At 40.5% G+C, this 121,896-nt stretch overlaps 1 protein-coding gene across 7 annotated transcripts; it reads right to left on the minus strand.

Moving 5' to 3' along the window:
- Positions 1 to 20,158: 20,158 nt before the first annotated feature.
- On the minus strand, positions 20,159 to 118,493 carry ELAVL4 (ELAV like RNA binding protein 4). Of its 7 annotated transcripts, none has more exons than XM_033152177.1 (7): positions 118,228 to 118,493; positions 70,205 to 70,445; positions 47,966 to 48,069; positions 28,154 to 28,307; positions 27,282 to 27,507; positions 25,427 to 25,465; positions 20,159 to 22,431 (listed from the first exon to the last, which is right to left on the minus strand). In XM_033152177.1, exons 1-7 carry the CDS (start codon positions 118,324 to 118,326, stop codon positions 22,104 to 22,106), a joined length of 1,191 nt encoding a protein of 396 aa, XP_033008068.1. In that variant the 5' UTR covers positions 118,327 to 118,493; the 3' UTR covers positions 20,159 to 22,103. The 7 variants fall into 7 exon arrangements, with proteins under 7 accessions (XP_033008068.1, XP_033008071.1, XP_033008067.1 ...); XM_033152180.1 differs by lacking the exon at positions 118,228 to 118,493 and adding an exon at positions 101,505 to 101,763; XM_033152176.1 differs by lacking the exon at positions 118,228 to 118,493 and adding an exon at positions 101,039 to 101,185.
- Positions 118,494 to 121,896: the final 3,403 nt, after the last annotated feature.

The raw sequence follows: 121,896 nt of genomic DNA on the forward strand, positions 1-121,896 counted from the left end.
CTCGGTCCTGTATACCTGAAGGAGCGTCTCCACCCCCATCATTCAGCCCGGACACTGAGATCCAGCGCCGAGGGCCTTCTGTCTGTTCCCTCACTGCGAGAAGCAAAACTACAGGGAACCAGGCAGAGGGCCTTCTCGGTAGTGGCGCCCGCCCTGTGGAACGCCCTCCCATCACAGGTCAGGGAAATAAACAACTACCTGACATTCAGAAAAAACCTGAAGGCAGCCCTTTTTAGGGAAGTTTTTAATGTTTGATATTGTTGTATTTGGTTTCTGTTGGAAGCCGCCCAGAGTGGCTGGGGAAATCCAGCCAGATGGGCGGGGTACAAATAATAAATATTATTATTATTATTATAGTCTGTCTTTTGGCCCTTTCCAAATTTATAATTCCTTGAAAACAATTCTTTATTCAGTATCTGCCTAGTGCTGCCTCCAAAAGGACTTGTGCAGATTTTGATGGAGCAATTTTAGCATAATCAATCTTAATGGGCACAAGCTACATCCAGAAATATATTATAATAGGAAAGTGTCATCTCACTTTCAAAGTTATAAAACTTCCTCATGCAGTTTCAATTACCCAAGATCCTGCTCTGCTCATACTTAGTTAAAAGTGACACTAATAGCAGCACCGTAAATTAATCCAGTTGGGAAATCTGAGTTTGAATTACAGAAAAGCTGTGTCGTACATAAATCTTTGCCATTGTCTTCAATATTCTGTATAACTGGGTGAATTTTAGGGTTTGTGGAAATGGAACGTAGAGCGTCTCAGCTGCAAGTGTCACCTTTCAGGAAGCTATGTTAGCTGGCAGTGCTTTCGATGTAATTAAAAAATAAAACAATTTTATGAATAAGTGGACAAATTATGTCCTTGTCCTCTGGAATGCCTTCCCTGGGCCAATCCTTTGCTCCTGAGCCAGTGCCCCAGAGGCAGTGATGCTTGTTGCTGGATTTGGCTTGCGGGCTGCCTTACCTTGTTGCCTTCTCCCAGTGTATTAAATTCTTTGAAAGGCTCCTAAATCCTGACCAAGTGAGCAGGCAGAGAGCCTGCCAACTCTGGCCACACACTCCAGCAGCTGACTTGTGTGTGGATGTTCCACTCTGCTCACACAATGTGTTTGAGTAAGCAGCAAGCAGGTGTCAGGTGAAGCAGTGAGCAAAGCAAGTGCTGGGAGCATAGAGAGCTGTTTATGCCATGATGGGGCTATCTTGCTGCCTTCAGGTGTTGTGGAGGGCACTGTCCTGCTGCACATGTTGAAATATGATTCAGCTGCCCATCCGGCTGCCTTCTATGTGTAGAATGTGGCGGTGGCAGGGGGTATCCTTCACTTCAGGCAGCAAAAAGCCTTGGGCTATTTCTGCCTGCAGCAGTGGGGCAGAAGAGACCTGCCCCACCCTCCAAATCTGGTTAGGTTGGCCTGATGGAACACGCATTTCTGAAAGGCTGAGAAACAGGTGGGTAGATCTTGATGCATGGCACCTTATACTAAGAGATGAGAGCCTGAATCCCATGTGAGGGCACTTTGGATTTGAGTATCTTGAACGACGCAGCCTCATGCTGCAAGTCAATTTGCTGTTCAAACTTAGGAGAATTTCACAAGTAATTGGTGTGGGTGTGTGTGTGTAAGAGAAAGTTTCAGAAACACAAGCTTTTTCTGCGCCTAAAATAAGCTCTTTGCATCTCATCTTAGATATTGTGTAAATCTGAAATGCCTATAAGAAAAAAGAGCAGTTGCACAAAACTTGGTGGTGAAAGGCCTGTTTAAAAAGGTCTGCTCCGGATGCATTTCAAGAGCAAACAGTTCCCTCAAATTGTGTGTAATAAATAAACCAAACATCCGAAGGACACACAGTGTGCTTGCTTGTTCCTGCTCTAGAGTGCTTGGCACTTTCAGAAAATGCTTGCTCAGTGTTTGCCTTTGAATAATGAAACAAAAACCTGATGGTCAGCAAAGTGAAGTCATTAAGAATAAATCAGCTCTGTTTCCATCCAGAAACAGCTTAACGTTACACTTTGCAGTACACCATTGCACCCGTTCTCAGCTCTCATATTGATTCCGCCCCCCCCCTCCACAGCAGTGAACATACAGAATCAGCAGGCTCTCTCTTTCACTCAGCCACATTAAAAAACAAAACAAAGAAGCCCTCCACAACTCCCCCATCTCCTGGCTTCCGGTATGTGTACGTGCAGCTATGACACCTGGTCCTGACCAATGCATAAACATGCACAAGGAAGGCAGGAGCTTGCTGATTCTGCATGTTCAATATGGGGAAGATAAAATCAGCAGGGAGCAATGACCTGCATCCTTTCTGCAATGCACAGTTGTACAGAATCCCAGTAGAGATTTAAAAAAAAATATATCTCGATTTTTTTTTTTTTTTTGCCAAGCATACATTGAAACTGGAAGGCCTGAATCCATCTCTGAAATTAAAAACAACCTCTCCACATTTTAAAATTAGCTGAAGTCGGAGAAAAGCATCTGTTTCCTAGAAAAATGCTGCTTTGGCTTTTTAGATTGATATATTTTGTGGCATTTCTGAGAAAATTCCTATGTAGATTCTGCAGTGCCTAATTTCCATTCAGTCTAATTTTGTTTGCCATGACTGAAGACTAGTGGTAATTCCATTTGCATTTGAGATTTCTGATAGACATAATCCATTAGGGTTTCAAATGTTTGAAAAAGAGTCTTTACTTTCACACCTCTCAGCCAGCAGTGTTTTAACAGCAAATGACAATTCCTATATCACTCCTTTAATTAGACACTCCAAAAAGTGAGGAATGGCAGTAATGAATGTGAATGTCCCACTAATAATAACTCAGCAACTAGCTGTATATTTAGACACTTTTAAATCCTACTAAGTTAAAGATCAGTAACAAGTGCTTTTCACGGCCAATGGTTTCTTCAGATTCCCAAGTAAGCTGGCAGCCTGGTATCTATATGTGTTATGCTGACACAAATGCCTTTCAGAACTTTGCTTGTTCATAAACTCCAGATTAATATGCATTATAGGGACTCAGCTACATTGGTAAAGAAAAAGTGCTTTATATGCCTTGCTTGTGCATTCTAACACCGTGATACCAGATGGTGCTGTGGAGTCCCGTTTTTGCTAACCCGATTTCTCATACAGTTTGCAATGCATTTAACTGGAACACTTCTTAAATGTGTCTACATCCAGCCTAGGTTACAGATGGAGCTCAAATATTTAGAGCTCTTTCCTGCAATACTCTGAAAATTTTGCCCTTTAAAAGGTAAATCACCATACATATACTCAAATCTGCAACCAGATTATTTGACTAGTCATTTCAAATCAGGGAACCAAATTCATCCTTCCTTTGGTCTTTGTTCCAGACCTACGAATCTGGGTGACTTATCTGCTCTGCTTCAATCATAAAGCACATCTATCCCTGTTTCTAAGCAATGTGTGGAATTGTTCCTCCTACACAACATTTTCAACAAATCATCCTTCCTACAATTCCCTGCCTTCTGTTTCTTCCACCCTTCTCCATTGATTCTCCCATTTGGTTCCTGCTTCAAAATTCAAATGTCTATGTTTGTCCCATTTCATTGACCTATCGTACGATCTGGGCCCTTGCTCCTCAGGTACCTTCCTCCAAGCTTTCCAGGTATGTGTTTCCATACCTTTCTGCATCCTGCCTGTGTCCCCACATTTTTCCCTACAATGAATTGCCAGTTTTCTGCGTCCAGTTTTGCCAGCCAAACTGATATACATTGTTTGCTTCATAATTTCCAAAGGAACTGGAAATTCCTTCCTTCATAGAATCTGTCCTGCTTGCTGATGTTCTATGATGGAAACTTTCCCCTTAGCAGTTAAGATGTTTGTGAACATTCGGGACACCAGAAATTCAGAGACTGACTAGATGGCTAGATGGGTTTTACATGGGATCACCAGCTTTGAGCCAATTAAGCAGAAGATTAATAGTGTATCATAAAGAATTATGATGAAGCTGCGGATAAGAGGCAGGATCCTCCTGCTGCCATCAGTAGCTCAACATTATAGTGCACTCCTGGCAACATATACTATGCTGGAGGACAAAGGATTACCGTGAACAATTAATTAAGGGGGGGGGAAAACCTGGATGGGTTAAGCAAACGAACTGTTCCATAATATTAATTCTCAGAATCAGGGCCCCCCAAAATAGAATGCATTTCCAATATATTTCAAGATTCTTTCAAGGCCCATGCATCAGACAATATGTTTCAGTATGAATCTTCTAGGTTTAAGGCAGAAAACATTTGTCATATAAAAAGGAAGCTCACAGTGCTGTGAACACACTGTGAGATCTCTCTTTAGCATTAATATCCATCTCTAGCAAACTTGCCATTGACACTCCTCACTCACTCTTTTGCCCGGTTGCTGCTACTGGTATCACCCTCCGTGTGGGTAGCAGGGCATCTGTCAGCTGAATGCCTCTGACTGCACTGCTTCCATCTTTGACACCTAATTGCTTTATTTCCCAGTTGGATGAGGAGGTGGACAGCAGTAGGAGATGGGTGTGCCTGAGAGAAAGTGGGGCAAAAATGACATAGTATTTGATTGGCTGATACACTAGGTAGGTTTGGGGGAGTCCTTTGTCAATATGTCCTCAGTAGGTCCCTTTCTTGTTTGTCACAGTGACACCTGTCATTTGTTTGTCCTCTCCCAAAGAGCCCAATTTGCACCAGCATTTAAAGGGCAAGGCAAGTAGAAGCTGCTTCTCCTGGATGTCACTGTTGCTCCCTCCCTCAGAGAAAGGCTGGCAAACTGGCGGCAGCATCAGGGGCAGCAGTCCAGGAGTTAGAAGTTGGCTGCCCTACTGTGGACTGGGCCTCGGTAGGTGCCCAGTGATGCTGACCTCTGATAGCAGCGCAGATGCTAGAGGCAAAGCTGGCAGTGTGTTCACAGCACAAGCTCTCCTTTTTTCGTATTTCAATTGTCTTCTGATACTTCTCTAAGCACAGAAAGTGTTTAAGCAGCAGCAGCTTGCTGGATGAGGTGGAACCACTATGCTAACTTCCTGGCAGGTGGGTTGCTTACCAGGAGAGCAGGGAGACATGAGGCAATACAGAGAGGCCATCGTGGTGCAAATGTAGCAGCAGAGGCAATCAGACACTCCTATCAAGTGTATTTGCACTGAGCCAACCTCCCCACCACCTCTCCCTTTCAGCAAACAACAAGGACCCACCTGCTTGGAGGTTAGCATACTGGCTCTACACCACCGCTCTGCCCCCAGGAAGCTAAGTCTGGCATCAGGTAACAATTTGAAGGAGCCAATGCTCCACCAATTTGAAGACAACTTTTGTTATCTCCATCAGTTTGAGGACAATGAACTTCATTGTCAGTGCACAATATCAGGTTCTTATTGACTTGTGTATCCTATTTTGATTTCTCTGTCTATTTATTTTACAAGATTTATCTACCACTTGATTGTAAGAAGACCTTGGGGTGGCTTACAAAAAGGGGGGGGGAGAGGGAAACAATAAAAACTTCAGTAAAAGCCATTCTTTACAACATTTGAAGCATGACAGTGTATGTCCTAGTACCCCACACTGGCAGCTGTTGCTGTGACCATACCTTTAGAATCAGTCATTTGATTGTTTTATCATGTCCGCTTGAATATATACTGGAACTCTGTAACCCTTGAACTAGCAGCACTCTTCTGACATGCTTGATACTTGAATGGCAATGTTCATGCCATACCATTGTGATTAAACCAACTGAAGGGTGTCATAAGGTTTTGATGCTAAGAATAGCCTCTAGCTGCTCTCAGTAAATTTCACTTTAAAAAAAAAACAACAACTTCAGAATAGTTTGACTGAAGCTAAAGGGACTCCCCAGTTAAGAAATCCACTCATCCTGGGGATGCTCTCATTCAGTAGATGAAAGATTCCTTTACTGCAGGGGTTGGACTAGATAATCCTTGTGGCCCCTTCCAACTCTACAATTCTATGATTCTATGAATGCCCATAAGATTATGCTCTCCCATATAGGCTTAGCTTTCATTCTCACAGTGCTTCTTGAACTTGGGTCCCCAGCTGCCATTGCACTACAACTCCCATCATCCCTAGCTAGCAGGACCACTGGCAGGGATGATGTCCAACAACAGCTGGGGACCCAAGTTTGAGAAACACTGCAAGCCTTCCCCCAGAAATAATCCTGCAAAAGCTCTTCACATTTGATACTTTGGTTGTATCATTTGTGCTATGCGTGTATCCTGTAATGTGTGACCTAGTAAACGTATTTTTCTTTTTCCAAATTGTATAGTGTGTGTACATGCATGAGTCCCACTGCAGTCCTGTGCAATGTGTACACATTGCGTAAATATGGAGGAAGAAATCTTCTCATGTGTTACAAGATAGTTCACACAGTGAACCTGCTAGTGTTTGAATATGTGAAGAGCCTCTGTGATTATTTTAGGGCAATTGACTTGTTGACGTCAATCTTCATTTGCTTAAGTGGCTTAGTTTGAGATGGATACCATTCTTCTTCTTAACGGTGCTGGAGTACTATTTCAACAGCCCCAATCTCTCAGCATTAGCTAAATCAGCACAATGGCCCTGCATAGAGGCCAATTTAGAGTAAGAACTCATCAATACTTGTCCCATGCCTAGAAAGCATGGGTCCAAGTGGTTTTCTGCTTGACCCACAGTTTCTAGGCACAGGTCTGAGTGGTTGCCTGCTCCTTTGCCATTGAGAACCCACTCTTTAGTGCTAAAGCAAAGCAAACGTGAATCCAGAAGAAACCCTGTATTGCTGTTTGCTCCTATTGAGCATTAAAGAGCAGTTTTCCCTGGGCGGAAGCAGTGGGACAAGAGGAAGTGTGTGGATGAGCCCTTAGCAGACATTTTTGACCAGAGTGGAAGGACAGAGGGCTGTTGAGTTGAAAACTAGGTCTAAGACTTTCTTTAAGAACCTAGTGAAAAAACAAAGTACACATTTATTGAGTTTTTAAAATTGCACCTCATATTTCCACTCAAGGCAGTTTACAATATGCAATTTAAATCTCATATATAAGCCAGAGAACACAGATGTTGTTAAGAGTATAGGAGGAATAGAGAAGCATTAGTTAATCCTATGTGGAAAAAGGTTTATGCATTTGCTTACTATTTTTGTGAGGTGTTCTGTTTATTGCTGCTTTGCATTTATTTTGAAGCTGTCTTAAATAGTCAACCAGACCATTCATTTTTGAAACAAAAACAGGTGAGATCATGAAGTGTTTAGAATTATGCCTGTCTTGGGATACTTAATAAATTAAACCATATTTTCATAAATACTTTCAAACTGGCTACATCTAAAATCTTGAAACACATAATTTCATTTCATTTTATGATGTCCTTTTGCTAAGCTCATAAAAACATACACATATATACATACACATGCATAACCCCCATAATCTTATTTATATTAATTTTAGAGCAGAAGTAACCTTTTGCCGGAATTCTGTTTATGCTTCAAAAATTTCCCCTTTAATATTTTTCCACCCCCCTTCTGTCCGCATTCCTAATCAAACAGTTGCTTGACTATATTTATTTCCTGTGCAGTCAGAGCAAATAGAAGTCCAGGATGATTTGGCATTGTGCAAGAAACTGAACTGTCTGATTCTGATTAATGATGCTATCCATCTCAGCAGATAGTAATTCTCTCCTTCAGATCTTAAGGGGGTGGGGAATGAGAAAACCATAGAATTCATACCTCACTGCTTTTCTGGGGCATTTTTTAGCATTTCATAAGCTGCCGGACTGTTACTGTGACTGTGCCTTTTGTGCTAGAATACTTGGTGGCCATTCCCCAATGTTACTCCGGTCACCAAGAGCAAAGAAGAAGAAACAATTCCAGACAACCATAATCAAGCCTCAAAATGTCTACGAAACTCCTAAAACAGTAAGAGACTGTCTAACTGGATGCCACATAAACACCTATTATAGTTCCTTCTTGCCTGCTCTATTATTGTTCCATATTGTCTGCTGTGATTGGCAGAAGCTCTCCAAGGTCTCAAGCAGGGGTCTTTCCCAGCCTTCCTACCAGAGATTGTATAAAGTCTTAGGATATTGAAACTGGAACTTAGGGCGGCGGCGGGGGGGGGGGGAACCTGTACTCTACCATTCAGCTTCAACCCTTCCTGCATCTGATTGCAATTTCCCCACTAAAGAAAAGATTGCTGATGTGTCCAAGCCAAACCACATGACACACAGTCTGTGTGGGCTATCTGCCTCTCTCTCCTCCTGATAGGAGCAGGAACACATCGTCATATCCACACAATTTGAAAACAGTGACACTGGCCACCTCTGTTGCCAATTCTGGTTATTCATAATATTATAGAGTTGGGAGACCATCTATTGCTTGAATATCTTCATCTGAGAGCTTACCACCTCACAAAACTGTTCGTCCCACTGCTTTAACAATAGTCACGTTTAAAAGTTTCTCTTAAACAGCTTTAAACAAGGTGTTGGACACTTGGGCCCTCCAAATGCTGCTGAACTACAACTCCCATCAGTCTCAGCAATCATGGCAAACATCAGGGGAGAGTTGCACTTCAGTGACATCTGGTGGGCCAAAGGTTCCCCATGTCAACTTTAAACAATCTGAGTCTCATGTACCCTAGGGATTGCCCTTTTCCACCTGGCCATTCCTCAATGTTACTTCCATCACCTAACCTTTAAAATCTGGGGAAAGGGCAGCAAACAAAGAGGGGCAGGTTGGCAGGGACTTGAGATACGGACTTCTCTGTTGTTCCACCACCATGCAAAACAGATTACTACCTGCTGAGACCTGTGAAAGTTATTGCCTGTTATTTGTAAAGCATTTCAGTTTAGGCATGCTGTTAAACTCAGTTTTAATTAACGTTTGATTTTGGGTAGCTTCAGATTTATTATTTTTTCGGTATGTGGGGTTTTTTTTCCCTTTAAAGAAATTAGTTGAGTTAAAAACGCTACATACCCTGTCCATCTGTCAGCTCTGGGCTGCTCACCAGTGGCATAGGCACACTGTTGCTGTTTAGGCACTCTCCCTGATCCATGCTTCAGTTTGTGTTGTTATGTGGACATGTATTTGCAGGTACTAGTCACACTTCCCATCATTTATCTCAAATGCAGAAAAGCAAAAGTAGAAGCTCCCCCATAAACACATGGCAAAGTCTAGGAATATTCGAGACAGAATCCTATGTTCTTTAGCCAGTCTAAAAGGCATGCTCAGGGATGGTAACAGAATCAAAATAACTAAATCAATTCTAATGGAAGTGTCTTCACAGAAGACAAATGTTTCTAAAGCAGGTGTTTTTACAGCAACATTCTTAAAAGTTTGGAGAATAGAACTCTTAAGTCTCCACAAGAAATTTTAATTGTTCCAAGCTTGTAGCCTTGCCTATTGCACTGCAGAAGCTACTAGTATGGCTGGATGTTTTCATGTTTGTGTCTGGGGAGCACAGCGGTTGTCTATGTGTTGCTATAAGAATTTTATGATAGTGGTTATTTTAATTAATTTGGTTTGCTACGCTGTTGCTAAAAATGAGGTGCGGCATGCATAGGAAACTAAAATGAAGGTGGGTTGCTGGAAATATTCACCTTTTCTTGCAGCCAGGGGACGAGATCAAAACAGAAAGGGTGGAGAAAAGCAGGCCTGCTGTTCCCCAAAGCTGTCATCTTTGGGACTGCTGACTACCACTACTGGGCAAGCAGTGATTGAGGTTTAGTTTTGAAATGCACTGATTTACAGACAGTTCCGTTCTGTTTTCTGGTCCAAACAAGCAGAGTAGGGAGTTGCATTTCTTCGAGGAAGCCTATCTCACTTGGGAAACAATTGCCCTTGAGAAAAATAAAAGCAAAACTTAAAAAGCTTCACCCCCAGTGCTTGTGTAACCATAGAGCCCTGAAGTCAATGTAGTTTTGCACTGTTTTATATTTAACTTCCCCAAGTGCCTAAAACTAAATGGAGCAAGTTCATGGCTGGCACATCCCATTGAATTATCTGTTTGGTTTATCTGGTCAAAAGAGCAGCAGAGATCCCGCTGCACCATTTGAGGGAATCTGTCAGCATTTCCGTTACGAAAAGTCTTACCTCTTCTGTGCTTTTAATTACATTGAAAGAATTTGCATCTGCATATAAATGCAGCTTAATATATAGCACAAGCACATTTTATTTCTAATAATGAAAAGGAACATACTTTTGCAAGCTCAAGCTTATATTTGTTGCAACCACATTCATTTGAATGCCCAGGCGTGAGGGACGGAAATCCAAAACACTTGGATAATCTATGGTTCTTCTCTCTCTCAGGAGGACCACTGAAAATGAGAATTCATCAAAACGTTGGTAAATATTTAAAATTCCCATTGACTAGCTTTGAGGGAGAGCTGCAATAAAGACTGTTTAGGGGAACAAAAGAATCTTTCAGACTAGTTTAAAATCAGCAGAGTAGTAACCATACACCGTAAGGTGTTGCAACACATCCAGTATTATATACACCAATGCTTACATTACTGAAACAGAATGTGAACTCAGCAAAGGTTAGTTTATCTTTATTAACATTTATGAACAGTCCATGGTGCAGTGCCATGGGCTGGTGTTGGGCACAGTTTGAGACCCAAGTTCCTGACTTGAGGGCCAGCACCAGAAGAACCCTGCCCCGGGGTGCTGATCCTTTACAGTATGGCTGCCTGCGTTCTGGTCCAGAGGAGGCAAATGAGTGACCAACAGAGCAAGCAAGGCATGTGTTGCTGGGGATGATGGGAGTTGTAGTCCAAAACATCAGGAGGGCGCCAGATTGGCAAAGGCTGAACTACACCATGCCTTCCTATCACCATTATTCATATAACTATCTTGGCCTAGGAATACAATGAAGACACATTTTTTGATACCTGTGCAAATGTTCCTAGACCAAGATCATCTCTAATGATCAGCCAACTGTTGTTGTGCAGGAGGCATTTCAGGTAACACCAAACAGCTGATCGGTGGTGCCTGCAAGCCCAGCCGTGGCACTTTTATGCTGCCCCATACGGGCAATTAAGTGTGGCTGGGCCAAAATGGTCTGACAGGACCAATTAAGCCTTTGGGTCAGAGATTCCGCACTACTGCTTTAAAATAAACATCCATAATTAAAAAGTACAACAAACAATCCCATTAAAACAGTATAATAATCAAAACAGTTAATTAAAGCAGTTTCAAGCCATGAGATCAGCAGAATGGAGTTACAAGAGCCCCTGCTTAAGGGTGTGTTGGATTTTTTAACTTTTCAAATTCCGAAAATGAGGATTGCTAAAAAGTTGTAACATGATTTGGGAATCCGAAACGTATCTTGGTTAAATTAATATAATTTACTTTTGCTTATAAGCAAAATGTGTGTGAAATTGCATAGAAATCATTAAAAATGATTGCCAAGTATTGCTGTTATATATATTAATATTTGTTGTTGTTTTTCAGCATTACCTGAGGTTTTCATAAGGTAAAATTAAACTTCTTTGCTTTTCTCAAAGCAGTTTATGTGCTTTTTCATCCAACATAGACTTACCAAGATAAATGTCCAATCACAAAACAGCAAATGTGACTTCATCACACCCAAAAACATATTTTGAAGACTGCCTCTGAAATTTGCAAAAAAAGTTCCACCCTTTAAAATAGCACGCCCTACCTGCAAGAACTAAATCTCCCTCCCCCACTACTGCACTGCATCTTGTCATGCTGTTAATTCGACCTTGGGGGGGGGCAGGAAAGTAGTGGAGGCAGCTTGAGGTCAATCTTCCCTTGCAAACTGAGCCCATCCAAGGGCAGTCTCAGCATTAATATCCATATTTCTCCTATTACCTGTTCTTATGCAGCCAAAATGGTACTCTTCATGCAAAATAGGAAACAAGCAGGCCTGGGGAGACCACAGTGTTTGCACACCTGCAGACCTAGGAGGGAATTCCACCAAATAGTGCAAAACCGACTGATCATACTAAATGGGCAAAGAATGCGGACTGTTTGGAAGGAACAGAAAATGGAAATATTCAAAAGCACCCTGCCTTCTACTGTGGAATCAGGGTTAGTAGCCATTGGTAGCCTTATGCCCCATGAATTTGTCTAATCCTCTTGCAAAGCCATCAAAGGTGGTGACCATCCTGCCCCTAGTTTAACTATGCACTGTGTGAAGTACTTTCTTTTGCCTGTACAGTCTCCCAACATTCAGCTTCATTGGCGGGCCATTAATTCTAGTGTTTTAACAGATGGACACAAACATTCTCTCCATCTACTTTCCCTATACTATATATAATTTATACTTTTACCTTATCTCTTACTTGTCTTTTCTCTGAACTTAAAAGCTCTAAAAGCTGTTAACAGTCCCATTTAGTGGCATAATGTGGGAGGGGCCATGGGGGCTGTGGCCCCGGGCACACAATTGGGATGGGACGAACCAGGCAACCCCGAGACCCCCCCCCTCACACCCTGCTGGCAGCGGGGGCTGGAGAGCACAGAGGGTGAAGATCACCCTCTGTGTGTGCTCCCACGCCTGGCACGCCCAGCTGCCACTTCCCCTTCCCAGCGTCAATCCTGATCCAGGGGCAGAGCGGCTCCAGCTCAAGAGCAGCTGTGGCACGCAGGGCTGAGGCTCCTCCTTCTCTATGTCAAGGATGACCTGGGGGTGGAGAGTGGCTGCCACCCACTCTCGTCAACTGGGGTGCCCAAGTGCACCCCTGCCCAGGTGCCACAGCAAGCTCCCTTTGTGCCCCCCACACCCAACCCAGGCACTATTTAGATATGCTCCGCAACTGGTCGCAATGATCATTCTGGCAGCCCTTTTCTGACCCCTTTCCAACTCTATAATATCCTTTTTGAGGTGAGGTGACCAGAACTGTTCATATAGTATTCCAAATGCAGTCACACCATAGATTTGCTTAACAGCATTATATTGAAGAATATAATGTATCTGAAGAAGTATCTGAAGAAGTGTGCATGCACACGAAAGCTCATACCAAGAACAAACTTAGTTGGTCTCCAAGGTGCTACTGGAAAGAATTTTTTATTTTGTTTTGACTATGGCAGACCAACATGGCTACCCATCTGTAACTAGCATTATATTGTCCATCTTATTTTCAACTCTTTTCCTAATGGTCCCTAGCAGAGATTTTTCCTTTTCCACAGCTGCCACACATGGGACAACATCTTCATCGAGCTATCCACTATGACTCCAAGTTGTTGTTCCTAGTCAGTCACCACCAATTCAGACCCCATGAGTTTAGATGTGAAATTAAGATTATTTTTGCCGACATGCATTACTTTACATTTACCGTATATACTTGAGTATAAGCCTAGTTTTCCAGCACACTTTTTGTGCTTTAAAAGCTGCCCTCGGTTTATACTCAAGTCAACCATTCCTTAAGAAGTGTACAAGAACGGTGGTTCTTTACTCTCCCCAGGCAGCTTGTTCCATTCCTGAACTGCTCACATAAATGCAAACTTTAGACCCCAGAAGGCAGAAAGCCTATCAGTTAAGGAAGTATTAAAACCCCACAGGTGCTCACTTTCCCTGGCTCCTGCTTAAACAGGACAGGATCCCAGCCTTCTCTGTATAACACAAGGGAACATTGTGCTGTGGGTTAAACCACAGAGCCCTAGGGCTTGCTGATCAGAAGAATGGCGGTTCGAAACCCTGCGACGGGGTGAGCTCCACAGCAGCAAAGGAGGAAGAGGAAGGAGCAGCCCAAAGGGCTGCTTTGGGCTGCTCGTTCCTCCTCTACCACAGTGGCAAAGGTGAACCGGCTTATACTTGAGTCAATAAGCTTTCCCACATTTTTGTAGGGAAATTAGGTGCCTCGGCTTATATTTGGGTCGACTTATACTCGAGTATATGCGGTACATATTTAATTGCACTTGCCATTTTACTGCCCAGTTTGGAGAAGCCCCTTTGGAACTCTTCACAATCTCATTTTAGCCACCCTGAACACTTTATTAAAAAATTAAAAATCACAGGTCCTAATACTTATCCTTGAGAATCCCCTTTCTACATCCCTGTTGGAATTGCCCATTCATTCCTATTCTCTGTTTCCTGTTTACTTAACTGGTTCCTGATCCACCAGATGACCTCTCCTCTTATTCCTTAACTTACTTGGGAGTCTTTGGGGAGGTACCTTGTCGAAAGCTTTTTGAAAGTCCTAGTATACTATGTCAGCTGGATCACGTCTGCTTGCTGGCACTATTGAAGGACTCTGAATAGTTTTGTGAGACAGGATTTACAATTTCCACAACTGCCAAATTTTCAAATAGACAATCTCAACTTTAATATGTTTGTCAAGATGTTTCATTGATAATGTCTAATCCATCTTAAATTGGTCTAATAGGCACAGGTAGGGAAATCAAATAATACCCAGGTAACACTCAGAAGAATCATTTAAAAATGACAACTTGGTTTTATGGTAAATAACTACATTACTTTCTTCTCTTGCTTACATTGCTGGGCTAATCGTTGACTTAGTATGTTTGAAAATACTGTTTGGAAGCTTTGGCAGAAGCAAGGCAGTACATTCAGAAGCTGAAGCAAGAATTTTGCATATGGAAAATTAGCATCAAGTGCAAATGTTCTTGCAACAGAACCAGTATATGAAAAACCACTGTGAGAATGACTCACTGATGGACACATTTGTTGTTGTTTTCATGATCTTTTGCAATGTGTTTGCTGGTTTCCACAGCCTTGTTTAAATTCAAGCGAAGACCTTTTTGCACCAGCTCTGTAGGATTTCATTTGCGAGTTGTACATTTAATTCTCCACAGCAGATGGTGTTGAGTGGGTGAAGTGCTGTATATTTGCGACAGATTCCTTATCCTACAAAATTAATTAAGTGCTTCATACTGAGACTTAAAATCAGAATACTATTATTTGTTAAAAAGCTAATTCATGCTTGTGGTTTTTAAGGCTGTACACAACACAAGATTTGGTGTTTGAGTATTTCCTTTAATAAGTCAATAAATGCAGCCATGGCTTCTAGACTGAAATGCTACTGCTGTTGTAAATTTGAAATTCACTTGTAAATAATTGTCTCATTTTTGGCTGGAGTATTAGTTTTTCCAGATGTTGCTATGAAGAAGGTTGCTAAGGAAATCAATCAGTGTTCAATTATACGCAGTACAATGGAGTTCTCAGAATGCTTGTTTTCCACAAGCTTCCATATCCTACAGAGTTCTCTGAAATAAGAAATGAAAATGTAAAAAGATAACTTCTTGCTTTTTACAGAGAACTTAAGTGTGCTTGAAAATGTTTGGAAACTGTCAATACCAAATGCATGGTTAAAGCACCGCCGTACAAACAGGCAACTCATCTAGCCAAATGTACTTCCTACAATAATGACAAATACCAAATATCAGAAAAAGTATAGGAACATGAAAAAGGAGGATTTAGTTTTCATCACCAATTGTCATCTCTCCCCGTCCTTAAACATTAGCAATATATCCTCATGCTCAAGATGCGACTATACCGGTAGTAATCTTGGCTAACCATTCTTGGGAAACCTATATATATATATATATATATATATATATATATATATATACACACACACACACACACACACACACACACACACACACACACACAATATCTGGGTGCAGAGCTTCATATTAAATATACATTTTGGACAATCCTGCTCTAATAACTGAAGTAAATTGTAGGCACTCACATTACTGCAAATATTTATTATAAATGTAGCTATTTATGTCAGAAATAGAGCACCAACAACAGACATCGGCCATTAGATGAAATGGGAAGGCAGGAAGCACTGAATGAAGACAGGGAAGAGCTGATTGCAGAAAAACCGGTGGATGTGAAGTACTCTTATATTCACTGCAGAAGTTGTTGGAAGGATGCCCATATACAAACTATTTTTTTCCTGGTAGTGCAACTGAAGTAGTTTATCAAATACAGCTGTCAGGATGAAATATCTGACAAGTTAACAGTATCCATTTTCTAGAGCTCTGTGGTCCTGCAGATGTTGTTATTGAACTATGAACATACCTATGCATCATCACGATTAAAACCAGCCTCCTTACCTAAGGAAAGTGTCAGCTCCAGGCAGTGATAAGAGCAGGTATCAACAGAAATCCAGCAGAGGTGAAATCTAGAGTAGTGTAGTTATCACAAAGGAGTCAGCCTACATGAATTCTTGACAGCTCAGTCATAGTAGTCACCAGAGAGCAATACCTAGATCTGTTCCAATGCAATGTAAACTGGGACCACCAAGCAGCACTGATTAGACTTGAAGCAAGCAAGGTTGGGAAGTAAAGAGGATAGCGAAGAGTACCTGTTCTCTGTCACATTTCTATATCTAATGCTGGAAACTTCTAGACACTGAGGGTCAACAGGAAACAGTGAGTTTTCATGAGTAGCCAGATTTGATGTCCCCTCAGAAGGTTGTCTTCAGTGAAAGGTATCTATGCCTCTGAGCAACTATTGTAGCAATTCTTTTTTAAAAAACATGTGAGAATGCGAGAAATCTGACTAGAATCGGGGATTCCAGTACTCCTAGTCCAGAGGGCACACAGTTATGTCTTCTTCATAAGGAAAAAAGATCAACATTTGGGGACAATATTGCAGTTCCCAACCTCTGGTGGATGTGTTTCCACTAATTAGCAACCATAAAATACATGGATAGAGTTTCTATATTCCACTCTCCCTGGAATACAAGCAACCTCCTTCCACACATAATCCACAATCATCACTTGATTAGTGATCTACAATGCACACATAAAGTAACTTGATGATCTTGCAATGTTATAATGAATACTCAAATTTATTTAAGATGGCCATAAGCTGCAAAAACTCATCCCACAGCATGAAACTAATTATTGTCACCACTGTTAATCTCTTGCAAAAAAGAGAGAAATATTTGTTATCAGTAAAAGTCCTGTATAACTGCTCACCATCGAGCAGATAGCTGATATATTATTCCAAAGCTTGGCCATGAAGAGCAGTGCTGTTTTATGTATTTCCAATTACCAACAGAACCTGAAGAAAAGATAAATGTGGAACAAATTTTTGTATTTATGAGATTCATATAATCCTTTAGGTGGCTGTCCGGGCTATAAACAAAGTGGAGAAATCTGTTTAAACTCCAAATGAATGTCAAAATATTTAAAGCAGAGAAAGGGAACCTGTGATCCTCCATGTTGCTAGATTCCAACTTCAGTCGCCCCCGACAGTTGGTCAGCTGATAGAAGTTGGGAGTCCAAGCATACTTTGAGGACCACAGATCTCTCATCTCTGCTTTAAAGGTATCCATGGTAAATTGCTGAAATCTAGGAAAACCTAGAGGATCATAATTCAGCAGACACTACTGCTATGCAAGTTCCAGTTGGGTTTAGAAGTATGAGGGAAATGAACTGATTTCATGCAGCCACAGCGTCCAATTATTTATGTGCATTAGAAGCAAACAAAGGTTGCTGAAGATGGTACTGCAGCAGAGATGCTGAATAGAGCGATTTCTCTCTGGGCTCCAGATGCTTACAAAATATACAAACACTCGGGGGTTCAAAATGCACGGCCAACTGGCAAATGGTCATTTAAACTATTTCATGTTATTTTAAGTGATTCATTGCTTCTTTACACAGGTTGGAGATTATCATTGGACTGTGAAGATGACTACATCATTTGAAACAGGAATTCCAGGCGTTCCAGATTCAACTTGCTTTGGCTTGCTTGTTTTCTAGATCCCTCTACCAGTTTCTGTATACTAGAGCCAATGCATCTTGTGTGTATGGCCACTTCACTAAGGATACAAGGCAGGTGAGTCAAAAGTCTAAATGTTACCAAGTGCTCTTGATTCTTTCAGTAAATTTAGAGAATGATTCACTCTTGAAATTCTAATTCCAGGGGCTATGACCATTTAAGGTGCTGTGATTATAGGTTGGTTGATCACTTAAGTGAGTTCTCTGATGCCATTCAAATCACCAGGTTTACTATATCCTGTGAAATTATCAGCAGCGACATGTTCATTGAGCTATCCACTACGACTCCAAGTTGTTGTTCCTAGTCAGTCAGTCAGTCAGTTATCAGATTTATGTTGTGTTTTCTCATTGTCAGGATATATACAAAGGAGATAATAATCCTCAGGAGCTCAGCCTGTATTCCCATTCAGCTTTGACTAAAAGAGAGAACTGCAGGAAAATCAGTGAGGTGGGGAAGAAGCCCTTCAAGAGGCCTAAGTGGATCATGGTTACTCTGATCCCTACAAACACTTACAGGTTAGGAACAAGATTTGGCTGTTATGATTCCTTTTTCACTGTTGTCCCTCCCACATCTTATTTTCCAGCTGTCACACTGTACATTTGTTTCTTCCGACTGGATTATTCAGCGTTACTTTCTCCAAAACTGTGATTACTAGGTAAAAGGGACCCCTGACCATTAGGTCCAGTCGCGGACGACTCTGGGGTTGCAGCTCTGATCTCGCTCTATAGGCTGAGGGAGCTGGTGAACAGCTTCTGGGTCATGTGGCCAGCATGACTAAGCCACTTCTGGTGAACCAGAGCAGCACACGAAAACACCATTTACCTTCCCGCCGGAGCGGTACCTACTGTATGTTCTGGCGTATAAGACTACTTTTTAATCCAGGAAAATCTTCTCAAAAGTCGGGGGTCGTCTTATATGCCGGGTGGAGAATCTGCGGCCAAGTATATCTTAAACTCTATATTTTAACTGGAAAAGTTGGGAGTCGTCTTATACGCCGGAAAATACAGTATTTATCTACTTGCACTCTGATGTGCTTTTGAACTGCTAGGTTGGCAGGAGCAGGGACCAAGCAACGGGAGCTCACCCTGTTGTGGGGATTCGAACCACCGACCTTGATTGGCAAGCCCTAGGCTCTGTGGTTTAGACCACAGCGCTACCCGCGTCCCTCAGCAATATAGTTAATCTTTACCAAAAGCCATGAGAAATGCCTTTTCACTGCTAGGGCTTCTATGGTTATGACCCGCCCTTTGCAGACAAGCATCACTCAGACAATAAAGACCTACAGCTACATCATCACAGCTCCTGAGGAGCAGACAGTTCCACCTTATCCCAAAGAGAATCTGGTTTTGGTTGGCAGCTTATAATTATGAGACAAAAATGTATACATTCTAGTTGAGGAAGAGACAGAATTGTGTTCCCTACCCCATAACGCATTATGTAGGAAACTGGCTCTCTTTTGATTCCTCTAAAAACGTCCCTGGAACTATTTGTCTATAATTTGGGAGGCTAAGGCCAATCTTGAGAGACTTACCTGTAAATTTCATTCACTTTAAAAAAAAATGGTAAATTTGTTTAGATGTTTTTAGATTCTTGCATTACAGTTAATAGGAAAACACACAACTTTGTTTTATACAGAATGGTTTGGAACTCAGAACAGAGATTGAAGCAGAGCAAGTACAGAAACAGACAGATTCAAGGCAAATCTTAGTGCCTGCCTACGCCCCTAATAACTGCATTGTTAACTGCATGCATGGAAAAGTTATAAGGGCTGGAAAGATGAAACCAGAATTTAAAAAATGGGATCTACAGGATTAAAAACTATTAAGATATATGGATGAAGCTGTGGTTATGAAAACAGCTGAACACATTTAAAAATATGGCAAGTCCATAGCCATTCTACACACTTTCATTTATTGTCTGGACAATTTAAATACAAATAATTCAAACACAACAAGGTTATGAAAAAAAAACCATTTACAATACTTTCCCTCAGAAATGATCTAAACTAGCAAGTTAAACATGAAGTAATACAGTATAACTAAAATATACAACTGCCTGGTCCTAAGAAAGATTTTTTTTAATTTTTAATTTCAGATAGTAAAACACATTGTAGAGAAAAGATTCTGACATGCCTTCCCCACTAATGCTTAGAAATAGCATCAAAACTTTCCCAGCAAACTGCGCTCATTCACAGCAGATGGTGTAGAAAGGTTTTCCCCAAACATTGAATGAGGGTATTTTCTGTTTTTTTGTTTTGTTTGAAATTTAAAATCATTTCAAAATGTAAATGAACTGATGACATTTAGGATGCACAGCCTTTGCTGTTAAATTATTCTTGTACCATAAAATGTTTGCTGCTTCAGTGTGGAAAATAAATAAATGAAATAAAATCAGTATGTAGTTTACATGCAGTTAGTGGGTATAAGCATGGGTAGGCGGCGGCAGGGGGGGGGGCGGAATGCACAAAATAAGCACAAGTTATAAAGAACCATAACGTTTTATTACCATTAAGACTAAACTGGTATTGAAAAAATTGTATATAACAAGACAAGAAAAGCAATAGCAAATTTAACTATCAACTAGATTATGCATAGCGAGTAACTGTTTCTAGTACTCAGGGAAGAGCATGACCTTTTTTTTGTTTTAAATATATAACCATACAAAGCACAAACATACGAAAAGGATCAGTGCACTGGACATGGGAGGACTCCCTCAGTCATTTTGTTCCCTTAGCTCTGTTTTCCCCAATCTGAATTACATCAAAATAAAGACCCAGTTTTTGTTGTTTTCTACTGTGCAGTAAGAAAAAAATAATAATATTCACAACAAACATGACAATATATCAAACAATATTTCTACACAGGTTACCTTGATACCTCTTGCCACTTAAGTATCATTAAGAAAACATTTTAAGACATACAAACGAAACTAGCAAAGTGTTACAACTTAGAATAAGTTAACCAAAAGGAAAAAAATAACTTCTTTTATATATATATATATATTTATATTATATATACACATACACACACAACAAAATGACACAATAATATGCTTCTTCCCATAGTTTAAGTAAACAAATAAGTAGACTAGCCAAACTAGCAATATTTGATTTTGGCATATGCGTCACATCAGCAATTAAATAAATAAGTGTTTCAAGCAACGTAAAGAGTGTTTCAAATGTGCCAACATAGCCCAATTTATATCAGTATGGGCTAGAAAGTGAATCTGAAAATTCTTAACAAATTTAAAGCAAATGTACTTCCCCCCCTCTAAACACATTACATTTAACTATGATACTAAGATATGTAAATAATTTTGTAGCACCTACTGCTCAAAGAAAGGAACTTTTTGATTAAAATTAATTTTTTTCCAAAACTTTTGTTCTGCTGATATCCCATACTGATGACTTAAAGAAAAACCATCCTGCAACTCATCTCCTTGCTTTTGGGTTTTGACTGTGGGTAACTGTGTGCCTGGGAAGAACACTCTCCCGTTCTGTATTTAATATTTTTATTACATGCTATGAAAAGATACGAAGATCATCTGTTTGTAGCCCATCCTTCAAAAAACAATCTACTTAATCCAGTTTAAAACACACATCTTGATCTCTAAAAAGTTACCAGTGCAGTATGAACATGACAAAGTTGTCAATTTCCCCTAAATTAGCCAGTCAAAATATTTTTTTTCTCAAATCCAGATTCTCTTGTAAAAATTCTTTATATTTTATAAAAATAGATTTTTCTTGAAACCCATTTTCAGCAAAGAGACCACCTCTTTGGCAACATTGTTAATGTTATTTAAACTGTTATGTCATCAGGTATCCCCCCCTTTTACCCTATCCCTAACAGAAGACTGTTTAGTTCACATGATATAAAATAAAAAAGGAAAAATAAAAAAGTTGCAAAATTATGTTTCTTTCTTTTTTTCATTTTGCAATTTTTATTGTTCCTCTTTAATTTATGTTGGGGGTTTACCAATCTGATTGGATCAAACATTTTGGAAAAAAAAGAGCAAAATCTGCTAATCCCATTAGTCTGTAAAAATGGTTTTAGATTTTTTTTTCATTTATTTATTTATTTATTTTTCAAATGAGTGAATGGTCATCTTAAAAAGACCCACCTTCAAGGAAGGTAGTAAAACTAGCTGGCCGGGTAAAAATCCCTGCACATTGTTATCTATGTATATTATATTCAACAACGACAGCTATGAAAGAACATTCAATGCATCAAAGGTTTTTTGTTTTGTTTTTTCTAAGCATTATAAAATCCTTTCCTGTTCACAGGATATCAACGTTTTAATACTTAGGCAACACTGGCTTATAAAAGTCCATGGTTGAGTATAAGCCTTGAAAGTTTTTTGTTTGTTTGTTCGTATATATATTTATATATATATATATTTATAATAATTATTAAAGATATGAAATTCAGGATTTATGGGTTTTATTGGTTTTAAAGGAAACTTGCAATACTCTGTCTCCTAAGCGGTATCCGTTAAGGCTGGCAATTGCCATGGCAGCTTCATCGTAGTTTGTCATGGTGACAAAGCCAAATCCCTTGCACTTGTTGGTGTTGAAGTCGCGAATCACCTTGACGTTGTTGACTGCTCCAAAGGGGCCAAAGAGCTGCCACAAGACACTTTCGTCGGAGTCGGGGGACAAGTTGTACACAAAGATGCACCACCCAGTCCCAGTATGGCCAGGGATGTTCATTCCTACAAGGCTTGTCATCCCATCAATTGTGATTGGAGAAAACCTATCAGATTAACAAAGAAAAAAGACAAAAAGAGAGAGAGGAGGGCTAATCTACAGATCAGTTTCAAGCATACATTACATAAAACCAAGACCAAGAAAAGAAAAAGAGCCTGTTAAATTCTCTGCAGTGAAGAACGCACATTCAGTACACGGCGTAACATTCAGTTTAAAATGCACTACTAAATGCCTCTGAAACAACAGTTCCTGAACTCGATGTAAGGAACTGAAATTGAGTGTGTATTAGTAGTTCCCTTGGAGAACTTGGCTGCACTTTGCAATGAAATGAAGTCTCCTTTATGTTGTAATCTAGTACTGTACATGGTTTTATCTGAGTAGGTTGTAGCTACTACCTTTATTGCCTGATGAAAGCTTTGTTGGTTCAATCAAAGGTATCTAAAGGGCTGCCACGTGGCAGATGGAGCAAGCTTGTTTTCTCCTGCTCCAGAGGCTGGGACCCAAAACAATGGCTTCAAGTTACAAGAAATAAGATTCTGACTAAACATCGGGAAAAAACTTTCTGAAAGGGCTGTTCAACGGTGGAATGAACTCCTTTGGAAGGTGGTGGGCTCCTTCCTTGAAGATTTTAAAACCGAAGTTGGATGGCCATCTGTTACGGATACTTTAGCTGAGATTCCTGCATTGCAGACTGTTAGACGAAATGACTCTTGGGGTCCCTTCCAACTCTACAATTCTACGATTTTATTGTATTCACACAGGCATTAAGTAAATTACCAAGTAGCTTTATTTGAAACTACTGAGACCCTAGAAAAAGCATTGCTATCCTGTCTAAGATGTTGTGTGTAATATGAATGTACATTACACGTATAAGTTCTTTCTCTTTACATAGATATATTTAAAGCTGTATGGGGCTAGCCTAGCTGAACCACAACAAAGGGCAGCAAGCACTTTTGTTTTGTGTAATTTACTAGACTTATTACTTGCTAGATCATTAGCACGACAAGTTATGAAAACTAAAGACTGCTGCATGGTCAGGGATGATGGGAGTTTTAGTTCACAGCATGTGGAGGGTGTCACATTAGCACCCTGATCTAGATGGATTCCAGTGTCCAGAAACTATATGGTAGCTGCTTAAAAACTTGCCACCTGAAATCACATGGGGAGGTAGTATTCGGTAGCATGTAATCATGCAGTTAAGCCCATTGTAATTGGTGCTCTACAACCACCCCAGAAATCAAGGGAAGCAGGGAGATAAAAAGGAACAAAGTTTAACGCTGAGATTATTCAAGCAAAACTGCTTAACCACCCTAGTTTAAGTTCATCCTTTCAAGCTCCAGGTGGTAAGTTCAGAAGTGACCACACTCAACTGAATCTACCTTCTGTGCAGGAAAAATATATACTCTGTTACTTCTAAAGTGCAATAGGAATGTTTTTTTTCCTGCCATGGATACAACGATTAGAAATGCTTGGGGAATGTATAAAACAGCTGGAAATCTCTAAAGGTTGGGGAACATGGCAGCCCCACCCTGCGTGATTTCATAAGGCAGACCAAGTGCTGGTTCAAAGCTACAATCCAGAAATATTGTGTGTGTGGCTGCATCTACACGGTACAGGCAGTATTGACATGCAGCATGAAATATTATACCTGCAGTCTGTGGGCGACGTTCTATATTTCTGATACCTACACCCTGTAATAAAAAGTGAGCCCCCAACCCACCTCACTCTGTTCCTTTAAGAAAATATATGCACCCAAAAATTTTCATGTCATTAACTAGGAGAGATCAATTCACATCCAAAGGAAGTCAAAATTTTATGTTATTTATATTTATGCGGTGTAAATGTTTAAGTTTCGTTGGTTGTAACTTTTATTGTCGTTATCTAATTTTGGGGTTTTTTCTGTTTTGTTGTTGTTCTGGTGTATCAATAAAATCTTTTTTTTTTTTAACAAAAAAAGCAAAATCACACCCAAAACATCTCCCTCATCAGGCATGTCCCCTCCTGTGTCTGCCATCTGGAGGCGAATGGCCCCATTCACACCTCACAGGACTGTTGGCAAATGCTAATGATCAAATACTCTTCTGTGGATGTGACAAATGTGGTGTCAAGGAGAGGGGGCTTCCTGACTGGTAAATTCCTGTCCTACTTGGAAATCCAGAGAGTGCCTTGCAGCCCACCCCATCTCAAAGACTGGAGTGGGTGGGCATGTTTCATCACACCCTACTTTTTTAACATGGATAGATTGCAATTGGACATGTGTGCACACAGCTGTGTATGTACCATGTACCATATGGTGAGAGGCTTGGGAGGACCCATAGCTATACATGCAGCATTTGTGGATTGTAAATGTGAGAAACAGTCCTTTAACATCTGTGCTGATGTATGTGGATTATTAACAGAGAAGTCATACTAATGTAACATTTTCATGCCATCAGGACAGTATTTTCAAATTTCCAGTAATGATACTATGAAATAAAAATCAGAACAAGCAAATATTTAACTTAAAAGAAGGCAAACCACAAGCTCTAAATTACTGGAAACACTTGTCAAACCTGCAATGAAGAAAATAAGAGGCCTGATTAAGGTGCACACAGTTACAGCGTTTTACGAAACTTGGGCAGCTCCCTTACAATATTGGGTTTGAGTCACATTTTCAGTGACAATTTCACACTATAAGCCCAGTGACACCAAATCTGTTATAATAAACACTGACTGATTGAGACTTTTAAAAAGTCATTTAACAATACACTTAGGAAATCAGAGTGCTTGTAGCTGTTGCACCTAAACCATCTTAGAAGACCTGTAACAAAAGAAAAAGTAGAACATGCACACAAAAATCATACACTATTTTTGTGTGTGTGTTTGTGCATGGTGTTAAAGAAAACCAACTGAAGTCCAAACGAAAAGACAGAAAACATTTGGCATGCTGGTGGGGGAAAAAGGAAAGAATTAAAAACAAAATAAAGTTAGTGATTAAAAAAAAATTATAGCACCAATCTGTGCCAACATGGACATCTGGCAATCTGTTCAATTCTAATTACCTCTTTACGCCATAGGCCATATTAAGCAAATTGTCCAGCCTGAAAAGAGAAGGAGGGTCTCTGGGTTAATGTCTCACAGATGGCAAGATTGCTCAATGGAACTTTTATTAATAATGCTCCATTTTCAAAGAAGAAATTCATAACATAAACTCCTGTACATCTAGCGGGTCTAATGAACCAGCAGCTATAGAGCTGTTTTTACTTCCACAATAAACAAATGACATTTAAAAATGTGCTGGTAATGAAGAAAGGTAACATTCCACCATCTTACAATTTGATTCACCACGGAAGAATTCCCTTGCGGATTTGCTTCTGCACACTGTATTTGCCTGAAATTGTAACTATTACTATGTTTTCAACTATTTACCTTTCCATTGTCATTAAACCTGTAAATAGAAATAATAATAAAAAATATGTTGGTGGCAGCCGTTTAGGATTGTACTAGTATTGTGAATTGTAGACATTTTTCTTTTGTTGGGAGAAGTTATTTTTGATGCCTAAAAGCCAGAGCAGATTATCCTAACATTTTGCAGATCAGATCATTAAACAAAGCTGACAATGTTTAGTATGATGGGCAGTCAGAATGTGGCATGTATAAAGGCCTCCCCAACTTTAAAAATGCACAGCTTTCCATATTAATGTATTAGGCAAATACGTTTTTGTTTCCCAAGGGGTCAGGGTTGTAGGAAATAAATAGCGAACTGAAATTAGCTACATTGTTCAGAAGAATTAACTTTAAAATAAAAATGTAACATCCATCACACTTCATCAGAAAAACCAAGAAGTGTTCTGTAAATGCTTTAAATGTGAAACAATTTGTGAATATTGTTCAGAAACCTGTATCTGCACAGAATGCTAAACTGAGGTTTTGTTTAACCTTGGTTAGTTTAAGCAAATATCAATTTGTCTCAACTGACAAGTAAACAAGGCATGGCTTGTTTCCCCACAACTTGGGTTTACATTCCAGCTGCTCTTGCCTCTACAAGCAAGCATCTAGGAAAGGTGGCCAAACAAACCATCATTAGGCAAGATTGTTGAGAGAGAGGACATAACATTGAACCACAGTTAAAACAACCTAGAATTTGTGTAGTCAACAACAAACCATGGCTTCACATTGTGATGGTAACAGAAAAGAAACCATGGGCTGACACTCAAACACATCCCACTTTGGCTAAACAAACCATGGTTTAGTATTATGTGTGACGTAGGCCACTTTATATTTATTTATTTCTATCTATATATGTATTCTATTCAATGAACAGATACTGAAATAAAGCTGTGTGTTCTTTGTACTTTATCTGAGCACTTCAAAAGCAGGCATTTAATGCCAATAGGTCCCCACAACCGTAGTTCATAAGCAGGGCAACTATACTGCGTTAGAGATATCTAACAGGTGATCTGTATTGTCAACTTTGATTGTCTAGTAAAAATATCTAGTATATAACCTGCTTCCTGTACCTTTCGCTTAACAAGGGACTGCTGCAAGCTAATCATATCCTGGGGCACATGGCAACAAGCACATAGCTTTTTACTGTATCTCTAATTCCCTTGACTGGGGCTTTTATTTTTAATTACTCTACTGCTATGTTAATCTTTTTGTATCAATGCACCATGTATAAATGAAATTGAATTCTGTTTCTCATTCTTATGTGAGGTAATAATTCACACACATTCCTTTTCTTGTTTACATGATTGTCCTATCATTCCTTTGCCCGACAAAATCTGGTCAAACCACAGTTCTGTCAACTCAGGAACCTGCTAAAAGATGGCCCACCTAACTCCCAGTTACAGGATACTGAAAAGTAACATATAACTTGGTAAATAACAATAAAATAAATTATTTGGAGAAAGTTACCTGAATCTCTGAGCTTGGTGGTGGAGAGGTCCCGGATAGCGTCTGTTGGGAGACTGGTACAGCTGGGAAAGGAGGGCTTGGCTTGTTTTCTGACTGGGGTTATTAGCAAACTTCACAGTAATCGGTTCTGTAGCACCACTAGGCTTCTGGCCATTTAGTCCCTTTATGGCTTCTTCTGCCTCTATTCTCTTATCAAAACGGATAAATCCTACACCACGAGAAACACCTGGGAAAAGAATAGTGTATTTAAATAAGCAAAGGAAGAAAGGAGGCCACAGGAAGTTACGTAACACCACAGGAAATAAAGTGTTGCATGCATTAAGTTGACTTTTAAAGAAACCTATTGCAACTGCAACCCTTTTATTTTATTTAAATAATTCATACACTACTTAATTATGGAATCTCTGAGCTGTTTACAAAGATACAGCCTTAATAACTCCACCTATATATGAACATTTATGGTCCTATACACAGTTAGCTAAACACACAAAAATAGATGTAGAGTTCTAAACATATGGCAGTTTTTCTTCTTATAAATGTGGAATATCATATTTGTCCAAATGTTTTTTCTGATGAAACCACGTTTATTTCAGCCTGAACCAGAATTCCCTGCCCCCATTCCAACTGGTTACACATTTACAAGACTTCCACAAATTACTGATTTGTCCCCAACCCAGCATTTGGGAATTACAGCTGATTATCAACCTCCCCTCCCTTTGTCAGCAAATCTAAATATGCAATTTCCTTTATATATTCCTGTGTATAAAAAGTAGAGGGAAAGCACTTGAGAGCTTTAATTAAAACAGCAAATGAAGGACCTTCCAAACAAATTCAAGTTTAGAAATGTCCTTATAAATAAAATGTTTTTCAACCTGTGACTTGATCAACCAGAATTCTTGAGGTGATGATGCGCCCATATTGCGAGAAAAGCTGCTCTAGCTCTTTCTGGGTCATCGTTTTTGGAAGGCCGCTGACATACAGATTAGCATCTCTGATTGATGCCGAACTTGGACGGGCGTAGGAAACCTAGGAGTTAAACAACATGTGGTTAAATAATGTATTATATTTTAAACATAAGAGCCTGCTGATCAGACCAGCGGCCCATCTAGTCGAGCATCCTGTTCTAACAGTGGCCAAAAACAGATGCCTGAAAGCAGACAAAAACACAATAGCACTCTGCCCATTCTCAGCAAGTGGGATTCAGAAGCATAGTCCTCCATGAATATGTCTAATCCCCATTTAAAGCCATCCAAGTTGGTGACCATTAAATGTGGGAACGAGTTCCATAGTTTATGTGCTTCATGAAGAAATACTTTCTTTTGTCTGTCCTGAGCTTTCCGACATTCAACTTCACTGGATGTCCAAAGTTCTGGTACTATGAAAGAGGGGAGGAAAAAAAAAACTCCTCTCGACCCACCTTTTCCATGCCATAATTTTATAAACTACAGCCATGTCACCTCTTAAATGCCATTCCTCTAAACTAAAGGCTGTAACCTTTCCTCACAGAGGAGTCGCTCCATCCCCTGAATAATTCTGGCTGCCCTTTCTGAACTTTCCCCAACTCTACAATATCCTTTTTGAGGTGAGGAACCAGAACCGTTCAGTCTTCCAAACACAGTTGCACCAGAGATTAGTGCTTTTTCAAAGCTGCCACACACAGGTTGACTATCCACCATGACCCCAAGGTCTTGTACCTGGTCAGTCGCTGAGTTTCACATGAGTTTTAAGAGAAATTAAGACCTTTTGTCCCAACACACATCACTTGACACTTGCTTACATTGAACTGCATTTGTTATTTTGCCACCCATCTTTTTTTTGTTTTAATGACCTTGAACAATTTACTATTATTGGCAAATGTGGCTTCCTCACTACTCACGCCAATCCTAGATCATATGTGGACCAAGCTTAAAAGCACAAATCCCACAAAGACCTTTACATCACACACTTGGTTAACAGACTGTTTTCAACCTTTTGAGTTCCGACAGCTTGTTTAAAATAACCTTCTCACTTGATTCTACCTGCTCTTATTATAGAAACTGAGAAATAGAAAAAAATGGTGAGAACAAAAGGAAAGCTGGAAATAATTTTGAAACACATGCAAGGATAAGGTCCTTAAATGCAGGAATACAAATAGTGACTGAAGATAGGAGATAATGTGCAGCCTCCCACACACCAGCTTTGTAAATTTACCCCTTTGGGCTGTGGGTGTATAAAATGATTTACTGTATCCAGCACAATCCGAACGAACCTAGTATGCACAGGTTCAGGGTTGTTTTGCTTTAATGGTTAGAAACAGATGAGGCTTTCTGCAGTGAGACGTTTTCTCTTTATGTATTCATACTAAACTGGCAGGATCTACCCTGTTTGCATTACAGAATAACTAACAAAACATCTGCTTAGTGAACCCATTCTCAGCATCATGCTATTTTCAACTCAGTTCTAACTGCCCCTCAAACTGAAAAAACATCCAGCTGTTGCCAGTCAATACGTATTAAAATATTATGCAGCATTCTAACAATGCTTTAGCAAAATACAACACATTTCAGTGAAAGAATGATTTAATATTCATTTTAATAACTGCAGTCAACATACAATGTATGATTTATATATAGAGGTCTGTTTAATTTGTCAATATTGTTTCATATTTCCACCAGCTCCGGTTTGAAAATATGTATTTTCCATCTTACAAAAAGCCTTTTTGCCAACCCATTCCTTGGTACTGCTAGCAATTCCACACAAAGTATAAAGAGATTAAGCTTTTTGGCATACTATAATACTCGAATATACAAACCCAACAACTTTCTGAAGCTTTTCACTTTTGTCTAATACAAAGTATTTAAAGTCTAGCCAGCTTATCCATAAATTGCTGTACAGTGGTGCCTCGCAAGACGAAATTAATTCGTTCCGCTAGTCGTTTCGTATTGCAAAAATTTCATCTTGCGAAGCACGGTTTCCCATAGGAATGCATTGTGCGAAAAAAACCGCAAAACCCTTTCGTCTTGCAAAGCATGACCATAGAAAAATTCGTCTTGTGAATCACCTAAAAAACCGCAAAACCCTTTCGTCTAGCGAGTTTTTCGTTGCGCGAGGCATTCGTCTTGAGAGGTACCACTGTATTACATCCATGCAACAGCACGTGTGGAGGAGAGGGTTCAAGTCAGTAACATGACAAGCAACACCTATCTCTCGAAAAGACAACTGATAGATGTATGTATTTTCTCCTAAAAACAGATGAGTCAACTAAGAAAATATCAGAGAAAGACTAATATTTGCCTCCACAATCTTCATTAGAAGATAAACATGTTACACACGTTTACACTGCAAAGAATTCGAAACCACATTTCAATATTTAGGTGTCATTTTCTAAAGGATCCCAGTGCATATAAATATAAATGTTTTTAAAAAGGTGATAAAAAGGGAACAATGAGAGGGACTGGTTATAGCGTATGACAGTGGTTTCAAGTTTTAGGTTCAGGGAACATTGAGTCTTTCACAAAACTCAACAGAGCGATAGGATACTGAGACACGGTGTCTTCAAGTCCCATCAGCTATCACTCCTCATCAGCAAAGCCTGTGATGTGGCAAATGTCCCTAAATGTAGACCCTCACTTATCCACAATGGGTTTGTGAAGATAACAATTTCCTTACTTACACCACACCCCAACTTGTTTTGGGAATAGAGCTACTACTCTCTTCTTTTATTTCCCCATGCAAGGCTATAGGTGGATGTCAAAGATATAATGGCTATTCCTCTTGTAATACTTGCACAATATTATTACCCCAGTCAACAAATCCTCATATGCTGGAAATGGGCATATCTGCATGTGAAACAGATTATTAAGTGTTGGGTTGAGGGGCCATTAGGTAGCAAAGTTTTGGAAGTCAGCCCAACTTCAGCATTTTAAAAACACCTGTGTATGCATAAGACTAGCTGCAAGAAACATAAACATGGCTTGTCAAAAACATGTTTATTTTTATCAAGTTAATTCCTATTTTATTTCTGCAGTGATTACCTTTAAAAAAAAGGCTTACATACAAAATACAGGCATCAGTTCTATTCCTTTGTGGGATGTAATCACAAAATCCCAATATTTAGTCAGGCATCAGACATATGAAAGACTGCCTGCAGTGATCCTGTAACTGCCTACTCACTGGATTTTCTTCCTCTAATCTCACACGGTCTTGCAGATAAGCACAAATATGTACCAGGCCATGTATTGTGAGGAAGAATTGGGTAGCAAAAGGAGAATTAAAAACATACTGGTAAGGCGTATTAGCAGCAAAGTACTCACTGTATTTCTTCTGGCCCTAAAACAAATGAGCCTGGCCACTCACCACCACCACCAATGTAGGAATATTGCCAAGGTACTCTGATTTGCAACCTAGAGGCAATGGAGTGCCCAGGTAGAGTTTGATTTTATCTTGAAAAAAATTGATTCTACATAGCAATGTGACACACCTACTGCTATCCCTTAACTGTAATGATTTTCTGGCTCTACTATATACAGACATTTTCTTTTCTTCTCAGCACTTGTGTGAATGTAGGATAACACAGCATGCGTCTGATAAAGTGTGTTGTAATCCACAAAAAATGATGTCACATTAACATTGTCTAAGGAGGCAAAGGTTTTTTTTATTTTAACTACACCATACCAACACAGGTGCCACTCAAAATTTCATAGCCTAAATAATACATGCTATTTTTTAAAGTTCTAGTGTTTCTATATAAACTGTGTTTGTGAGCATAATTTCATGCATTAATCTGTATATAGTAAAACTACTCATTGCCATTGTAATGTCTACAAAATATGTGGATCATAGGTTTGTCCTAATTCTGACTCCTAAGACGCATATAAGACGCAAGAAGTGGAGAGGGGGAGAAAAGAATGGGAAGTACTCATTCAGGTGACATGCACAAATACATCAGATGTAAGACTTGGAGAATGAAACTACATGTATTCAAACTTCAATACCCAAGCAACCTGAGCTTTAACTTTCCTGGAAGCTGTCCTCTAATTCTAATATTCTAATAATTATACGAAGGAGCTAATGCCTCTTTTACATTCAATGTTGCTGGTCTCATGGTACTCTTCCTAGAAAGTTTACCAAGACAAGTTGAACATTGGAAAAACAGGAAACTGGGAGAAAGCAAAATGGACAGATCCAACTTAAATAATACAACCTATGCTTTATATGAATGACACCAAAACATTCCAAATTCTTGGAATGTAAAGGACACGTTCCTAACATGGGAATTCTTAAGTTTTGTTTATGGTGGGTAAGCACCTTCCTATACATAAAACACAGATAACTGTAATGGCTTAAGTGTTAAGTTACTACAGGAAAATGGAAGAAGGCAGTATCTCTGTCTCTTTTGGCCATACCGGTCACCATCCAACTTGTGGAGGGTGAATGTCTCAATTGCATAGCTTCCTATACTCATTGAGGCTCCCTGTCTGTTTCAGTACCCTGGAAAGTCAAGGTTCTAGAACTTGCAGGGCGTTCTAGAATGTGCATACAGCAGCAGCACACAGACCTGTGTGAATGTTTCTTGCTGCTCCCTTCACTTACTTGAAATGGGGGGGGGGGAACAGAACTGTGGAATTTAAACACAGTGGTAAATGGGTAGTTGTGTAGATCATATTAAAGGATGCAGATAAGAAACAGAGAAACAGGGCTTCAAATAAGAGCGGGGTAGGTCAGAGGACCGCACTGTAGTTCAGCTGCAGAGACAGCAAAGAGAAAGGACTCAGGAGACAGCTGCAAATAAATTGTTTCACTCCAAAGAGAGGTGGGAATTATTTTCTAAGCCTTGTAGCCATGCAGGGTCTGTGTGTTTTGTGGCACTGGAAGACAGGGATAAACCTCCTCTCCCCACATGCTGCAATGCCAATAACAGAGACCCCAGAGCATGCAGTTAAGGACAAACAAGCAATGTAGCTGCACGCTATGTATTAAGCGCTAACATGCAGTTTGACCAATATAGCACAACTGGAAAGAAGAGCCTAGAGTAGTAGTTTGACAAATCCTAAAATGAAGGCCAAAACACACATTTATTTACTAGTGTGGTTAGCAACTGCATATTTTTTATTTTTAAAAAATTAGATACCAGGTGTGAGGGTCATTTCCAAAGGGAGGGAAGATTTAGCCCTCCCTCCCCAAACCATGATTCCCAATGATAATCAGCTCCCATTGCCCACAGAGTTACAAGGCATAGAAAAGTACAGTGCAAGCTGTTTTTCAGACAAAGCAATCCAAAAAACTTTATGTTGGCAGAGAGCGCTTACTACTGCCCAATGAATTTGTGTGTGTTAACGTCCTGCTGGCGGGATCCAAAATGAAGTGTTGCAGAGAGGGGCTCAGTAGGTAGTGCATGAAACTTTTAATCTTAGGGTTGTGGGTTCGAGCCCCATGTTGGGCAAAAAGATTCCCGCATTGCAGGGGGTTGGACTAGATGACCCTTGTGATCCTTGCCAACTCTACAATTCTTTGATTCCCTCCCTCATATATTGAAGCTTCTATATTTATAAAGCCACTTTTAAAGGCCTCATTTTCAGTGGTCATTCTAGATGGCACAATTACTTCTGATGGTAATTCAATTTTCTGCCATTTTCTTATAACTTCTATGTTCTATTCCAGATGTGGGAGGGCAGTTTTCAAAACAAAACAATTCCAGAACATGGGATATATAGATATGTGGATGTACTATTTAGTTAGAATCATGGGTCTGGAAAGTTTGTCGAAATGTCTTTTGAAAAACAAGAGGGATCTGCCCTAAACCCCTCCACAATCCATCCAAGCAAGAACACCAAGTATCTAAGCTGTCTGCAGAGTAGGGATGGGAACAAATTTGGTTCAGGTCACATTTAAAGGCGAATCTTTCAAACCTGTGCTTTCCAAAACAATATGAGAACCAAAACACAACCATACCTCAAAATCCACACAACCAAATTTTGTGATATAGTTATCCAATCAAACAATGGGTAGAAATCAATATAGTGCTAAAGAGACTATTCAGCTCAACTATTTCTGCTTTCTTGACAAAACTAACTCCCCTCTTGTCTTCCTGTATGCTATTCTGGGGCTTCCTCTCCCTTCCCCTTCCAAGCAACGACTATCAGTTACACCCTTTGTATATTTATTCTGTATCTGTTAACTCTGAACTTCCACAGCACGTAAGTACTAAATATGTTGGAGCTTAGTAAGTGTCTTGCTGTGGTACCCATAGAGGCAGCACAGAAAAAAAACAAATTCATGTGCAGGCAGTACTTTCCAGAATGCTTTGTTTACCTTTCATAACAAGCTGCACAGGGGGATTATGCAATTCAAGTGAAATAGGAGCATCAATAACTATTAAGTCAAGATGTTCTAGGGGATACAGATAATGCTTCAGGATATACCTAAACCAGGAAGTTCAATGAAAAGGAAAAGAAATAGATCACTCCATTTGTCACCATTTGCTCTTGGGTTTTATCAACTGCTTGAGGTGAAATATGCTGCACGAGTCAGGCCATTTGATCACGTCACCTTTATCCTAATGTAATGTTTATTACTGTGTTCATTATTAATATTTAAGTTGTGCCAGTCAATAGCACAAATAGGTCATTTAATATGGAAGTGACTCAGCAGCTTCTGAGGGTGCACATTAAGGAGGGCAGATAAGATGCAAGTGAGAGAGAAAGATTAGACTTGATGAAAAAAGCAACAAAGAAGGAAGAAGGGAATGTGAAGCATTATGTACCTAAATGAATGAACCACAACAGTTCAGGAAGGGCTCTGTAGGGGAACACGGAGGAACCTAAAGTCATCTGCTCGTGTTATGCATATTTTTGGGATTAAAGAACCCTAAAATCCAGGTCCCCTTCATGGATCACTGCCTTGTCGTGGCGAAGGGGCTTGAATTACTCAGGCAAGCTATGGACAGGTCAAGATGGACAGGTCATAGCGGAGAGTTTGGACCAAACGTGATCCACCTGGAGAAGGAACTGGCAAGCCGCTCCAGTATCCCTGCCAAGAAAACTCCATGGACAAAGACAACAGGCATATAAAAGATATGACGCTGGAAGATGAGCCCCTCAGGTCGGAAGGCGTCCAACTTGCTACTGGGGAAGAGCGGAGGACAAGTACAAGTAGATCCAGAGCTGATGAAGCAGCTGGGCCAAAGCCGAAAGGACGCTCAGTTGCGGATATGCCTGGAAGCGAAAGGAAAGTCCAATGCTGTAAAGAAAAGTATTGCATAGGAACCTGGAATGTAAGAACCATGAACCTTGGTAAGCTGGATGTGGTAAAAAATGAGATGGCAAGAATAAACATTGACATCCTAGGCATCAGTGAACTAAAATGGACAGGAATGGGCGAATTCAGTTCGGATGACTATCATATCTACTACTGTGGGCAGGAATCCCGTAAAAGAAATGGAGTGGCCCTCATAGTCAACAAAAGAGTGGCGAAAGCTGTACTGGGATGCAACTTCAAAAATGATAGAATGATCTCGATACGAATCCAAGGCAGTCCTTTTAACATCACAGTAATCCAAGTTTATGCACCAACTACCAGTGCTGAAGAAACCGAAATTGATCAATTCTATGAAGACTTACAACACCTTATAGAAATGACACCAAAGAAGGATGTTCTTCTCATTATAGGGGATTGGAATGCTAAAGTAGGAAGTCAAGAGATAAAGGAACAACTGGCAAGTTTGGCCTTGGAGATCAAAATGAAGCAGGGCAAAGGCTTATAGAGTTCTGTCAAGAGAACAAGCTGGTCATCACAAACACTCTTTTCCAACAACACAAGAGACGACTCTACACATGGACATCACCAGATGGGCAACATCGAAATCAGATTGATTATATTCTCTGCAGCCAAAGATGGAGAAGCTCTATACACTCAGCAAAAACAAGACCTGGAGCTGACTGTGGCTCAGATCATCAGCTTCTTATAGCAAAATTCCAGCTTAAACTGAAGAAAGTAGGAAAAACCACTGGGCCAGTAAGATTCAATCTAAATCAAATTCCTTATGAATACACAGTTGAAGTGAAGAACAGGTTCAAGGATTTAGATTTGGTGGATAGAGTACCTGAAGAACTGTGGATGGAGGCTCGTAACATTATACAGGAGACAGCAACGAAAACCATCCCAATGAAAAGAAATGCAAGAAAGCAAAGTGGCTGACCAATGAGGCCTTACAAATAGCGGGGGAGAGAAGACAAGCAAAATGCGAAGGAGATCGTGAAAGATACAGGAAATTGAATGCAGATTTCCAAAGAATAGCAAGGAGAGACAAGAGGGCCTTTCTAAACGAGCAATGCAAAGAAATAGAGGAAAATAACAGAATGGGAAAAACCAGAGATTTATTCAAGAAAATTGGAGATATGAAAGGAACATTTCGTACAAAGATTACCACAATTAAGGACAAAAGTGGAAAGGACCTAACAGAAGCAGAAGACATCAAGAAGAGGTGGCAAGAATACACAGAGGAATTATACCAGAAAGATATGGAGGTCTCATACACCCCAGGAAATGTGGTTGCTGACCTTGAGCCAGACATCCTGGAGAGTGAAGTCAAATGGGCCTTAGAAAGCCTTGCTAACAACAAGGCCAGTGGAAGTGATGATATTCCAGCTGAACTATTTAAAATTTTAAAAGAGGATGCTGTTAAGGTGCTCCACTCAATATGCCAGCAAGTTTGGAAAACTCAGCAGTGGCCAGAGGATTGGAGAAGATCAGTCTACATCCCAATCCCAAAGAAGGGCAGTGCCAAAGAATGCTCCAACTACCGCACAATTGCACTCATTTCACACGCTAGCAAGGTTATGCTTAAAATTCTACAAGGCAGGCTTAAGCAGTATGTGGACCGAGAACTCCCAGAAGTGCAAGCTGGATTTCGAAGGGGCAGAGGAACCAGAGACCAAATTGCAAACATGCGCTGGATTATGGAGAAAGCCAGAGAGTTCCAGAAAAACATCTACTTCTGCTTCATTGATTATGCAAAAGCATTTGACTGTTGACCACAGCAAACTATGGCAAGTTCTTAAAGAAATGGGAGTGCCGGATCACCTCATTTGCCTCCTGAGAAATCTCTATGTGGGACAAGAAGCTACAGTTAGAACTGGATATGGAACAACTGATTGGTTCAAAATTGGGAAAGGAGTACGACAAGGCTGTATATTGTCTCCCTGCTTATTTAACTTATATGCAGAGTACATCATGCGAAAGGCTGGACTGGATGAATCCCCAACCGGAATTAAGATTGCCGGAAAAAATATCAACAACCTCAGATATGCTGATGATACTACCTTGATGGCAGAAAGTGAGGAAGAATTGAAGAACCTTTTAATGAGGGTGAAAGAAGAGAGCGCAAAATATGGTCTGAAGCTCAACATCAAAAAAACTAAGATCATGGCCACTGGTCCCATCACCTCCTGGCAAATAGAAGGGGAAGAAATGGAGGCAGTGAGAGATTTCACTTTCTTGGGTTCCATGATCACTGCAGATGGTGACAGCAGTCACGAAATCAGAAGACGCCTGCTTCTTGGGAGAAAAGCAATGACAAACCTAGACAGCATCTTAAAAAGCAAAGACATCACCTTGCCGACAAAGGTCCGTATAGTTAAAGCTATGGTTTTCCCAGTAGTAATGTACGGAAGTGAGAGCTGGACCATAAAGAAGGCTGATCGCCGTAGAATTGATGCTTTTGAATTATGGTGCTGGAGGAGACTCTTGAGAGTCCCGTGGACTGCAAGAAGATCAAACCTATCCATTCTCAAAGAAATCAGCCCTGAGTACTCACTAGAAGGACAGATCCTGAAGTTGAGGCTCCAGTACTTTGGCCACCTCATGAGAAGAGAAGAATCCCTAGAAAAGACCCTGATGTTGGGAAAGATGGAGGGCACAAGGAGAAGGGGACGACAGAGGATGAGATGGTTGGACAGTGTTCTCGAAGCTACTAACATGAGTTTGGCCAAACTGCGAGAGGCAGTGAAGGATAGGCGTGCCTGGCGTACTCTGGTCCATGGGGTCACGAAGAGTCGGACACGACTGAACGACTGAACAACAACAACAACAAAATCCAGGTGCTTGTTTTCATGCCTGAAACACAAATTGGATGAAGCATCTATATAATACACTGTGAATATTCCTTCTTGTACATGCACACAAAAGCTTATACCAAGAACAAACAAAGCTGGTCTCTAAGGTGCTACTGGACAATTTTAAAAAATATATATATTTCAACCAAATGGGAAAATGTTATTGTTGGGGAAGCAAAGCATCCCCCACTTACCAGAGAGTTACTTTTGAGAAAAGTGAAGAAAAACGTGTTCTTAGTAATTTTTTTTAAAAAAGTGTTCAAATGTGTGAGCTGCAAATTACAGAATCCAAATATATGTGAGAAGCAAGATAATAATCAACTCACTCCTTTCCTAAAGAGAGAAAAAAGCAAACTGGATCCTATTAGGAACATCATTATCAGTATTATTTATTGCTAGGGGCTTGCTTCGTTTGCCAACCCTCCTCCCCTTTTAAGACCTCCCCAACCCCCTCCACTAACCCACAAAGAAGGGCCTCAGATGATGAACACAGGGTCTGGGTAGGTTCATGTGTGAGGAGCTGGTCCCAAAGGTATTGGAATCTTGAGCAGCATAAGGCTTTATAGGTCAAAACCAGCACTTTGAACTGAGCCTGGAAATTAATTAGCAGCCAACTGGGCCAGGATTAGTGTGGTATCACCAGATCACATATTCCCAGTCTGCCCTCTGAATTCTGCACTACCAGCAGTTTCTGAACTGTATTCAAATGCAGCCCGAAGTATAACACATTGCAGTGATCTAAAGCAAGAAGTTAGCACAGCGTTTATAATAGAAGTTAGGCTACCCCATCAAGACAGCGTCATAACTGTGCCACCAGTGAAAGCTGATGGAAGGTACTCTGTGCCACTGAGGTCACTTGTGCCTCCACTGACAGCTGCTGTGTCCCTAAGCATCCGCAAACTGTATACTTGTTCCTTTAGGAGAAGTTCAACTCTATCCAGAACAGGTAATGAAAAACAGATTTGTGTCTCATCTGAATATTGATGACAACACAGTCCAAATCCCTGGATGAGGCCATTCAGTGGTATCATGTAGATGCTAAACAGCCTAGGGGAACAAATCTGATCTGTGTGGCATCCCACATTGGAGAATCCATGGGGCCAAGCAGCATCTCCCAACACCACTCTCTAGAGACTGGCATCTAACTAGATCAAGAAATATTGTAAAGTGGAACCACCCACTCCCAACTTGGACAGCCACTCTAAAAGAATACCATGGTCAATCAACACTCTCCCTGTTTCTCATCCATCCCTAACACAACAAATACAGAGCAACCAAGGCAGTTTCTGTGTCAAAACAAGGCCTAAACCCCAATTGAAATGGATCTAGAAAACCAGACTGGATCCAAGTGAACCTGATTCTGGTTAGCAATCACCTGCTTAAGGACTTTGCCCAGTAACATAAGATTATTAGCCTCATATTGTTATTTTCAAATTAATTTAATATTCTAATTCAACATCAAATGGATTAGAATAACTGCTTGGCTGAAGTTATTCAGTTGGTCTGCCATCTAGTAATTCAGTCCTAGGGCTTAGATAGAACATGGTAAGGAGGAGGCAAGAATTAGATGAAGCCCTAAAGCAGGTGTGTCTGAGCTGAATTTATTCTAAGATAGATATAAAAATTTGATCCAGGATACTAGCATTATAATTATTCAGAAATCACGGATGTTTCTAGGTTAAGAGATCACACTATCTTTGGGAGGGGCAGTTAACACTAATTCACATGGACCTCAACTGAGCCAGTGTAGTGTATTAAATGCTGGTTTTGGCCCAGATCACTCTCAGGCTAACCTACTTCACAGTAATGGTGTGAAGATGAAATGGGGAAAACCCATGTATGCTGCACTGAGATCCTCAAAGGAAGGATAGCATGATAGTACTAGGCAGGGCCGTCTCATCCATAGGGGCTGGTGGCACGGCGCACCAGGACGCCCCCCAGGGGTGCCCCCGCCAGCCCGCCGGCATACCGGGCTCCCCCTCCCCAACCCGCCCCCACGGGCAGGCACTCGCGGGCGGGCTACAAGCCGGCCGCCCTCGCCTCCCGGAGCCCCAGCTGGAGTGGCGCGGGGCTTTGTGTGCCCTTCCAGTACTCCAGCTGGGGCTCCGGGAGGCGAGGGCGGACGGCTTGCAGCCCGCCTGCGCGGGCGCCCGTCCCTCATCCCTCGCCTGCCGATGTGCGAGCGCCCGCTCCAACGCCATGCCCCTCATCCCCCGCTCGCCCACCCCCCCTCCCGAGGGGCGGCCAGTGCGGGAGGGAGGCGGGCAGAGAGGCAGCAGGCCGGGGGCACCGAGGGATCGCTGCACCACAGCGGCCGATCCCTCTAAGACGGCGCTGGTACAAGGACTGTTTTCATATAAGAATCACTTGCCACGAAACATGCCAAAGCAGTTAACAATAAAAACAAACATACATCAACTATAAAAAGATATATAAATACAATTTCCAGTTCAATGCAGATAAAGACAAGGTAAAAACCTTCACTTGAAAGGCTTGTGGGAAGAGGAATGTCTTTATTAGGCACCCAAACCACACTAAAGGTCTCATTCATGTATCATAGCTCCTGATGAGATGAGATGCACAGGGTATAGTGTTCAATTGGGTATATGTGGGTGAGTTAATATTTTAGCTACCCTAGCCTTAAAATCTCCCAGTGTTTGAAACTCCTAGTGTTCTAGGCACATTTTGCGACAGGGAATTTCATTAGTGCGAGCAGTTTTTGAGCTCTGGGCCCAGTACTGCACCTAAGATAGCAGATTTAAACTGCAGAGTGGAAGGAAAGGAGGACCTTTTTCAGCCTCCCCTCTTCCAGCTACTCTCTGAAGGCTGGAGAAGAGACTCTCTCAAAGAATTTAGGGTTGGGGTGGGCAGGAGTAGGAATAGACCATGTGAAAAATGAACATACTGTAGTATTTTAGCTGCAGTTCATTCATTTTCAGCTTCACATTCTTGTTATTAAAAAAGTACGCCTAGGCATTCTGTTGTTTCACCCTTAACCTAGGTTTAAGGTGCCATTTAGCTCCTAGCTTTCATATCTCCGTTTCTAACACTGAAATCTCCTAATGACAGCTCCCAGTGGCTTCATACACACTAAATGACACCGGGGGCAGGATGGTACCCTGCAGCACCCCACTGCCAGGGGACTGAAAAACCACCAGTTTATTCTCTGAAACTGACCCCAAAGCAAGGATCAGAACCACTGGAAAATAGTAATAATTTATTATTTATATGCCATCTATCTGACTGGGTTACCCCAGCCACACTGGGCAGCTTCCAACAAATTGAAAAACAATACAACATCAAACATTAAAAACACTGCTCATCTCATCAGTTCCGGACCACATCATGTGCAATGGTATCACTCAAGAATTACAGGGTCACACACCCCTTGTCCTCCTGATAAAAGCCATACGTTAGGGTGCTCACTGTTGATTCAGTCCCCACACCAAACCTGATTCTTGACTGGAATGTGTCAATAACCCGTATCATTCAATAATACTTGTCACTGTCCTGTCATAGCCCCCTCAAGAATTGGTATTTGTGACCGGGCAGGGATTGTCACAAACAAGGAGGTCCAATGTAGGCTTTTCCAGGAGTGGTTGAATCAAAGCATCTTTCAAAACTGCCAGGACCATTCCATCCTGCAATGATGTGTTGACCACACCCAGAGCCCACCCAGTCAACTTCGCCTGGCATGCTTTAATAAGCCAAGAGGGAACAAGGGCTGAGGAAGCAAATGGTTGGGTGCATTGTTCCAAGCACCTTGCACACATCTTTAGGTGACATCAGCTGAAACCTATCCATGTCACAGCAGTCACTGCACTGGATGCCTCACTGGAGGCGGAAATAAATGTGGTGTGAAGACTGTGACAGAAGTGACAAATGTGATAGTTACATAGATCACCGAGTACATGGTGGACAGCAACTTTGGGCATGCTCCAGTTACAGGTGGGTAGCCGTGTTGGTCTGCCATAGTCAAAACAAAATCGAAAATTCTTTCTAGTAGCACCTTAGAGACCAACTGAGTTTGGGCATGCTGTTATCTTTCAGTGCATGGTTGGCACCGACAGTTAAAGTGTGAGACCTGACTTTGCAATCAGCTCCTCATGTGCACAATGGACATCTATCATGGCAGCAAAACAGACAGGTGCCCGCTGTGTCTCATCTTGTGGACTCAGCCCCCCCCCCTCCAAAAGCTACAGCTTCCTCTCTGACAAAACTGTGTTTAAGAAAATTTGAATTCATGTATTTCTTTTCTAGCCTGACCTCCCCGAGCCATTGCGTTTATACTGGTCAAAAAAATTGCCTGTGTTCAAACAAAAGGTTTATAACTTCTCCACTTGTTACGCCTCCAAAGATGAAGACCAAAAATTTAAATGTTGCCCAATGGCCAAGATGTTTGAAATTTGATGGGCATAACAGGGTGACCAACACCATGACACATACTGTAAGGCGTCAAAATAATTTCTGTAACAAGGGTATTTGAAATTTGTGTTGTCTCATGGGAATGTTCTCATATATGGTGATCATTATTCCATTGAAAGTTTGATTATTTGCTAGCACCTTCTTTTTTCTTAAATGCTTGTCATTGCAAGAGCTAGGGCTGCAGATAGATGCTCTGGTCATCTCCAGTGGTCTCTGACATCATATCAAAGATGACACATGAGAGAGTTTAAAAACCTAATTATACCGGACACTAGCAATGTATTTCCTTTTAATGACAATCATTTATGTGACAAAATTTAACTACTTGCCCTCATGCAATTACTTGGCCTGTTGTTGAAGTGGAAGGAACAAAATCTCTCACTTAGGTCACCAAAAAGCAGTCACTTAAAAAAAAAAAAGCAACAATACTGTTGACAGGCCAATGACATTAACTAATGATAAAAATGTCAGGAATATTTATATAACTAAGCATCATAGCAACTATTACAGATTGTAAAAGCAACTGTGGTCCCCACAAGCAAGACTTATGCAGTAACTTATTTTGGCAATACCATGGGAATAAAATTAGCAAGTGGGTTAAAGCACCACAGCCAACAGAACAGTTCCCATTGGTTGTTATAAGGCTGCAATCCACAGCCCTTATCATCAACAAAACTTTGCCACTAACTTCAGTGGGATGTGTATCACACCCCTAAATCTGCAATTTTCTACTTCTACATCCTGAGACAACTATGGTGGAAGTATTCAAGGAACAAACAGCGAAATAATAAAATATATTTCCCTTTTGAGAAAGATGATTCCCCCCTCCCCCAACACTTTCTACCAATTGCTTTTCCCTACAAAAGTTTCTAGGGCTACAGTATGTCTCAAGAATTCACTTTTGCCCCCCCCCCTCAAGCCTTGTACTTCCCATGTATTTTCTCACTTGACTGTTTGTGAACATGATTTCAAGTTTGATCTCTTTGCTCTCATATCCCAATGCATTCCTATTTGTGGCCTCTGCTCTTCAAGCTCCACCCATGTCAAGTGCCCAAACCATAGCTGTCAACCCTCCCTGCTGTTCCCCACTGCTATAATAAGGGAATTTCCCGCAAAAAAAGGGAAAGGGTGACAGCTATGCATCTTCTGCTGCCTTCAAATGCTGTGCCCTTTTATGCACTGCTGCCCCTTATGCCGGGAACACATGAATGGTGCTAAATCCACTACACTTTCCAGTGGGGAGGAGTTGTGGTGGACCACGTGGCCACCCACTCCCCTCCAGGGGAGGGGGACGAAGTCCCACGTCACCCGGAGGTTCCCGGCCACGTCATTGTCCAGCCAGCCAAACCGCTGGCTGGGGAGGCCCCATTTAAACTGAGGCGCGAGCCGGAGAGTTTCCTCTTGGCTTGCTTCCTCAATCTCCCATCCTCCCTCCCTAGTTTCAGGTTTCGACATTGGCCTTGCTATGGACCTCGGTTGGTCGCCGTTGAGGGGCCTGGTAGGAATTTTTCCACTTGGCAAATTGGCATGGGCCATTTGGTTTTTGCCTACCTCATAGCAATTGTCACAACTTTGTAAGGTTTGGCAGTTAGGGGGAGGGGAAGTGTGGCCATCACCTACCCCTCCAAGCTTAAGGGTATTCCGTTAAAGGAATCCGGGGGTGTGGATCTTGTCCAATCTCTGGGGCTGGGCTACGGCCATGCCATGACCCCGTTGGGAACCCAGGGGGAGCTCAAGTTGGTTTGCATCAACAGGGTTCCCCCTACTGGTGGTTGACCCTTACAGGACTCCCTGTGTGGTGGGCAGGAGTCAGATATAGTCAGGTCAATTCCAGTGCCTAAGCCAATAACGCTCACATTCTGTAACCAAAAAAGTTGTGGCCTAAATCGACCCAATAACCATAAACCAAATATCCGTGTCCTTGTGTCTTACTAATCAATAAGGGGGTGGTTTTGGAGTCTAGACACGCAACATATCTCCTTCAAATGACTTCTCAAAACCCATCTTTTCCATTAAGCCTTTGGTGCAATATCATACTGTAATTAAGACTAAGGATGTGCCACTGAAATGTAGACCCATTCCTTCTCTCTCTCTCTCTGTCTCTCTCTCCTTTCTGTGCAGCTTGACCAGCATCAGATTTCAGACTGTAAACTCCTTGGAGTAGAAACCTATCCTCTTATACTCAGAAGTGTTATGCGCATTGTCAGTGCAATAAAACAAATAAGCATTCCAGATTCTTTGATGCCATTTGCGTTGTTTCATCTTCTAGCCAATCAACTGGTAATTCAGTACCAGAAGTATAATAAAATGTAAACTTTATTAAAACTAAATAAACTGTCAGAAAATAGTGACAGTTGTGTAATTACACTTTTTATCATGGTCATGGATGGACAGAAGGAGCCATTTTAAAACTAGACAATATTGTTCAACGGCTGTATTTCTTCAGGAAGTATTTTCATTCATTCATTCATTCATAATTTTACATGTAGTTTAAAATTATGAGAACACTGTAAATTGACAGCACTGAAATGCCTCTGAATACCAGTTGCTAGGAACCACAGGTGGGCAGAGGGCTCTTGTGCTCAGATGCTGCTTGTGGGCTTCCCACAGGCATCTGGTTGGCTGCTGCGAGAACAGGATGCTGGTTTACATAGGCCACTGGCCTGATCCAGCAATCTGTCCTTATGTACTATGCTTATAACAAGATGACTAACTGTTATGTCATTATCTAGCACAATTTACATACAGATGTATTATCCCGGTTCTGTAATTCTACATGCAGATCACTAACTATCCTTGTTTTGAGAGTAACTTCAGTTAATCAAACCCCAACATAGTTTAATCAAGCATTCTACCAATCAGAAGGAATTAAGCAAGCTCTATGTCCTTATTTCACACATCTATGGTATTTTAAGTACTGGTAATTGTGGTGGCTTCCCCCCCTTTTATTTATATCATAACAAATATAATTCATTAACATGATTTATATAAAATTGTATCACTTCAAACTGCAGTTAGGTGATCCTGCTGTCCCAACTTTAAAAATAAATAAATCCCTGCCCACAGAGTGTTATTTTTTTGAGGAAATTCTAGCATTCTTCACAATATATTTTTTCCCCATGTGCAGAGAGTTTAGGTTTTCTTTAATGTGAAGAAATGCAAACACAAAACCCTGTCTATTTATTGTTTTCCATATTCAGTGCACATGTGTGGGAGGCACTTTAGTGTAGGAATCAAGGTTTGAAACAAAGCAGCTGTAACATTTCTAGGCCAGAATAATAATAAAATAAATAATTGTTAAATTATTAAATTTCAAGGTGAGGGTGCCCCATTTAACACCAAGGAGAACTGCCTGTCATTTCACAAAGCAGATACTAAGAAGAAAAGAAAACCTTCAATGCTATAGGAAAAATTACGGATGAACATAATCCTCTCTAGTGTGTTTACACAGATCAGAACATATCACAATCGAAAAACAAACAAGGACACAGAACGAGTTATACATAAACAAATGAGTTGAAATGGCTGAACATCCTCTTTTGCTTTCACACCCTAACCAGCAAAACAAACCTTCAGGGAAGAGATAGGGTGTTTTTTAAAAGCTTATTTAACGCTTCTTACATATTATTTCATACCTTTGAACAGCACTGTTCTATTGGAGTTTTCCTTTATTATTTCTTAGCTAACCACCTTGATGTACCCTGGACCAAAATCATAGCCACAGTGTTTAAAAAACAGTAACTATCCAAATTTAACATGGATTAATTTAATTTGGATTAAAAGAAGTTTGGCCTTTAGATCAAGACCACCACCTACCCCTCAAAATACACATTTTACTTTAAAGAGTAAAGGGATAAACACCATCAAAATATAATGGTTTTTTTAGTCATTAACTGGTTAAATATGAAAACCTATTTAAATCCATGCATCTAAAAGTGGATATTAGAGTCCTGGTCAGTAATTCTGGGGTTCTAGGATCCCACTTACCATGATTTCTCCCCACCCCGAATCTGAGTCTATAGCACTATGATAATAACACGAGAAAGCATCTTATAAACAGCAAAGATCACAAAGCTTTCAAGCAGAAAAATAATACAAAAAGTGAACACGGCACTAAAAATCTCTACCTTGAGGGTAAATTTAATGCAAGTTGGACTAATTAAGACACATACAATGTATTTTTCTTTCTTTCTTAAAAGAGTGGAGCCTCTTTTTTTTCTTGCTTATGGGCTTTCAGGTGAAGCCAGCAATTTCTTTCTTCAATTTGGAAGCAGACAAGGAAGCTGCTGACTCAGTACTACACTGTAATGATAAGAATATTTTGTTTTGTTTCTTCATATTAACTCACTGAAGCAAAATGTGTAGTAATTGCAGGGAATCCTATAGTAAGCATTTTCTTACAGTGTAAAAGATACCAAATTTGTTACTATGTTAAGTGGATTTATGTTAAAAATAGAAGACATATTAAATTACTACAACATACATGTAGCTATATTATGAATCAATTTGCATGGAGCTTTTCTCTCTGAAATCTGGAAGACATTACAGCCCAGTAATATAGTTCCCCCCCATAAAGAACTACAGTACCAAAAATGCTAGTGCAGACAAATGCTTTAAGATCGCTTGATCTTGAGTTTCTGCATTCTGGAAAACAAACTAAATGTTTCTACATTCTTGAAAACAAACTCAATGTTAAAAACTGGTACCTAATCACCATTTACTCTAGGGTAACTACAGGTGCATCTTGACAACAGAGCATCAGTTGTATGCCCAGTTATCTTATGGCAAGATAATGATAGCCGAAATAAGCAACCTAACCCCATGTAGTAGCCATTTCGTAAAAAGCCTATTTCCCCCCCTAATTTGCTGCTATGATTTTTGTGGATGACTCTCTAAAACACTGTGCTTTTGACATGCTGACTTGAAATCCTGTAATAGTCATTTAAGATTTTCTGCTTGTTTTTTCTTTTCTTTTTATAAACAAAAACAACAGGCAGTTTGAAAAGAAGAAGAAAGTGTCATCTGCTATACACCTTTCTTTTGTTCCAAAGTAAGAGCCAGTTGCACCCTTTGGGCTGTGAAGAATGCCACATTGATGAGATAGCCAGACACTGTCTTAACTACACTCTTCCTCCTGAATTTAGCAAAACACTCTTTGTATTCTCTTACCTTTATGGTTTTGGTCTGGAGTCTGAGTCCATTTAAAGTGTTAATGGCTTTCTCTGCATCCTTTGGATCAATATAGTTAACAAATCCATACCCTAAACTCTGCCCTGTTGAAACATAAGAAACAAAAAAAAAAGGACTCAGTATTCTTTGCAGCACATGTGTACGATTTCCAAATGGGGGAATGAAATCCTTTTTCTCTGATAAACTTTTTCACCTAACACTTCCATCCCAATCCATAAAGCATACCCATACAGCCAACACAGCTTTCAGGACGACTGCTTAGAAATATTTTTATCCTGAGAGCCTGTGATTAACAGGTGCTGATTCTTCTAGATTCCATAGTGCCCTTAAAACTGTGAAAACTAAATGAATATATTAAGAATTTACTAGTGGCCACACTTACTGAAGCATTCCCCTACAGGAATCACATTGAGAGAATAAAAGACAAGAGATGGGTAGCAGCAGGATTACATGCAGAAGTTATAAACGATTTGTGTTATTTTAATCAACAGACAGAATTAAAAAAAAAATTAGTTGTACAAGCAACTCAACTGCAATTTAAAGTGAAATAAATGAAATGCTTAAACTAAAACACGTATCAGTAGCCAACCGAATTCCTACAAATAAGAAACCTTTCTTTAGAAACCCTGCATTTATTTTACCTGATTTGGTTGAAAATAGTATTTATTTACAAGATTTATATACTGCCTTTCAGCAGGAAAGGTCTCTTATTAATAAGCTTAAAGAAACAGAAAGATACCTAAAAATCAGGATGATCTCTAAAAATGAACACGTAAAATCCAACAAATTAGCTTCTCTGTTACTGCCTTTTCTGTGACAGCACATACACCATCAGAAATGACATAATATCACATGGCAGGATAGATGATTACTTTGTGCTCTTTGCACTGTGCTCATGTGGTGATGCTAGGAATAACAAAACAGTAAAACTGCTGCTGCATTCAGATGGCGGGAGCTCATTTTAGCAGCCAAAATTTCAACAGCTTCTGTTTTATTGTAGTGTTTCGTGTTTACATTTCGCAGATCAACTTTATCCAGTACAAACAGCTTAGCTTTTTAACATGGTGCTAATTACATACCATAGGGATTCACACAGGTCAGGGATGATCTTGGCCTTGCAATGCAGTAAGAACATATGACCAAGGAAAACTTTTGTCACACACACCCATATTCAATCAGAATCCACCCCTCATTAATTCAAAGGTAATGCGTATAATTACAGTAAAAATGACAACCAACGCCAGTCAATACCATGCACATGCAGTTTACAGGTTCCCGCAAGTTTATATTCTGTTCTTCTGTCCCAATATATTCAGGTTTTTTTAAATTGTTTTACATATGCTATGTCCCCCACAGGAGGCACACACCATCCAATTAAAGCGTACCCCCTTGGTAAAAATATATGTCATGGGAACTGCAGTTTAACCCTCATAGCTAAACATTCATAGCTTCCCTAACAAACTATGGTTCCCAAGGTTCTTGGGAGCAGTGGTGACAAAGTTCTTTTAAATGTAGGGTGTGTACACATACTAAATGCCCCTTTATCTCTATATAGGATCCCCCCCCCCCATTTGATTTGATTCAACAGCTTTTAATACACACAATTGATTTCGATGTACCGTATTTTCCGGCTTATAAGATGACTGGGCGTATAAGACCACCCCCAACTTTTCCAGTTAAAATATAAAGTTTGAGATATACTCGACCGCAGATTCACCACTCAGCGTATAGGACAACCCCCGACTTGAGAAGATTTTCCTGGATTAAAAAGTAGTCTTATACGCCAGAATATACAGTACATGGAGAAGCTGGTGGACTAAACGATAAGTGGAGGCAGCCTTCCTGCGTCTAGTGGGAGATCTCCATATTTTTTCATTATGAGGCAAGAGAATGAGAGACTGAAATTCAGAAGGAGTTGCCATGTTTTCTGCCTGTCTTAACACTCTGAATTTACAAAATGCCTGACTACCCACTGGGGATTAGATGCGGACAAGGCAGTGAAAACTGCACCCAGGCAAGATGAAAGGGAAAGTTTTCAGGTTCAAACTGAATTCGGACAGGGAACTTTAAAGCATGAATGAAAGGTCAGTGTGAATCTGCCCTGAGTTACAACCAAGGAAACCTGGATCAAATCTCACTAGGTCCCTCTCTGCCCCCTCAGCTTACTTCCTGCAATATGGAGTTAATACTAACCTACCTTGCAAGATTGTTTTAAAGGCTGCAACAAGATAATTTACGTGATTGACTCACTGCTAGGATTTCTAAGCACTGCCACCGTCATGGGATGAATCACTGTCTCTTAGCAACCTCACTTCTCTTCCTCATTCAGGGGAATTACGCTAAGGTACAACGAGGCAATGATACGTGACGGGTCTCATCATGCACCACAGATTTCCAGCTGATAACCACAATCAAGGTGTGAAGAACTTGGAAGTACAAATTCAGAGGAAAGTAATCATGGTTAGAAAGTCCTGTCAATGGGAACGTCAGCAGCCAAAGCACTCTACATGCAGTAGGATGAAATTCAGTGATCTACTTCCTTTGCTACTGCCGTCTCGGAGCAAGCAAAGAGGAACAGAAGTGCTGGTTCAACTTCCAATCAGCTGCAACATTTCTGCTGCAGCGGAAGGCAAATGACATTTCCCCTATGGTGACAGCTACTTAACTAATCTTTTAATTAAACTACGAAGTGAAGAATTTGTCACCTGCCTCCTTTAGAACATCTGTAGCATTCGGTAAAGGGTGAAGAAATAATTTTCACACTTCTATGCACTCATGCCATAATTTCCAGTGCAATGCAGTGTAGCAGAGAAGGGAAGTTGGAAACATGGTGATTTTGCTCCCCATGAATCGGAAATGGTCAAACAAGCAGTGCACAACAGCTCAGTCCTTCATTAGTGTTCTCTATCACCAAGCTTCAAACTTATTTTTAAGCCTGCTCTGTTGTAAACTCCCAGTAAGAGAGAATGGTCATGGGGAAGAGAAGAATTGATTGTCCAAGAAAACAGAAATAATGAATGCCTGCCATTTGGTTTCTGATCTCCCCCAGCCTAATAAACTCACATGAAATCAAACAATAGTGTTTATGTTTAAAATGGGCTTGATAAGGCCTGGCTTTTGTTTTTCTTTTAAAATAAAGGAGTAAAGACCTTTGCTCTGTTGTTTGCAAAGGTACGATTAAAATTATTTAAAAATTGACAGCCCTTCAATATTAATCCAATGTGGGGGGGGGGGGAGTGGGCAGCTTCAAAATATCTTGGTCCAGCACTGGTCCCAATGAAATGTGCAAAAATTCCCAACTGGTGCTACCATGTAAACTCTCAGGAAGAAAGAATAGGAAGAGTAATGGAAATAGCAAGAAAGGTATTCTCAATATGTTATGGTGATATATTCCAATGTTTCTGCAGTTGGAGCAATTTGGACAGTGAAATATTGAAGTAATGTAAATACCAAAAAATGGCTGCTTTCAGGAATGAATTGCATGTTAAGGTGAAGCCCATATTTCTTTTTTAAAGCAAAATCAGCTTACATAAGCTGTGTAATAGGGAAAGAAAGCTTGCTTAATTCTTTCCCCTCTGGCTATTCTGTTTAAAATCACCTATTTCCTGGTGCTTTTCACATACAACAGGGGTGTGCAACCTCTGACCACCCAGATGTTGTTGGACTGCAACTTCCATCACCCCAGCAGCCTACATCTATATTCTCTCTCTCTCTCTCTCTCTCTCTCTCTCTCTTACAGTGTTAGCTGAATAATTAAGTAGGCCTGTATCTTCCCTGCCTTGCAGCCCGATTCCTGAAAGTATATTCTGTTTTAAAAGACATATAAAACTGCCAATGAAGTAGAGGCGGCAACCATTTTGCACGGAGGGTCTGTTCCTGACCCCTGTGTGCATGGGTAGAGCGTGCGTAAGTCCACAATGTTTTTTGGCCTCTTCTGGATTGGCAGCAAGGAGCATGTGCATGATTAGACACGTTAGATGGTCTCTGCCTGTAATATGTAATTTGAGCCTCAGTCCAACTTGGTCCACTTGGTTGCCATCTTAGATGACTAGTAATTTTTCTTTAGTGGTGAGTGAGCAAGAAAGCAGAAGTGGGAGCAAGCATCCAGTCCCTTCTCCAGCTACTTCCAGCATTTATATGCTGGGTGTGGAGGAAGGTACTTTGACTCCTCCATGCCTAATGCAGAAACTGAAAGGCCACCAAAGGGAAAATGAAACACTTCTGTGGGTGGAATTCAATGTTGCACTGTAAAAATCATTCTGTCTGTGCAAGCATTTCAGCTTGCAGACGGAATGATTCTCCCTCTCCTTCCTGCCTCCTTGCTGCTCTGGGGGCTCCCCTGACCCCCCCCCCCAGAGCCATTTTTGCAGGGGGTGGCGGAAAGCCCTGTTGCGCAAGAAGAGGTCCTTGCATGGGGCTTCCGCTGATGGGGCTCATTAGGTGAATCCTGCCCTGCGTTTCAAGAATGGAAAGAACCATGCTTTCTACCCAACCTAGAAGCCAAGCAGGCTGCTGGTGAAGCTATGAATAGTTCCATCCTTCTGCTGGCAGCCCTTTAACGGTTCTATACTGAAGACAGAAGAGGTGAGACTCTTTCCTGTGTGATAAAAACAGAAAGCAAGAGGGAAGGAATGCTCCTTCGCTCTCCTGCTGGCTTGCTGTTTTCCTACGAAGCCCAGAGGACCTGCTGTGCATCCAGCCTAGAAACCCTGCGGACTGGGTGTGCAGGAAAGTTTCGCTTCCTGCATATCCAGCATATAAATGCCAACTTAGGTTGATGGCAAAGGGATTGAGTGATTTTGTGCCACTACTTGCCACATGATTGGTTTCTATGCTGGATGTACATCTAGCACAGGTGCACAGTGGGTGAAGGGGCACAGTAATCTATGCGGAGTTTTTTATGCTGAATGTGCGAGAGCTGAAGCCCTCTCCTGTATAAATAAATGGCATGGATCACTTCACCTCTCATCTGCTTCAAGGCTGGATGTGCAGGAAGCAAAGCCTCTTTCTGCACGGTCAGCACAGAAACCAAGTGGGCTGTCAAAAGAGGCACAGAGTGCTCATTTCTAGCTTATAAAATGTTTTATTCATCCACTATTTACTCACAAGAGGGACTGGCAAAGGAGGAACAGAGTGATCTGTCCATCCTCCTCTGCCGCGTTATATAAAAAGCAGATGAGTAAAACATTTTGCTGGCTGGTAACCTTTAGAGGTTATTTTCCAAGGCTACCTTAAGCTTCATACAACATGTCACAGGACTGACTGCCTTTAAGTATTACCAACTGTATGGGTGACCAGACACAGCCATGTTTGGATCAGAAGTAAACGACTCGATTAAAAAGAGAACATATACTGAAACTTAAGTACATAAGAAGCGCTGCTAGATCAGGAAAGTGGCCCATTTGATGCAGCATCCTGTTCTCACAGAGGCCAGCCAGACTCCCCAGTGAGGAAAGGTTACAACATTTGAGGCTTTCAAGCTGAGAGAAAAGGCAACCAAGAGGCAATACAATAACTTTGGTTGCTCTTTTCTCAACCTTTTCCAACTCTACAATATCCTTTTTGAGGTGAAACAACCAGAAGTGTGCACAGTATTCCAAGTGTGGCCGTACCATAGATTTGCATAATGGCATTATGACATTGGCAGTTTTATTTTCAATTCCTTTCCTAATGATCCCTTAGCACGGAATTTGCCTTTTTCACAGTTGCCACGTATTGGGTTGACATCTCCTGCTCCAGAGGGTAGGACCCAAGCCAATGTATCCAAGTTACAAGAAAGGAGAATCCGACGAAAAACCAAGAAGACGGCAAGAGCTGTTCAACAGTGGAACAGATCCCCTAGAAAGGTGGTGGTACACTCTCCTTCATTGGAGGTTCATTAGCAGAGGTTGAATGGCCACCTGCCATGGATGCTTTAGTTGAGATTCCTGCACTGCAGTCCCTACAATTCTAGGGAACAGTTGTGCCAGTTCACACCCCAAGAAACGTACATGTAAAATTAATACATTTTTCTCCTGACGTACATCACTTTATGGTTGTTTACACTGAATTGCATTTTCAATTTCACCACCCATTCATTCATCTTAGAAAAATCTTCTTGGGGCTCTTAGGAATCCCCTTTTGCCAACCTAACTATGTAGCCTCAACAGAAAACCTGGTTGCCTCATTGCTCACCTCTAACTCTAAATCATTTTAAAAGCCGAGGTCTCAATACTTTCCCCCCTTGATTGACTCCACTTTTTACACCCCCTCCATTTGGAGAACTCTCCATACAGTCCTACTCCACAAGAGGGCCTCTCCTCTTAGGCTATGACTGCTAAGCTTAGTCATGGGTCTATGGTGATGTTGAAAGCTTTTTGAAAGTCCAAGTACACTATGTCAACTGGATCGTTTGTACAACTACGACAGCATTAGTTTAAGAGGTAATAGTTTGGGACAGTCCTAGGGTGAAAATAGAGAAGAATGTAGGAGTCCCCAGTTTTTCAAAACTAAACGCAGCTTAAAAAAAAAAGTAAACACAGCTGGGGGAAATTAGATTGAAGCTTCCCTCCATCACTCCCCCATCTAAACTGCCCCTTACAAACACATTTTTTGCAAGTGGAGTCTAAGTTCCTCAGGGTGTATTGGTGTGTTATAATATGTCATGCACTGCCCTGTGACTGTATGGTGGAAGGCAATATAGAAATAGCCAAACAAACAAACAAACAAACAGCTGATGTGGAATGAATTGGGTTAGCTTCACATAAAATTAAAACAGTATGGAGCTTGCTTCATGAAAAAAGGACCTCTCAGTTGTTATCACTGAAGTGTTTCCATTACAGATAAAGTAACTACAGAATTTCAGCAAAATATTGCCATCCTTACGATGCTGCAGAGTGCAGACATCGTATCCTGCTAATTTTGACAAATGGAGTGGGGATCTTGAAAAACATGACAGCATGAAGTGTGCACAGTATTCCCCTGAAGTGGGAAACACCCTACCTTAAGCAAGGCAGGCTGACAGCTACAGGAAGTCAGCAAGCATCCCTATAAGAATCGGGGGGGGGGGGGGGAATCTTAGGAAAAAAATTGTAGTAAATTGTAAAATGGAAAAATATATCTAAGCTTTAAATGCAAGGAAATGTACTCTGGAAAGTTGCTTTTTGGCTGCCAAAAAACAATTCCTTCAGTAAATGAGAAAGGCCAGTAACAAATCTATAACAAATGCACCAACATTATCTTGCTAGTATAATGCCATTTACAGTTTCTGGTCCTGTGCTCTTCCCTCAAATCTGCTTTCCAGCCACAACCCTAAACAGCTTTTGTAATATTCAAAAAACCCATAATGGATTGTGCTACCAAACTTGGCAGGTCTAGTGATGAAAGCAAATTGGTTTATATGGATATGTCATATCACTGAAATGCTGGAGTACTGGAGTGTTAATTGTGCTAGCAGGTGTAAAAACTGCCATTAAATACTTAAGCCAAGGCTTGAATATATCACTGGTTATTTGAAGATGATTTAGGTTTTGACTAGGAACAATTCTGCAGGACTGGTTACTAAGCTGTGATTTAAAAGGACATCCTAATCCAGTGGTTCTCAAAGGGTGTGGCAGGATAGAATGGCAAGTGTGGCAGGAGGATTCAAGGACAATCAAAGAAACATTTAAACATTTCAGTGTAGTGAAAACACACTCAGTCATCTATCTTACACACATATACAGGCAACTCCTAATATGTGCAGGAGTTCCGTTCCTGGCCCCTATGCACATCAGTGGAACATGCATAAGCTCGCCCTGATCATCTTCCGGGAGGTCAAAAATGACATGTGTGTCAGTGGTTATGTGTCAACTGAACACACGCAAAATTGTCGCCACCTGGACTCACATTTATACTTAACCATAAAATCAGGACAGTAAGACTGCAATCCTAACCTCCCTTACCTGGGAGCAAGCCCAAATGTAAGTCTCAGATGTGAACCTGCTTCTGAGTAGACATGATTAGGTTTTGTAATGGGCCATCAGCCCCTTCATTAACATTGTCCCTAAGATGCCACAAACTCTTGTTTTTGCTGCAAAATAGTAACAGGGCTACCCCTCTGGAAATGCATCAACTTTGAAAGGGGATACTGTGGACGATGAAACAGAAGAAAAAGTTGCACAGAATAAACCAATTGCAGTGGAACAGAAAATGCCAGGTGAAAGTACAAAAATGTTGGAATGGATTGAGGAATATTCACACATCCTAAATACGCACACACACATGCGAGGCTACAGAATTATTTTTGGGAATGTACTAAAAGCCATAGCAGCCTATGCATATTTGAATTCTGCAAATACTAATGGGGAACAATAGCAATTATTCTGCACTATAACTGGATATAGAAGACATAAGAATTCAAGTGGCATTTCTAATGGGAACTCTCCTCTTTGGGTTGCTTCTGCCAGCTACTTAAATTCTCTATAAACATCTGATCCATTTTGTGCATCGTTTGCTGAACAAACAAAATGCAACGATTTAGAAAATACAGGCAACTTGCAGAAGAGAAATTAGAAGGCAAGCTCCCTCTTCATCAAATCCTATATAAATAGATTTGGAACATGTAAATCAAAAGCATTGTTTATGTAGACATCATGAATTGAAAGGTAAAAGCTGAGCAGGTCTTTGTGCCCTATCTACTTCTGCAACTTAAATGGACACAGTCCCCAAATTGGAAAAAAGTAACTGGGGTGGGTTGGAAGCAATGCAAACTCTACAGATACCTCAATAATAATTGATAAGAGAAACCAGGAGAAATCACATCTATCAATAATACACCATCTTACTAATAAAAATAAAACTGCTATTTAGATGTCATTAAAAATTATTAAACTGCAGAACTTTAAGCAGTGCATGTTTTGGAAAACAGTGTATACGTTTGTAGGAAGGGCAAGATGCATTTGCAGAAATTAATAGAAAAAAATGACGGCAACAGCAAAAGACACATTTATTTTGAAACACGAACAAAACCAAGTGCAAGCACCTGGCTTTCTTGAAGTCCATAGAGCTAGGTGTAATCTCACCCTCTGGTGCTTAGATTTTAAGAAAAGAGTTGTAATTTGATCATTTGACAAAATCAAAACCATTTCACAAAATACAAACAAACTACCTTGTACACAAACATTTATGCCCCACCCAAGCAACCCACCACTGAGATTTCTTCTCATTTCCAATACTAGCAGACATGCAACCATGTACACATCCTTAGATGAAATATGCAACATGAGCATTGCACGTGGGGTCCTCCCACCCCCGTCACTTAGCTGCCATTGCTTTGGAAATGGAAACATACTTAAAAAAACTAAGCTTCCACTGATGTTGTTCTAGAGAAAAGGATGTCTTCCCTTCCAAACAAGTGATCAGACAGATTTCAGCCTTTTAAAAGGGCTCATTGTGAGCTCCATTGGGACTGAAGAGGTGTCATTTTGAGCAATGTTTCAAGACAGCCTTCTTAAGGGCAAAGTCATACTTCTTTTAAAAAAATAAAAAATGGTGCAAGCCCAAGTAGCCAGTTTAATTCAGAAGCACCCAGTAGGTGTATTCAGTATAGGCAGCCCCCCCCCCGTTTCCGCACGTTCGATATGTGCAATGCATGACAGTGAATACATGTATTGCGCTGAACCCGGAAATGCCATAAAAATGTCACTAAAAGGGTAGAATGAATGGGGGGGCATAATGGGGTGTTTGCAGGTTTTTTCAATGGGATACAAGTATATGCAATTTCACTGTTGTGCATGGTGCCTTGGAATGTAATACCCGTGTAAATGCGTGGCTGGCGTGCTCTGGTCCATGGGGTCACGAAGAGTCGGATATGACTGAACTGAACAACAAAAAAAGGGGTGGCTGCCTGTACTTCAATTCAACCACTCAAGACATCAATTAAAGGCAAACCTAGGTAATATATATTAAACTCATAAAACATTACCCTTGGACAGATCTCCAAAGGGCAAATCCCCATCCCTACTTCCCCCCTGCCAGAATCCGCCCTTCTCAAACTCAAGCCAAGTTAGTATCTCAAATAACTATCTATGTATTTCAAGATACTTGTTTTATAGCATACATTATTTGAAAACCTTCACAAGATACCTAAAGCCAAAAAGAGCAGCAAAATAATAAAAAAGAAGTAGCTTCTGCAATGTCCAGGAAGACTCTTGTCAGGTTCACACATTCACAGGAAGCTGTATCTACAAGTTAAAGTTTGTGAAGGGTCTCATACTTGGAGCACTTTGAAAAACCTTTAAAGCTGTGCTGGTTGGTGGTGGTGGTGGGGAGAATCAGCTGAAGAACCCAATTCACAGAGCTCAGTAAAAATGACACTACCAATTCCTCTTTGCGTGGCTAGGTACAATAGAGAATCAGTTCATTTTAAACTATAGGCACCTGCCCTCAAAACTGTCCAAATGAGGAAAACTAGTAGAAATTTTAACTTTCTGAATACTTATTCATCCCCAGTCCACAGATTTTAATGTGCAAGTGCAGATGAGGAACTTTGCACATTAATCTGCCCAACGGATGGATGATGGTGGATGGGCAAAGAGGATATGGAAGTTAATGTGATTTCCTAAGGAGAGTCCAAGTTCAAAAAGTGAACTTTGTGACCAAAAGGTAACAGATCACAACTGTCAATGAATCAGGACTGCCATTGAGTCAACTACAGTGGTGCCCCGCAAGACGAATGCCTCGCTAGACGAAAAACTCGCTAGACGAAGGCATTCGTCTTGCGGAAGGCTGCCCCGCTAGACGAAAAAGTCTATGGGGCTGCCTCGCAAGACGAAAAATTTTCGTCTTTTTTTTCGTTTAGCGAAAGTGCGGCTGTCATTGCCGCTTCGCTAGACAAAAAAACCGCAATACGAAAAAATTCGTAGAACGAATTATTTTCATCTTGCGGGGCACCACTGTATATCTGAAAGGTCTCAATGTGCACAGAGCATGAGGTTCAGTGAAATTTCTAGAAGCGTCTGCTATCCTTATGAAGACAGCATTTTCTGAATTCTCATTCACTTTTATTTAATACTGTTGTAGAAAATTAATGTTTAAGTACTTGGCTATTATTTGGTAATATTTCTCTAAGGTGGGGTTTTTTTGGTGTTTTTTTTGATACTGGTTAAATGCCAATCTTAGAAACACTATATGCCGAGCAGTATGTGAAGGCCATATGGGGTTGGCACTAGCACAAAATCTCTCTCTAGCAAATCTACAAATGGAAAGGGGGGGAAAAACCATAAAAGGGGTATTTTTATATTTCCTGGTCCTCGTTTATAACACGTTTTATTCTTATGAGCACACCTGGTATGCAATCAGAGCTACGTTTAATTACTTCCAAAAACAAAAAGAAGTGAGTTTCTAGGTGCATGTATTTCGCAAATATCTGGTATTTCTAGTATCTTGTTTACAAAATTGGGAGATGGGGAATGACACATGTAATGTGCCTAATAGTGATCAATTTGAAAGGGATTCAAGTTTCTATTTCCTAACTAGTCCCTGAGGAGAAGATAGCATGAGAGATAACCATCTGTATTTCAAAATGAGGCATTTAATCACTTCCTGCTAGTTCACATCAAATCTTACCCTTCTAAAAAAGACGGGGGGGGGGGGGGAGACTGTACAGCAGTTCAAAGTCTTAAGTATTCTTCCTCAATTAAGCTGACCATTCAGAGCAACTGGCAGTGAAATGACAGAGTGCAGTCAAAGGTGACAGAGAGATCCTCTTTTCAATCAAGCCCCTTTAGGAAAGTATTCCATGGAAAAGGGGCTACTACTGAAAAGGCTGATTACCTTGTTGCCACTGTCAGAACAGCCGCAATTGAGAACTAGCCTCTGATGCTAATCGTTGGGCATGGGAAATGGGGTCCTGAGTCTTAAAAGGCTTTATCAGCACAACTTAGAAACAAATTGACAGCCAGGTTTTCTTGATGGCATTAATTGATAAAATAAATGAGGACTGCACTGATTCTTTCTGATTAGAGGTTAGGGTACATCATCTTATCTGCTCAAAACACAAGGCACACATTAAAAGAAAATGATAAAACAAATACTAGAAGGGCGCTTAAAAGTCTTCTACAAAGCTGAGTCTAAGCACCACTAAAAACATCTTCCTCTCTCGCCCTGTGAGTAGGGATATCCCACCAATCTCAAGCAATGCAAGGGAGAGCGGCACTCCAAGCAAAACGGAAAAACATTTGAAGTAAGAAGTGGATAGGAAACAAACAAACAAAAGTTACTAGAAACCAGCAAATGAGTCCAGCACTAACAAAGCAGCGATTAGCACAGTCTGTTTGAGAAGGATTCATGTGACTATCCAGAGTGGGCAGATTGTTCTTTCTAAGAGAAGTACAGAAATTCAGAAAATATTGATTTCTCCTCCTCCCAGCACAATGAGAACACTGAAAATTAGAACAACAACAAAAGCTACATCCTAAGGAAGGGTAATAAATCCTACACACACAAATACCATGGTTCTAGATTCAGGTAGGTAGAAGTGTTGGTCTCACACAATCGAAATATATTTTAAAAAATAAAAAAATTCTCTAAGGTGCTACTGGACAATTTTTTATATTTTTGTAAATATATTTCAACACAAATACCATGATAAGACCTAGAGACTGGAACATACCCTGCAGTACACAACAGTTAAGTGAAGGTTAACACACAGAAAAGGTGTGAAACGCATGACCGTCCCAGCATTTTTATTTGTAGGTGGAGGAAGCAGAGAGCTTATGGGGAACTTTGCTGGACCTGGCTTAGCTTTGCAAATGTGCTAGCAGTTTTATTTCTGTGCAAATACTGTACTGAATGCACTGGGTTTTTTGTATTCAGAATCAGGTTGGAGTGCATGTGACATGACTGGCAGGGGTCAGTAAACTTTTTCAGCAGGGGGCCCCATAAATAACCCAGAGATGCATTTTAAATAAAAGGGCACATTCTACTCATGTAAAAACATGCTGATTCCCAGATCGTCCACGGGCCGGATTTAGAAGGCGATTGGGCCAGATCCGCCCCCCCGGCCTTAGTTTGCCTACCCATGGGCTACTACCAATCCCTGGATAAGTGGAAGTTAAGTAGCCTTTCAAAGGTGTATTGGTACCCTAGGAGTTAGACAGGGGAAAAGAGGAAAGAGTGCTTCTTGCTAAAATGTTGGATTCTGATCAGGGTGGATAAAAATCAATGTTTTTTAAAAAAATAATAAAAAAATGGATTTTTTAAAAATAAAATGTTTTTTGAGTTAAATATATTACCATCCAAAGGTTATTCAATCATGAAATAAAGATTAGTTTTTTAATTATGTAGAATAAGGCTGTATATGTTTAATTTTTTGGGGTAAATAAATTCCATTAATCCATTCACAATGTCATTTATGCTCTTCCAGAGGTTTTTGTAAGATTATTGGGCAGTTTATCTGCCTACAAGATATTATCACAGATGCTTGGTTTACTTTTGCAGTTCTCAAAACTGAATTTGACTCAGCAGAGATCACATGCCTCTTCTTCACAGCAAAAATGTTATAACATGAACAGAGTTGACAAAAAGACCTTAATCCTATTGTTCTACAAACCTATGAATACAGAATCAACCCCTTCAGTGCTAAGTTTCAAGAAGTTCAGTGAATAGAATAGAAACAATATTTTTCTGATTGTTTGGAGTGGAATGGATCTAATAAATCTATTTAAATTGTTATTATTAAGGTAATGATTATTTTTCTCCTTCCTAAGTACAACAGAAAAGTTGTCCAAATACGAATGATTAACCTATTAAACTGGGGATAAAAAAAACTAATATGAAAAGTTGTTATTCTAAAAATCTTCATCTACTTGCATATTAAAGTTATACCAGCAAGAATTAGTCTTTATGTAGAAAACTATGATTTAAATCAAGCCTTACTGACTAGTGATTTAAATCAGTTTGATTTAAATCAAATCCACCCTGATTCTGATATGAAACCTAAAGCCTCCCTGAAACTGCTGGGTGTCCCTCCTCCTAGGAAGATGCTTTTAGCCTAGCTTGTCTGGCTCCATGGAGGCAAGATCCAACCAATGAAAAATGGTCTCTTAAAGAATATATTTTAACTCTCTCCAAATTTGCAAATTGGATGTTAATCACACCACCCCAATTTCATATTTCACTTAACACTGAGATAGTTCTATGCAGTTTAAACCTATCAAACTACATGTTTAAACACATATAATTAGAGAAAATGCACATTTAAATGCATATTGTGAAGCATTTTTCTACAATAAAAAACTTATGCGGGAGAAAAGCAGGATTATGGGTAAAAACCTGTAATGACAATGCCTGGAAACAGATAGAGCAAACACTGTATCAACCAAATGTATTTTAAAAACCCAGATGTCAGAGAACTGTTATTTTCTACTTCTTGATGCTAAATGACATACTGTACTACAAATATTGGGTCCAATGATTTACCGAATGATGGTAGAACACTGTATGATCTATGTAAATGAATTTTATGATACACACACAAACAGATACATTTGAATAAATAATAACTCTTCCCCCCCCCCCGAACAACAACAACAACAGCAACAACAGTGGATTAAGTAGCAAAAATAATGCACCAAACTAAAAACATATTTAGTAACTCTAAGCTTCACAGAACCAACATATCCATATTTTAGTGTCTCTTATTTGAATTTCTGCTTCATGGCTATAGTGCAGCAAAAGGCAGGCACTGTTAAGAATGTAACAGCAGCCTGCTGGATCAGACCAATGGTATGTATCTAACAGTAGGTGGCCGGATGCCTTTGTGAAGCCTACAAGTAGAGTAAAAGCAACATCACTCCCCAATTGTTTTTCTCCCTGGCAACTGGCATTCAAAGTTACGCTGCCTCCAAACAGGGAGGTTCTGTTTAGCAGCCACTGAAAGAACTAAGAAATTTGTCTCAATTCCCCTTAAAACCTATCAAAGCCAGTGGTAGTCACAGTATCTTGTAGCAGCAAATTCCAGGAGACTTTCCTTTTCTCATCCTGACTCCACTGCTCATCAATTTAACTGGGTGACTCTGCCTTCTAATATTATGCCAGAGAACGAGAAATCAGATATACTCACTTCCTCCACACATTCTTTAAAGGCTTCTATCATGACCCCTCCTTAGGTATAATTTCTAAAGTGAAAAGCTTCAAGTGCTTTAGAATCCCCTGTGATAATTTTGGTTCTACAACATCCCCTTTGAGTTGGACGTCCTTCTGGCATACATTTATTTGGTTGGTGGGACAAGGGAAAGGCATTTTTCAACACAGCATCCGAATTATGGAATACTCTCTTCAGACAGGTCTGACTTGCCTCATCTTTGCTCACTTTTAAGCAGGTGATGAAAACCTTATAGTTCCGTTTTTATTTCCTTCTCTCACTTGAGGTTTGATGACATTACTAAACATAAATTTTAAAATAATATGTACACAATATTCCAAATGTAGCTACACCATCAATTTGTTTTAATGTTTGGCGCTTTTTTGTGTTTTTATATGTGTTGCAAGCCACCCAGAGTGGTTGGGGAAACCCAGCTATATGGGTGGGATATAAATAAAATAATAATAATAATAATTAACAGCAGCACTATAATACAGGTAGTATTAGCTTCCATCCCTAACATGCAAATTGCCTAGTTCACTAAGTACGTATTTTCACTGAGCTATCTACCATGATCTATTTCCAAACAGTTAATTATTTAATTTAATTTATACAAATGGATTAATTCCTCACAATGACTCTTTGTGGCGTTCTAACATCCAGTTACATAATGGGAAAATGTCCTTGTAGAACTCTTTACAATAGGGCTGGGGGTCCTGCCCAGCGACTCAATCCATTAAAAAAGAGAAAGAAAGAAAATCTACCCACTGCTAGATGGAAGCTACTTCATCACATCATTCAGAATAAAATGAGCTCCCCCCCCCCCCACAGTTGAGGAAAACAGATGAAAACCAAAGCAGATATACCACTTTGTCCAAGGGTTTGAGAGAACAAAGTGGTGCTGAGCTCCAGACAAAGAATCATACTACATGTTGTACTTTTATGTGCAGCATACAGCTCTCTGTCTCTTGTTTTTCTTAAATTAAGTACAGCTGCGGGAGCCAAATGTTATTAGGGTTGCAGTTTACCCCTTCCTTTCCCACCACAACCCCCTGCAAACTGGTGCCTATTGGAATATTTTTTTCTAAGCCTGATATCCATGTTGAGGAAGAAGGATTTTCAGCTGTGTACGTGTGCCATGTCTAGAGAGGTCAGGGATGCATGCACTGTGATCTCAGCAATTCTCTCCCTCCCCCCATGGCTGTAATTAATTTTAAAAAACAACAACACAAGAGACCTATCTGGATGCTGTGCATTAAGCATAATGTGTAGTTTCAACCCATGCTTGGTTTCAAATTATGTATGTACACAGGCTATTGTGGAAAGTAAAGTGCACAGTTACACAGATTTCCCCCTCTAATTCACGCCTCAGCCCTGTGTTTAATCACTAGCCTGGTAGTTACAGGCAACTAGGAATTGCATGTAGGTGGCTGAGTGGACTGACAGCAGAGGAATGGTGCGCCCTGTTCCTCTTCTGTGCCCAGCACAGAACAAAGAACTATCTCCTATATGTCCAGTATAAAAATGGAAAGGAATATTACCAGAAGGATGAAGCTTTCTTTCTGTCCCTCTTCTGCCAGCCTCCAGCAGGCTATGGCTATTTATTTACTACAAGCCAGAAACTGTAATGGGTTTATCTACAAGGCTTTCATAGGTTTTCAATAGTTAATTTTTAGTGAAGATGGTGCTACTTCACAACTGTTACTTCAGTTTATATGAATTTTTTAAAAAAGCCCTGAATATAAGGAAACTAGATAAAAACAAGCATAATATACTTCTTAGGAATGCACAGACAACTGACTTGTATTTTAATTATTGGCCAAAATACTTTGGCACTATTGCTTACCTGTAGGAAGAATCATATCTTGTTTATCATACATGAAGAGAAATATAATTTAGGAAAATAAATTGCTTCAATTCGGTCTCAATTTTAAGCCCTAGGTTTCTAACCCCACCCCACCCAAATGAGAAAAGTATTTCCTCTTTCTGATATTGTACCTTCTCTGTGCAAGATAGTTCATCGACTCAAGGTTCCATTGTTTTGTTTTTGTTTTGGAAGAGCAGCTGATTAAAACTCACAACTGGCTTATTGGGCAAAATATGCTGCAGCTTTGAAATGATACAGCAGGGACCAGTTTCAGTGTTAATTTAAAATGCTAGAATTAATTAGGTAGTGTAAATGAAGAATTTAATAAGCACACTTTACAACTAGAAGTTATGCTTTTATTAAACATCTCTGCCAAACAAAGCTAAACATCTTTGGTCTGTCCTGCCTTCCTTTTCTTATGGGCTCATTCTTTTAAAACTCTGAAATTGAGACATTTCCCCTATTGCAAACTCTGTCACAATTAAAGTTTGTCCCGAGTTATAGCAAATATAAATCACTAGCATTTTATGCCTGCTCTAGGAAGCTACAAAACACAATTGAGGTTTACAATTTTGGTTTCGAGGTCCAAATTAAAGGCTGTCTCAAAAGCTGTCATTCCCAGTCAACTTGGTTTGATATACTACCAAATTAGCATTTTTTCTGTAAAAGAATATGCTTGTTTAAAAGCATATTCAAAAGCAATGCACAACATTATGAATCAGCTTCTAAAGTCTACCTATCTAAAAGCCAGCATGAAGACTCTGAACATTACTATTAAGTTAACTGAAAGCTGGAAAAATATTTTAAATTCTGTTGTCCTGGCACCCCCATTTTAGGTACTCCAGCAGGTAGATATTTGGGATTTATTCAGCCCTACAATAGCCATTTAAATACTTGTCTAAAATATCTGCATACACTCTGAATTTCTCATCAAATTATTTTGGATGTTAAGTGTTAGCCTTTTAAAATCTACTTCCTTTGCAGCAGTGGAAGTACTGAGGTTTTCATTATGCCAGTCACTCTAGACTATAAATAGGTTATAAATATGAACAGTTTCATATAGTACAGGTGTGAAAGCCGCAATATAAATTAATTCCTCAAAGGGAATGTACATGGCCATTCCAACATAAAAGTCACTGCAAGTTGTTTTGACATAAGAAAGAAGTTACACGAATGCTTCCAGCACCTATCAATACATACCGTCAACACCTATCAATATATTACCCAAACATGTCAAACTGTGCAATGCAAGTCAGTCACAATTTATGAAGCTGGACTAGATCTCATCAGCATCTTGGAAACCAAGTTTTGGGGTATAGGAATCTGGGTCAAAACCTGCCCTGGAATGTCTCAATCTCCAGATACTGCAGACAGTAATCCCAAAGTACAGGGGATCTCTATGGGAATAGGCCAGCAGGTGCTTGCCTCAGGAATTTCAGACTCAAAGCCAGACTGAAATCTAAGGCAATGCAGAAGAAACATGGTAAGACCAGGGATTCTCTCAAAAAGAGAATGTAAATGTACAGCTCCACGACCTCAGTTACAGCCCAAGACCTATCATTCCCTCTAAATTGCTGGCAGAGAAGATAGAACGCTCACATGGGGAATAGCAGGCAATGCTTGAGTGCAAGGCTCTACCCGATTCATTGTCTGGTGGCCCTTCGCGAAAGAGAATGGATCTGGGGGCTCATAAGGCTGCTTTGCCATTTAGATTCTCAGATGAGCTCAGGCCTCCGCCAAAACAATGCCTGCTGGCTCTTCCAGAATCTTGAGCTCTTCATGCTATATGGAATTGGCTCCCAAGAATGTTGCTCAATGCCCCCTGACTGATACCATGCAACGGCAGCTCCCGCTGAACCTTGCTTGGCTCTCAGTACAGCTGGGACAGGATAAGCATGGGCCAACAAGGACAAAAAAACAACAACAAAATTCTTATGAAGGCTCACTATCAAGAAGAGCAATGCAACTTAATAAATAGCAACTTGAGTCTAACTTGAATCTCTTCAGATTTATTCTGTCCACTACTGCATTGCCTGAAATGTAGTGCACCTGGTGACAGTGTCACAACTCAGTGGTACAGCACTTGAGATGCACGCAAAAGATCCCAAGCTCAATCTCTGACTTTGCCTGGTAGACAGTACTAAGCTAGATGAACCGATGGTCTGATTTGGGATATAGCAGCTTCTTGTGTTCCTTCCAACAAAGTATCATTCACAAGGGTGACAATTCATATATAGCTCATATATGTAGAAGTAAACATCCTATCAGGAAGGATGCTGATGTTGCAAACAATGTGATTTCTCAAGCCATCTCTCTGTCCACAGAACTGCACAGCGACTAACAAATGCAGTTCTTGCACTAAGATGCTGATGAGAAGGCCAGGTGCCATACCGCTTGTGCCGCATATTATACTTTTTTGAATTCAGCACATTATATGGCAGGGCTTATTTGCTAAAATATATACTAAGCATTTAACATCTGAATCTCAATAGAAATACAAATGAGCACTGTTCACCTACTAGGCCCATAAATTCATCTTCCATATAACATAAAACTTCCCCTTACCCCACAGGAAATGTTGTAGCCAAGAAGAAGTGTTCACAATCCAGTTAAAATTTCTATCTACTGTACATTCTCCAATCCTCCATATGATCTTCTTTGGTCTCTATTTTCCAGCTCTTCCAGCTCTGAATCAGATTCAATTCCATTACCTGCATTCCATCTCCTTTGGTTTATTTCAGCCCTGCTTCAATTTTCTCATCTACTTGCCTTCAGCCTTTTCTATCATTCTTCTAGTTAGCATGTCTACAGATAGATGATATTCATTCTCACTGCTTTTCTCACTAACTGTATTTTTGGTCACTCTTTGAGATAGCAGTTATTCCTTGACTCCTTTTTTTCTTTTCTTTTCTTACACTCAAGCAGCCTCTAAATCTCTTTCAATGTCCTGTATACAATTTCCTATTTACAGCTGGGATGGAGATTCCCATGGATAACCCCAATAAAATTTTGGCCCCAGCTTCAGTTTTTCATGGTATACATAGGAATTTGCTGCCAGTGGAATTTGCTGCCAAGGAGTGTGGTGGAGTCTCCTTCTTTGGAGGTCTTTAAGTGGAGGCTTGACAGCCATATGTCGGGAATGCTTTGATGGTGTTTCCTGCTTGGCAGGGGGTTGGACTGGATGGCCCTTGTGGTCTCTTCCAACTCTATGATTCTATGATGACACTCTGGAGAGCCCTATGAGTTTTGGAAGTGGGTTTTGAAATGATGTACAGGTCTATGAAATGTGGTGGAGGGAGGTTTAAGCCCCAGTGTGCGCATCTAAATTCCACACACAGCTCTTTAGTTTCTAATTGTTCTTCATTCTCTGGTCACCTCTCTCCTAGATAACCAAACTTCCCCTTTCCCAGTCCTCTTCAGCCACCTCTACTCTCATCAACCAAGTCAAAATGTGTCACTTCAAGTCTTTACATTGGTTTCTTATCATGTTCTACACTTCTAGTTCTTACTTTTAAATCTTCTTCATTACTGCACTCTCAACTAGCTCTTCTCATCTGCATTTTCTTGCCTTCTCCATGATCATCTGAGCCACCATTGTTTCCCCTCCGCAGTCTCATCATTATTCCCTATGTCTACAGGTCTTCCCTGTTCTTCAAGTCATATCCATTCCTGCTTCAGCTGATTTTTTAAGACCCATTCTTTCACCAAACCCTTTCCTGAACCTCCCTAACTTACCAGCCCCTCCCAAGACACCATTAATCCTTGACCACAAGCTCCTGCATCTGTCAATCTAATACAGTTCCTAACCTTATGGATTACAAGGCTTGCTTCTTCACAATGTGTCATATATTATTATTGTTACTATGAAATAAATGGATCAGTAAAGAAACTAATGCAGGAAGTTTGTAAACTCCTCTGCACATTTTGGCAGCAGACTTCTCTTCTCAATAACAAATGAAGCAAACAAGATGAGCTGCTTTACCAAGCTAATTTGGAAACCCTAGCTTGTTAACCCCAACAAACTATGTCCAGAATATACCAAATTTAGTCAACCTTTCTGGTACTGGGGAAAGGTTGATTACCATACTACTGTATATCTAAGCTGTACCAAACTGTCTATAGAAAACAATCCATAATGATGAACTAAACTGAACCAACACAAGATCCATATTTTAATTTATAAAGTGGAGGGGGGAGAGGAACAGGATGATAACTTAAAAGAGAATACACATTTTGATTACCGTAAAAGAAACTAAAATGGTCCTAATTTTGAAAGGGAGCTGAAATTATGAGTTAGTTGTGTGACCTACTTGCAAACAGATTCACCTCCAAGGTTCCAGCCCTTTCTGCGTTGAGTTAGAAACTCAGTTCCCATGAGAACCCCTGCTTCTACTCCCACCACCTAGGGCTCTTGGTACTACATCCACAGTAAGCATCTATATCAGGGGTCCCCAAACTTGCCCGGCCTCAGTCTGGTTCCTCTGGCGCTGATCGCACGGACTTGCTTTTTCCGGGGCGGGGCGGCACCAGAAATAGCTTGTGCGCATGTGCACGGGCCTCCGCAGACCCGAAAATGCGCCGGAAATTACGTTTTGCACATGCGCAAAAGCTATTTCTGTCGCCGCGCCAACCCAGAGATGGGCGGTAAGAGCGGGCAGCGGCGGTCATGGGGGGCAGCACAATTGACCCACAGCCCTTAGTTTTGAGATGTCTGCTCTATATGTATGATGCTTCATCAGGCAGTCTGTAGGCATGTTGGTGGGAGCGCTGGACTGGCTCCACCGCTATGTCCACATATTAGTGACATCCCCACTGTCTTACCCCTCACCCCCTTGGTAAGCAGCAGTGTAGCCTGGAGGTGAGGTGTGCAGCAGTGCCCCACCTCGTGTGTTACATCAAAGCTATGGTTTACGCCTGGTCATATGGATGATACTACTTTCATCATTCTAGGTCTAAGGCATCTCAGCTTCCTCATCTTGTAATTTCACACACAGGTGCTTGTGCAATTTGCTCTTCTTCAGAATATCTAGCATACCTCATGCCACTGGTGTTGGGATGACTGAGGGAAGTATCGTAATGAAACATGGACACAATATTTCTATATTGCTGGGCAATGTAAAGCGTTTATATAAAAAAGATGTAGTAAACTTTGCCAACTTGTAAAGACCTTGTCAGAGGTCAAAGCAAAAGAAGCCCACGGCATGCAAATCCCAATTTCAAGAAATAAGAAAACAATGAAGCACTTTACCTGTAATTTTGTCTCTCACAAGCTTGCAGGACTCTATTTCACCAATGCTCCCAAAAAGGCTCCTGAACTCTTCCTGGGTCATATTCTGGGGTAAATAGTTGACTATGAGGTTTGTTTTGCTGTCATCTGTAGCAGCCCCCGTCTGCATAGGGGAAGGGCAGTTCCTACTGTTACTGGCAGGTCCATTGGTTGTATTGGATGTTGGGCCATTTGACACCTGAGGCTCCATGGTGCTAATTATCTATAACAGAAAGGAAAAGGGAGGGAAATACTATCTTAAAAGTCTGAGATACAGTTGCTATTTTTAAATAGATACTTACAAATGAATACGTAGGTAGCATTCATGGCCAATTTAAGACAGTTAACAAAAAAAACCCAGCTTGATTCTTCTGCTATTGTTGTAAAGTAGGTCATGCTAGTCTTTGGCAGAGAGCACATACTAAGATGCAGAGGCAAATAAAACCTCCCCGTCTATTTTTCCTCCTCCTCTTTTTTGTTAATGAAAAGCTAATTTCTCTTTTCCTGGTGTAACCTTTTTCACAAATGTGTATTTACACCACACCAATTTAATTGATTTAAGGTATAATGACTATGATTAAAATCATAGTTCCGTTTAAGTGGAAGAGTCCCATATAGAGGTAGAAACTGAAAAGGTAAAAATACATTAGCTATTTAATTACTGTAACACCCAGCGCTGTGACAGGTTTATCTAGGGCATTCAAGCTACAGAAAGATGTGGCTGTGATCAGCTTGAAGCAATAACCTCTCAAGTTTCTACCAAACACACTTACTTGTATCACTGAAAGGCCTGGATTCTTCAGTTACATTTATCACCAAGGGCTTGTTTTGATTTATTCTTATACTAAAGGCCTGAAACTGCTAATACTTATATATTTGAGCTAATGTTGCACAAGTAAACAGCCCCACTTTTGCTGAAACTGGAAGAATCTCTTCATATATTTTTTTGTTTAAAAAGGGAGTACAAGATAGGAAATGCAAACTCTTATTAAGCCAACTTCTCTTCCTTTAAGGATACGCAAGCTTTAAAATCATACAGAATTATTCAACATGATTCATTAAGACATAAGAAATTACCTGCTAGATCAGACCAAAGGCCTATCTAGCTCAGAATTATGTTTCCCAGTGGCCAACCAGAAGCCTTTGGGAACCATGCAAGCAAGACATGTGTGCACCAGCCCTCTGAATAAAATAGCCTGGCATGAAAAAGTACTTCTTGTTGTTTGTCCTGAATCTTCTATCATACACTTATGCTGATTGTGATCTAGGGATGTTTGTTTTTCTTAACTTGAAAGAAGTGGGGATTGGAAAAAAGCAAATGCTATTGTTATTTCCTTTTACCAACTTGGATTTTCTGTGCAAAACCAGTGTCCAATCTTCCACAGCAGATTTGAGACAAAGATGGGCAAAGGAACTGAGAGGAGGGCAGAAAAGTTGTGCCCTCTTTCAGAGTCTTAAAACAATTCAAATGGAGAGCTACCACCTCTAGACCCAGCGATCCCACCTGGTGCTAAAGATGCTTTAACTTTATTTCTGAGAACAATCTCTCACTGTTCCATCACACTATTATTGGGTATGCCATAGTGAGTTATGAAAGCAAACTGATGCATCTAACAGTTCTATTCTTATCCTAGAAGAGAAAAAACAAAAACATGGTTCTGAGCATAACCTACAATTTTCAAATGCTGCAGATTTCAAAGTTGCCTCCTTACATGGGCCAATAGCAAGGAAAGTTCAGAAATAAATTTTACATATGAATAAATGAAATTATTTAGGCTTTAATTATTCAAGATATTGTGCAAAAGGAACATAAAATAGTTGGGGGCAAACTATTGATAACACAAACTACTCTGCAACAACCAATTAACAAATTGTATTTGTTCATAGACAGGTGTGTGAATATAAGGTGCATGCTGCCTTATATGAAATTCTCACTAGTATTTACCAGGAAGCCACAGCTCTGTCATCATCATCTTTTGATGCATGCATAGACACATTCTTTGCCTCATCAGAATCTTCTTGATGCATAGGAGTAGGAGGAAAATCACAATACTTATTGGGTTCCCAAGGAATCCTTAGTCATCAATGGATGGTTACTCTTTGAACTGGACAGCCACTTTACAAGAAGGTTCAATGCATCTTTTGAAATGAGAGAATTACCATCAGGAAGATGACACTTCCTCTTGCAAAAATGGCTAGGAGAGCAATTTTCTTACAAGCCTCAGAAAAACTATCTTGGAGACTTGCAGACTTGGAAGAAAAAGTACAGACACAGGGGTGGGGAAGTTAGGCAAGGCATGGGTCCCAATCTGCCTCTCCAAAATATACACACCTGTCTAATTATGATATCATACGTGACATCAGGTGTGGGGCAGAGGCACGATTGGGCCAGCTGTGTGACTGAGTTCCCTGTGGGGAACTTTATCATGCAGCCAGTATATGCATAAAGCAGAGTTGAAGTCACTACCTATCAGCTGGTGGGCAAAGTCTTCAAGTCTGCTGGATAAAATATGCAACCTAGTTCCCTGTAGGAAACTCTAGCACAGCTGATCCTTATAGAAATTAGCTCTGCCAGTCGTGTGTTCAGCACTTGGAAAATGCCAAGCACAGGGCTGGCACAAACCCTTACACTGTGGTTCCCAAGTGCCTGGCAACCAGCTGGCTGTTGGATGCTTGGGAAGCACAGGGCAAGGGACTTGGGCAGGTAGGCAAGCTGCCTAGCAGGGGCAGAGATGTATAGTTATGGCAAACTCATTCTCAACCTGCCATCTGTTACGCAGCCAAAGCAACACCATCCATGCAAATAACATCGTCTAATGTCAAAGGATCAGCAAGTATGGAAGGCTGACTGGTAGGGCGAGGATGGAAAAGGGGAAGGGGCTGAAACTGGCTGAGGGCACAGCTGGCTGTGATCTTAAGACAGAAGCACTCCACACTGCAGTATTTTGTTTCATGCACCACTTGTAATCAAAATCTTTTCTCAAGAGCTTTCTTGTTTCAGAAAGTCCACATAAATAATACTGGAAGTTGTGGAAGTAAGGGGGGACTTAGCCTACTGCTTAATACTCTGCTTCAAATTCTAAGCGTGCTAGCAAAATCAAAATAAAATTATTCTTAGTGTTTAACTCGATGTTGGTTTTTGAACTTCTGGAATGCAATCTTTGCTTTAGTATTCTAGATATAAACACGGGAAGCACATATACCTCAAAGTACAGTTCTGAGAACCAATTTGTAAAGACCACTTTGCAGACCCAAGCAGAGTGGAGCTGGCGGTGCAGGAGCAGGTGGCAAATAATAACAGACACAAACTGTTATTGGATTAAATTGGGCCACAACTTCATGGAATACAGGGGAATCCTGGTTATGCAGGGGAGTCTGTTCCTGGACATGTGCAAGTACATTCCGCCCCCACCCCCTTTTGGCACTGGAAACAACACACGTGTCAGCAGTCACACGTGCGCTGATCATGTGCAAGTGGGGAGGCACCTATACAGTGCAACAGGTATGGCAAAGGCACTGGACCTATATCCTTATGATCTATCAGTGCATGTTGCAATAGCTACAACAGGCAGAAAAAACATTAAGTGCTCCACCAAGATCCTCAGTAATTTTCAAGCGATCTCTTGGTGGTGGTGGTGTGTGTGTTGGGAGCCATTGATGTAGAAGATCAAAGTAATGGCTCCATCTTACTGAAAGTACACAACCAAAATAAAATAACCAACCTGAATAATTTCCACGTAAATCAGAACAAGATCTAAAATACAGAGAAAGCCAACAGCAATAACCTCCCTCAACAGAAAACCCCAGCCCAAAAATCTGTTCAGCAGCTTCAGCTTTTGTAGCTGGAATCAGTCAGGGCCCCACCTTCCCAAGTCAGGTAAGAAAAGGCCTGAAAGGCAGGGAACAGGTCTTCCAGGATTCACAGCCATTCAGAAAATTTCTGCCTTGGCTCTTCCTCCTACAACTGTATGCTCATGTAACATGGAAGACTCAGAAAAAGGCTATGGCAATATGAGTTGCTGCTAAAGCAACATTTCCCCCCTGCTCCCATCCCCATTTCAAACCTTAAATCTCCATTTGTATTCTGGAGTCCCAACTTACCTGAACATATCTCCCCCCCCCCCCCCAATCTACACAGTGCTCAAAGAGCTGCATCAAGCAGATTTCAAATCTAAATACTGATTTGATGCTGTGGACCAGCAAAACAATTCAAGAAGCAAAAATCCGCATTCCTTTAAATAAGAGAGACAAGTCAACAGTCAGCCTGTATATACTTCATGTAGAGTTGCCACTTTTTGACCCATGTTTAAAGAGCTATCTGTGCAGAACATAAAGCTGTTCCTCTCCTATCCCCTGTCCATCAACAAAAAGTTTGGACTAAAAAGTGAGAAGAGGAAATTTAGCTCCATTTGCCTTATGCAAGTGCTGCACCTAAGCATTTAGAAGCACCACTTCCATCCAGGGGCGAAAGTAGACTTTACTTCACCTGGGTCAAAGACCCAGTTTGGCACACACATTTGTGTACATACACACATAGGCAGGGAGCCTGAATGGCACCCCCCCGGCTTCATCTGGGGCAAAAACCCCAGCTAGTCCCTCTCCCCCAGTAGTTATGGAACTGCTTCCACCAACACAACAAATTCAGCTTGAGTTGGCTTTTGTAGACCTGCTGGATAGCTGTGAAATGGAAATTCTGCTGATTTGACACATAAAATTATAATATATTTTTTATTGCTAAAATTCAAAATTTTCTCCTCCCACAGATATTGCACTGACATCCATCCACATATGTTGCTAGCAGAGCCTCAAGCTCCTTCCCAAGAGGCCCTCTCATTGGTATTCTGCATTTTCTCAGAATACACAGTTATACACATATATACAGAATACTCAGATACACACACACACCCAGTCAGCTCATGACAGAAGAATCACAGAATTCTAGAGCGGGGAGATACCTCCAAGGGTCATCTAGACCAACCCCCTGCAATGCAGGAATCTCAATACAAGATTCCCCATCCAATCTGAAACCATACCGGACCCTGCTTAGCTTTGCAAACGTGCCAGCAGTTTTATTGCTGCACCCATTCTTACCCATGATGCCCTCCTGAATTCAGGGTTCTGCTCCAGCTCTGCAGAGCTGTCCCCTTCTCACCCCACTGCTACTTCCTGAACAATGGAGGATAAGGTGCCCTTGCTCTAACCACAAGGCCACATGTCCTCTGCAGAGGTATCTCCCCACTTCTGAGAAACCCCAGAACCCCGAATTCCCAGACAACTTCCTCTAACCTACTACTACGCACTCTGTTTCCAAAGCCCTTTTCGGGATCCAAGATTAATTTCACTTATTTCCAGCAGGCCAGCATGCTTGCAGCTGGGGTTTCAGAGTGCAAGCTCCCCACCCAGGAAACCAAGACTTTACGCAGCAGCGCCAGCCAACTTCTGTTTCCCTTCTGCAACTTGCACAGAGGGTGCGGGGCTTACCCCACTGCCAGATCTCCTCGCTTACTCTCTCTTGACTTTTTTTTAAAAAAAAGAGTCATGGAAGACAGAAACCGCCCAGAACGCATCTGCCTTTGGGACCTGGGAGGTTCCAACCGGCAGCTGCTGCAGGCAGAAGAGGCAGCAAAAAAAGGGGGGGGGAAGAGCCTTCTGGTGGTGAGGAGAGAACTTCCAGGTGCTGCCTGGCTTGGATTGAGCTCAGTGGGATCATCAGCTGGGAGCGCTGGCACCCCGCCCCCACGATTCCCAAGCATACCCTGAGCCTGGCGGAAGGGGGTGAGCTCCGCTTTTCCAGCGGTGCTGGCAAAGCCCTGTGCAGCTTGTCCTCTACCCTGCCTGCCTGCCTCCTCCAACTGAGAGCACGGGGACAATGGTGTGTGTGCCATGCACGCCCGGGCGGCACAGTGAGTGTCACCCTCATCAGGATGGCATCTGGAGTACGCTGCACCCACTTTGCTCTGCCTCTGCTGCCATGTTTCCAGGGGACTTTGAATGAAATCCGGGGACGTTCTCGGGATGGAATTTGTCTGGGGACAGAGTTGCAAATCTGGGGACTGTCCCCAGGAAACAGGGACGTCTGGTAACCCTAAGTTAGCAAGAAAACCTTCAGGATGCACAAGCATCATGTGCATATTGGAGTAGATGGAATATTTCAGAGACAATACACCATTGCAAATGTGCCTGAAATATCACAGGATATAGAACTATATGTCTGGAAGCCTGCAAGGGAAGAGTGGCTTGAGGAACAATCACGCGGAATAGTATAATGGCAAGTGGATAGGTAGTTCTCCCTGTTACTCTATATCCACCCTGCTACTCTTGCCTCTTCTGTTTACACTCCCTCTTCCCGTTATCTCCACTTATTTGGCAAAGTGGTGGTATGAAAAATGACAACTTAAATTACAATAACCTTTATTGCAGCTTCTAAACTCAGTTGCCCCATAGCCTAAACAAGAGGTAGCCAACATGGCTTATTCCAGATGTTATTGGGCTACAACTCCCACTGCTCCTGATCAATACAGGGAAATGTTCATTTTCTTAAAAAAAAATGTTAAGAGTATTCCCAGATGTGAAGAGTATTCCCATATGTCAAGCAACATCTGGGTATTGAACTGGAAAGAACCTCACATATGTATTTTAAATGTTAAGAAATAAAATCCTTTAAATCCCAATCTTGCTTAGTTTATGTACATGGAAACACATATTTTCAATAGGAAAATATGTTTGAATGAGCAACAAAAGGGAAAAAACACAAAAAACCAAATTATTAAAACAAATTTGACCAGCATTCACAAACCAGCAATTTCTAAGTGAGCAAAGGGAACTGGGAAATATGGTAATAAAATGGAATCAATTTCAAGTTGGTTGGATGGGTTCTGAAATTAAAAGGGAGGGAAAATACTCAAAGGGACTGTGGAAGTTTATAATGTGGTAAAATATAACTTATGAAAAATTCATTAACTATAATTTCATATTATTTCTAAATGTTAATTAATGAACATACTTAGAAAATTATTTCATAAAAGAAACACTGATAAATAATGCAGCATTCTGTTGTCAAAAGGCATTTCTTTCATTATCATTTCAACATGCTTTTGCATGTCACAACAAACTGTCAGAGGGGACCCATTGCAAACTTAAGACTTGTAAAAATGCAGTCTTTAAAAATAATTATTTTCAACATTGTGCTCTATTCTGCAATTGCAAACTACAGCATGTATAGCATTCATGTTTCAGAACCTGACTTATGGCTAACAGATTATGGTGGTTAATCTACACATAGAAAACAAAACACAAAACACAGTTATACTCCTTTCTTGATTGTCTGAATCCCTATATTAACCCAGTCCAAGTTACAGCTAATAAGACAGAAAACCCATGTCCAATTAATCAAGTATTTTGAACACACACTAAGTAATTAAGTTAATATGATAAACTCAATCTAGGGGTATTAGTTCCACCCATCATGACTTTAGTAGTGTCAATTGCAGACCTGTGGTCCCCTGCATGCTCCTTTTACAAACTCCCTTCTTGTTTGTACAACACCTGGTATCACAGAGGTCTCACCCGGACTATACTTCTAAAAAGTTGAAATGAACTTTGCCAATAATATTGCACTGGGAGAATGAGATTGTATTCTTGAATCCGCCCCTCCCCCCCCCCAAGTCTTCAGATTCCAGTAAATTAGGTGGTGAGATATTCTTTTAACTTTGTGTGCCACAAACTTTGGCGGCTTCTTGATCCTCCCTTTGTGGGTGATAGGGATGTGGGAGAAAATTGATTCAGTTTGCATTTAAAAGCAAACTTACTCAATTCACACTTTTTGAAATAATATGCAAACCATAACACAGCCATCCTCCACAATTCACATCTCCAATGTTTGGAATGTTGTTCTCCAGCTGTGTAATATGTAAAATATGCCTACAGTGGGGTAAGGTATGCATATAAATGCATTTATTAGTGAAAAATACAAATAATTTGCAAAAAATATGTATGTTAAAAAGAATCCACACAAAAAAATGTATATTAGGAAAAATTTGCATTAAAAAAAACACAACCTAATTTGAAAATGTGAAGAATCGAACTTAATATTGCAAAAAAATAAGAAGCCAAAATTAACCGTCACCCATCCTCAGTCACTGGTATAGCATTACAGTAGCACCTTGGCTTATGTTACCCTTGGGTAACGTAAACTTCGGGTTGCGAAAGCAGCAAACCTGGAAGTGTTTCGCCACATGCACATAAGCGTTCCCTCCAGTTGCGGTAACCGCGGGATCCGGCCGGAGCTCCGGAACAGATCCCGTCCACAACCAGAGGTACTACTGTACTACTCCAGGAAATGAAGAATTAAAATGTGAGACCCATATATCCACTCGCCAAAACAATAGAAGAATACTGAAAGAAAGCAAAAGGATATACTGATGATCCTTGTGATCAAATCACATCAGTTAATGTCTTCTCTCTTACCTCCAGCCAATCTCTCATGTCACACTTTGACCAAAATGCCCCTCAAGTGCAGTATAAAGTAAATCCTAATCCAAGGTTTTTATGAGTGTTGATTTGAAAGGGTGAGTTACAGCACAACCTCATACATGCAAACTCAGAAGGAGGTCTCAATAAAATCACTGGGGCTTATTCCTAGAGAAGTGGACATAAGGTTACAGCTTTAAACGAATACTTAATTTCTTCTATTTAAAACATTGGGATAAGTGCTTAAATTTGTTTAGATTGTGCAATCAATGTCTTGTTATATGTTAGCTATTGCATAGTGTTTTAATATTTTATTGGAAGTAATCCTGATAATGTGCTTCAAGGACAGGGCATAACATCTTAATATATCAATCAATAAACTTATTCTTGTTTAAGAAAGCTGGTATCTGAAAAAACGCCATGGATAAAAGCTCATCTGTGGGACCTTCGAAAGTGCATTTTCTTCTCAATAACACAACTGCCAAGTTTCAATGTCAATTACTATTTTTATTAAAGCTTCTGTACTGCAAACAAGACTTGCTATTATTTACTTAATAAAAACATTATGAACTCAAAATAAAAGGGGAAAACTAAGTTTCAGAGTATCTCTGCCTCCAGGCAAATCCAATATCCCCAAAATAAATATTTAACCCTCTGCATTTTGACACAACAACCTGCAAAAATGTATGAGGGTATCATCAGCATTTTTCAAAAGAACCATGGCGAAAAACAGAACTTCTTAGTTGCAGAAATAACTTGTCAAGAAAAATTAAAAGCTTCTGGTCTAACAGATGCTTACCAATGTTTAAATTTTTGAGTGACAAAATGTTACAACTTTTCTATAAAATCTAAGATTCAGCCTGTAACACGAATAAGTTAAAAATTGCCACTTTTATGGTTTCATACTACTGGGCACCGTAACAGACAAAGTACCTGCATAATAACTGAACTATAAATAACAAAAATATATTGAAGTTTATGTTTTAAACATTTACAGGGTTTTATATTGTATTTTATGGGGTAAGTATGCCTGCATATCATTGTAAATTGCTTTCTAAAATCATATATAATAGTGCATCTTCAGCCATGATATACACTGTATAAGATGCACCTATGCTAGGCAGAAATTCCACAATTTCAGGGATGCTAGAGAGAATCTTCTCTCCTGGGCCAACAATCCCCAAGATTTTGAGGGCATCTGAACCACTTAAAATACAAGATGATCTGTAGGGAAAGAGGCAATCTTTCAGCTATTGGGACCTAAGTCATTTAGGGGTTTAAACATTAGCACAGGCATCTTGAACTGGGCCAGGAAACAGGCAATCAATCCAGCTGTTCTAAAACAAGGTTTATAAACTTGAAACCGAGCCAGTAATCTGGCTGCTGCGTTTTAGACCAACTGAAGTTTCCAGGTCATCTTCAAAGGCAGCCCAAAGTAGTTCTAGTTACAGGTAGGTAGCTGTGTTGGTCTGCCGTAGTCGAAACAAAATAAAAAAATTCCTTCTAGTAGCACCTTAAGAGACCAACTAAGTTTGTTATTGCCATGAGCTTTTGTGTGCATGCACACTTCTTCAGATACCAAAGTAGGTAATAACAAGTGCCTTGAATTGGAGCAAGAAACAAAGTAGAAGCCGGTGTAATTTAAGCAAGACCAAAGTAATATGGTCAGAAAAGTGAACCGTAGAAATTATTCTGTCCAAAACGTTTTGTACCAGCTAGAGTTTTTGAACACTTTTCAAGGACAACCCCACATGTAGTGTGTTTCCGTAATCTAATATGGATATGATTAATGGCTGTGTAACAATGGATGATCTGCTTTCTTCAGGAATGTGTGCACTAGTACGCTACCCAAAGCTGGGAAAAGGCATTCCTAGATACTGCAGCTGTCTGTACATCCAGAAACCCCTCTAAACTGATCCTTTAGAGAAAGTACCAGAACAGGTTGTAATTCTGATTCCGGACTCACATTTCTACTTTTGTATTTCTACTTCTGTCTCAATTACATTAGTTGGTTTTTTTGACATATTGCATGAGAGAAATGGACTGGTTTGCACATCATATTAAATCAAGAACAGACTGTATCTTAATGTACGTGCTTCTGAAAAGTTATTGCTCTGCTTCTGCTGCACTACCAGAAACAAGCCAGAGTCTGGTTTATCACAACATCCAAATCCAGGCTCTTGGTTTGTTTGCATCGAACCATTGGGCTATCACTTTTGGTTTGTGAGCCTGCCTGGCTTCAGACGCAACAAGCCAAGACAACAAGAGTAGGGTCGGAGCAGAATGAGAGTGTTCCAGCAGCAGACTCCACACTCACATGAAACGACAGTTTGTTTTTTACTATACTGTACTTTAATGTGGTGCATGAATTAGGCCAATGTCATTTCCAAAAGAGAAAGAGAAGCATATGCTTATGGCTATGAGTTTCTTTAAAAAGCATCCTAGCATAATGTTAGGGCCAAAGAAGACTTGACAAGATCTCCTGCTGGTTTTTATTTTTCCGTAGTATAACAGAAGTCATTGAAAAGGGAGAATTCAAATCAGAGGGGCAGTAGCTCAATGGTACAGCCTTCTGCATTCAGAAAGTCCCAGAATTTTAAAGGATGGCTGTGCTTCAGTTTGAAAAGTGCAAATTGGGTAGGTCTGCCTTTAAATGAGAATCATAGAACAGTATCCCATAAGTCATCTAGTCCAACTCTGGACTGCAGGTATCATAGCTAAGAACTGAATCAGACATAAGAATTGAATAAAACCTCTGCTCCATCCCTATCTCACATGCTATTACAATTACTTTAGCCCTTGCTCTGTTACTGAGAGAGCCACCTAGACAGGAGTGGCTCTATGTGATGGACAAAGGCATATTAACAGCCCCCAGCAGTAGCTGCTTACAAGGTGACAGCATGGTTACTGCTGCATGGGCACACTGGTGGGAACACCAAATTGGCTCCACTGGTGAACCAGCACAGACACAACCTTACCAGGAAGGTGAGACAAATGGAAGCAATGTAGATGCTGTGAAGCTATTGCTGCAGTCATGGTCACAGAGCAAGTCAAGACTGGGACTAGTGAGTCCTGAGGGGCATGCTGGAAACAAAGCAGAGCAGGAAGTGTACAAATAATTTACTTATATACAAGCTTCATTTACTCGTTTTCATTATCTAGAAAGATACAAGACTACATCTGTAAGTTATGTCCAACTTACTGTGCGCTATTAGGAGCCTGCAACTATTACCTTCCAAGTGTGAAAAATCCAAGACGGCTCTTGATGTGTAAAACTTGTGAGAATTAGTAAGCAAAAATTATGTGCCTTCTGATAATCACCAGTGCTCCATAGCTATATGCAACCTATCCTCACATAAATGTTTCTGAGCATCAATAAACTTATTTTAGTCAAAATGATGACAAAATTCAAAACAAAAGCTTGATTTTTCACCAAGGTGTTGCTCACAGAAAAAGAATTATCCCAGAAACTATGTATGTGACAAAGCTATATTTGCCAAATTTACTACAATATTTTTTCTAATTAAACAGTGTTAGCTATAAATCCCTACATAGATTGCACTCTTGAGTTAGTTCTAGCATATTCACAGAGCTTCGGGTTTTAAAGAGTTTGTTCCAAGACAAAAATAGCACATATATTTTTAATTAACCACAGCAAAAATGACCACTTTCTGTATAGTCTCTGTTCCTATTAGCAAACAGGTATTCTTGTGTTGTTTGGGGTCACATGCCAATGATGAGTGCAACCATCTCTCTCTCTCTCTCTCTCTCTCTCACACACACACACACACACATGGGCTGGTCGAATCAGGACGGTGCAGGTATATGGTTTGTAGAGACCCTGGGGAGGTGCCCGACTTGGGGGAGCCTGACAGTGAGGATACTGGGAAGGAGCCAAGTGGAGGATCTCTCAACCTGCTCGCCTTGCCTGTCACTGCGACAAGAACCCCAAGCCCTTCCTCCCTCTTCAGTCCTGCTTTCATCTCCAACACTTCCTCTGTGCCTCTAACGCTACCCATCTCAGAGCTGCCAGTCACTGGGTTAAGCCCTGCCTCTCTCGACGGATCAGACACACCCATCACCCAGATTCTGAAAGTGGCCCATGGAGGCATGAACAGATAGAGCAGAACCTGTCTACCAAAAAAACTATCCCAGAACTTCAGGCTTGGGGGGCAGGGATGGAGAGAACACCACAGAATGCAGGAAGAGTAAAATCTTCTCTTACTATCTGCTCCCTCAGAAATTCCAGTAGCAATTAAGTTTTTTAAGCTGCCTGCCAATGGCAGCGTACAGTAAATGCCATGAGTGGGCGAAGCCAAGGAAGATACAGTGCAGGCATTAGCAACTGTGCCATTGCTCTCTCAATGTGGCTGCCTTGCATGTGTTAGAAGCTGCTCGGAGTGTGCATGGGGTGAACCTTCTCACAGCTCACATACTTTTCTGTTATCTAGTTTGCATTCGAAAATAAACTTGCTTTCTACCCAAGAAATTCATTTTTTGTTTAAAATTATTGTGAAGCAATGGTATGTACTCTTTTGCTGTTTTGTTCTGTTTTAACTACAGTGTTCCTTATACTTCAAAGCAAGTATCTGCGGAGATGAGAGTCTGAAGAATGACATACATGAACAGCATCACAATGCTGAGAGATTCTATCTTTAAAAATAGGATTTTTCATGGGAGAGGGCTGCTGATGGCTATTAGCCACAATGGCTATGCTTTGCTTCCAGTTTGAGGCAATAATATTTCTGAATAACAGTGGCTGGAAATCACAGGAGAGGAGAGTGGTCCTGCGCTTGAATCCTGCTTGCTGCCATCCCATGGGCCCCTGGTTGGCCATTGTGAAAACAGGATGCTGAACCAGATGGGCCATTGGTCTGATCCAACAAACTCTTCTTATGTTCTTATGATCAGATCTCTCATTGTTTTTCTTCCTGAAATCTCTCCAACTATGCACAATGGGAAGGTGAGCTTTCAATTTCCGCCACCTATCTAAAAAAAATTAAATTTCAGAAATGTATGAATACATAGGCCATCTCTGCAAACACTTTGCAAATGGCTTAGCCCCTGACCAGCTAGAAAATGCTGAGGTTGCTAAGGAGGCCAGAGACCATCTTAGTTGTGAGTCTTGGGGTTTTGTTAAGTTATTTTGTGTTTTCATTTTATATTTTTATGCTATTATCATTAGATGGATAGATAGATAGATAGATAGAGCAAGTAAGTAAGTAAGTAAATTTTATAATGGTTGCACCATAACCTATCCTCATACAGGGTCAGTGTTGCTTTCCTAAGTACCTGGGAGATGATAATTTAACTATCCGCTGTAATCTTCTTCTGCTAGGAAATAAAGGACATAAGTGTCATAGTTCAATGACAAACAGTTTAATAGCAGAACATGTTATTCATATATTTAGATTTCAGATTTAATTCCTCCAGTGTAGTAGGCCAGCGGGAACACCTCTCTCCCACCTCCACCTGAATAACAACCCAACAAAATTCACCATCACAGAATAAAGTGATGATCACAAGGCTAAGTATGTTTCAGAGGACATAATCAAGGGCTATTTGCCGTCAAAGCCAGAAAGAAAATATACATGTGCCAAAGTGATAAACCTCTACTGCCAGTTGCTGGGGACAAGTAAGAAGAAGAAGAATAGGAGGAGTTTGGATTTGATATCCCGCTTTTCACTACCCGAAGGAGTCTCAAAGCGGCTAACATTCTCCTTTCCCTTCCTCCCCCACAACAAACACTCTGTGAGGTGAGTAGGGCTGAGAGACTTCAGAGAAGTGTGACTAGCCCAAGGTCACCCAGCAGCTGCATGTGGAGGAGCGGAGACGTGAACCCGGTCCCCCAGATTACGAGTCTACCACTCTTAACCACTACACCACACTGGCTCTCATTCTGGCAATCATTCTGTCCTGTTTGCAAATATCTTTGTGACATGAGACTGGCCACCATCACAGACAATGCTATTCTAAACTGACCTCTAGTCCAATTAAACAAGTCCATTTTTATTGGAGAAAATGGGTTTTCTTTATCCATAGTCAAGTATGCATGGGTGGTGAGCCCAACACCATGGATTGTATCCAAGTAAACTATGCTCAGAGAAGGCCATTACTTTCAATGGGTGTACTCTGAGGAGGACTGGATACAGCCTTGAGATACTACACATCCACAAAGCAATGGGAAATGCTAATGATCTATTTCTGCTCCCCCGTTACCCAGTCCTAAAATACACTTTCATTTGATGACAATGAAAACAATGTGATTAATGATAATGTATTTGATCCTGTGCAAGTAACTATCTTCAGAGAGAAAAAGAAAAAGTAGTGCAGAACAACATGAGCAGTGATTTCTTAGGAAGGGAATTGAGGCTAGAATGAAATTTGCAGAAAGCAGTGCAAGGGTATAATGTCCTGCCATCTAATGTTTGAGTTGCTCCTTTAGCAGGTACTTAATTCTAAAAGCTGGAAATAAAAACATACTACTTTCTCTCACCAAACACCTGGAAATACCTGCCAAAATGTTAAATTGTGGAAGAAGCTGAGAAGAGGGCACAAATGACACTAAATACTTCATGTAGTCAGATATTACTACAGTGGTACCTCTGGCTGCGAACGGGATCCGTTCTGGAGCCCCGTTCACAACCTGAAAGGTCCGCAACCTGAAGCGCCGCGTCTGTGCATGTGTGTGGCACGATTCAGCGCTTCTGCGCATGCACTGAAACCCGGAAGTAACCCATTCCAGTACTTCCGGGTTCGGCGCATTCACAACCCATAGAAAACGCAACCAGAGGTATGACTGTATCACTGATATTACCACTACCTGGATGAACACAAGAGTATTTATTTTCTACCTCTATCAGTTGAACACCATGGCACTGTTACTCAAGTTCCACCAGCAAAACTATAATACTAAATCAGTTTACAAGTTTTGTTTACAATTAAGTACAGTAGTACCTCGGGTTACAGACGCTTCAGGTTACAGACTCCGCTAACCTGGAAGTAGTACCTCGGGTTAAGGACTTCGCTTCAGGATGAGAACAGAAATTGTGTGGCTAATGGGAGGCCCCATTAGCTAAATTGGTACCTCAAGTTAAGAATAGTTTCAGGTTAAGAACAGACCTCCTGAACGAATTAAGTTCTTAACCCGAGGCACCACTGTAGTATCTAAATTTTGTTTTTTAAATGTACTGTATTTTTATTAAAGATTTCTTGGTTTACAAAAGTATGTGCAATGTCTCTTTCCAAGTTACATTTTCTACAGATCAGTTGATATGTTATTTGTTTTGTCTTTGAAAACATTTCTGGTGATATATGGTTTTATTTATAAGTTTAACACTATCACACCAGTTATTACAGCTGCTCACTAAAATTCCAGCAATATTTATAGATGACATTTTTTAAATACACTGCCTCGACTCCTTGAATAGAAAAACTAAGTCACAAAACCCCCTTCGGGGAATGTGGAGAGATAGGGCAAGCTGCAAGCATTCTTGGATAGCAGCATTTCTATCTGAGATCTGGTCTATCCATGGAACCTTTACAGAGATCATGACCGGGGAGTGAGGGTGGGACTGCGAACTTGTTCTCACTTCCAGATGGTGTTTGATATCACTGAGCATGGTATCCTCAGCTTGGCTAGAGCAGCTGACAGAATGAGGCATACAAGGAGCCATCCAACCATCTTAGGGACTCTACTGTGGATTTGTGTAGGCTTTACTCCTCCTTAGCCTTTTCTTCTCCTGAAGATATCCTGCAAGGCAGCGGAGGTTTAGGATTAGTTTTCCTTCTCCTAGCTGAGCTACCCTCCCAGGTTGACAAGCCCCATCTGCCACTCACTTACATCTACAGCACGGAAACTGCTGTGATGGGATTTTATCAAACCTGACTGTCTCCTTTTTACCCCTGGATCTAGATCATTTACGGGAGGGAATGAAAAAGCACCAATCTCAATTCTACTTTTTATTTCTTTATTAGATGTATCAAATAAATGCATCTACCCTCCAATATTAAGATCTAACACATTTTTTAAAAAAAGGAAAACCCTCAAATTAAATTTAAAAAAAATTAAATTAAAAAAGAACTGGCAGCTAATAAAGGAAACTTTAAAAGCAGGGATCAGTGCACTAATATTAGTGAGAGATCTTACTTTCTTGGGCTCCATAATCACTGCAGATGGGGACAGCAGTCAAGAAATTAAAAGACGCCTGCTTCTTGGGAGGAAAGCAATGACAAACCTAGACAGCATCTTAAAAAGCAGAGACATCACCTTGCCGACAAAGGTCCGTATAGTTAAAGCTATGGTTTTCCCAGTAGTAGTGTATGGAAGTGAGAGCTGGACCATAAAGAAGACTGATCACTGAAGAATTGATGCTTTTGAATTATGGTGCTGGAGGAGACTCTTGAGAGTCCCATAGACTGCAAATAGATCAAACTTATCCATCCTTAAAAGAAATCAGCCCTGAGTGCTCACTGGAAGGACAGATCCTGAAGTTGAGGCTCTAGTACTTTGGCCACCTCATGAGAAGAGAAGACTCCCTGGAAAAGCCTCTGATGTTGGGAAAGATGGAGGGCACAAGGAGAAGGGGACGACAGAGGATGAGATGGTTGGACAGTGTTCTTGAAGCGACTAGCATGAGTTTGGCCAAACTGCAGGAGGCAGTGAAAGATAGGCGTGCCTGGCGTGCTCTGGTCCATGGGGTCACGAAGAGTTGGACACGACTGAACAACTGTATTATACTACTTGGCAAATGCCTGCTGGAAAAGAACTGTCTTCAGCTGGTGGCACAAGGCCAATAAAGAGGCTAAATGCATCTCCTGAGGTAAAGAGTTCTGCTGTTTAGGTACACAAATGGAGAAGGATCTTTTCCATGTCCCATCCCAATCAACTGTACCTTGGCCATTGCTGCGACATGGAGAGACCACTCTAGAAGGTCTGAAGGAACAGGCAGGATGGTATGGGAGGAGAAAAGCTTTAGGTAACCAACATTCAAGTCACTTGGTGCTTTTAAAATGGTCACCATCAAGACTCTGAATTGTGGTTGTTGCAAAATGAAAACCACATGTCCCAACAACAAACAACTCCAATAAGTTTAGCTGCTGCATTTGAACAAATTGGAGCTTCTGCAGACTCTTTAAAAGCAGCCCCATTTAAGGATGTGGCAGCTATCTAAACCCATGGTAACTAAGGCATTTCTCACCAGTCTGAAATTCTCAGGAGCAGGTGAAGCTGAATAAAAGAACAATACATTTTTTGTGCTTTGAGGTGCACTGTGTACCACGGTGAAAAGAACACTAACCAAAGGATGGCATGGTATATACATGTTCTAAGGGTCACGACTCCAGCATAGCTCTAGGTATGAAAAGTATATTCCAAGGGCAAAAAATGCACAAGATCTACACAGAGATACCAAACACCCACTGCTGCAACTTTTCAGTTATTCTAAAGCTTTTGAACGGCAGACAAGATGGTACATTGCTAAACCAGCAAGTTTTGCAAAGATGAACTTAAGTTTGCATGTTAATAAAGTACTTCATTGCTGTCTCCACCCCCATCATTCAGCCCGGACACTGAGATCCAGCGCCGAGGGCCTTCTGTCGGTTCCCTCACTGCGAGAAGCAAAGCTACAGGGAACCAGGCAGAGGGCCTTCTCGGTAGTGGCGCCTGCCCTGTGGAACGCCCTCCCATCACAGGTCAAGGGAATAAACTACCTGACATTCAGAAAATACCTGAAGGCAGCCCTGTTTAGAGAAGTTTTTAATCTGTGATATTTTAAATTTATTTTAATATTTGATGGAAGCCACCCAGAGTGGCTAGGGAGACCCGGCCAGATGGGCGGGGTACAAATAAAAAATTATTATTATTATTATTATTATTATTATTATTATTATTATTATCATCATCATCATCATCAAATGTGAGCAGCCTGTAACAACACTGGCGAATGCTACACTAAAGAACAAACAGCAGACGACATATTACAAATGGGATATACTTCCTGCATAAAACTCTAAATGACCATTCAGTTACAGTCAGCTGGACGTTTAAGGTAGTAATAAAGCCTTCTAATATATACTTTGACAGAGGAAAACAGTAACATTTGTATTATGTTATACAAACAAGGTTTCATCATTGTGAGCAAGTCAAGTCAATAAGAAACTGTATTTTCAAATTTAGAGGTCATAAATATGTATAGTAATTGGGATGCAAAATTTCACCCTGAAAATATTAAAGTATACAAAATTCATTATACTCTATCAAAGCCAATATCTGATTCCCAAGACTGTTGTGACAGTCAAATAAGTAAACTTGGGATATTCAAGTTTAAACTACAGTTGTATCCAATATAACCATACAATATAAACGCTGTTTCCTTTCTTCCTCTGTGCACCTCATCCTACAAAGAAGTCTCAGACTGAAATTGTAAAATACAGATTATAGGATATTTTTAAACAAACAAACAAACAAAACAAAACAAATTGATTACCCTAAATTAACTGAAGTTTCATCACCGGAAGTTGATCACGGCATTGCATACCATAACAAACTAATTGAGTAGAGAACAATACAGATTAAATTCTGATTACAAAACAGCTCTGCTCCTATAGGATTAGTAACACCATGCAAATAGTGCATGGTGTTCAGTTACTGTCCACCTGCATTCATACTGTTTCCTACTTTGTTCACAAATTGAGAATAATCTATCAGTTCATTTCAAGTGTATAGGACATGACAATGAAATGATAATACAGGGAGCTAGATATGTCGTTATGTGCAACCTACAGCCGCAGAAGGGCAGCTTAGGTCTGGTCTGCATATTCAGCAAAATGAGGTGACAGAGACAGGTCACAGGATGCGCTGCAGGCATAAATCATTTTTTTAATATTAAAAAAATCCCCCTATGCAGAATTTTCTACTCAAGTACAAAACTAGCATCTTAGGGCCTGGCACTCCCTATCACCTGCAGTTTTAAGTGGGTACTGCCTCAGGATTCTACCATCTCATTCTGTTGCATGCATATACCAGGACTTAAGACTGCTGGGATCCAGACTGAAGCCTTTTAAAGACCCAAACTGTGGTGGAAAAATATTGTTTCTCCTCCTTCACTAAAATGTGTTGCTAACTCACACCTCATGATTTCCACACCTAACTAACCTTCCAAACAAAGTTGTATAAGAAACACAGTGTTAATTTCAGCTTTTATTTTCCACTTCATCAAATATTCAACTTACAAATATTTTCTTCAGATCTAGTGCTGACAAAGAAAAGATACTAAAAATATACTCATTTTACAGAAATAGCAGTTCTACTGTTAAATATATACCATACTTTCTGAACGATCAAACATGATGTCAACTCATTAACCACATTCAAGATTCTCTGAGTACGTTAAACTTGCACTAAAGTTTTTGAAGTGTTCCAAACACATATCCTACTGTGTAGAGCTACTGAATTAGTTCCTTCAAATGGGCAAATTCAAAGCCATTTTAGTTGCTATACTAACACTGCAATCCTAAATACACTTACCTAGGAGTACAGATGTAATCCAAACCCCTGTTAATTGGGAATAAGCCCCACTGAATTCAGCAGGACATGCATTGATGTAGCCATGGCTATGATTGTACTTTAGGTCAAAATGATTTCAATGAAGCTTACGTCTGTATAGATATGAATAGGATTGCATTATAAGTTTGCCTTTACAATGCATGAATCTGTCTAGACCTGGCTAATTCGCTACAATAGCCGTTCTTACAGAAAGAACAACTGATGCTCCAAAGCTGTAGCCCTCCTTAAGTAGAATTAAGCCTCAATGCATTCAGTGGAGCTTGCTTCTTAAAAGACTCCTGCAATGTGGCACTGTAAAAGCTGCACCTTAACAGCACACCTGGCACACATTAGAAAGAGATATGGATATTTGTGTAATCAAAAATACTGTACATGCATTTCAACAGCAGCACAGTAATACAGGCCAAAAGAAAAAGGGGGGAAGAGAGACATCATTGTATATGTTAATTATAAAATATAAATTATAAAATTTACAAGTTTAAAGTCAACACTGAAAATGAGCTGTTAAAAACTGCTCATCTGACCACACTGCATTTAAGCAGCATTTTGTCTGGATCTCATTTCTATTTTCTGAAATATCACATTTGTTTCAGACTAACTTTAAGACCAAAACCTGTAGATGAAGTTGGACCAATATGTTATACCATTGCTTCCCATGACTTTTGTGTGGGATGCCATTGTCTGGTGGATCAGCAGCTGCCAGGCTGCGGCCTCCCCAGCCAGTTCTTGCAAGGTCCCACAGGATCTGGAAAGAATACTAGAGGGGCAAGGTTAAGGTCATTCTGTTACGCATTCTATACTTTGTGATGACCTTGGGTGGAATGGCATTGGGCAGGATCTAAACATAATGAGAACCTCCATAAGAGGTCTTGGGATGGGGGGGGGGGGTAATCAAGTCACACCCCTAGCTCAAAAGGGGCCCAGCCTCCCCCCAGCTGCCCAGTGGGAACCCAGATGCCTGGTCTACACCACATTAGAGTTGAATGCTGGCCAACTGTCATGGGTGTTTCCCAACAGTCTGGCAGCAATATTTATTCCAACACTGATTCAAGTGAAGACCATATCCTTGCCCTACTGCCATGCCAACACTGCTTATCTGCGGAATAATCCAAAATAAATAAGTGGCATGCTTCATCCCAAAAATATGTATTTATTGTGCTCATTCCCACTGCACTAATGAGCCGCAACTGCTGCACAAGGTTACCTTCAGTTCAATAACTAATTCAGTACTAAAAATGCTTACAGTTGGAGCATACATTGAAGGCAGCACCAAAAAAGTGCCAATGTTAGGTGGATTGTGGCAGAAAAAAAAGACCACGCATGCTTCTTCTTTTGACTTTATGAGCAGACAGTTAATGTAACACATTTTAGATGGTGGTTCAACCTTCAAAACACGTCTCTTTCAACTTCCAATAGCTGGTGGGCATACCCTGTTCTAGTAGTTTCATTTTATATGGTTCAGCCTTCTCCCTTTGTATTCTACTTGAATGTTTCACCTTAGCTCAACTACTAGCACCTTTCAAAATATCCTAAAGGTTGCAGAAGATTTTGGAAAAGGTATCTGAATGTTTCAGTGGGAATTTCTATCTGACTCCAGAGGGAATTAAAATCTAGGTTCTAGGTCTGTAGGTAAACAGAATATTGTAATTCAACTGTCTTTAGGCCCACATTTTGGCAGGAAATCCTGCAGTTAGGCTTCTTAAATTTCATTGAGGTCACTAAGATTTAAGCAGCCTGAAAGCAGAATCACAGCCTTTGTCTTTTAAGTTTGTGATAAACACCAGGCTGATTTCCATTTTTATATGCATTGACAGGAAGCTTTCAAGGCCAAATGCATGTTAACACAATTCTCATATGAAATATGTCTAATCTTAATTATCAGTGTGCATTAGCGATGATAAACATTAACAGATTAAGAATACCCTTGTATTCCATGAAAAGTAGAACACTAGTGTAGGGTGTTGTTTTTAATGGAAAAGCTGTTTTAGGGTTAGTTTTTCTTACGTCAACCAATATGTCTTGAAATCCATGGGGCAGAGGCTTATCCTTCCTGTAATTCTTATGTAAGCTGATAATACACTAGGGTCTTAGTCATTAAAAGGCCAGCTCCAGTTGAACTAATTGGTGGGGAAAGTTACCCCTCTATTTCTTACCTCTATGTTAATTCCAAAATACTTTTGTTAGAGAAAGCGATGGAAAATACAACACTCCTTAGTAACTATAATTCAGCTTGGAGAGTTTTAAAACAAGTTTGACTGCTACACTTCATTTTCACAGCTCTTTCCCACTGCTAAGTCTGCTTACAGAGGGCACTTTATGAAGATGGAGCCAGTCTGCTATTTTTCAGGTGCAACCTGGAGAATAAATACACTAACCAGCAGATTAAATATCAAAGTTGCAAGGCCAACTTACATTACCAGCCAAAGTGAAGTACTGCTTATTGTTACAATACAAGTGAATTTCTAACATTGCCTATAAAACTTCTAGGTTACAATGTTGGTGTATTTCTGGTCAATATTCCAATCTACAGGGAGTTAGAAATTACGAGTCTCTATGTATCATATCAATCAAAAAGCATATATGCCTAGGGCGACGCAAAAGTGATCAGAATTTAAAGATGCTGTCTACTGGAAAGGATCCAGTGGTATCACAGTCCAAAGCCAACACTCAGAAACACTTAAGCGCGCACAGAAGCGCTTCGCATGGATTTTCCTTGAAGTGTTACAAATGACTGTACAACTTCTACATCCATGTGTATCAGTTTCAAGTAAACAGGCAAATAGAATATCCCCTGTATCATCAAGGTTTAGGATCACTGAAATGGCACCCAACAAACTGCATCAACACCTAATCCAGTGCTCCTGTATGTGCAGATAACCACATATGCCCACAGCATTGTCTCTGCTGGTTTTAATGATACAAGCTAATTTAAAATTAAAGTACCTCTTAAGAGGCCAGACCAAGGACATCTCATCTGCCCATCACGGTAGAGTACTGGGCATAATTGTGTTCACCTTAGCAACAAATGAACATTTCAGCATTTTATATATGTTCTCATTCCCAAATATAGCCCCAGCCAGCCTTGCATACAGCATTTCTAAAAAGCATGTTCAGCCTTTAGCTGACCTTGTTTCTTCAATGTTCTCTCTGCCTTTTTATCCAATTTAATTAAGGGTTTCTCGCTGCTTCTTAGTATTTCCTGACTCTTCTAGATTACTACTTCATATTAAAAGGTACAGTTAAGGGAAGAATAATGGATGGGAATTATTCTCAGTTTCCTCTTTACTTCCACAGGGCCCCATGGGCACAAAACCTGTGCCATGGCTAAAGCAAACTAATGTAGTTATTAGAGAAAATAAATAGCCCTGGCCATGGAGGTAATTCTTAATGAATTAATATATAAATGATTTCTAGTTGTGGGAACTCCATCAAATTATTACAAATATTAAATGAATGTTCGCCATATACAGCTATACGGCTTTTTAAAAACGCTGATGCTCCAAAACTACTGTCAAAAGAATTAATAAGGGATCATTTTTGCTTCCCCATGCTATCATTTAAGAAGAAACAGATAATAATTAAAGCAAAAAGCATATGAAGTCAAGCTATTGACACTTCTACTACACAAATTCAAAATTTGTCCATTATCTCTCGTACTGGACTGGTATAGTCCCTCCTCTGTTTATCCCTTCATTTTCCCTTGACAGCTTAGTTTACACCATTTTTGCAATGGCATATAAATTTATTACCTCTGCTTTCTTTTCTTCAACTCTGAAGCTCGTGACCTATAAGTCTTCTGCATTTTAAGGTGTTTAGGAGATCGCCTGAATGAATATGTAAGTAAATTTTGAACATTACTGATAGCTTCCCTGTACATAGTAAATCTGTGTTTAATGTAAGCGAACAAATTCTTCACTGGTTAAGATAAACTAAAAATATAGGGTAAATTTAGCCAAAGTACTTTTTAGAAAGGGGTGAAAAAAACAAATGTTTTCACTGAATTTTCTACCATAGAATTATGTACATCTCATGCATCCTTGTCTGTTCTCACAGAAGACCAAGTATGTTTAGCTTTACTAAACCAAAGCAATAGAAGCAGAAGTGTGCACATGCTCGCATGCATAAACACGCAGACACATACACCCCACTCACTCATCTACCTCTGAGAGAAGAGCAGAAACAGCAGAAGGTGGGTAGTTGCCTTTCCAAAAGATACTGGCCAATTTTACAAAATCTGATGCCATCAGTGATTCAGCCCTGCATACAATTTCTTGCAATTCTTTTCTCCCTAAACCCCAATGACATTGAAAAAAATACTGCATTGCAGTATTTGCCAGTGTACCAGAGGGTATTCTGTCAGATGCCCCAAAGTCAAACCAAATAAGGAGGCATATAATCACATATAGTAAATGCCACACAATAGAGAAACTGAAAAGTGTGACAACGCTGCGAGTGCAATTAAATATTCAAGCTGTATTCCATGCCCACTCTGTATCTTAAAGTCCTGGATTATGTACAAAAATATCAAGGATTTATATACTCCCGAAGTTACTTTATGTGAGTAATCATGCACAGCCTAGAACCATAACCTCTCCACAAGGTCATGCATATGTAGGACTTAATGTTACATATGTAGTAACTCCTAACAAACGTTCCCAGCGACATACTAGGCATTCCAAAGTTTTAAAAACATAATTTATGGGGCAAAACGTGTGGAAGATTGAAAAAACAAAAGGTATTATCAAAAAACAATTTATTAAGATTCCAGAACACTGAAAAAATAATCCATTGACATTTGAACTCTAGAGGTTTAGAACTCTTCTATGCCTATTAAGAACAGAATATAACCAAGCCCACCGCTTGAAACACCCTTTTGTTGTGATTCTTTTCTTGGTCACCTTTGTTGTGATTCTCTAATACAGCATGTTAGTTTTTCCATTACCAGCACAGTCAAAAGAGGCAACAAAAAGAAAGGGGCCAAAGGAAGGATGTCCACCTAGCAGGAAGAGCATCTCTCTACGTAACGTGCCAGTTTCATTAGTTATGTGCACTGCAATGGGAATAATTATAAATTAAAGGATGGAGTCAGTATTTAAACAATCCATAAATTGGACTATTTGTCCTGACTAGAATTTTGTAAACTATAGATACTTAAATAAAATGCTTCACACATCTCACCTGCTTTAGGTATCCAACTAAAGGTTCAGTGCAGAAACAATCACAAATAATCTGCTGGTTTTATATATTTTTCTTCTACAAAGGTTCTATTCATAAGCTTCTATGTTACCCAGGAAAATCTTATGTGTATAAGCTAACAGTAAATAAAGAGCCACATATACATAGAAGCTATGGATATTACATTCATCTCTTGGCACCAAAAATCTGATAGCTCAATGCCAATGAGATATATGTAAGGAGGAAATGAAAATCTACACTAAAATTGTGTAGAGTAGATAAAAGGGAAACCCTTAAAAAAAAAACCTACCAAAATGATTCAAGGAAACAATAGAACTGTATGCCGATACTCTTTGAGAATGGGGAGGGAGGTACTCAATAGTTTGAATGTGGAATGAAGATTATGAACATAATATTGCATCTGAAAATGGTTTTTAAAAATTCAGCAGACTTTCCATATATGAACCCATACAACTTTCTTTTCCTATATAGCGACAGGGTCAATTTCGTCTACCCTGAAGTCTCCAAAAGAATTAGTTAAGGAATGAAATCCAAGCAGACTTGATTTCTCATCTTTTAAACCTTCTAAACACTAGCATTTCCATTCTAATTGATCATTCAAATTATGTGCCAAAGAAAGGGAATGAGAAATTTGGCAAGCATAAAAGGTGTGCCCCTGTATTTCTGGTATGTTTCTCTTATCCTTGCCATACATTCCGGGCATGTGCATCCTTAGCCGTCTGTTTTATATTTACTATCATCTGCCAACCAACAAAGTCTTCTAATGCTTTACATGCCTATTACCTTCTTTTAAGAGATGCTATGCTATTGTTTTGTGCCCGACAACATATGGCACCATAAAAATTAGCAACAGATACTTAAGTTTGTTCTTAGCAGCACCTAGCTTATATTTTTGTATTTTAAGTATTGCTTCACAAAAGACAGATAACTGTGGAAATTAAGTTGGGTAGGAAAAAGATTAGTTTCATTATATTTGAAATCTGCGATTCCATGCATAAACTAAATGACAGGCTGTATTTGCATTAAATAATGATTCCGCTACAGACCCATGGCATTTCATAAAACACACAACGAACAGCACTTCCACATAAAAACCTTTACTTAGGGTAAGTTTGTGCACAGTTCTCACCCTGCCATTTGATGAATACTCTAAGAGAGCATTTGCAAGTCTGCTAGTTCCATTCAGCATCCTGTATCCTTATAGTGTTCTGCTTCCCTTGCGCCTTGTATTTTCTTGCAAATGCAATTTCACATCAGAAATAAAATGGTTAAAGAGCCCCCACCCACCATATGCAGAAAAAGAACAGATGCAAAAAAAAGGGATTCTAGAAATCACTGGCTTGAGCCAGAAATGTAATTAACACTTATTTATAAAGAATAATTAAAGTTGTGACTGCCACAAAGAACACCAAAGATAATTGAGGTAGCCCCAGAATTTTTTTACGCTGTTTGCAGTATTCCCACATGACTGCCACCTGCTCCCCCACTCAGCTTCCCCAATGCTCGTTTCCCCGGCAACCTTTCATTGGCTTTTCCTCCCAGCTATCGCTTTCAGTTTGGCTGCTCAGTCTAATCTTATTTGTTTTACACCCATCAAAACAAGCAGCTAGACAAAGAAATCCTATAAGAATAGGGAAAAGACCATAGCTTTGTTTCCCAGTTTATAATAAATATCCAGAGAGAGAAGAGGGAACGCCTGCAAAATGTTCAATTGAAACAAAAGTAGGAAGAATGAGGTGAATGTTAATGTCTTTTCCCTCCCTCCCTCCCGCTGCCCCCCACCCCCATGATTTGCTCTGTTCTGAAAGATTCAAAAGTCCATATTTGATCGGGCCATTTTGCACAATCTATAAGGAAAGCACAAGAAACAGCGAAGAGGGTGGTGGTGGGGAGAGTGGGGGGGGGGAGTAGAGAGAACAAGTCGTGTAGTTTCTGATTTTTCTCTGCTGGAAGAATGCTCCAAAAATAGAAATACTACTATCACACCAAAGGATTTAACTTCCTTCAGCAGAAAAGAAAGCACCCTTGTTCCACAATAGCGTTCGGATTCTACGGCAACAGTACATGCAGTCATTAGATTTCAACTTAGCAATCGTGTAGCACAAATGAAGATTAAAAGGCGTCTTGTGCTGGGGACACACTACAAAAGCACCGCGACTGTCAGCAGAGATCATCCAAATGCATGCTCACTGGATGAAACACTCAGTGCCACGACACTTGACTATATTTATATAATAGTTGTACATACACATTACATACACAGGTGCCCCCATTAAAAGCCAAAACGACCTGTAATTTTATTTATGGCTCACAATCTGCCATCCTAAACAAGCAAAATTCACAAGGCATGCCAACTGCACCAAGCCTATATGGGCAGTTTGCTGCCGGCATCCACTTACCATTTTCAAGCCATTCCACTCCATCTGTGATCACAAAGATGGACCCTTACAGCCCCGCACAGTGTCAAAAGCAAAAAGAACGTTATGTAAAAGCTGACATTCCTTCTTACAGAACTCCTGCCCAACGATGCAACAAATCGGCATATACTAGGCGCTGGTACACATACAAGCCGCCTCCTCTTTTTATGAGGTCATGACAGGAAACTCTTTGAAATACAATATGCAGCATTTACTGAAGCTCCTATAAATCACTCTCTCTCTCAAAAAAAGGAAGAAAGAAATACCATGCCTACTGCGCAATACACCAAACCAAAAAGTATCAGTCCCAAGGCAATTGCCTCCTCATTTTATTTTTTTTCAAGGATTCCATTTTGCATGTCTGATGCCCGCGTGTGAATGTGGGGGAAATAACCATCCCAACCCCCGCCTTCAGCATTTCTGTTGGCCACACGCAGCCTCGCGCTAGAAACCAGCCTTTTCTTTATTCCAAAAGAGAAATGATAATGACCTTAAAATGGCAAAGTACATCGCGGCTGCCCTTTATTAAAAGCGAGGCAAGTATATCAATGCGAGAGAGAGCAGGAGAGAGCGAGAAGGAAGATAAATGAAGGGAGAAAGACATTTAACAAGCGAGCCAGCGGGAGCAAACTAAACTCATGTGACAACACAGACTGATCAAAATGCAGACTTGGGGAAAGCTATATGTTCTATACACAGACTATGAAAGACTGCTGTAACAAACAGATTTTAAAAACTACTAATACCTACCATAACCATTCTTAATGGCAAATAATGGGTCTTGCAAGGCTTCAATTCCTCTAAGGATTTGATATGGTTTCAGGGAACTAAATGTGTTAGAATTGTATCTTTTTTATCAATTAAAAATAAAAATAAAAAATCCACAAAACACACAGTGCTGTTGTAGGGTGCAGCAAAATGAGGAAAACAAAACAAAAACCCAAGCACTGAGTTGAAGCCCCCTGATTTTAGAACGTAGCTAACAACTGAATAGAGCCTTGATGAAATTGGCTAGCAGCTTCTCCTTTTTACATCCATTTATGGGACCATCTGTCAGCTGAAAGCAAGATCCGATTGGCTAGGGAAACTAAAGGAGGCGTTGCAACATCAGGTGCTATTGAAATTAGCTACTGCCAGATTGACAATGTTAATGATTTGGTGACCTCTCCGACAACAGAGACCAGATTTCTGAACTGCTGCTTGTGTCTAGTAATTAAGGGCCAGTTTAGGAACATCACACATGCATGGATTTTACCCACACCTCTTTCCCCCTTCCTCCATTAGTCACTCAGAGAGAGGGGCAGTTTCAGGCCACACCTTAGAGTTTCCAGCACTTTGACACTCAAGTGTTACACCTCAGCCATGCTCCACTGACTCCATACTCTCACATCTTCCATGCAGGGCTGTGAAGTCTAGACCATTTAAACCACCTTATCTTTCTCGACAGTTGCTTTCCAGAGAAATGCATATTTAATGATCTGCCTCTAGGCTTAAAAGATATGACAAAAACACTTTAATGCGCATCTTAACTGTATTTATTCATTGGTGCTATAGTGTTTAGTCTCTACGCAATTCCCGAAGATCTGCCCATAATAGAGGACGTTTGTGTATTTTGTAAATTTGATTTCCAAAATTAGTCACGGGCTATTTCTCAGGACAAAAATTTAGTCAGAATGTTCAGGTAGAAAATGGAGGGGTGGGGAAGATTTTAGGGATTTGTTTTAGGGACTGTTCTGGTTTAAGACAAAAGACAGTGATGCTTTTCTACACTATACAAAAGAATATTTTTAAGTCTTGCTATGGTTGTGGAAGTTTCTTTGCTTATTTGTATCTGAGAAAATAAAAATCCAGATACAACCATGTCACAAACTTTTCACTGTCCACCCACTTAGTGAAGCACTTTCAATAAGGGTATTTTCATTTATATTTGCAATAAAAAATTGTTTCCAAAACATGTTCACTATTCTTATGTTTGCTTCAAGTAGCCTAGTCTATAAACTAGAACCTGCTCATACTATAGCCAACTCAGATTAACAATTTTACACACACACACACACACACACAATATGCTCTCACTGAATGTTCCAAGCAAAACTATTTTGTGTGCCATCTGAAATTAGCTAAAGCATTTCCAAGCTATTAGAAACTGATTTGTTTGTCAGTTTCTAATGCAGCCACATCTGAGTAAAACACTACCATGGGCCATGCAGCATACACATCTTCCACTGAAACCACAATATTACTATACAATGAGCAAACATAACCCATAACGAAAATACAGAAGTGAAAAATGAAATAAAAGCAACTCACTGAAAAAGAAAATTGTACACTGTTTAAATAACTGTAAGCTTCCCTTTTGCTTCTGGATCTGATTGCTATCTACTTAAAACTAAGAGATTCAACTAACCCATTTCAAAACTTAAAAACATCCAAGTAGCACGACGGTAGAGTAAATAGCTGGGCAAGAGGATGGTGAACCCCAACTGTAACATGCAAGTTTCATTTGTAATAGTGATTTTGAATTAATTTCTGAGAGGTTAACAAAAATTAAGCAGAGAGTGAAGAAATCCTTTATCCATCCTTTTCTCCGTCTCAACGCACTTCATTAGCCACCGTTTTTTAAATGTCCAGAATCATTATTCAGCTCTTTGTCTTAAAATACAACTGCAGATACAAGCATAAATTCGCTGTCTTGCCAACCTAAAAATCCATGCATTTTGTACAACGTGCACCAACATCAAGAACCACACAAGAAAAATATTTAAAAGAATTGAAATAAATAAATAATAAATCAAGTGAAGGGGGGGGAAACCACAAGGCAAATACACCAATGTCCACAGAGGCCTCTCTCTAAAGACAAAGGCAGAATCCTATTGTTGGGGCTGGGGGAACAGTCTTATTATCAGATTTCCAATAGGACCATTCATCTTTCTGGGGTGGGGTGGGGGGCTGACCAGTGCATCACCAGCAGTGACACAATTTGTAAAGCATCAAAATTTTCAATAAAGTCTCTCAACCATAAACCGGGAGAAGCCTCCAAGTGGAGATGCTATTTTCATGAAACCCCCTTTATCTCCCCCTCCCCCAAAAAACTTGACTCAAAAAGCAGCTAATCCATTTTCAAAATGAAACCACACGAGTCCTTTTGCCCTCCCTCTTCTTCCTTACCATAAATGAGCAGTTTCTTGACTCATTAATGACAGTTTCCCTTAAAAGAAGTGATCTCATAGCACTGTGTCCCTCTCCACCATGCATACATCCCAAAGGTTGCGGGTATCTTAGCATCAGGAACCGCCAGCAAGCTTTCTCATACAGAGTCCAGATGGACTATACTAGAAGCCAATTCAGCGTTAATAACTACCTACACTGTGCAGTTAAGAAGCCTTGCGTGGCATAATGTCCTAGGCAACAGCAGCTGATTAAAACCACAAATAAAAGAGAATCCTGTTATCCAAAATGATTGATGGGAGGTGTTGTTTAAAGAAAGAAAAAAATAAAAATAAAACGAAGGATTTCTATTCACCCCCCCCCTTTTCTTTTAAATCTCTCACTTTTGAGGATGGAATCTTTTCTAAACATATGGACAAGAAGAAGAAAAACCAAACACTGCCCAGAAGATGTGACAAAATATTACCTCATTATTTAACAAAGCAGCACTAAGCGTCCTGGTGATTTCAAACATCTTGCCACAGATTTTGGTTTTAGAGAAACAGAAAAGAGAATCCTTTGCAAATCCAGTCCTCTATCAGCACAGGGGAAATCAAATTTCCTGCACACAACAATGTTTTCTCCCTAGATTTAACACATTAAAACACCTAGTCAGTGAGCTGCATTTTCCCTCTTCGCATACAGAGCAGACTCACTCCTGTAACATGTACTGCTCTCTTTTGCCTGCTACTCCAAAGCATGGTTGTTACTTAAACTGTTATTTAAAGTAACAGTTCACTCTCTAGCCACCAGGTGGGCAGCGTGGAATGATTCAAAACGAACATCTTGAGATTGCAACTGAAGAGCTCCTAACTGTGGCTCGTTATACAAATAAAATGCCAAGTATTTATAAGGGACAAAGGTGTGGCTTGCATGGTTGTATCGTCTGTTTTGTCAAAACAGAAATGAATCATGCACAGCTTTTGGGGGGGGGGAATAAATGAGCGATTTTAAAAATTACTTACCAGGGTTCCCCCCCCCCAAGAAAACAAGGCATCTTAAATGAAAAGTCCCAAATACCACTTTTGAAAGGATTTAGTAAAATGTTCATTAAACTTCAGCACTGTCCCCTTTGCTCAGTTTGGTGGAATTCTTTATCAATCCCATTTGACTCAAGTCTAGTTGCTTGGAATACAGTAACCCTGCAACTTATGTGCGTTTTACCTTGGGCGCATTCAGCTTTACATGCTTGGCAAAATAATAAATAAATAAATAGGAGCAGAAAGAGGATAGACTTCCAGGAAAACAGACTTTGACAATCCCACCCACCATTGAATCCAATGTATTTTGACTACACACGATGGCTGGAACATGACCCCCACGTAAGTTGCAAGTTTAGTGTAATGTTTGGATGAAAAACTTACAATGCCTACAGAAAAGCTGAGCACCCTAGCTTTTATGCCACTTGCAAGTTCTTGCTTGATGTTTATAGTCCTTGTGACTGAACAGATAAGCTAAATGTGATGGTGAAAATAAATTTTTTTAAATCATCTCAGTGTCTTCAGTGTGTGATTTCCAGCTAAAACAAAGCACCTTTGATTTTAGGTTGTGGTACTGGGAACAAAACAGTACCTTTTCTAAGCAACTGCAAGGCCCCATTTTTCAGATGTGTGTATGACATTTCATGGAGAATGTAAACAAGATACAGAAGACTACAGGGATACTATATTTATTAGTAGCAGTAGTTGTTGTTGTAGTAGTAGTAGTACTCTATAAAGTTTAAAAGGACTGCTCTCTGTCCCGAGAAGCTTAAAATCTAAACATGAGCTCAGAAAGACAGCAGATGTAATGAAGAGATATTGAGAATAATGTATGTCCATTCAGTTGCATATACTTCACCTTAGGCTGTATACACACCCAACCTGTTTGTAGCACCAACATTTCGTTTTTCTCAATCAAGAATTGTCCCCAACATGCTGTTTTTGATCTACATTTAGTCCTGCCTTCCACAAGGGTGGGTGTGGTTACTTGATACACATTGGTACCGATTTGAAAACTCACCATCGTATACACCCACCCACATCACTAGGCAAGTGTGGATACACTCCCAGTGATGCAGAATCAATGATATTTTAATTTGGACAAGAAACAACTTTCTCAAGAAGAGCTTTTCAAGGACAAAAATATGCAGTAGATCTAGACAGCGTGTGGACTATCTAGAAAAAAAAGAACTTCCATCTCCATTGATTCTAGAATGTCATGTGTACGCAGCCTGAAGTTTCAGTAGGGGTTGGAGATTTCAGGAATTCTGTCAAAAGCTTAACATAAAACATGATTTTTGGGGAAAGGACCAGGTAAGATTCAATACAAGAAGGTGCTGTAATGATCCAGTCCATATGCACTGGGACTCAACTGTGTGCTGCAATCTACACTTAGACAATTCATAGGAAGACAGCTTCTGAGTCCAATGAATGATTGCAGGACCTAGAGGACTCCTGAGCAAAAAAGTCTACTAGGAGTCTTCTTGGTACCTCAGGGATCCAGGACTATGTGGCTTACTGCATCTAAACTATACCCCCTTAAGGCGAGACACTCCCCTTCCCTACTCAGCTATAATAAGGTTTCCATTTCCAACCCCATTCAGCAGGCACCTACCTAAGATGTAGCCTAGGAAGTTGCCAATTTTAGAATGTGGCTTAATAAGCTGTGATATGAATGAGTCTCACACACTGCACATGAATCCACTTTGCTTCTTCTTTTGTGCAAGCAAGGAAACAAGACAGGGAGTTGCTATTAACTATAATATCCCAGGAGAAAACTATTGTCAATGGCCATCAAGAAAAACAGGCCCTGTTTGGAAGGCATTAACCATAGCTTAACACTTAGGAACATCTTCCAGTTCATTAGTAATGAATGGATGCCAACAGCAAATACATTATTGGGCAAGCTTCATCGGTTACACGTTTTTAACTTTGTTTACTAAGTACAAGTGAAACATGCATTGCTAAATTAGATCACTGTAGACCATTAGAATTTTTGTTGATGCACATTTAAAAACCAAACTAACAATACAACCATTCCAACAAAAGCACTCGTTCACACAATATGAAAACCAACTGCTCTAAGAACACCTCACTACAAAAGTCAGTGGCCCAATACACTAAAGTCTCACTTTTAAACTTGGCTACAGAGTTAAAGTTTTAGCCAGCCCTGAAAACTAAGCAAATTTGGAAACAGTCAGATTTCAAGTGGGAGGTCACTCCAAAAGTCTAGAGCCATTGCTGAGATGGTAGTTTCACAAGTTCAGAGGTGCAAATCATGGTTGTTACTTAAACCGTGAATTAACAAACAGGGCATCTCCAGCAGATTGTAATTCCCAGGAAGGAATATATAGGAAGTGGTGGTCTTCAGGTTACTGGGTCATGTAAGTATTAGAACCTTAAAGTGAGCTCAGTAGCATATAGGCAGACAGCGAAGACTTTTAAGACATGTTAATCAACACTCTTGCTGCAGCATTCTGCACAAGCAGCTTCTAAACAGTCTCCAAGGGCAGCCCCATGCAGAGTGCAATTCAGTAACCTAGTCTGGAGGTTATCAAGAGCGTGAAGCATTGTGGCCAGACTACTTCTATCCAAAAATGTCTGTTCCTTATCTTTTAGAAATTCATCAAATTCTGCAATTTTCTATGGTTTGTCCATGACAAGCATTACAAATCCATCAGCTGGACCACCAACCAGTGTAACGATGGCAAAGACCACTTCAGAGTATGACCTGCCAATGTGCCAGGGCAGTGATGTGTTGAGAGCTCCATGGTTGTCCTGTTAGCCATGATGTTCTGAGTAGGCACAATTCAGGTGGCTATGGATTGCATGTTGAAATTGCCCAGAACAATGCTTTGAGGTGCTCCGAATAAGCGTCTTGAATTTAGATTAGGGCCCCATTCTGGTTTTCTGCTGAAATAGCCCACCAATGTTTGTGGGTAAACAGCAGTGATGTGCAGGGTGATTTCAGCAGAAAACTGGCACAGCATGGCTGTTGTTTCTCCAAATGACTATTATTTATTGAATTTATAAACCACCCTATATCTGGAGGTCTCAGGGCAGTTCACAGAATAAAATCAAAATATAAAACCACAAAATACATAAATCAAAATAAAAACAACAACCCAATATCCCCCTTCGTAGTGTGAACTATAACATATATAAAAGGTCTGGAATGCACTAATACAAAGTTCAAGATTTTTATTGTCCTGTTTGTTAAGAGCACTGTTTTATAATGGAGCCAAACAGCAAAGGGAAATGACCAGGTTAAGTACTTATTTAACACATAACTAATGTCAACATCTTTTTTTCCTGGTTAGTCACTGCCAATGCAGGCCACATCAGTGTATATATGGTCTTTTTTATTGCCCATATGTGCATCTCTGCACTTACACTGATTCACCAATAAGGAGGTGCATATGGAACTCCTTGCCATATTGATTTGGCTTTTCACTTTCCTAAATCATTTGGTGTCATCTGTAAACTTGGCCACATTGCTGATCACCACTGACTACAGTGCATTTATAAATTAATTAAATAATTATTAACAAGTCAAACAGACAAGTCATTGTTTGTTTCCGTATTTCTAAAACATTTATATTGTTGTATGTAATAAAACAAATCAAGCATAAATAACAATGGTCCTAATATAGATCATTGTGCAACTTTACCACTAATAAAGTTACCTCCATTATGAAAACTATCCCCATTTACTCCTATTTTCTGCCTCTGGAAAAGCAGCAACACAATGGCAATCTAAAGTGGGCCACTGCTCTTACAGCAATACTAATAAATCTACTCAGGTGACTTCGATTTTGCAAGCCTAAGTATGCAGGTATATAAAACACTGAAATTCAGGTACATAAAGGGTTGCATCAACTAATTGTCCAAGCAGAACAACTTTCACTTGTGCAAGACAACGCTCACTCTCTCCTCCTGCCCCTGAGCCCCCCCACTCACCCAAATCTGCTCTGGGTTTCTCTTCAATCCTCCAGAGCAGATTTGGTGGTAGGGATGGTTACCTGGGAGAAGGCAAAGTTCCATTGTGCAAGCAAATTTAACTACCCTCACATAGTAACTTAGTTAGATTCAACACAGAGAATTCCAGACTCAACTGTGGTGGTTGAAGAATATGTCTATTAATGTTATCAAAATGTAGTGGTTTTCTTTGAGAGGTGTACACTCACCTGACACAATTAGTATTTCCCAATGAAATAAATGATGATCCCAATCATTTTCTTTTTCTTCACATAAACATCACATTTCTTCCTGCCCGCTATTACTATTTCCCCATATTTACATTGAAAATAAATATATCCCTTTTCCAAAGAAGTATTGATATACACATTTTCTTCTGTTCAATTAAGTCCCTCTGTTAATCTCCCGAACATTAATTTTAAAGTGTAACTTCAAAGCATAATTACTGTTTTGAATAAAATATTCATGGCTTCCTAGATTTTCAAGATTTTTTTATTCCCCTGCTTGTTAAGAGCACTGTTTTATAATGGAGCCAAACAGCAAAGGGAAAGTGGAGGTGAAGAGACATAAGACATATTTTTAAGAAACCAAAATCCCTAGAGCGAAACGCAGCCAATCAATATCAAACAACTGACACACCACCATATGCCATACTGCACACCAGACCAATGTGATTGAAACAGATCTCCAACAAAAAGAGCAGTACTCTCATTTTCAATCTATTAGTGAAGGAAGAAAGCTTTCATGTGCAAGGAGTCAACACTACAGATCAGAATACTACTACTACACACCTTTCTCAAACCCAATTCAGATGTTATTCGGACCCATCAAATAGTTGCTCAGCTTCAAAATATGCAGGGAAGTAAGTGAAAACACGTAAGACGTGCGCAAGGAATGAATGTGTCAAATGCCATACTGTACCACATTATGAAATAGAAATTCTGTTAAGACTCCAAGCTAATGTGAGAATAGTAAGTTGTTTAAAAGATGTACTAAAACTATGCAAACCACTTTGAAACGACAGAATTATGCAGCAACAATTACATCCTTATAAACTAGTACAGTGGTACCTCCGGTTGTGGAAGGGATCCGTTCCGGAGCTCCAGTCGGATCCCGAGGTTTCTGCAACCGGAGAGAGTGCTTCTGCGCATGCGGCGACAGCCAGAAAAATACTTCCGGGTTTGCCATGTTCGCATCCTGAAGGATACGCAACCAGAGGTGTGTGTATCCAGAGGTAAGGTAAAGGGACCCCTGAGCATTAGGTCCAGTCCTGGACAACTCTGGGGTTGCGGCGCTCATCTTGCTCTATAGGCTGAGGAAGCCGGCGTACAGCTTCTGGGTCATGTGGCCAACATTAATCTGCTTCTGGCAAACCAGAGCAGTGCACGGAAACGCTGTTTACCTTCCCGCCGGAGCAATACCTATTTATCTACTTGCACTCTGATGTGCTTTCGAACTGCTAGGTTGGCAGGAGCAGGGACCGAACAATGGGAGCTCACCCCGTTGCGGGGATTCAAACCGCGGACCCTCTGATCGGCAAGCCCTAGGCTCTGTGGTTTAACCAAAACTCCACCCACGTCCAATTAATGGACACTACTACAGAGCAGTCATTTGGAAGTGAAATATTTCTTTAAGGCAATGATCTAGGTACAAAAAGTGGCTCAGAGCACCTCTTGAGTAACCTAAGTTTGTGACGTAACACTATTAAAGCTTTAATTGTATAGTAAAGAGGCCTTTGAAGAAATCCTGCAACTCCCTTGCATCTCTATTCCTCAGAGTTCCAAGCTGGTTCTGCTCTAAATCTGGGACTCACGCTCACTCACATAACAGGACATAAAACTAAAATGGGAAGTCTTTTCCAAAACCCATGAGAAGGATGAGCCTCTACCCACCTGGAAACAATACCATTTGGGTCAGAAGAAAGCGAGCGAGCAAGCTGTGATTTTCTTTTATCCTCCATTTATTGAAGTCGTTTTTATTCCGCCTTGAATAATAATTCTTTTCAAAGGCAGCTTACACAATTAAAACAATGGAACAGTAAGAAAACTATGATTAAAACCGTTATCGAGTAAAAATAAATAACTAAATCAACCACACATATCAACATTAAAAATGTATAAAGAGCCAATCGCAAGTCACTCATCAAAAACCTTATGAAATAAAAATGCAGAAGATAGTGGGCTTGGCAGAACTCCCTAAAAAGGGAATTCCAAAGCTGACCTTCCTTTCTCCACCTCCCCTCCCCGAGTATAAACATTTAACTTTTTTTCATTTTCAAACTAAGAGGTTTCTTAGAATGTTCTAGCAATGAAAGACAATTAGCATTTTTAACTGTAGAAAAACTAGCAGCAGAGAGATCTACACTGCCATATGCTACTAACTTCCAATGGAACATATTCCAATCCAGAAACAGATTTATGCAACCCTCCCCCCAGCATTTCCCCTCACGTTTTATAAAGATTCTTCAATGCAACAAGCACTCTCTCTTAATATCACTACGTGCTTTGTTTACCTGTGTCTAGAGACACCCTGTTCTGTTCAGATAAAACTTATATTGTTCTTCAGACACTGGACAATAAGGGACCTTTAAACTACCCTAATAAACTAGCAGTGCTTTATTTTTAGAGTTGTTCCGGAACAAAAACAATTGCACCAGATTACCTGTTACTACACGGCGTTTCCGTGTGCTGCTCTGGTTCGCCAGAAGCGGCTTAGTCATGCTGGCCACATGACCTGGAAGCTGTCTGCAGACAAACGCCGGCTCCCTCGGCCAGTAAAGCGAGATGAGCGCCGCAACCCCAGAGTCGGACACGACTGGACCTAATGGTCAGGGGCCCCTTTACCTTTACCTGTTACTACACTGCACCGGGCGAAAAATGCGGTATTTTTTTAAAATCCTGCAAATTTATAGTATGACAAGCATTAAGGAAATAAACATGTACTTTAGGCAAGGCAATCCTAACTGGCAGATTCACGGGCAGGAGGGGGTTAGGAAGAAACACAGCTGCTGGCAGAAAACCTTTGCTAGCAGAGGAGTCTATCAGGTACGAAAGACCAAGACATATTCACAGATAGGTCTGCAGGACAGATCTACTGCTGGCTTTCCTTTCACTGGGGCTTCCTAATGCTAGGCCTTCAAACAGGCCTTTCCAGAAAAGGGATAGGTTCCCTTGGATCCAAGGCCCCTTCAAGATTCCTGCATCACAGGAGGTTGGACTAGATGACTCTCAGGCTCCTTCCAACTCTACCACTCTGATTCCATGAGCTTTGCAACTGCCACATATTTATCAGCAAGTGGCATCCATTTCCCACAAAACAATAAAGCACTGGAATTTCAAAAATAGCAAAACAGCAAATATAACAGCACAAATTAGAAATGAATTCACAATAATTTCATACAGTCTTCAAGATACTCAGTAACTCCTTTTTTTAAATAGTTATCCTTTTATTTACATTATCACTACAGTCGAACCTCCGTTTATGTAACCCTCTGGTTGCGTAAACTTCGGGATGTGCGGCAAACCCGCAAGTATTTTACCGGGTTTCGCTGCGCATACGCAGAAGTAGTCCTCAGGTTGCCAAAACCTCGGGATCCAACCTGAATTCCAGAACAGATCCTGTCTGCAACCGGAGGTACCACTGTAGACAACATCAAAAAACTAAAAATCAAAGTTTTTTTTTTAAATTACTTTAAGCCATTCTCTCTAGGAAACACATACATTTGTTGCACAGCTTCTCAGGCTTGCAAAAACTGGTATGGATGTTTTCAGTGCCTTTATATTCCTACAACCATCTAAATAATGGAAGGGATCTATATGCTATTGAATGATCTTGTCTTCAAATATTTACAAGTAATCCAATAAAAATAATTTCCAAGTAAAACTTTGAATTTCTTATAATACGTTTTTTTATACCACTTTAAATGTGCTTCATTGATTTTTCCTAGTCAAATATTTCAGATCAACTACTTCTGGCTATTGGGAAAAAATGAGATATTCATACAGCACATAAAAAACAAAGATGGCATACTTCTTTAGTTTTGTTTGCTAATGCCTCAATAGTACACACACGTAATAGGAATAAGCTCAATGGTGCTCAATGGGACCTGCTTCTGAATAGACATGCATAGGGTTGAACTGTCTTCCTTCACTTCTTTACATGTTAAATCAGATCTCAATCTATTTACTGTAAAACTGTATTAGCATCTTTATTTGCTTCTCTCTTCTCCATTTTTAAATTCTGTTTTCAATCATTTTATGGTTTTGTTTTTTACTGTTATTTGATGTAAGTGCTTATGAATGTCTCCTTTGAGACAAATTGTGGGCTATAATTAAAATAAATGAATTGGAGAAAATGAAAACTTTCCAGTTCCAGTAATTTCTGGAAAACTTTCAAAGCTGGGAAAAAAGCATGTTTGACGCAAAGTCCCATGGAAACAACCAATCTCAAATATTGTATGTGATAAATGCACATGTGGACAGGAGGCAACTGCAAAATGTGGATAACTCAAACTCTGGATTATGGTACCACAATAAATCTCCTGACTTTTTAAGAGACACAACAGAGGCACAAACCACTAAAAGCCATACAAAGATTATTTTTAGACCATATTTTTAAACATGTTTTATATTGTGAACTGCCCTGAGATCTACAGGTATAGGGTGGTATACTGCCCCGAATATAAGCCACACCAGAATATAAGATGCACTTTTAAAATTGGAGGGGGTGGGGAAGAAAAAATACCAGAATATAAACCGCTTCCTTCCTCGCTACTCCTGGCTGCATACTGGGCGGTGCGGGGGAGCCGTGCTGTGTTGCCGGTGGCCTTTCCCGTTCCTCGCTCTCTCTCCCTTCCCAGCCTTGGGGGAGGGGACGAGGGACTCCGTGTGGGCCGTGCACCGCTTCGCCACGCTCTTGCCACTGTTTGCCCCACACTCCTGGCTGCATACCGTAAGGTCGCGAATATAAGCTGCACTAACTTTTCAGCTGGAATTTGGGGGGAAAGTGTGGCTTATATTCGGACCAATACAGTACTACTACTACTACTATCACCTTATCCATAAAACTATATTGTATTTTAAAGGACTTTTCAGAATAGTGAAAATTTAAATGTTGGGCTAAAATGTGGAATGATTTCAAAATTGCTTAATGGGGCAGGTCTGTCATTATAACCGTTCCCAATTCCCCACCCCCACCCCATAAATGCTGGCCTTTGGTGGACCACTTAATTTTTTTGGGGGGGGGGATTGCTGCTATAGCAACTGTAATGCACTGTACTAGATACTGTATTATTCTTAATTGCATTTTATTGCTTCTTTTATTTCTTATATTCTATTGTATTGTATGACAATTTGCATTCCCTAGAGTGTTATAAGATTGAGGGGTCAGTCTGGATAACATCCCTGTGTCTCTTCCAGGACTGTGATGCTGTATCCATGATGTTTGGAATCTAATAGAAGCTTATGAAATAGATCTGTTTCTTGTTGAACTAATCACCTCAGCCACTTAGCTAAGCACTATACTATGGTACCTCAGTTTAAGAACAGCCCTGTTTACAAACTAAGAACTGCGCAAAACCGGAAGTAGTGTTCCGGTTAACGAACTTTACCTTGGTCTATCTACAAACGGAAGCTGAACAGTGGAAGGGCAATGGCAGTGGGAGGCCTCATTAGGGAAAGTGCGCCTCGGTTTAAGAATGGACCTCCGGAACGAATTAACTTCGTAAACCGAGGTACCACTGTAATTTGAATGACAGTGGGCCATAAAGTCAACTAAGTGATGATGCTCTTCAGGAATTCTCTCCAGGAATGGGATAGGCATTTCTCTGCACCTTCACCTGGCTGGATGCCACCACATCCTAGGAAAGAGAACAACAGGCTTGGGAGAGGGTAGTTTTTGCGTGACAATTTTTCTCTGGACTGGAAGTTGGACAAAGAGGCCTGACTCTTCTCAAGAGGCCAAATCCAGAACCACGGCTTTCGGGGGGTAAGGGCTACAGACCTGACAACCTAACGAGGAAAACAAGATCTGTTGGGAGTGTGGACAATGTAAGCTCTTCAACCGTGAGGTTGTATAAATGTGTAAATCAGGGCTGGGCAACGTTAGGTTTTCAAAATTGCGATGTATAACCAGCCCAACATTGCAGTTTGGCAATACACCATGATGTTGAAACAAGCTGCATAGGCCCCAGCTTGCAAGGCATGGGGTGAAGCAGCTGCCGCTCTCACTGTGGGAGCTGAGGTGCTTTCACTCCAGTGCCTCACAGGCTGGGAGCAATGGAGATGGCCCCGGCCCACTGCTCAGCTGCGGGGTGGGAAAGCTCCTGCCCCCAGCTGAGCGAGCCCCCAAGCCCCTGCAGCTCGCATGCGAGTGACAGAGACCTCAAGGCTCCTTTTCAAGGTTCATACCTCATGAGCAGTCCACACTCATTGTACTGTGTTGCAGTTATTTACTATCACTAGCAGGTTACAAGCAATCATATAGAACCATGATGGAAAGCAATAAATCTCAAAACAGGGGTCTGGTTCTCAAGTCATGCTAAGCCAGGTGTTGGCAACATTTACCTCGCCTGGGCTGGTTCACTCCAGCGGAGATCCCTCTGTGGGCCGGATCACACGTGCGTGTGAATGCATCTGCCTGCGATTTTCGATGTCTGCACAGATGTGATTTCTGGTGCTGCGGAAGCGAGTCCCCATGCCACGCCGGTTTAGCGCAGCGCGTGGGGACTCACCGAGGGGATGGCTTGGTTCATGGGCCAGTTAAACGACCCCTGTGGGCTGCTTGTGGCCCATGGGCCTTAGGTTGCCTACCCCTGTCCTAAGCTAACCCCTGGTTTAATGCAAACACACCAGACCCAAGAGATCACTACCACCTGCTTCTCCTGGTCGTTCTGCCGCTGCACTGAACTAAGCCATGTTTTCAAGTTGTGTGCCATCCAAAGCTGGGCTCATGATATAGCTTTCCCAAACAAATCATGAGCCATAAACTACAGGACGAACCTTAGATACAGCTTTTGACGTGTCTGGAGAAAGCTAGCTTTGGGTTGTAGGATATGTATGGCAAGCCATGGCTCTGCATTGTGGAGTGCATGAGAAAAACCACCAGGGAAGAGCAAAAGAGCCACAATCTCCTCTCCTTCACACCCACAAGCCACTGTTTGACTTAACATGCAAACTAAGCCTCAGTTTAATTTTGGTCAAATAAATATATTTGGCTAAATCCAATGGTGTCTCTCCAGGGACCATTCAGGGAAGATTTAGGGGAGACACAGGGGCAGGGGGCTGGGGAATTACCTCCCTCCACTTTCCACTGACAGAAGGCTTCCACCAGCAAAATGACACAGCTGGGCACAAGCCATTTACTTCCATTCAAGTATCTCAAAGAATAGCATTCATTTATTTCTACTCAACCATACTTATAAATGCACTTACTTTCATAAGAGAAGCCTGTAGAAAAAAACAGAAAGAACTCAATAGCATTCAATTCAATTTTTAAATACATGATACTCATATAAACACCACAGCTCCATTTCACCTTTTAGAAGAAAATTGCAAAATATTTTGCATAGCACTGTGGTGAAGGTAAGTAATCCAGGAGAGTAAGACCTTGCCTCTGAGCAGCAAGGGAAGTTAAGCTTTCTTCGGGTTGTTATTCTGAGGGCTTCCATCCTTACTTGATCTGGATGCAGAGGTTGCAATCCCAGGGTTATCATGAATTAGCACCTGTCTACATACAAAAGGGTGTTTCAGCCACACTTCCTCTCTAACATTCTTGGGTCACTGGCTTCACATTTTATAGTACCTGTACAAGCAAGGTATTAATTAACACTTGCTCTGTATGCACTTATATCCTGTAACATATGAGAAAGTCACATACCTCATATTATGAGAAAAATGTGGAAAAACTTAGAAATGTAGCCACGCCACATGTTACAGAGTAGAAGTGGGCATGCATGACTTTAAACACCCTGCCAAAAAAAAAAAAAAAACAACCTTCTAGAAACTCCAGTCCTGGAGATTACTCTCAGACACACAAATGCCCTTAAAAGCATTGCAGAAGAGACCGGATGGAGCAGCAATGGAAACACTAACTTTGCTGAAATGTATAGCAAAGTGAGGAACTGATCTTGTGAGGAACTGATTGATGATCCTCTTTCAACTCATCTCAACTTTAGTCCCTGAATGTCCAAATAAGTCAGATTCAGTGAATGCACTCAATTTGACCTCGGCATTTTTTAAAGGAAATCAGCTACAAAGAGAAAAGAGAGCTCCGATTCTCTGCTTGTCCACTTTAATTTTTATTGCAAAATCATAATGTTTTACAAACATCATCATCATCAACATTTATTATAGCAAATACAAGAAACAGACTTGGGTGTCTCCAAGGATATGTTTTTCTGAGTCCTCTACGGAATCAAGTTCTGTCTACTTTTTCTGGTCTTCCAAGGCACACTAGGGAACAAAATCTAGTCTACTATATAAAACAAGTTTCAGATAAGAAGTCAGCTTCTGTTTTTATCCAATCTCATTCTCCCTCCTCAGACATTCAAAAAGAATGTGGACACACTTGGTAGCTTCCCCAAGATCTGAAACCCTATGTTATAAGTGTTTCATATTGTGAAAAGTCTTTCTGCTTCATTTGGGGAGGCTGAGAGTGGAACAGGCGCCCCTGGTTTGAGCTCCATAAGACTACAGATATTCTCAAAAGTGTTATGGTTTGAAACATTTGAAGAGAAATTTAAACATGCCAATTTTAAAGAAAAATTAATGGTGAATGGAGTTATTTCACCATTTATTGTAATACCAGAGCTAAGGACACCTAATAACACTGACTGAAATCTAGCAACAGCTTTTAATTATGAGAACTAAATGGAATGTTAGGTTCAGAGGCAGTATAGTTCTCAGTACCTGATCCTGAGGACATATAGGGAATGGTCATCGCCAACATGCCCTGTCTATTAACATTTAGCAGGCACCTTATAATCTTGTTTTAGATGCCAGCTAAAAACTTTATGTTATCAAGCCTACTGGGACATATAATTTAGTTAAGTATACTTATTTTTAAATTCTGCAGATTTTATCTGTGTACTATTGAAAAATATTTTACTGTTTTATTAAATGTTCATTGTAAGTATGTTCCATATATATACGGTTTATAACATTTCCAAAATGAAAATATTAAGGTGAGGAACCTGAGGCCATCCCAATGTTGTTTAAGTCCAAATCCTATAATAAGAGACAACTTTGGGATTGGATCTTCTGGACAGAACCCAGAAGGGATTTTCATTTACAGTAATTAGGAATTCCAGATTCTTACCACAGCTCTCATTTCTGAAAACAGCATTTCAGAGCATATTATTTAACCTAACTCATTCCTGGTGCCTTAAGAAATGCCTTTATAGAGCTAAGATTCAAGGTGATGCCCATAGCGGTCTTGGGTAGCTGCTATCATAGGGTTCCATATGACAGACTGCATATGTGGTCTACCACAGGTGGAAGACATCAATACATTATCTGTTAATCTGCCCTTTGTACAGAGATCAAAGAGATCGATTCCTGAAACTTTTGCTAATTCCTGGAAGCAGGTTTACTATGTCAGAAATGGTTCAGTTTCTTTTGAGTGACACTTAACAGATTTGTGACACATAAAGTGACTGCAAGAAATGTAATAAAGGCAGAGACAGACAATATTTCAATAAGTTATATTGGAGATTTGGAGGTCTAACGGAAAGTAAGATAGGTATGAGCTAGCACATTATACTAATGAACTCTTGACTCCCTTTCCTTAAATCTTTGATGCTTTCTGTTACGTAATTGATGTATGCTGTATGTTATGGTTTGTAGTTTGGCAAATTGTAATGAAATTGTTATTGCGTTTTGCTAATAAAATAAATTCTTTGGTTGGTTGCTATCTAGGGCAGGGGTCAGCAAACTTTTTCAGCAGGGGGCTGGTCCACTGTCCCTCAGACCTTGTGGGGGGCCGGACTATATTTTTTTTGGGGGGGGGGGGAATGAACAAATTCCTATGCCCCACAAATAACCCAGAGATGCATTTTAAATAAAAGCACACATTCTACTCATGTAAAAACACCAGGCAGGCCCCACAAATAACCCAGAGATGCATTTTAAATAAAAGGACACATTCTACTCATGTAAAAACACGCTGATTCCCAGACCATCCACGGGCCGGATTTAGAAGGCGATTGGGCTGCATCCGGCCCCCGGGCCTTAGTTTGTGGATCCCTGATCGGGGGTAATTTGTCTTACTACAGTCCAGAAATGAATGCTGCAATAGACAGACTGATCTAATCCAGTAGGACAGTTCTTATGTGCTTAGGTATTATCAACAAAATGTTAAGGTTTCATTCCTCAGCTAATCCAGGTACTGTACAGATATATCCAATAACGTAAGTGTGGGTTCAGGTTTGCAGTGGAAACTCTCATCTACTTCTAATGAAAGCAGTACTCTCACTACTACTTTTAATCGGCAATTAGGAGTAACTAGAAAATTGTAAGCTTCCATTAAACGGCAATTTGCAAAACGAAAAACACTTTCTTTGGGAACATATTTTGCAAAAGTAGAAAAAAAATATTTTGCAAATGTTTATAGAGCGTGTATGTAGCTGCCCTTTTTTATTCAATTGACTTGCAAATTATCCTTTCTTTAGATGTGTTATCTGTAACATTTTTCTGTGCCTTTTGTAAGGAGGGAAAAAAATAACGTAAGTAGCAGCTTCCAAATAAATATATATTCTTGGGAAACTGTCAATTGCGTTTTGATAGGTTTGTTGCTCTTTCATAGACAGAAGCTGTATGCCTTCAGCAGGTGAAGTTGTTCCCATCACTGCAACAAGGAGCAGTTCCATCAGTTTCCGGTATGCAGCTTTTAAAGACACTGAGAAATTGTCCATAAACAGCAGTCCCTGATATTATCTATATTGCATATACTGTGCTTGAAAGCATCTGACATATATTAACTTAGTAAACATTTTAAGGATCCTGTAATGCAGATCTTGCAGATGGGAGGCCAAGACAGCATTTCCATTTGCAAAGGCCCCTGAAGATGCGAGATTCTAACCTGCTCAAATTCTTAGCCACCACACTACACTGAGATATTTATTATCCACACAACACTGACAGAAACTTCAACAAAACAAGAACCAGTGCTAAGAGCAAGGGAGCAATGGAGACCACAGAACTACAATCTGTACCCCAAGCAGCAAATGGGGAGATTTCAAATCTGCTATGTTGTGCAACAGCAATGCCTTTATTTTAAAAGGGGGAATGGGGCTAACAAGGAAACGTCTCACAATTACAAATATTAAATAACACTTGGATAGAATTGTTTTCAGGGGACCCAGGTGGCGCTGTGGGTTAAACCAGAGTCTAGGGCTTGCTGATCAGAAGGTTGGCGGTTCAAATCCCTGCCACGGGGTGAGCTCCCGTTGCTCGGTCCCAGCTCCTGCCCACCTAGCAGTTCGAAAGCACATCAAAGTGCAAGTAGATAAATAGGGACCGCTCCAGCGGGAAGGTAAACGGCGTTTCCGTGCGCTGCTCTGGTTCGCCAGAAGCGGCTTTGTCATGCTGGCCACATGACCCGGAAGCTGTCTGCGGACAAACGCCGGCTCCCTTGGCCTATAAAGCGAGATGAGCGCCGCAACCCCAGAGTCGGACACGACTGGACCTGATGGTCAGGGGTCCCTTTACCTTTACCTTTACCTAGAATTGTTTTCATATTTGATCTTGAAGTAAACTTCACACTGAGTATTTCAGAGAGAGTTGTCTGAACTTCCCTCAGGACCAGGGAAACACTGATTTACTCAGAAGGCCAGAATCCCAAACACACTTCCAGTGGTCTAAGCTACAACGTACAGTGGAGTTTACCTGCGAGTCAACATGCTCTCACTTTAATATTGTAATCCTACGCTTACTTTCTTTGAAGGAAGCCTCACTAAATTCAATTCAAGGTTAGTTATAAAGCTGAAATAAATATTATATCAGCCTAGGGAGCAACCTCCACTGAATTCAAACGGGACTTACTTTTGAGTAGACATGCCTTAAGATACACTTATGCTAAGGTTATCTCCAGAAGCAAAGGAAATCGTCAGCATGGAGCCCCTTCTGCCCCTGGCAGAAATCTGTGGGGGGAAGGGGTCCCCGACCTACAAAAGGGGCTGTTCTAATCCGCAAATACCTGAGCGGATGAGATCCTGGCCGCATTCTGATCCCGGCAGAATCGGCCCTGCTGCACGAGGCGTGGAGGGGTGGCCGTTACTTTGCCTTTCAGGCGCATTTTCCCCCTTTTTTCTTGGAGCAACGGCCAGGAGAAAGAAAGCGATGGACGCGCTCTCCCGCCCAAGAGAAGGCAACCCGCCCTGGGAAGAAGCTGAGCTCCGAAGCCTCGGCGTCTCAGCAGCAACGCCCGAGCACGACGGAACGCTCCTTCGAAGGCGGCAGAACTTTCCAAAGCGCGGCACGTGATGGCGGCGTGCCAGTAAAGGGCAACGCAACGTTCCAAGCGCGCGCCGCGCGGCCAATGGGAATGCAGCGCTGAGCCTGGGGAAGCGCGAGTCGCTAACACGAGGCAGAACAGGCAGGCGTTGCAACCACTTACGTATCTTTGGCAGGCGTTCCGAGCAATTGCTTTAGGCGTTAGATTTCGACTTGACGAGGCTGGATGCAGCGCGCAGCCTTTCTTTCTTTAGCTGGAACCGAAAGCCCTACAGCAACGTTATTGTTGTTGTTTTATTATTTATTAAATTTATATATTACCCTTCGCCCGAAGATCACAGGGCTGTTTACAGTACAGTATTAAAAAATGTCAGAAACAGCAACTACTGCCCCGTGTCCCATCATGCCATTGCCACGCTGCTCAGAGGCACGGCATGTGCATGGAACTAAGGGTGCCGACGGAAGAGCATCGGTGCCAATCAAGCAGGGAACTTATGTTGGCGAGGATCCCAATCGGGGCATGTTGTTAATTAACCCTGAAGGATCCACGAGAAAGCACAAAAAGCACGATCGGGGCAAAGCAGGTGGGAATGGGTGACGAGGGCTGCGCACTCAAGCAGACAGGATCTCGGGCAGGACAGTTACGCGGCCAAAGCTTAAACATACAACGCAATTTAGGGATTTCGCCCCCCCCCCGTTGCCGCCACGTAGATCTGCGATTGTGCAGAACTCCAAAGAAGGCCAGACCTTTCCCGCGCTCCCCAAGCGCCCTTACTCTAGCTTGTGTGCTAAGAGGGATGGGGGAGTTTTCAGGCCAATCCAGAGGCTTTGCTTCTAGGTTTCTATAAATACTAGAACGTGGCTTTTGGGGAGGAGCTCCTCATAACCGCAAAATACGAAATAAGCCCTTAAAATTGTCTCCCAGCAGCCGGAGCGCTTATATAGCACCGATGGGAGGACTTTCACACATGCAAAACACGGGGTTCTTGCATTTACAATAATTGGACAGATACTAGATAGTGGGGATAGAAAACGTTTGAGTGCTTTTAGAACTTGTGCATTTGGAAAACAACATCTGCATATGGCACTCAAGGTGTGTGCTCGCTTACTTGGGTAGCAAACGTCACTGAACACGCAGGAACTTATTTCTAGCTAATTTTGCCCAAGCACATTTGGGCTTGTCAGAAAATGCACGTTAGAAGGTGTTTAAGGCAAAACGTACCGAAGTCCCAGCTGTCAAGACAGCCTGTAATTCTAGCTCTTGTGCTTGAACAGAAAATATGGCTGCAATATACAGTATTGCCAGTTGGGAGAACAGAACAAATAAGAATGGACAATATAAATATTTTCTTAAATAAAGAAATGAAATATATATATAGATTACGTTTGGAAACAGGTTGCAGCCCTCAACTTTACCATGCAGAAACAAAATGCAATTCAAAGTTTCTGCAACAAGAACTCTCACAATCTTTTTATCTTCATTTGAAACCTGTGAAAATAATAAGAGTGGTGGATTCCCTACCCTTCTTCATTTTTCCTTAGACTTGAATATCTCTGCTCAACAATCAACTATATTGTAAAATGGAAAGTTGAGGTGTCAGGAGCTTAGGCCTTCCCTGACAATTCCCAGAGAGTCTCACTGGAACCAGGACTCTAGAAGCATATACTAAAATACATGGCACTTATCCTATTAATATTTTCTTCTGAAGCCATTCTTTACTTTTTCAACATTTACAAATACCAGATCCTTAATACTCTTGTGATTTCAATGTCTTTAACAGAACTCTGCTAGTATACGGTAAGTGATCTCTGAATTGTCTCTGAATGCTAGAAAGTGGTAGAATTATCTCTACCAGTGTACCAATACTAAATTGCTACTTTGAGTGTTGCTATAATTCGTTTTAGTTGGGTTTCTATCACAAAGTGAAAATAATCTAACATTCATTAAGCTGTTTAAGATTTCCACAGGAAATTTCAACATTGATCTGATCTGTCTGGATGGGATTAGGTGGCATACTGACACTTGATTCTGTTAATTGACTTTCACACTGCTCTGTATTATTATTGAAACTAAGGAAGGTACTAAAGACATTTTTACTCCCTATGCCCTGTACTTGAACAAAGGCAGATTAGCATTAAATTACACTCAGTGTGTATAATATGAAAACCCATCTGTTTCTAATATTAGCATATGGACGTCTGATCTCTGGCAAAATCTGTTCAGTCCAAATGGACTCTGCTTTTAAAAAGAAAAAAGAAAGAAAAAAAGAATAATCCTGGTTGCATATGATTTATATGATGATAAAATACAAAAAGTGTCCAATTCATTATGTATGCTGCTTTCAGTTCATTAATAAACACTTAAATACAAAAATTGGATTGTTAATAATATGGTTCTGATTGCTTAAGTGTGTACAAATAAAATACATGGTAAAAGTTTCTAAAATATGCAGGGCTGTTCAGTCAGTTTGAAGGGAATGCTCATTTCCTCTGGCTCTGTGAGAACTTCTAATAACTTTTTGAATATACAGTACAAATACTCCCCAAAAGAAATAAAGTATCTAGAAGTGTTATAAAGCATAATCTTTGACACCAAGAGGCACTAAAACATGAACAGTCATCATAAAGCAATCTAAAACAATACTGAAAATAAGAAAACATAAAACGAGTTGTAAAAATATCAAGAGTATCAATCGCCCATCACAACACCTTCCGGAACAGCCAGGTTTTGTCCTGCTGAAGAGACATCTCCAACCAATCACTGCTCTGCAGGAGAGAGCATCCTGCAGATACCAAAGAGGTATCAAGCCATCTGTTATGATGTTGGAGTTGGGCTTTTAGTGTGATGACACCTGCTCTTTGGAACTCCCTCCCATTACATATCAGGCAGGTACCATCTCTGTAGTATTTCCAATGCCTGTTGAAGGCTGCTCTTTCAACAAGTGGAGCTATTTATCCTTGTTAATCTATGTTTATCCCAGTTTATCTATGTTCCATTTTATTTTTTTGTTAAATATTTAATGGTTTTAGCTGTTTGTATGTAAGCAATTGTTTTACACAGGTTTTTATTGTATCGTGAAATTGCTCATAAGAAGTTGTTCATAACTTAAATAAATAAATAAATATCAAAACCCAACAGAGATTGAGCTCACTAAGTTGAGATGGGTGTTGATTGCCAGATGGGTGTTCCTCATGCATTCACATTTAATCAATTTAATCTGAATTCCATCATTTATTTATTTGTTTGTTTGTTTAAACACCTTGTTGGTAATTTCCTGTTTGCAATATCTTATTAAGCCCCTGAACCAAATATACTTCAGTGGCCAAAGCATTTCAGCATGTGGGCATCACCACTCTTAGCAGTTTTAATGATAGACTTCAGACAGACACAGAATACACATGCATCTCTACC

The sequence above is a fragment of the Lacerta agilis genome, chromosome 6 (assembly GCF_009819535.1).
Source record: "Lacerta agilis isolate rLacAgi1 chromosome 6, rLacAgi1.pri, whole genome shotgun sequence".
Classification (NCBI taxonomy): Eukaryota; Metazoa; Chordata; class Lepidosauria; order Squamata; family Lacertidae; genus Lacerta; species Lacerta agilis.

Coding starts and splice junctions, on each gene's coding strand:
- ELAVL4 (XM_033152176.1), bottom strand. CDS start 101,155: ATGCTAAGATACCCGCAACCTTTGGGATGTATGCATGGTGGAGAGGGA. Junction 70,446..101,038: donor CAAGAAACTGCTCATTTATG/GTAAGGAAGAAG, acceptor TTTCTGTTATAG/ATAATTAGCACCATGGAGCC. Junction 22,432..25,426: donor ATGGCCTATGGCGTAAAGAG/GTAATTAGAATT, acceptor TTAATCTGATAG/GTTTTCTCCAATCACAATTG.